The sequence below is a fragment of the Durio zibethinus genome, chromosome 6 (assembly GCF_047325235.1).
Source record: "Durio zibethinus cultivar Kanyao isolate XHJ-2024 chromosome 6, ASM4732523v1, whole genome shotgun sequence".
Taxonomy (NCBI): Eukaryota; Viridiplantae; Streptophyta; class Magnoliopsida; order Malvales; family Malvaceae; genus Durio; species Durio zibethinus.
This window is the reverse complement of record NC_143167.1, coordinates 24,120,736-24,264,914: the sequence shown is the minus strand read 5'-3', so window position 1 is coordinate 24,264,914 and position 144,179 is coordinate 24,120,736. Positions and strand designations below refer to the sequence as shown.

Sequence of the window (144,179 nt, the reverse complement as noted above, 5' to 3'; positions counted from 1 at the left end):
CCAAAAAACATCAAACTTATTTTGGTATACTTAGGAGTGATAAATTTTGAATGGCTCATATTTTGTTAGGATCGACTTTAATCCCTTTTTCACTGACCACAAAGCCTATCAACTTTCTTGACCTTGCCCTAAATGTACATTTTGCTAGATTCAACTTAAGTTAGAATTTTTTCAACCTTTCAAATAGCTTTATGAGATTGGTGACATGATTTTTGTTTTTTCAAGATTTTGCTATCATATTATCCACATACACTTCAATCTTTTTATGCATCATGTTATGAAAGAGTGTCACCATGGCTCTTTGATACGTTGCCCTAGCATTTTTTAAAATAAAAGGCATGACTTTGTAGCAAAAGATTTCCCACATAGTCATGAAAGTGGTTTTTTCCATGTCTTCTTTAGCTATCTTTGTTTGGTTATATCCTGAGAACCCATCCATAAAAGAAAACATCGAATGCTTGATCGTATTGTCTACCAGTGTGTCAATATGAGGTAAAAAAAGTTATCATTTAGGCTAGCCTTATTCAAATCATGATAATCTATGCACATTCGCACTTTTTCATCTTTTTTGGGGACCAATACTATGTTGGTGATACGTGGCCACCTGTAAAAAACCTATATCAAACTATTTCTTCACCTTTTTTTTTATCTTTAATAGCATTTTAGATTTTATTCGCCTCAATTTTTGTTAGACTGGTTTACATTTTGGCTTCAAAGGTAGTCTATGTTCTATTATTTCTATACTAAGCTCTAGCATATCCTGATAAGACCAAGCAAACACATCTACAAATTTTTGAAGTAGATTTTCTAATCATTGCCTATCTCTTGATGAAAGTGAAATGCCAATTCTAATCTCTTTCTTATTCTCCTCATCTCTTAAATTCACCAATTTAGTTATCTCTTGATGAGGCTTAATGGGTTTACTTTCTTGCTCGATCAATCTCATTAAGTCTGGAGGGATAACATACTCTTTAGAATCATCTTCGTTATCAAGTTCATTAGTGTTAATTGAATTCTCAAAATTAACTCTTTGATCATTATCACGATTATCTTTCTATTTATTTAAGGACTTGAAATTGAATGAAATGGGATATATTGGCAAGATGTGTTTAAAAAATGGAAAAATGAAAAAATAAAGGCATTAAAAGAAATGAATGAAAATGCATCCTTCCTAATCTTTATTAAAATAATAACAGATAAATGGCCCAAACAAGAAAGACCACCCAATGCCTTAGGCATAAGCTATTGGAATATATAATTACATTGAATTGGTTTCAATGGTAAAAAACATTTCGATGATGCTCCAATTGTTTAGCTCATAATCTGACGGACAAGGGAAAACCTATGTTTCTTACTCATTCCCTTTTTCATCTTTAATTACATAGATGGATAATTCAAAGAATGCCTCTTCCACGCTTTATTCTAAATTTTTTTTTATAGTTAGGTACATGAACCCTCAAAGGCTTGAAGGTCTCATACAAATGTGGGATGATCATTAGTCTTGCTGTCTTACTTGCTTATCTTTTATTGATCTCTCAATCTTTTACTTTATAGCCTAGGCCTAGCCTTTCACTATTATCTATTATTGTTAGAGGCTTTCTTATCCCTTACAAATTTCTGCCCAGCTCTATTCCAAGATACCAACCCTTATTGATAACCTAACTTACCACTATATTTGAATATTGTTGGCTTTTAACTTCTTTGCCCATATTATTGACTAGTTCAAAGGACTAATAAAAGCATTCCACTACTTCCTCAATAGCTTCTACATATGAAGTATTTAATGGTTGCGTTACTAGCTTGTCTTCCTCCCCAAACACCATTACCAACCTATTTTCTACATTGAATTTGATCTTTTAGTACAGGGTAGAGGGGATAGCACCTACCATGTGAATCGATGGCCTTCCCAACAAGCAGATATAAGAAAATGAGATATCAATTACTTGAAATTTTACATTGGAAGTACACAACCCAATTTGTAAGGGCATCTCTGTATCTTCTAAAACTTTTCTCCTGGTCTTATCGAAAGCTCGGACAACCATTTGGCTATCATTTATATGTGACTAATCGATAGGTAGCCTTGCTAAAATTGACATAAGCATGACGTTAATAGTAAAATTATTGTCGATGAGGACCTTGGCTATAATGTGGCTTTTGCACTTGACAATAATATGCAAAGCCTTGGTGTTTCCCCTTCCTTCTGAATGAATTTCATCATCACTAAATGCAATGTAATTAGGCATGACCAGGTTTTTAGCTAAGTGATTCACATATTCAATAGAGATATTATATGCCACATATGCCTAGTTTAACACCTTTAACAAGGTATTTCAATGTGGTTTTGAATTTAATAACAAAGATAACAATGAGATTCATACTGACATCTTGTTCAACTTTTCAACCACTGAGTATTCACTATGTTTCACCAACTTTAAGAATTCACAAGCTCTTTTTTTTACACTGACTTTTGACATTATTCTTCAAGTACCACTTTTGGATCACTCTGTTCTTTTCCTATTTGGCTTTCTCTTTTTTAGCCCCTTTCAGTATTTTTAGAGTGTAACATCTTCCATTTCAAGTGATGCCCCATACACTAGTTATACTGACGGTATCAAACTTAAAGACATTCTCCTTTTACCCCTGGACCACTGTATTGCAGCCATATTTCTAAGATATCGCTTTATCATCCTTATATGAGAATGAAATCGATATTTTAAAAGTTACTGGCCTAGGAATGAGCTTGTTTATGATCGACTTTGGCTTGTCCCTATAGTGACTTATTACCAGTTTTGAAAATAATTTTGATGGCCTATCGATCATAGATACTTTAGCACTCTTTGAAACCTCTCCCTCTTTATAGAATTTAATATAGTATGAATCCATAAGCTTTTGTACCTCATCGTGAAATTGCTCACAGGTTTCAATAGAGTGGCCAATTGCCCCATTATGATATTTACAACTTTCACCTGCTAAATATGCTACATGATAACTGCATAGACTCACCGACTGTATTACGTCAACTTTTCATAAGGTATCAAATAGCTGACTAAGAGGGGTCTTGATTTTTGTCATTTTTTTCAGAGGACACTCTCATTCCTCACTCAAAGTATTCACATTATGATTAGACAAAAGATTGCCACTAACGTTTGGTGTAGTTATCCTCCCTATATCTAAGTTGATCATTCTATCTTTGATTAATTGTTACACTTTATGCTTCAAGACAGTGCAATTTTCAATGGAATGACTAGCAATCTTGTAATGATAGTCATAATGGGTTGTGAGATCATACCACTTGGGGTAAGGTGGCTTGAGTGGTTTTAATCGACTAGGAGCAATCAGATGAATGTTGTAGAGCTTTCGATACAATTTCATATATGTCATAGAGATTGGATCAAATATAGGTTTTTCACGAGCAGTTCATGGCTCTGTTGAACCATCTATTGGATTAGCAAGATAAGTCTGAGGTCTTGGAGAAGGTTGAGCATTAGAACTGTATATGGTATTTTAAGGTCTGAAAGAAGGTTGATATGTTTGGGGGTAGGATGGCTATGGGATTGGTTGATATAGGTAAGGGGAAGCATTATTCATAATGGGATAACACAGAGTAACCCTGTGATGGATAGGGTTGCATTCCCTATCATTTTTTCATAATAGAGAGATTTTAGAATACTGACAAATAATATTGTAGTTTTCTTTTTAGTTAGAGGAGGTTGCACTTGAGAAGCTACATCTCTCCACCTCTTGACATATTTCTTAAATGACTTATTTATCTTTTTCTTCATGTTTTGCAAAGACAAATGATCAAGAGCCAAATCCATGATATGTCGGTATTGACTGATGAAGTCACGGGCCATATCATTTTAAGAATAAATACAAGTTCTGTCCAGCTGGACATACCACATAGTAGTAGAGCCAATAAAACTATCTTAAAAGGTGTGTATTAGTAGCTTTCCATTATGGGCATAGGCTCCAACTTTTGACAGTACATAGTAATATGGGTCTTTGGGCACTTCATACCATTATATTTTTCAAACTTTAAAACCTTGAACTTTGGAAGAATAATCACATCTAGGACTAAATAGAGCTCAACAGCATTTACTGAACCATAAAAATCAATTCCTTCCACAACTCGTAACCTCTCTTCTAGCATACTAATTTTTTATTCTTTCAGAGATTTAACCACTTTTGCTTTCTCTCTCTCTTTTTCCTTTAGATTATCCAAATCAAGAACTTAGGTTGGTTCCATTATTTTTTCATTAAAAACAAGATTCATATAGCTATGGTAATGCCCTTGGTTTGAAGCTAATGGCATTTCAGGATATGTAGGATAAGTGAACTATTATGGTGGTACCTTTTGTGGAGGTTGGGCTTGAGGTGGACCAAAACCATGTGGATATAAGGGGTTAGCCACTTCTTGTGATGGATGGTCATGTTGGTTGGTATTTTCCTCTATTTTTTCCCCTTATTTAACTTATTGAGAGCATCTAAAATTTTATTTAGCTCACTTTTAGGTTTTTTTTTAGCTTTTTTTATCTTCTCAAGACAATAAGAGTTTTCTTACTCCATTTGTCTAGCTCGGGTCCTTATGTTGTATCAATGAGTGGGGTTTCTATTGGGTGGAGCTATAATTGAACTTTGAGTACCATAATTATATTATTATTAGAAATTATATGCTTTATGTTTGATATGTTAATGCATGAATGAAATGTACTAATATTTGCCACTTCACCATTATTGATAAAAAATCTCAATTTGAAACTTTATTTAATAAAATTTCAAAATTACATCCTAATAAAGCCAAAGCAATATTCTAAGATCTTAAGCATCATCATTTATTTCTAATGCCTTCTTATAAATTTTCTAGCTTACTGGTAATGATTTTGTGCCTTGTCTAAGAAATCAAGCAATCGTTACCTATAAGCTCCCATTGTTTACACCATAGCCTTAAAATCTTTCACTCCTTATTCCATTTCTAATGCTTTGTCAGTAACAATGCATAACTGATCAAAAAAATGCCTTAGATGTTTTTATTTTTCTATGCACATATCTTTCTATAGTTCACATTGTTTGGCTTGTCTCCTACATTCATTAGACAAGGCTTTTACCTATGTTGTGCGTCAATCCATTATCTCTTATAGCATCTAGCTATGTTTGTGTGCCTTAGCAGTGGCCTTTTGTCATTCTTCCACCTTGCTTTCAGTAATTCATTTTCTTTCAAGAGTTGGGCAAGCTCAGGCGCGATTGATGAATGTCTCATATCTAAATCATTGAAAAAAGCTTTCTATTAATCTTTTTGCTTCATGACGCTTTGGATTTTCTATTTTTTAAGCCTTAAACTCTCTTCCATTTCTAATTTCAATCACTTATTTTCTTGTTCCAATTTATCTTTCTTGGTTTGGATTTTTTTTTTAGCCATTTTCACTTTAAGCAAGGAATCTTGAGGAACCAATTTTGGGGAGTGGCCAACTAATTGTTTTCAAGGAAACACAATGTCCTTACCCCTCATTGCATGCCACATAATATATTATGGGGTAATGTCATAAGTAAGCCTCCCTTAATTAACTCTGATAGTTTGCTTCCATGCTTTTTTGATCTTTTCAATCATTCCATATACCCCTTTCTCAGTGAAAGAGAATTTCCATTAGTTAAGTCCATAGGTTTCTGGAATGAATTCCTTGCATCCGAATTATCTTCTTACCAAAGTTGGAGCATAAGTAATAGCACCCCATAGGCCTAATAGGAATACCTAAAGTTGACTCTCACAACTATACAACACTGTGTCATGACGCATCCAAGGAGCTCTCTAAATTATCCTTTGGTTATCAACCTATTCTTTTTTTAACCTTGCTTTAGGCCATGTGCTACGATAAAACTCCTTGATTGAGACATTGGAATGCAGGTATGGTTTACAGAATTAGCTTTTTTCATACTCAATATGAGTCTTCATCCATACATAAAGCAATTGTAAGTACCCATTAAATCGACCTTTACCATTTTTACTATGAAAATTCAAAGAATGAATGGTTTCTGCTAAAATGGTTGGTGTTGCATTGACTTGGTATGCTACCTAATTGATGAAGTCTATTATTGCGACATCAACATACCTAATGATCTTTGGAAAGATCACTAGTCCATATAGAGCTATAGCCATTGCCACTAACCCTTGATCATCATCTAAAGACATCTAGATGAAGTCTTGCAGAAAACTCCATAGAATAGCCTTACTTTCACCTTTCATCTTGACACATGCATCAACTTGAGATAAGCTAAGTCCAAGCATTTGCACCAACTTTTTCCAATAGCCCACCTTATTTGACCAATAGATTTTGTTTGAGTTTGGCAAATCAAAGTGAAGTACGACCATATACTCTTCAATTGTGGGTACTAAGTTTGCTTCATTAAAGACAAAATACCTATAAAAAGGATTCCAAAATTGAATGGTGGCTCTAATTAGATTATTGTCCACATTCACTTGGAGCAGCGAAAGTTACTTCTTCATATTTGTTTTCAAATGCCTCATGCCTTATTTTATTCATGTATCCTTAGACATTGCTTAAGTTAGCCAGATTATTTTGGTGGAGATCGAGATGAACTCTCTCAGGTAATGATGAGATAAAACCTTCAGGCAAGCAATTTTCTTGTTTTCTTTGACCTTCTTCTGACTTGATTTTCAATTGATAAGTAGATTCATAATGAACTAATGTAGACTTTGATTGCATTTGGCTTTCCATGGATATAAGTATGAGATCTGATTTATCAATAATGGATATGTGGCAAATATTCTCTATGTGAGACTGATGCAAATGACAATGTTAAAATATGAGAATGAAAATGATGCATAGAATTAAATGATATGGAAATGATGCAGGTGCACAAAATCAAACAAACAAAATTGTTAGATAAGCAATATACTTATTGTTCCTTCTTGTGTCATAATTTTAGAATACATCTATTGACGGGTGGGAATGGCTTTATCCTAAGGTTGGCCTCTTAAGTGTAAACTATATGTAGGATTAAGTGACTTTGACCACTAAAGGTTCTCAAATTGTTCCTTACATCATTATCCATCACAGGCTACCAATGAAAATGATTCAATTTGAGTAAAAGTATTTCGCTAGCTATTATGGAGATTATCATCTCATGAGAGCATAGGTACTTTACTCCCTCCTAAGAGGGATGAAGCTCGGGCATAGAGCTCATGTAATGCAAATGCATGTGATAGTGTGTGTGAAGAAACATATAATTGCCAATCCCATAAATCAAATAAAAGTAAAAAAAAAAAGAAAAACGTTAGTAAACAAATAATTACAATTTAAAATCATTAGATCAAAAGATATGATATATTTAAAATGTTATGGCCTAACTCTCCATAACATCCCAAGTGGAGTCACCAAACTATAATAGCATATAAATTTATAAATCTATAGCTAGCAAATGAAGTCACCACAAACCTTTTTTATCTATATGTGATTGGTCACCTAAGGAATCTATCTTCTTAAGAAGCTCCATAACTTGACTAAAGGTCCTTAAAAGAATAGGTTTAGATCTACTAATCAGAATAAGATTCAAGAGTTCGGTTACAAGTAGGGAAGGTTATAGCACCCCCACATGTCCATCCATAGGATGGTACCATTTTATTTTAAATTTATCCTAGCTCTTGACTCTAATAGTTTTAATTTTTATGTTAAAATATTAGAAATAATTTTTAAGACTCTCCATCAATCTGGTGGACTTTTAAAAATATTTCTCACCTCAAGAGTATTCAAGGATCCTATTTGTTACCTTGAAGAGACTCCATCGTCGAAAAAAATGTTTAATCATTTTTTTTTGAAAAGATATCTAATTATTCCATCATTTGGGTCAACTTAGAAATATTCTCTTTTGAATTTCTAAATTCTCCACCATTTGGGCCTATTTAGAAATTCCTTTTATTTCTTTTTTTTTTAAAAGAAAATAATATGACAATTATTTTTCTTAAAATTTCATTTAAAATATTTCACCATTTGGGATAAATTTAAAGAAATTTCTTATCGAGAGATTTCTTAAGAATTTACCATTTGAAATTTCTATGAGTCCTATCATTGGATAAGTGTCAAATATTTTCAATCAAAATTTTTTTATTTGGAAAAGAATACAATTAATTTTATTAAAATTTCATCTAAATTATTTCACCATTTGGGACAAATTTAGAGAAATTTCTTACTTAAAGATTTCTTAAGAAATTTACCATTTGAAAATTTTAAGAATCTCATCCTTGGACAATTTGTATTTAATTCCAAACTTTTTATTAATAAATTTTTTATTTTATTTTTTCAATTTTTTTTGTTTGTTTGAAAATAAATATTAATTATTGTTATTGAAAATTCATCTAAATTATGCTATCATTTGGGACAAATTTAAAGAAAATTTCTCACTTAGGAATTTTATAAAAATTTACCATTTAAAATTTCTATAAATTTCATCTTTCGATAACTAATACTTATTCTCAAAAAATATTTTTTTTATTTTTTTTCCAAATTTAATCATGCAAAATACTAAGAAAAAAACACACATAAATAAAAATACTAAATAAAATAAATTAATAATACAAAAAAATAGAAACGGCTCGATTGGAGCGACTCAGCCTCAGACATAAAAAGCAGCTCAAAAACACGGCTCGAGAAAATCAACTTCTCTTGGCTCGACTATAGGTTGACACGACTCAGTTGGGATGCAAGTCAACGAAACGGATTACGCTCGGGTCAGGTTGGCCTGAATAAAAACACGTGAATCCTAAGGGTTTCTTAACGCAAAAATGATGTCTTTTTATGGGATATAAATAACAAGAATCTAATCTTTCTCCCTAAGATTTCTCATTCCCTTTTTTTCTCTTCTTCCCCTTTCTCTCCTTCTCTTTCTAAACCCCTAAGGACACCAATTGAATCCTTCATCGGATTTTGGGATTGTCATTGGAATCTAGCTAGGTTCACTGAAATCTGGTTGAAAGTTTACTAGTTTCTGAAAAATAGATACTTGAAATTGGGAACTTTGTTGAAAACTAGGAATTTCATCGAAAAATTCAAATTTCGTCAAAAAATTTTACCGAAATATGAAAATTTCCAAAAAGAACTTTTTAATCCCCAAAAATTTCTCTAAAAATTCCTAACTATTTTCGTGACTGCTTTTCTTCACCCTGATCTTGTATTTTGGTTTCTGTGTTTCTATGTGTGTTCTCAGGCTTCTGATAAGTGGGTATTTATAGGCTTAATCAAAAAAGATTTTGATCAACTCTAAGTCCACCTTTGGCTGGATTTTCGCATTATCTCCGAACATAAGATGTATCCTAAGGAAATTAAAACCAATTGCAATTCTGCCAGTACCCCATACATGATATAATTTGCATTTTTTTTATTTTTTTCCTTTTTTTAGCTATTATCCCATCATTATCTAAAAAAAAGAACTAAAGATAAATCAACTAAAAAATGAAAAGAAAAATAAAATAAAACAAATCACAAATAGTCATCAAAATAAAATAAAATCCAAAAAAATTAAAAATACATAAATAAATAAAATAATAAATAGTTTGGGCCTAACTATTTGGACCCTATTAGGCCAGGCCCAATAGGCTTGGACCCGGACCAATTAGGATGTCTACATTGTTTATCTTCAACACTTCAAATTAGTTTGTAAATGCTTAATGTGTTCCTTTAAATTAGTGCTATAAACAAGTATGTCATGAAAAAAATATTAGCACAAATTTCTTGAAATGCATAGAAAATACATCATTCATCAATGATTGAAATGTAGCAAGGGCATTAATAAGTCCAAAGGACATTACCTTAAACTCATAAGGGCCATGATGAGCTCTAAAGGCTATTTTTGGAATGTCATCCTCCTTAGCTCTGATGCTTTGGAATGTCATCCTCCTTAGCTCTGATGCAGATAGCATATACAATATTTGTTTTTCTATCTCAGTTTTCTGTATAGTGGGGGATTATATTACATATATGGTCTAAGTTCCTCGAACCTCGATATTCTTTTATTAGATTTTTGTGCTAACTTATTAAACTCTTCAATCTCATCAAAACAAGTTTTGATATAGAATCTGATATAGATCTCTAGCAAAGTTTTGCCAATTAAACCCTTGTTTTTGGCATTATATTGCAACCTACCCATATTTCTACCTTTCCAATTAAGTACATAGCAACTATTTCAATTTTCTGATGAACAACAATTACATATGGCAAAGTATTTTTGAAATTTTTTTAACCAGTCTAGTATTTGTGCCATCAAATACAGGCAACTCAATTTTAGGTCTAAGTTTTGCATGCAAATTTGCAGAGGAACTAGAACCAATAAAATATTAACTAGTTCTGAGAGGTAGCAGATTCTATTGAAGGTTATAGTAACCAATATCATCTTGTTTCTTTGATAAAACCCCTGGTTCATCATGCTTATAACTAAACTTTCCTTGCTCATCGATCGCAGTAACCTCAATAGAATTTTTACCTTATATTTTGATTTTGAGATTGGAGTAGGTTGAGTGTTTGTTATGTTTAATTTTTATAATGCCTCCACATTGTGATTAAGCTTGAGTTTCTCCTTTTGGAGCTATTAAGTCAAGCATCCATGTATGTGATATACCTTGATTCTCAACCAACTTAGCATCAATCCTCCTCTTTTTCTCCTCCTACCAAGAATAGTATTGTCTGCTGTTTTCAGAGTTTCTAGTTGAGATTGTAAAGCCTGTACCTTGTACCTGGTCGTGTAATGTATTTAAGTGAGTTCCTTCTGCAATAGCCTTATTGTTTCATTTATGCTTTCCCAGATTTGTGATTAGATCTTGACTGCTCCGATATCAAAGATGTCACAGAAAAAAGACTAATAATTCAATAACAAAATTTAAAAAAAAAAAAAAAAAGCAGAGATAGACTAGAGAATGAGAGAATTGAAAGAGAAAAAAAACCCTAAACTCTAAATCCTAAACCCTTATTTCACTGTCCTATAAGTAAACACAAGTGCTGAATTTTTTAATTGTCTGCTAATTGCAAGGAACCGATAACAATTGACCATGTAAATTCAGTATCGTATTTGGAAACCCACTGAATACACACTGCCAGTAGTCAAGCCTTTCTTTCCCAGCTTTTTTTAGTGATTGTATCCAATTTTTCCATGTGCTACAATTATTGTTCTACCATTAATTGCTGCTGTTAATTTCACCACAATTTAAACGTGTTCATTTAAGCTAATGGTATCGCATTCAAAACCTTTTATGGATATTTTCTAGTGAGAACAGAGGTCAAGGAGTATCAAATATGCCTCATTTAGATTTCCCCTTTTTGTGCTTTGTTTGTCTTAAAAGGACTCGGAAAAAATTGATAAACAAATCTAGGCAGAGGAAAATTTATAATTTTGTGTATATTTGTCATTATATTTACAAAAAATATATAGTTATCAGTCATGGGGACTTGCCAACCATGCCTGCAAAGGAAGCTGAACCTGCCATAAATGAAGCAATTTGGCTAGACGTGAAAAACTTGGTTGAAGACACTAACCAAATTATTTAACAATAATATTTGGATTCAAACCACAGATATCTAGCTTGGTAAGGATCCAAATTCCAAAGACAGACGGAAATATTGGCGGCGCCGTTCAAAACTATGACCCAAACCACGAGTTTTTTCTTCAGCTAAGATAGTTTAAAATCTTAATTCTCAAAATGGGATATATTTAAAACTTTATTCTTAAATAAGGAATTTTCATCTAATTAGATTTCAGGTCAGCATTGTATTCCATGTAAGCGTCTCCTTCCTTTAAGTCTTTCTTTTCCTTGCAATCTCAACTAAAATGTAACAAAAACATTTTATCTCATTAGCTTCATCACTTGAGATTTTCAAAATAAAAAGAAAAATCATACGACTTCAAATTGAGGGGAAAGAAGAAGTAGTCCAAATCTAAAACCAAAAAAAAAAAAAAAGGAAAAAAAAGTTTACAAAATAAAAATTGAAGAGGTTTTTTTTTTTTTTTTAAAGGTAAATGAAAATTAAATTTTGTGATTTCAAAATTATTTGTGGAAATTCTGATTTTTTATTTTTTGAAACTGATGATGAGATTTCACTATGCATTGGGAAGTATATTTGATAAGCCAATGCCAATGGATCGGAGACATCAAAGATCGTGGAAGGGACAACTTCTTCAATGAGAGGAAAGGTATGAGAGGCGACCACCATCTTCATCTCCACTTTTCACAGCTTCTTCCCACGTGATTGTGTGAAAGAAGGGAATAGATCACCAATCAGGGTGCTTCTTCGCAAAAAGAATATCGTCAGAACGAGAAGGAAAGGATCAACGTAAAGTATGATAATACAAAAGAGGAGATGCACGTTAGAATGGGTAGAATTTCTAATCTTAGTTTACATGGAACTTGTGTTTTTTGTAAATCTAGGGAAGTGTTGAAAGGATAAGTAGAACTTAATTCTCAGTATTTTTTTTATGATTCTCATTTCTCTCAAAACATTTGGTAAATTTATGAATGTTGACAGTTAAATTTATTCTATTTTGGGTTTGTTCTTAAAAAAGAATCATGATGCACACCAAAGAGAACTGCGTTTTCAACTCCTTTCACCAGTTCATTTATCTGCAATGAGATTTGCGACGAGTTTTATTGTTTCTCGGTTGATGTTGCAGGAAAGAAATGACAGATACTTTGTCTCACTGACATGGAGTATAATGCTGACATGGAATTCAATTAGATTAAAATACCTGATAATTCAAAAAACAAAAAACAAAAAAAAAAAAACCGAAAGGATCGGTAATTAATAAAAGTAATTAAATTTAAAGGAACCCATGCATTATTCATCAATTAATGGTAAATGAATATGTCTATATATAGGGTTCACCAACAAATGTCATTTTGTATTTGGGGGGTCCGAAAAGGAAAAGTTGGTTCTAACATGTTTTGAATTATTTATTTATTTTCTTTGTATAAATAGCATAGTTTCATCGGGACCTAGTGCTGAACAGATCACTCGGCTTCTTTGCTTTATTTTGTATGAGGGAATTAAGTCCTCTTTGCACTTTTTCTGCCACAAAATCTTCAAAATGAAAACTAATAATGGTATGTCTCTAATTCTTGCAAACAATGGTTCCTATTCCACCAAATTAGGCAGACAATCATATATGGTCATTTATAATCTTTTCGGAAACCAGATTTGACTACCTTCCACATCCATGTCCAATGCATGCCTTAGGTGATCGATATTTTATGTGATTAATTACTTTAGATAAAACATTAAAATTTTAATAATGGAAATCCATTACACATAGGAAAAGGTTAAAAAAAACTATGCTGGTTGATTTTGCTTCATGATTTGCCTTTCATAATAACCTTCTAAAAAATCTTATTTTTTACTTATTTTTTAAATTCGTTTATAGATTAAGTCGCTTATTAAGATTTTGGGTCAAATTTGATTCTAACAAAATTTTAAAGCATGATTTTTTTTTGTCCAAAGTCAAGCTGGACTTGCATTATAATTATATTAATAAAAAATTAATTTTTAAAATATATTTAAATTAAAATATTAAAATAAAAATACTTTTAAATATTCAAATATTATTTTTAAAATGTAAAAAACACAGAAGTTTAAAAGAGTGTAAAAAGTGTAATTTAATTAAAAAAATTGACATATCTTGATTAAATTGCAATTTTTGATCTATTAAAATATTACAAAATTAAAATCATTGATTCATGTGTCACAAAAATAATTAAATAAAAATAATATGAAAAGATAAAATCATCTAAGTAAATGAATAAAAGAATTAAAAAAGTAATACATTTTGAAAGGAAAGTTAAATACCCAAAAAAATGATATAGCACTCAATATTATGTATAAGCTTAAGATATGTTTTATTAAAAGTAAAACCTAATAATAAGGTATTTTGACAATTAATGAGCATAAATGTGATACGTATTATTTTTAATTTAAGTATATTTTTTAATTTTAATAATTTTTTTTGCACATTCATTGTCAAAAAATAATAATTTATTTTTATTTTTTAACTTTAACATGTTATTTACTTGAAATTTTTCTTCAATTATTTGGTTCATGAGTGTTTTGTCTTTTAATGAGCATAAATGTGATACATATTTGTGGGCATCAAATTTGTCCAGAAAAAATAATAATATTATTATTAAATATGAAATACAAAAAAAATAAAATATAAAAATAAAAATAAAATAAAATATAAAATATCAAAATAATACAAAATACCAAAAAATATAATAAAAATAAATAAAAAGTAGAAAAAAAAAAAATCGAGGATGATAGTGGTGTCTTCCCTGGCACCACTGCCACTATGCCTTACACTCCACCCTTCTAATCATCATACCTTACCCTCCACCCCTCTGATCACCCATCCCGCTGATAGCCACTACCCTCACTGTCAAATAAGACAGAAACAAATAAAGGCAGCATGAGGCTTGTGTTTGTACCCCATGTCGAGCCTTATACCATTCATTACAGGAGCTCTATAATAGAGTTCCTGACCGATCACCCAAAAGGAAGAAAAAAACAATGAAGGAGAGATTCTGCCAAAAAAAAACTAAAAAAAAATCAACAGTCCTTCCCGTAGGGAAGAACCCAGGGCCGAGCTTCCTGCAAAAAAAAAGTTAATTTGAAAAAAAATAGTCAATTTAAAAAAAAAATAGTTTCACCGAAACTTTGAAAGTAGATCTAGAGAAGTTGGGATACTTTTTGATAAAAAGGAGGCCGGATCTACGTTTAGGGTGTTAAGGGGATCATTTTGAGAAATTTTAAAATTTTTCGACACCGACGACGGCGGTCGAAGCTTGTCGTCAACGAGGATCATGGCGACCGTCAAGATGGATGGCCACTGGCCCAGGTCGACCTGAAAAGAAAAAGGGAAACAGGCGTTTTTTTTTTTTTAGATGAAAGGAAAAATGACCGAAAAATTTTTTTGAACATTTTATATAAACGGTGAAAACCAAAACGACGTTGTTTCAATAAAGACCAAAACAATGTCGTTTTAACCCTTGAGAATCCACGCGTCAACCCATAACCCGACCTAGGATCCGCTCACCCGACTCGCGACCCGCTTCTCCATCAGCCTCTGATCGATCTGACTGAACCAAAACCGAACCGTTAAACTCGAACTGAATCAGTATGAAATCGTGAGCTAACCAGATCGAGTCCAGACCGAGTCAAACCACACTCGAACCACCGAATTAAACCTCAAGTTGGCTGGACCATTGATCGATCCGATTCAGGTAAAAAAAATTATTTTTTTGAATTTTTCTTATTTTTTATATATTATTTTATTAATATTTATGCATATTAAAATATTTATATTTGTTAGATTAAATGATGAAATATGTGGTTAAATTTTTTTTTATAATTTTGTTAATTTTTAAAATAAACTTTAAAAACAAAATAATATAAAAATAAATTTAATAATAACACTAAACTAATAAAAATGTAGGAAAAGTAAATTTTTATCCGACGATGAGATTCAAAGGTACTCCGAGTAGTGATACCCACGAAATCTCTAGGTGAGAAGATTTTTTTAAAATATTACCAGTGTATTGGAGTATTTTTTAAAAAAATTTCAATAAAATAAATTTTTTTCTTTTTTTTTTTTTTGGTTATAAAATAGTAATAAATAAAAATTGATTAATAAAATAAAAATATAAGTAATAAAAATGAGAAGAAAAAAAATTTTATCCAATGATGGGATTCTAAAAGTATTCCGAGTAGAGATGCTTTAAGAAATCTCTAGGTAAAAAGATTTTTTATAAAATATTACCAGTGTATTGAAATATTTATAGAAAATCTTCAATATAATTAAAGTCCTTTTTCTTCAAAATTTCAATTAAAAATAAATATTATTAAAATAATTAATAAAATTTCTAACAAAGGAGAATAAAATGTGTGTATAAACATGGTAACATTTTGCATTGCATGTATGACATTTTTTATGAAAAGTAAATTTGAGCCTGCGAGGATGAGATTCTAAAGTATTCCGAGATGCAATGCCTAAAAAATCTCTAGGTGAGAAAAAGTTCTTCTAATGTTACCAACATATTTGAACATTTTAAGAATTATTTTAATAAAAAGGTTTTAATTTATTTTTCTCAAGAATAAATTTTTTTTCTAATAAATAAAAAATCAAGGAAATTATTTTTCGAACACCGAAAATTAGACTATTTTTTATCAAAATCAAAGGATAACACGTTGTTAATTGGTACCACTTTTAACGCACACTGTGGGGGTGCTAATCCTTCCCCACGCGTAACTGACTCTCGAACCCAGACTGTTTCGCAGACCATAAAATTATCTTTTTAATAAATTTTAATCAATTTTAAAACTTTATTAAAAGGATATGTTTTAATAGGTGGCCAATCGCACCTAGCCAAAAAAGATTGGTGGCGACTCCGTTATTTTTTATTTCATTTCCAAATTCGTCGGGCGAACACAAAATTGTTACGATGGCTTGTCGATTTCACTAGAGATGCCTATTATTTTCGAAAGTCAGGCCAAAATTAACTACTTGTTATCGTCAAATTTTGATTTAAATAGTCTTAATCAATTTCTTAAATTTTTATTTTTCATTTTCAATAAAAAAGGTAAAAAAATCAAAACCAATCAAAAATAAAAAGTAAAAAAATTCACACGCATTTTTTTTACTATGCCTCTTATGTTTTATTTTTTTGTATATATTACTCTTAATAAATTAGGATATATTTGCACACAATGGTATGATGCATCTCATGTATGAGGTCTATATTCGGGCTCCATCCTTTATAGGAAGAAGTAAAGTACCTATGCTCTCATGAGGTGATAACCTCCGCAATGGCAAGTGAAATACTTTCACTCGAATTGAACTTTTTCCATTCGTAGCCTGTAATGGGTAAGGATCAGGGTGCCTTACTAGTCCAACATTGACGACAGTGAGGAACAATTTGGAGACTTTTAGACATTGTCAATCCAAACCCAGCATATAATAAGCCTAGAAAACCAGCCTTATGTAGAGCCTTGTCCATCTTCTTGTAGGAAATACCTAAGAATAAAAGTTGTGTATAATATGAAACAAAACAAAACAAATAAAAAAAATCTCAAAACACTAAAAAAAAACACTAAAAAATAAAAAAAAAAGTTTTTTTCTTAAACCACATCTGACACTAACTCGATTTTGTTTCATTTTCTTTTTCTTTTTTGCATTAATCATATCATATAGTTTTCATTGAGATATTTGCTCTAGGACATATTCCTCCTAAGAAGTTTTTATGGATCCCGTAGAACTACAAATTTGCTCATCCTCAGTCAGTGTACCATGTGAGTCGTATAATGAAGTACATGCTTTGTTGAAAGAAGCTCAACAAAAGAATAGAAATTGTTTACCTACTGGTTATGCGTCTAAATTACCTGAAAAAGTGCATTTAGATCTCACACGAAATGATTTAAAAGAGTTAGCTGCTGTCTGTGGTCAATTAAGTGAAAAAAGAAAAGAAAGTTTTTGTAAAAAGTATAGGCAGATTGCATCCCTCATTTTAATAGTGAATGATGAATAGCTGGTCAAAGTAGCTATACAATTTTGAGATCCATCCTATAGATGCTTCACTTTTAGTCAAGAAGATTTGGTGTCAACTATCGAAGAGTATTCGATTTACCTCGGGATAGAACTACAATGCCCAGATAAAGCATTGATTTGAAAGCCAAAATAAGGTTATTGTAAAAAGTTAGCCAAGCTTATGGGGGTTAAAGTAGAAACCATTGATTCCTTTACGAAGTCTAAAAGTGAACATCTCAGCATTCATTGGGATTTTCTCTGAAACTTCATTCAGGAGCATTTAAATGATGATTAAGGTATGGTTGTGTTTACTCTAGCATTGTATGGCATGGTAATCTTTCTAAAAACTTTGGGTTACATTGAGATAACTCTGGTAGACCTTTTCGAGCAAATTAAAACCCAAGCAATTAATCCCACTCTAGCAGTCCTAGCCAAAACCATCAGGTCATTGAATTTCTGTCGATGAAATGAAAAAAGATGATTCATAGGATGTGTATCTCTATTATACGTATGGGTTAAAAGTCATTTCAAGTGTAGGAAGAGTGCATTTTTGAAACCATATCTTCGAAATAAGGCACTAATCGAAAAGTTTTATAAAAGCTAATTGCCGACATTGAAGACTAAGGAAGAATGGGTCCTTTTTTTGTGAAGGCTTACTGGGGATGAAATCGAATGGATGGTGCCTTGGATGCCTCGTGTGCCCTTATTGTATCATGGAGGAAATGAGCCATGGATATCGTTATTAAGGCTATGGGGCGTTATAAGTTATGCTCCACGAATGGTGTTTAGGCAATTTGGTGCAAAGTAGTTTGTTCCTACTACTCGTGGCCTGGTCCAAGTAGAATTCATTTATGGGGACCGAATCCATCAAAAACCTCAGAGCAGTTGATCCAAACATGAAAGAGAACACGAAGAATGAGGTTATGGCCTCTCATCGACAAAGTCACTTCTGATTACCATATTTAGAAAGCTAGACGACCTAGAAACTAGTATTCCCCTTGATGATAGCTCATATCAATTGGTTAATCTTTCGAAAGAGGTGCAATTATCAAAAGTTGAGCTTGTCAAGAAAGAATTAGAAGCTGAAAAAGAAGAAATAAGAAGAGAAAATTTGAGACTTCGCGTGAAAGTAGGGTAATTGAAATATGAAGCAGAGATACAAATGAACAGATTAGAAAAAGTCATAAAAGAATGAGATCTGATCAATAATGATTTGAAGGATCTACACTAGAAAAATAAGAGGTTACGAGTTCAATTCAAAACTAAAAAAGTCATCACGTTTTACCTTAGTCAACAACGTGAAATTGATGAGCTCCGAGAGAGAATGAACCAATAGAAGGGCAAAGCTCAAGAAAAGCAAGAGGAGACCACCAAAATTTCTCAAGAATGTCAGAATTAGAATGATTATACTCTACAACCTCAGCAAGATTGGTGGAATGCCAAAACGAAAAGGAAATGTTAAAAGTCATGCTCATAAAAGAGAGAAGAAAGCACTTCAAAGTACTGAATGAAAAAAAATCACTTAACCAGGTGATCCAAAGGTTAGAGATACAACTACAAGATCACAAAAACCACATTTCAGCAATAATAAATGAATGGCATAGAAGGGAAAAAGATAGGATCTTCACATGTGATTCAGAAAGGGATGCTCACATGAAATGGAAAGCAGAAAGCTTAGGGAGGTAATAGTATATAGAGCACTTGACTAATCAAGTTTGCAAGGCAGTAAAAAAACCATGAGAAATGGTTGAAAAGGTAGAAACATTAAGAAGAGAAGTCAATCCCATAGGAAAATAAGGACAGCGGCTAGTGAACTTTCTAGACGAGGCAAAGGACCATTATGAACAGGTCAAAAGCTTCTATGGATATAACTCTAGGATGATAAATCTCATGTAATAAAAGTTGTATGGAATCAATAAAAATTTTTAATGTTGAAATTCATCCAATAGCAAATATCTCTCACTTGCATTCATACATCATGTGCATCATTTTTCATAAAATAAGTAAAAAATAAAATTTTCAATACATAGCATTCTAATTTTTTTTTCTTTCTTCTTTTTCAAAATAAAAAAAAATTGTGGTAATAAAGGTTCAAGAATAGCTCATCCATCAAAAATTTTGACCCAACCTACTCATCATTCATATAATACCAGGACTCAAATAAGAATTATGGAGCAAGAATAGGCTAGCCGATTTGAGATAATAGAAAAAGTTTAAGAAGAACTAAAAAGGGATCTCAGTACAATAATGGATATGCTCAAAAAACTTGACAAGGAAAAAGTAGTGGAAGAAAATCCTAGCTTTAAAGAACAATCACCAGATATCGTAGATCCTGTTTACCCTTCAGGGTTTGAGCCACGATCAACCCAACTTTCTCAAGAAACTAGAGTACCAATTCTTACTCTCAGTGGATATCACAATCTTTATCCATGAATGACATCCACACCTGCTTCAGGATAATTTTAAAATTTTGTTAATCCCGTTATGATGAAAAAACCACCTGAGCTAGTCTTAGTTCTTGATTTGGATGATCCCAAAGAAAGAGAAAAGCTAGGGATGTAGAAACTTAAAAAAGTGAAAGATACCAGTGCTTGGGAAAAGATGAAGTTATTGGAAGAAATGCTTAAGGCTGTAGAAAGAATGAATTTTTATGGCTCCACAGATGCAACTGACTTTTGTTTAGTTTCAGATGTGGTCATTTCACCTAAATTCAAGGTCCCTGAATTTGAAAAATATGATGGCATAAAATGTTCGATGACTCATATCACCATGTATTGTCAAAAAATGGCCGCACATGCTCGTGATGAGAAGTTGTTAATACACATATTTTAAGATAGTCTTACGGGTTCTGTAACTAGATGGTATGTTCAATTAGATAGGACTCGTATTTGTTCTTGACAAAAGCTTACAAAGACATTCCTTACACAATATCGATATGTCACGGATTTGGTTCCAGTCCATCTATCTCCACAAAGTATGGACAAGAAAGCAACTAAAAACTTCAAGGAGTATGCATAAAGATGGAAAAACATGATTGCACAAGTTTAACCTCTTCTCATTAAGAAAGAAACAATTGTTTTATTTGTGAACATCCTGAAAGCCTCGTACTATGAGAGTTGATAGGTAATGCAACTAAGAACTTTACAGATATGGTGATATCAAGTGAGATCATTGAAAATACCATAAAGAATGGTAAGCTCGATGTAAGAGAAACAAGTGGAGCAATAAAAGGTGAAGCTCCTAAAAAGAAAGAGAATGAAGCTTAAACAGTTAATTATATAGGGTAACAATTCAAAGGTTTCACACCTTATCCTACACCAGTCTACCAAACCCATTACCCTTCTGTAAACTATGTTACATCCATCCCTCATTCATATCAACCATACCAGTCATTACCACAATCAGCTTATCCATCTCGTTTTCAGCCATTCTTTCAGACACCCACCTACAATCATCCTACTGCACCTATCAGACCAGAATGGAGATTCAATCCTAATAGTGATTTGAGAACCTCAAGAAATACCTAAGAAAAAATTACTTTCGATCTTATTCTCATGACATACATAGATTTATATCCTCGACTTATTGAGAAATATCTACTTGCTCCTGTTATCGTTGAATCTTTGAAACCTCCGTTTTCCAAATGGTATGACCCCAATGCACACTGTGATTATCACTATAGGAATCTAGGTCATTCCACTAAAAACTGTACTGCTTTGAAGCGTAAAGTGCAAGGGTCAATCAATGAAAGGGTATTAAACTTTGATATCAACCAACAAAGAACTCCAAATATTAATGGGAATCCTCTACCAAATCATACCATACCATCAATAAATGTCTTAATTGATAGGTAAATAAGCCACATGAAGAAAAAAATAAATGAAGTTAAGACTCCGATAGCTAAGGTGTTCGAAGTCTTGGTCAAAGCTAACATGTTGAAGCCAATAGAACCTCAAAATTGCTCTGAAATGATTAACTCAACTGAAAGCTACAATTATCATAGAGGTGTTCTGGGGCATTCTATCGATAATTGTCACCAATTCTATTAAGAGGTGCAAAAATTGATGGATATGGGTCGAATAGAGTTTTACCAAGAGACAAAAGAGTTGGTGAAAGCTGAAGTGTCTACCATTGATTCAAAGAATAAGTTTGTGCGTAGATCGATAACTATCTATTATGATAAGAAGCCAACATCAAAGTTAAAAAACTCATCTTCCGACCAGTGATGACAATTAAAGTTCTTGGCCTTTTTTTATATCAGAATGATAAAGCAGTACCTTGAAAGTATGATTATAATGTCGTAGTCAACTCAGATACTGCCAACATAACAAGAGTTGGAGGTATAACTCGAAGTGGAAGGTGTTATACCCCAGAGGCTCTAGAAAAAGTTAGAAAGGAGAAAGTCAAGGTAGAAGAAGAAAATGAAAGTCAGAGTGATCTTGACGTAGCATCAAAAAAAAATGTCAGAAGCCAGTATCTGAGAGTAAAGTATGTGAATTTTTAAAGTTAATAAAATATAGCGAGTATAACGTGGTAGAATAGCTTAACAAAATGCTAGCTAGAATTTCGTTATTGTCATTATTGCTCAGTTCAGAGTCGCACCGTAATGCTTTGTTGAAAGTGCTAAATCAAGCATATGTACCGCATAATGCTTCTATTGAATATGTAGAACAGCTTGTTAGCAATCTGACGATTTTAAATTATATCTCTTTTAATGATGAAGAGATTTCTCCAGAAGGTAGAGAAAGTATCAAGGTTCTTCACATTACTGTGAAATGTAAAGGTCATATAATGGCTAAGGTTTTGATTGATAATGGCTCATCTATCAATGTTATACCTATGACTACTCTGGCAAAACTCTTTGTTGATGGATCTTTTATGAAACTTAGTTATATCATAGTGAAAGCCTTTGATGAAACCAGAAGAGAGGTGTTGAGAGATATAAAAATGTCATTACAGATTGGTCCATGCACTTTCAACGTAAAATTTTAAGTTATGGACATCTCTTCTTCATACAAATATTTATTGGGTAGGTCGTGGATCCATATGACAGGTGCTGTTCCATCCTCATTACGTCAGAAAGTCAAATTCATTGTTGAAGAGAAGCTAACATGTGTGGCAGGAGAAAAAGATTTATTGGTAACTCAACCGATAAATACTCCTTATGTGAAATCAATAGATGAAGCTCTAAAATGCTCTTATAGATCTTTCGAGATTGTCAATGCAACATATATAGCTAGAAGATCTAAATTATATTCATCACACTTATCTACGACAACTAAAATGGTAGTCCAACAGCTTACCAAGATGGATGATGACCTAAAGCAGGACTTAAAAAGAACTTACAAAGAATCACGAAGCCATCGATCATATATAAAAAGAGAGACAGATTTGGCTTAGGATATAAGCCAACAAGAGGGGATAAAATAAGAATAGTGAATAAAAAAAGAGATAAGAGGATAGCTAATCTTAGGGGATATGAGCTAGAGTCAGAGCCTATGTCATTCCATAACTCTATAATTCTTTTCACTCAGGAGGATATATTTATCCAGATTTATCGGAAGCTCTAAATGCAAGATTCGTGAAAGAATTTTCAGAGTTGACCATTCAAATGGTGGATGATAGAGAAAAGAAGAGTCAAAGTGAAGAGCTGGTCGTTACCCTTGTCTTTTAGATTTTGAGCTGGATAATTAGAAAGTTATAGAGCTGCCTGTTGTCTTTAAAACTTTAGAAAAGTAATGTACTATGAAACTTTAAATCCCTAATTATTTTCTACGAGTATTAAGAGATCTTTTGTGGTGTGTTTATATTTGTCATTTTAATAAAAGACTTAGAAGATGCATCCGTATTTCTTCTATTGTTTTCATCTTCATTTTACTTTCCATTCCTTTTTTTCCATCTTTTTCTTATCATTCTATTTTTATGTGCCAATATTCTCTTTATCTTACCCTTTGCAAGGTAATAAACATGAAGATAATCATGGCAATAATCTCATATTTGATTTCAAAAACTTAATTCATGTTGATGAACTTGATAATGAGAAAGATTCAGATAACTACACACTGTCTCTTGATTTGTTAAAATTAATAGAATATAAAGATAAGCTAATTGAACCCCACCAAAAAATTATCGAATTAATGAATTTGAGAGATGGTGAAAACAGAAAAGAGGTTAAAATTGGTATATCTTTTTTACCAGTTCAAAGACAGAAGCTAAAAGAGCTGCTCCGAGAATATATAGATGTGTTCGTATGAACTTATCAGGATATGCCAAGACTCAGCACTGATATTGTAGAGCACAAGTTGCCTTTAAAACTAGGATGTAAGCCGATATAGCAAAAGCTAAGGCGCATGAAACCAGAGATGCTGCTGAAAATTAAAGAGAAAATGAAAAAGTAATTTGATGTTGGATTTTTGGAGGTAGTAAAATATCCTAAATGGATAGCCAACATAGTGTTAGTTCCTAAGAAGGATAGAAAAGTGAGAATGTATGTTGATTATTGAGATCTGAATAAGGTAAGCCCTAAGGATAACTTTCCTTTACCTCACATTGATATTGTAGTGGATAATACTGCTAGGCATTTCACATTTTTTTTATGGATGGCTTCTCAGGCTATAATCAGATCAAGATGGCTCGAGATGATATGAAAAAAAAATACATTTATGACCATGTGAGGGACATTCTGTTAAAAAGCCATGCCTTTTGGGTTAAAAAATACTGGTGCCACTTATCAAAGAGCAATGGTGACTTTATTTCATGACATAATGCATAAAAAAATAGAAGTATATATGAATGATATGATTCTGAAATCTCGTGAAGGAGAAGATCATGTAGTCAATCTCAAAAAACTATTTGACAGGTTAAGAAGATTTCAGCTGAAGTTAAATCCTGCTAAATGTATATTTGGTGCCAAATCAAAAAAATTATTGGGCTTTGTGATCAGTGAAAGAGGAATCGAAATGGACCAGGATAAGATACAAGTCATTCAAAACTTATCTCCTCCTCGTACCCCAAAAGAAGTACGAGGTTTCCTAGGGAGATTAAACTATATTGCTCATTTCATATCTCAACTCACCTACAAGTGCGATCTTATTTTCAAGCTTCTCAAAAAATATGATCCAAGAGAATGGAATGATGAATGCCAAGAAGCTTTTGATAAGATTAAAGAATACTTGTCAAATTCACTTGTGTTGGCATCGCCAATCCTGAAAAAACCTTTGATCTTGTACTTAACAGTGCATGAAAATTTCATGGGATGTGTACTGGGGTAAAAAAATGAAACTGACAGGAAAGAACGAGCAATATACTATTTGAGCAAAAAATTCACTGATTATGAGTCCAAGTATTCACCATTAGAGAAGATATGTTGTGCATTAACCTGGACAACTCGAAGGCTTAGACAATATATGCTTTATCACACTACTTGGCTCATAGTAAAGCTGGATCCTATTAAGTATATCTTCAAAAACCCTCATAGACAGGAAGGATAGCATTGTGGCAAGTTATGTTTTTAGAATATGATATCATTTATGTGACTCAAAAAGCTATAAAAAGAAGTGTCGTAGCCGAGTTCCTTGTTGATTGTGCTACTGAAAATTATGAACCAATGAACCTGGAGTTCCCTGATGAAAATGTGATGGCCATTAAAGAAAATAAACCTGTTGAAGCGTTTTTGAGGATGTATTTTGATGGAGCTGCTAATGTTTTAGGTATGGTATTGGGGTAATTTTAATATCTCCTGATAGGCACTATTATCCCATTATAGTCAAGTTAAATTTTAATTGCACAAATAATATAGCTGAGTATGAGGCCTGTGTTATGGGTCTGCAAGCAGTAATTGAAAAGAAAATCAAAGTATTAGATGTGTTTGAAGATTCAGTTCTAGTCATCTATCAATTACGAGGAGAATAGAAAACCAGAGATTTCAAGTTGATACGGTACCATAAGTACCATAAGTACATTTTTTAGTTGGTCAAACAATTCGAAGAAGTTCAATTTGAGCATTTACCTAGAGAGGAAAACTAAATTACTGATGCACTGGTTACTCTAGCTACAATGATTAAAATAGATATAAATACTGAAATCCAACCCATCAAGCTGGATGTGAAAGATGAACCAGCACATTGTTCAGGTATTGAAAAAGAAGTTGATGGGAAGCCATGATATCATGACATCATATAATACATTAAAATCCAGCAATATACAGAACATGTAATAGAAAATGATAAGAGAACTATTAGAAGGTTGGCTATGAGTTTCTTTCTTAATGGAAATGTCTTCTATAAAAGGGGTTGAGATCAAGTACTTTTAAGGTGTGTGAATGCAACTGAAGCGATGAGGATTATTGAAGAAGTGCATGATAGAGTTTGTGAGGCACATGCAAATGGTCATATGATGGCTAGACAAATTATAAGGGCTGGATACTATTGGTTGACAATAGAGAGTAACTGTATTGATTATGCCAAAAAATACCATAAGTGTCAGATCTATGATGACAAGATCCACACTTTTCTAACAGTATTGCATGTTTTGACTCCTCCATGGCCATTCTCTATGTGGGATATGGATGTCATCGGTCCCATCACTCTAAAAGCTTCAAATAGACATAGATTCATTTTTGTGATGATTAATTACTTCATAAAATGGGTAAAAACCGTATCATATGTTAGTGTGACCTGATCTGTGGTATGTAAATTCATAAAAAGAGAGATAATATGCAGATATGGACTTTCAGAGATAATTATTTCTGATAATGCCAAAAACTTAAACAGTAAAATGATGAATGAAGTTTGCACTCAGTTCAAGATTCGTCATCGTAATTCGGTACCATATTGTCCAAAGATGAATGAGGCAGTAGAGGCTGTAAACAAGAATATCAAAAGAATTCTGAAAAAAATGACTGATACTTATAAAGATTGGCATGAGAAGTTGCCTTTTACTTTGCATGCTTATAAAACATTAGTTCGAACATCTATTGGGGCCACTCCGTTCTCTTTGGTATATGGAATGAAAGCTGTGCTACCGGTCGAAGTAGAGATTCCCTCACTGAGAGTCTTGATGGAGGTAAAATTAGAAGAAGCAAAATGGGTTTGAAATCGCTACGAGTAGTTGAACCTCATTGAAGAGAAAAGACTTATAGCACTTTGTCATAGTCAATTATATTAAAAGAGGATGATGATAGCACATGACAAGAAAATTCATCCTCGTTGCTTTAGGGAAGAAGATTTAGTGCTAAAAAAGATCCTTCCAAATCAATATGATAATCGAAGAAAATGGATACCAAATTGGAAAAACCTATATGTGGTGAAAAAGGTTTTTTCTGATAGGGCATTGATTTTGGCAGAAATAGAAAAAAGTGATTTACCTACTCCGATAAACTCAGATGTTGTGAAAAAATATTTTGCTTGAAAAAAAAAGAAAAAAATGAAAAAAAAGTAAAAAATGAAAAATAATGACTCATCTAAGCTAAAAACCTGAAAAAGACGGCTTGGATGCAAAGAAAAAGCATCATTCCATAATACAGGGACAGATATAGTTTGATGATCATTTAGTTTTAGAAAAAGAATTTGAAAATATTTTGTTCATGATTATCTTATGATCATTATTTGGGCATATTTGTTTCAACTCAAATACTTTACCATGCACTTGTTACTAGTCTATTAAAATATGCTATCTTTTCTTTAGAAATAACACCTATTCATTCCTTTATTCTCATTTTTGTCTGCCATAAGAATAGGAGAAATGTGTGATTGCATTTTATTGATCTTGGACTTAAAAGAAAAACAAACATGAAAGATCTTAGCATTACTTTTTAAAAGTTGACAAAGGCAAATGAGAAAAGATGAGAAAAGCATGATAAGACATTGATGTTGCAGACTTTTGAAGAAGAAAAATATTGTGGTCAGATGTTAAGAACAGATTGGACATATAAGAATTCTGATAAAAGAAGTCAAAAGCAAGAGATTTCGAGAACCTTTTTACTACAATGAATAAGTTTGATTGCATTATATGTATTGTATTTAGAGCACTCAATACATGCATCCATAAGTAGTTTTAATAAGGACAGAGACTTTTCATTTCCTGATCAAACAAAAGATTTCAAAATAGAGAAATTTACTTGTTAAAAGAAAAGAACTCAGTTTTGAGAACATATGAGATTTTAAAGTTGTTGAGCCTTTGCTGAGAAGAGCTTTTTCAAGATGAGATTTTTAAAATTGTTGAGCCTCTGCTGAAAGAGCTTTTTCATATGAGATTTTTAAAGTTGTGGAGCCTCTGCTGAGAGGAGCCCTTTTTCAAGAGAATTTTTTCAGATGAGATTTTTAAAGTTGTTGAGCCTCTGCTGAGATGAGCCCTTTTTTAAAAGAATTTTTAAAGATAAAAATTTTAAAGTTGTTGAGCCTTTGTTGAAAGGAGCTTTTTCAAGATGAGATTTTAAAGTTGTTGAGCCTCTATTAAGAGGAGCTTTTTCAAGATGAAATGTTGAAAGTTATTGAGCCTCTGCTAAGAGGAGCCCTTTTCAAAATAATTTTTAAAGTCGTTGAGCCTATGCTGAGAAGAGCCTTTTTCAAGATGAGAATTTTTAAAATTGTTGAGCCTCTGCTAAGAAGAGATTTTTCAAGATGAAATTTTGAAAGTTATTGAGCCTCTGCTAAGAGGAGCCCTTTTCAAAATGATTTTTAAAGTCGTTGAGCCTATGCTGAGAAGAGCCTTTTTCAAGATGAGAATTTTTAAAATTGTTGAGCCTTTGCTAAGAAGAGCTTTTTCAAGATGAGATTTTAAAGTTGTTGAGCATCTGCTGAGAGGAGCCATTTTCAAGATAAAATTTTTAAAGTTGTTGAGCCTCTGCTGAAATGAGTCTTTTTTAGATTTTAAATTTTTAAAAGTTGTCGAGCCTCAAGTGAGAGGAGCATTTTTTATTTTTTTTTTAGTAGTCTATGTTTAAAAAAAAAGAGAAAAAAAATCCATTTGGATTCCAGACAAAATTGTTATCTTTGTCTTTACCCTATTACTGATTATCAGTAATGTGCAAAGAGGGGTAGCTGTGGACATCAAATTTATCTAGAAAAAAATAATATTATTAAATATGAAATATAAAAAATACAAAATACAAAATACCAAAACAATACAAAAAAATAGAACAGAAAAAAGAAAAAATCAAGGATGGCAGTGGTGCCTTCCCCGGCACCACTGCCACAATGCCCTACACCTCACCCTTCTGATCACCATACCTTACCTTTCACCCCTCTAATCACCCATCTCGCTGACAACCACTACCCTCACTATCAAATAAGACAAAAACAAATAAAGGCAGCATGGGGCTCGTATTTGCACCCCATGCCAAGCCTTATACCATTCATTGTCGAAGCTCTATAAATAGAGCTCCTGGCCGATCACCCAAAAAAAAGGAAAAAGAAAAACGAAAGAGAGATTCTGCCAAAAAGAAAACCCAAAAAAAATGAACAGTCCTCCCCGTAGGGAGGAATCCAGTGCCGAGCTTCTTACACAAAGAAGAAAAAAACGTCAGTTTAAAAAAAAAAAGTCAGTTAAAAAAAAAATTTCATCAAAACTTTGAAAGCAGATCTAGGGAAGTTGGGACAATTTTTGGTGAAAAGGAGGCTAGATTTGCATTTAGGGTGTTGAAGGGATCATTTTGAAAAATTTTAAAATTTTTTGACATCGGCAACGGCGGTCGGAGCTCACCTTCGACGAGGATTATAACGGCTATCACTAGGGGTGTAATCGAGCCGAGACAAGTCGAGCTAATACAATGAGAAGTTCGAGCTCGACTCATAACTCACGGCTCGATACTCGGCTCGAATTCAATCGAGTTTTATTTTTCAAGCTCGAGATCGATTTATGATCGAATTCGAGCTACTCAAGCTCGCTCAATTAAGCTCGATTAATATGTAAAAATAAGCTCGATTCGTATACTCGACAAGAGTTTGATTATTTATGCTCGAGCTCGAACTTGAATTCAAAATATTTGATTAATTAAAATAATAAAAATATATTTAAATATAAAAGTCGATTAGGCTCGCGAGCTACTCGAGTCAGATATAAGAATACTCGAATTTGACTCGATCGATAAGTCGAGCTACTCGAGCTCGAGCTCAACTCGATAATAATCGAATCGAATTCGAGTTTTTTTCGAATCGAACCCGAGTTGCTTGCAAGTACTAATGTATCATTTACACCCCTAGCCGTCACGACAGACGGCCATCAGCCCTAGGTCGGCCTGAAAAAAAAAAAAAACAAAAAGAAGAAACAGGTTTTTTTTTTTTTGAAAGGAAAGGAAAAATGACCAAAAAATTTTTTTTGAACCTTTTATATAAACGGTGAAAACCAAAATGACGTCGTTTCAATAAAGATCAAAACGACATTATTTTAACCCCTGAGGATCAACGCGTCAACCCGTGACCTTACCCGGGGTTTGCGCACCGGACCCACGACCCACTTCTCCATCAGCCTCTGATCGGTCTGACTAAACTGAAATCGAACTGCTGAACCCGAATCGAACCGGTACGAAATTGCTGAGCCAACCAGATCGCGCCTAGACCAAGCCAAATCGCACCTGAACCATCAGACCGAATCACACGTTGATCGGACTGTTGACCAATCCAGTTTCAAGTAAAAAAAAAATTTTTTTGAATTTTTTATATATTATTTTATTAATATTTATGCATATTAAAATATTTATATTTGTTAGTTTAAATGATGAAATATGTGGTTAAAATTTTTTTTATAATTTTGTTAATTTTTAAAATAAACTTTAAAAACAAAATAATATAAAAATAAATTTAATAATAATACTAAACAAATAAAAATGTAGGAAAAAAAAATTTTTATCTGACGATGAGATTCAAAGGTACTCCGAGTAGTGATACCCACGAAATCTCTAGGTGAGAAGATTTTTTAAAAATATTACCATTGTATTGGAGTATTTATAAAAAAAATTTCAATAAAATAAAATTTTTCCTTTCTTTTTTGTTATAAAATAGTAATAAAGAAAAATTGATTAATAAAATAAAAATATAAGTAATAAAAATGAGAAGAAAAGAAATTTTATTGATGATGAGATTCTAAAAGTATTCCGAGTATAGATGTTTTAAGAAATCTTTAAGTGAGAAGATTTTTGTAAAATATTATCATTATATTAGAATATTTATAAAAAAATCTTCAATATAATTAAATTCATTTTTCTTCAAAATTTCAATTAAAAATAAATATTAATAAAATAATTAATAAAAATGTAAGTCTATTAGAGTCACGAGCCAGTTCATCAATTGTTAATAATTAAGGCTCCATTTGATTGGAGCTTTTGTTATTTGCGATTAATTATCGATGTCAAAACATCTCTTTACAAATATAACCATCTTCATAGTTTGGTTAGTAACCCAGTTGCCGCTGCATTGGCATTTCTCCTTAATTACCAGCTCAATCCTCTTTTCTGGTATAAGTTTCAACTGGTCTTATTCTCCGATCTATCTATTTCTCCTTTGTTTGTAAAGACATAATGAACCTCCGTTCCTGTGAATTTGTTTCCAGTATGAGCTTCTGAAAATTCTTATCCATAGCCAAATTAACTCCTTTTTTGAAGGCCATAGCCTCGGCCATCAGTACATTAGAAACCCCAACAACCCTACGTCTGCATTAATTTCGGGCAATAACACCAGTGTCGGTAGTTTTGCCATTGTGGTCAAAAGCTCCAATACAATTTTATTTTAATCCATTAATTCCTCCTTCAGCAGAGACCATCTTTTAGGGACTTTTTCCGATTGCCCAATAATGGACTCTTTACTGACCTTTAAACCATGACATGCTTCAAACTAGAACCCTCTTTTCCAGTCACACCCCAAGACCATGTGCACAACAGATAAAATACAGCTAGGATTTTCCACAACTTTTCTCCTCCGTAGGTTCAGCCCAACTGGAATAACATTACTACACAACCTCCACTGGAAATTCCTAATTTTGCTAGGAATTTTCAAATTCCATATTACCTTCCAAATTAATCTCATTATCAAACATATGGGAAGAAGCAGAGTTGTTTCCAGCCACTTGCTAACTTTTTAACCTATGGTACCATCCAGATTTATAGATTAAAAAATATGCTTAATTAATTTATTTCATTATTATTACTTATTACAGTATTATTTTTATTTTTACAATTATTACAAACGTTTGGATTATGGTTTGGTTTATATATTACTCCAAACCTTTGGATTATCATTTGATTAGATTTAACAACTGGAGTCATGTACATAAAATATTAAGTAAATATGATATCTTTATCACTTCGATTGAAAATAATATATTTTGAATATATTAACTATCAAAATTTAATTATGATTAAATAAATAGTTAAACATTTTCAATTAACATAAAATATAACATGTTTTATTTGTGTGAATAAAGTATAAAATTCAATTATTGAATTGTCAAAATATAGATCACATAAAAATATAAAAAGGTGAAAAACTAAATTAGTTGCTCTCTCTCCTTTTATTTAATATAATAGTCTTAAAATTATCATTTAAAATATCTCAATATTTATATTCAATTTTTTAGTTTCTATTTGATAAGCTAGAAACTAAATAGATCAAGGACCATCAATTTGGAAAGGGGAAATGAACTCCTCTTGTTGCATATCTTATAATAACGTATCAGTTATCACATAAAAATAGAGGGAATTCCCAAAGAACAAAAGAATCGTCATTTGCCTGAAGAAGAAAAAAGAAATGAAAGAATATTGATCTCTAATTAATTAATTAACTGTTGTTGCCTCTTAAGACATTTTGCATTCTGGAGGTAGACCTTGAGGAAATCTCTTGGCGTCAGTGCAGTAGTTGTAGATCATGTAGTTCTTCTGAACCCATTGCAGCCTTTGTTGACTTGTTGAATCCATCTCTTGAGAGAACCATGCATTGTTGGCTGAGGCAGAAGATGGGGTATTTGATTTGCAGGAAGATGCTCCATTAGACCAAACACAGGCATCAGCATTGAAGTTTCTGTAAGAGGCAGTGAAAGGAGCTTGAGTCCAGTCTGTCTTCACCAGACCACCCCTTGTAGCCCAGTCATCCGCATTCCACAAGCTAGAGTAAATTCTCATCGGCTGATTCTTTGGAAATGGAACACCGATTGATTCCATGTTTTTGAACTCTCTAATGGGTCTACCGTCGACAGAGAAGCTGAAACAGAGCACAAAACCATTTTGTCAATCAAACTGTTCCTTTCAAAAGTCAAAAAAAGAAAACAGATTGGGGAAAGATAATGCAAGTGGGGGATTTGGTTTTTCCATTTATTAATACTCACATGATACGTTGGGGATTCCAGAGGATGGAATAGGTGTGGAAATCTGCAGTTGGGTCAAACCAGAGATAGAACTGTTGTTCTCTGTTACCCTTTCCTTGACTGAACACATTTGTATGAAGAATGTAAGGATCCCCACTAAGGTTTCCCAGAAACTCAAAATCAATCTCATCCCATGTTGATCCTTTCGAAGATAACTGCACATAGAAATATAGATATTTATCAGCACTTAACCTATCAGCATCTGTATGTGTCGTTATAAAAGCTGTGGGGAAAAAAAGCATTAAATGGAGAATAACTTACATAGTATGCGGTGACAGTGCCAGCAGAGTTGCCAGGGACAAGCTTGAGCTGCATATCAATCTTGCCAAAAAGATACTCATTCTTGGACTGGAAACCGGAACCAGAGGCTTTATCAAGGGAGAGAGTGAGAACCTCCCCATTGTTGACTATCTTGCCACGGCCATCTCCCCATGTGATGTCAAAATCCTGGTTGAAGTGGCTAGCAGAAGCCACCATAAGACAGCCAACTAGAAGAGGCATAAGCAATGTAAAATTGAAACTTGAGGAACTCATTTTTCTTTTCTGGTTTTTGCCCAGCAGAGAGAATATGTTTGGAATATGAGAGGTTAGTAGCTTGATAATTTGGTTTGTATGAGAAGAAGGCTAGAGCTTGATATTTATAGTAAAGGAAAGCTGGAAAGGGTAGAGGAAAAGGCCAAGAAGCTCCATTCAGCTCGGTTGGATACAGTTGTTGAGTACAAAACATATACATAAAAAGAAAAAAAGCTGTCAAAATCGCACCCACAACCACGAACCAGCAAAAACACAGTTTATGATATCACGCGGCTTTACCTTATTTATTTCTGTGAGAAAACTGGAAAGTGCAGTGCTTTCGGCTTTATTGCTGCTCAGTTCCTGTCGCCAGGTCAGCCTTTTGGACTATTAGAGTTCCAGTTCACAACCCGTACCACCCACACCTAGACGCGGCACCGTCGTTGGTAAAAAAAACATTAAAATGTTAGGCTTTGTTTGTTGGTGATTTTATTTGATATTTGTTCCTCATTTTTAGTAAAAGTAAAAGGAAACCCAACGGAGCCTTACTAAAAAGATAAAAACAGGTACCGTTTTTTATCTTTATCTATTTAATTGGCTAAATGCTGAATTTAGCTAATAATATTTAGATTGTTGCGTAAATAAGGATCAAACTTATCATTTGTTCTAAATCAGGATTTTTACCTTTTCAGAATGTGTCAAATAAGAACTTTTTTTGGACTATGGAGGGATAAATTTTAACTGGTGACAAATGGCAATTCGGATGCCAAAATGTAGGTTGAATCCTTCCATTTATTTTTTTGAATGAGAAAGAAAAGTTTAATGGTGAAAAAAAATTTTACAAAAAAAAAAAAACCCAAAAAAAGAAGACTTTCTTTTTTTCAAAACATCTACGTTGAGATAATTTTTTTTGCATTGTTTGAGAAAATATTTTTGTTTTTATTTTTATTTTCACCTTTTGTTTTTTATTCATTGCTTTTTTCAAAAATATATGTGATAAAAAAAATTAAATTATTTTTAAAATATAAACTAAGGAAATACGTTTTATGTACGATATAATTTTTTTAAAATTAAAAAAATAAGTAAAATATTCAATGATATTATCTCAGATTTTAAACTTCTGATTTTTATTTAATAATTTGATAAACTGTTGTAAAAGAAATTTGAACGGAAAGAGATGAAAAAAAGGTTATAAATAATTCAATATGTCAGATATATTTAAAGACAAAAAAAAAAACAAATAAGAAAATAATTACTGTTATTGATTTTTAATTATAAATATAATACATATTTATTAATTAATAACTTCAAAAGTGTGCTAACTTTTTAACTTGTAAAACGCTAAAAAAGTAATGAACATCTCATATTTTCATAATTGAGAATAATTTCTTTTAATTTTTATATTTAAACTCATTTTTATTTTTAATTACAAAACACATTATTATTATTATTATTATTATTATTATTTTAATTAAGAAAATAAAAATAAAGAAACTTTTATTTTCTAAAACTAATGACCAATGAAGTTACAAACTTTTTATTTCAATCAAGAAAGTTATTATAAATTCTCTCATTTGGGATAAAATTTACATGAAATTTTTTAAATGAAATTTTTAAAAATTTTTTTAAAAAAATTTTTAATAAAAAATTAAAATCAATTAATTAATAAAATTCGATGTAAAAATTAATAATATATAAAAAATTTATTAAAAATATTATTTATAATTCAAATTTGATCGATATGTTTAATAGTAAAAATTTAATCAATATTTTTACTAACTATTTATCTAAAAAAATATATAAATTTATTAAATTTTTTCAAAATTTGTATACTCAATGTATATAATGAAACCTTTCAATTTATCAGTTTTAATTTTTAATTTTTAATTTTATTTAATCCTTTCTAATAAAAAATTTTTAAAAAAATTTTATCTAAATCTTTCTCAAATTGGGGTTTGTAAAAAAATAAAATCTTGAGAATAACAAAAACATCAAACCTAGCACAAACTTCAAAAATCGAGAATTCTAAACTCTCTTTTTCTTCGGTTCCATTTAGATGAACAATGAAATTGACTCTAGTAAGATTAAAAATAATAATAAAAGTTATTATAATTACAATTTAAAAATTTTATGTATTATGATTGAAAAATAATAAAATATTTATGTTGAATGAAGCGTGTTCGGGTTAATATTTAAATTTAATTAATAGTGTCACGAGCTTAATCACTTTGCATCAAAAATACATGTGAAATACAAACCTAACATTCATCTTCCAAGTCCTCCTGCATCATAATGAACACCGAATAAAAACAACTTAAATTCTCGTCTGGATCGAGCTTTAATCTCTCCATTGTTCTTTCTTTTAATCTCTCTATCACTAATTTAGTTTTTTTTTTTCTTTTTTAAGCAAGGGAGAGATTTGAAAGGTGGTAATGGTAATAGTAGTGGTAGGAGGAGCGACGGTGGTAGTGGTGCTTGAAGGAGCAACATCAACCAACAACAATAACTAAAAATTAAAATCACAATTTGTAGCATACGCAAATTGGCTTTTCAAATTTGGGATTTTTTTTCTGTTGCTTTTTCTTTTTCAAATTTGGGTTTCCTTAGCAATTTTGAGATTGTGATAATAACAATAAGATTTGAATTTCGATAATTTTGAGATGATGAAGATTGTGATAAAGATGAAGGGTAAAATTGATGTTTAGGATGAATTTCTTTTTAGGTTCTGAATGTTGATATTTGTGCTTTTTTTTTTTTTTTTTAAATTGATAATGGCTTGAATAGAAATTGATCGTAGCTTGAGAAAGCAAAACAAAGAGAGAAAATTAAGATTTATTTTCTCTAGTGATCAAGGTGGAGAAGCCAAATTATGACGAATTCTCGATTAGAGATTCTGTTTTCCCAAATCAATGGAATTAATTTTTTATGAACAAATTGGAATTAATTAACTTAATTAAGTTTTAAAAAATTAAGTAATTTAAGATTTAGACTTTTCTTATAGTCTAAATTTACATTTTTAGTCCATCAGACAAAAATTATGGTTAAATTATGCCTAAGGTCTCTATATTCTACCAAAATTTAAAATTTAATTCTTATACTATATTCATACAAATTTAGTGTTCATATTATTTTAGTTCGATAATTTTAGTCCAATCATTAATTTCATCAATTCTTTATTATTAAAAATATTAACATAATTATTGATTTGATGACGTGATAGTTGACTTGATGATATTAACGTTAATTTTACTAATGTAATATTGATTTTGTTAACGTAATAATTTAAATAGATAAAATAAATTATTAAATTATGTAAATAATCATTATACTCATAAGAAATTTGAAACTTAGTTATTTTAATATAATTTCATAAAAAAAATTTTATTGTACAAATTGAATTTAATAGTATTAGTCCAATTAATAATAAAATCATATTTTTTCACTTTTTAAAAAAAATTAGATTTTAATTTTTTTAAAAAATAAATATTTCAAATTCTTTTTAAATTTTTTATATTTTTAAAATATTAATTTTAATATTTTTTATCAATTTAATTTTTTAAAAATCAAAATTTTTGATTTTTTAAAATCAGATTTTATTTTTATAAAAAAATTAATTTTTTTAATTTTTTTAAAAATTTTCTAGTTTTTAAAAATATTAAATTTACTTTCTTAATATTTTAATATTTTTAAATTTCATTTTTTTGAAATTTTTTGTATTTTTCAATTTTTTAAAAAAAATATAATCTGTTAAAAAATTTAATGTATTTAAAAAATATTAAACTTTAGCAACATAGGAAGTTAGGAACCTTTTTGTAGGTGTTAATTTAGCATTTATGAAACTACTAATATTAAATTCAGTAATCAATTTTCAAAAACAAAGTTTTAGAAAATCAAACAGTGCCTAAGTTGGGATCTTGTTCTATAATATTGTTGCCAATGCCAATGCCAGTCTTTCAATTTACAACAATTGAAACGAATATTTCATTTATTCAATCATCTGTCTTACTTTTTATCTTTTTCTTTATTTTAGTATTTAAAATTATCATAGATTGAATCCCACAAATATTGTTACCAATGGGATCCTGTTTTTAATTTTTTATTTATTCTTTTGGGCCTGGCCTTGCCTACTGGAACTGTGAAATTTTTGAATCAGTAGGTGTAACTTCCTTGAAGATCACCGACCAAGCTAGGCAAATTTTTTTCCTAAAATTTTAGGCGAACTCTGTTCTGGACCAAATATTATTATATTCCTGCCATGCACGCAGCTTGGCATGTTATTTTATTTATTTTAACTGGAATGGAATGGCCACCTGACATGCATAAGAAAGATATATTTGGTGAGTGTTGCTGCAGTGAACACAGCAAGCAAGCTGCAAAGGACTAGCATTATTGATTTATTAATGTTAACACTAGTATTATCATTAGTAGTAGGATAGCAAAGCAAGCATTCATGAGTTTGCAGAGGTTTGATATTCCCTTTTGTGTTTCTGCAGTCTCAATTACTTGCTTTGTTTAACAGTATACCACTTCGCAAGTCCTTTTCCTTTCTCATGTCCTAACTTTATACCACTACTTACTGTACTTTGTAGGGATTGGGGAAAGGTCATAAAAGTGATACGAAATTTGTATTTAACGTTGTTTGTTAAAGGATAACAATCAGTACGTCGAGTCTGAATTCTTTCACTTTGATAATAAGGAAAAGCAATCAAATTTTCGTATGATTTTCATCATCCCCTTAAAATCCAAAAAAATGAGGGGTTAAGAGTGTAAAATTGAGATTTTAATTAAAAAACTTATCTCATCTATCTCTAATGAAGTTTTTAAACTAAGTTAAACCTGCAGTGATCCGTTTGGCTAAAAAAAAAACGTTTATATATCCTTTTTTGTGACATTTTTATCAAGAATTTGTTATTTTTGATGTCATCAGAAAATATGGAAAATCAATAGATCTTTTCGTGCACATAATTCTTGACATTCACATTCTTCTCTTCTCATTGCTTATCATATATACTAGGCTATAACATGTTACATAGATAGTAATGAGCATCCTCGAACAACAAAAGAATATTGCAATAATGAAAAAAAAATTCAAAGAATATTTTGATTAATTAATAGGTATTGTTGGCTCTAAGACATGTTGCATTCCGGGGGTAGACCTTGGGGAAATCTCTTGGCGTCAGTGCAGTAATTGTATATCATGTAGTTCTTCTGTACCCATTGCAGCCTTTGTTGGTTTGTTGAATCCATCTCTTGAGAGAACCATGCATTGTTGGTTGAGGCAGAAGATGGGGTATTTGATTTGCAGGAAGAATCTCCATTAGACCAAACACAGGCATTCGCATTAAAGTTTCTGTAAGAGGCAGTGAAAGGAGCTTGAGTCCAGTCTGTCTTCACCAGACCACCCCTTGTAGCCCAGTCATCAGCATTCCACAAGCTAGAGTAAATTCTCATAGGCTGGTTCTTTGGAAATGGAACACCGATTGACTCCATGTTTTTGAACTCTCTAATTGGTGTGCCGTCCACAGAGAAACTGGAACAGAGCAATAATAAATTTCTTAATCAATCAATTCCAATTTCCAAACGAAAGATGAAAAGAAGATTTGGGGGAGGGGGGAAAATATATTTGATCCATATATGAATACTCACATAATACGTTGGGGATTCCAGAGGATGGAATATGTGTGGAAATCTGCAGTTGGGTCAAACCAGAGATAAAACTGCTGTTCTTTATTACCCTTTCCTTGTGAAAACACATTTGTATGAAGAATGTAAGGGTCACCACTAAGATTTCCCAGGAACTCGAAATCAATTTCATCCCATGTGGATCCTTTCGAAGATAACTGCACATAGAAACATATTTATCAGCAATCAACAATCTATATATTGTCATGTATAAATTGCAGCAAACAGAATCTAATTGGAAACAACTTACATAGTAGGCAGTGACTGTGCCAGCAGAGTTGCCAGGGACAAGCTTGAGCTGCATATCAATCTTGCCAAAAAGATACTCATTCTTGGACTGGAAACCGGAACCAGAGGCTTTATCAAGGGAGAGAGTGAGAACTTCTCCATTGTTGACTATCTTACCACGGCCATCTCCCCATGTGATGTCAAAATCTTGGTTGAAGTTGCTGGCAGATACTGCCATCAGACAGCCAATTACGAGAGACAAAAGTAACGTGAAACTGAAACTCGAAATAGAAACCATGGTTTTTGACTCAGCAAAGGTTGGGTTTGTATATGTTAGAAGTTGATCGCAGCTTGGAGATTGGAGTGTGTTGAGATTATGAAGCATAAGCAATAAGTGGGTATTTATAGTGCGATCACTAAGAAAAGTGAAAGTTGGGGAAAGGCAGAGGAAGGTCCAGTAAGCTTGGTTGTAAACAGTTGTTGGGTCGGAAGACTGGGAAAGTATATAAAAAAAGTAGCCGTCAACATCGCATCAAACAAACACGTCCCAACCAAGACGGAGTTATGAAGGGACGCGGTTTTACGTTGTGTTTTTTTATAAGAAACAGCCGAGTTTCAAGGGAGGTCGCTCTTCGCTTGTAGCTTCCAACTTCTGTCACCATCACCAGGGTAGCACACCGCGGCCAGTTAGATTTTTTCCTCCTTTTAAATTCACCTGTTCACCAACAACTGCCAGCATAAAGACAAATGCCTTTATAAAATTATGATTGCGAACGATTTTTTAGAAAATTACAAAATTTAAATTAATTGTTAATTATTCAAGTTTGCACTCTTAAATTTGGGGGAAAAAAAAACTTTTTGCACTCTTAAAAGTTAAACCAAAAGCACTAAATTCTTAATTAAAAAAAGGACTAAAATATTGTATTAATTTTGGCTGCTTTAAAAATTGATAATGTTGCCCGCCTCGCTTAATAGAATTTTATGAATTTTGCAAATTATAATACATAAATTTTTAATCAACTGCTAACTTGATCCTGTACACTATTACACCTAATTAATTTTTTAAACTTGTTGAATTAGTACGGACTTACTAATTATTACTACAGTAATGAAACCAAGCACATTTATTTAATTACTATGTTACTACTAAATATTGTTTCAAGCAATTTCCAAGCCAATAAAAGGGGAAAATCAAAATCAACAAATTCAAGTTTCCATATATATATATATATATTAATTCATGAGATTAGCATGCAATATTTCTTTTTGATTTTTTTTTTTAATTCTACCATCATTTTTCTTAATTAGTTGTGTCACTTCTATTCCATTAAAAAACAAATTATTACTTAGACTTTTATCGTTAATCAATACTTTATGGGCACAATAAGGTTATAATAGTCCTTGAAATTTATATATTGTTATTTAAAAAAATAATTTTTGTACTTTTTTATGCAATAATATGTTTTTTTTATTAGAAATAATGTTCTTGTTTATCGCTATTTGTTTTAATGTTATCCGTATTAGGACCCGACGTTTTTATTACATTTCCCACTATGGACTTTGTAAGTCTAAGTTTCAGCCCACCCAATGTAACTTCCTTGAATATTCCCAGCCTAAGCAAAATTTTTCTCACAATCTTAGGTGATATGCCCTTAATATGTTGTTTCTTATCATGCAAAATTTGCAAGTGGATTTTATTTATTCAAATTAGAATGTGCACTCTGACATTTACGCCAAACATTTCATAAAGAAGCGAGGCAGTTGCCTATGAACTACTCTTAATATAAGAGCCCTATAAAATATTGACATGACTTTTGAATGCTATAAATAAATTTTGTATAAAATCTAAAATCTTGCAGATATTTGATTGTTTATCTTAAAACATTCTAACGTTTAAAAAAAAATTTAAAATCAAATTACTTTTAAATTTGATTATTTAAATTTATTTTAAAATGCATTTGAATCTTTTTTTTTTTCATTTCAAAAATTATTTATCGACTTTCAAATATCATTTCTTTGATATAAATATAAACTATATGATTTTAAAATTTTATATTTTTGTAAAAGACATACAAAACATTTTAAAAAACATACGCTCCACACAACAGGCAAAATCTAAACCACTTAGGAGTTTGCTTTAGAAACAGGGGACAGCAGTTAGAAGTAAAGAGTTGAACAGTATCGTAAACTTGTTTGGAATTGAAGTGACGAGTAGATTGGTAAGGCTGGAACGGCCCTTTTATAGCAAAATAATTGTAAAAGAAATTAAAAGATAGGAAAGCAATCCGGAAGCGTGAAAAAAAAAAAAAAAAAGGAGCTGTGACCAGCTGGCTTAGAAATGAAAAAGATTTGTCTGTAATAAATAGAGAGAGAGAACGAAAAAACCGAGTAGATTTTCACACGCGGTTTTGGCAGATTGATTTTTGAGGAGATGGGCACGGCCCAGCTCCTCACTTTCCCTGCACCAAACGTCCGTTTCACACGTGGTGCTTTCTCTTATTTTCCTCAATGCCCTACTTTCTGTGGCTATGTCCTTTGGGTGACAACTGGTTGTGTCCTTTAAGTGGTTGGTGCTGGTTAACACGTTAAAGTTAAGAGTAGTGCCAAAATTTAAAAAAAAGAAAAAAGATAAGGGTAATTATCAGGACCGGTTTAATGCTCTTTTGCGCCATATGGCATCGGGTGTGTGGCTCAAACTCAGGCCTTCGAATTTCAGCAATAGCCCCAGAATTTTGATTGACTGATTTGAAAAGTTTTAAGAGTTTAATGCAAAGATGAAATACAATATACCTTTTTTTTTTTAAACAGTGAATTCTCTATTGAAGTTGATATACAAGTTACGCCTTCGTTTTGCTACTTTTTTTTGTTATTTACTTTTTACTAATTTTGTAAAGAACTAATACCTAGCTGTGAAAAGAAAATTCTATATATAATAATAGAGGTTAAAAACTTAATTTTATTATTAAAATAATATTATTCGTTTATGCTTTTAAATGCACTTTTTACTTCATTTTTCTTTTTAGAATTAACAAGTAATAAAAACAGATGACACTGTATTAACTTTTTAATGTTATGTGCTCATGTTATTTCGTGCATGAAAGATTAATTGCCCTCAGAGCTGATTCAACGATTTTCTTACCTCTCAGTAATTTTCCTACTTTGATCCACCAAAAAAAGAAAAGAAAAATTTTTCTTTCGCTTTCCGTCATATCGTAAGTTTATATATAGTACGTGAATTTTATTTTCTATTCGAAAACCATAAAAATTTTTATTGATTTATATTAAACAAGACTACACAGCCCAATTAAAATAAAAAGTTTTCCAATTCTTTGGAAGCTAACCTGAAGTAACGATTTGTTATGTCTTTTCATAGTTTGTTATTCTTCAAAAGTTTGTAGAGAGCGGCAAGTAGACATGTGACTGAATTTGGACCAGGCCTACTCTAGCAGCAGATCTAGATTCAACCCATTTCTGACTTGGATTCTCTTTGGTCTGAAACCCAATTGTTCGGTATGTTTTTCAGTTTGTTTATTTATTTTTTTTGGTTGAAATGTAAAATGATTTGATATTATATATATTTTGTCAGTTTGTTATAAAAAAATAAAATTTACATTTAAATACTTTAATTTTTATCCTTATTTTGATATTTCATATTATTATCATTAATTAAATAATTGACGTAACATAAATATATAATAAAATCATATCATAAGATATAAATATCAAATTATTATCACATTAGTTATTATCATGTGAATAAAAATATTAAAAATATAATATAAAAAAATATAATCTTTTAAATAAAAAGGAAAAAAAGAAAAAATTCGATAAAATAAGGAGGGAAAGCATTGGGAGAGATAGAAAGGGATTGAAGAATGGGGAAAGAAAAAGGAAAGGAAAAGGGCAGATGCCATCAACTGGTTCAAGGTTGGGTCAGGTTCAGTCTACCCCGAACGTAATGGATTGGCACTAATTTAGCTCAAATGAGCCGGTCGACGACGGTGAGGCATTTTCTTTTTTCCTTCTCTTTCGTTTTTCCCTCCCTCCCCTTGTCTCTCTCCCTCATTCTTTTCCTTTTTTTTTTTTTTATATTTTTAAATTTTTAACTAAAAATTATATTTTAATTATTTTTAAAATTTTATTTAAATACTAAAATAAAAATAGATTGCATGATAATGATTGGACAATTTTATGTCATATGCTAATATTTTATTAAATATTAATATCATGTAAATAAATTGATTGACGATATTAGTTTAGAGTATCAAAGTATTTGATAGAATAAAAATTTAAATATTTAAATGTGAATTTTATTTTTTTAAGTATCAAACTAATAAAAAATATATAGCACATGGATCATTTTTATATTTAACCATATTTTTTAAATATATGCATATTTGTATTTCCAATTTTATAGTAAGTGCATCTTTTTATTATTTGAATTGGTGTTAATAAAAAAATCCAAAAAATGATTTAACAAAATTTAAATAATTGTAAATTTAATTCTAGTTTATAATTATATTTTTATTTGCATCGTGTACGTGTTAAAATAAAAAATAAGTGGAGATCTATCTGACATGAAATTTTAAAGGGATCACAAATAGGCAATCCTCTAAAAATTTTTTAAGTGAAAATTTTCTTTAAATTTTATTAGAATGGTGAATAGTTTAGAAAAAAAATTTTCAATATCAATGATTGACATTTTTTTTCAAATAAAAATGAAATTGAAAATTATAAAAAAAATGAGAAATAAAATTTGGAAAGTGTGTTTAATAAGGATAAGAAATAAGATTTCAGATATTACAATTAGAATTAGCATTTCTTCAAAATTTACAAAAATTTACAAAATAAATTTGACGATAAAACTTTTTTTTAAAAAAAATAAATGTGTTTTTTTTAATACTATTTAAGTAAGAAATATTTTAAAAATTTTGCAAAAAATGTTGGAGGAAATTTAAGGAAGCCTTCAAGATTTAAATAATGGAATGAATTAATAATAAAGACACCATTTTAGCTCAGAACATTTAGGACAACAAAAGATTAGTGGATATTATCTATTGATGGGTGTCTGTGGAGTGATAATATTTTTTGACATATGTAACTAAATTTTAGAATCTGATTTTATATTATAAATTAGAATCTATAATATTTTTTTAAAAGTTTTATTCAAGTTTAATATTTCCTTAAGAAAGATTTAATTAAGTGATTAATTATATGTTTAAACAAAAACAAAATTGATAACGATTTCTTTTCGAATTTAGCGGTAGAGCTCTCATTTAGTGTAAGGTATTTAGTGTTTAAGGCTCCATTGGAAGAGTTTAATTGCATTGCTCTCATTGTATTGGAAGGTGCATGCTATGACTAGACCCAAGAAGAATGTAGGAGTAGTGGAATTACATGTTATGGGTGAACGATAAACATAATAGTTTTGTAATCATAATTAAAGTTGCAAGTTGTTTTTTTCATTTTTTAAATTGCTTTCAACCTTGGAACAAAGTAGCCTGTTTTTTCTAACCTCAGAAAGAGTCCAATCCAACTAGCTAGCTCTTTGAGCTTCATCTTTATATTTCCACGGGCTGTAACTTGTATTCTGGAACTAATATACAAGGTCCCCGGTTAGACGAATCTTTCTAGAATCCAGTTGAGGAATTCTCTGCAAGAAATTAGAAGTCCAGTCCATGCATCATCATTCTTTTTTCTCCGTCCACAACAGAAGGTACTAGAAACCAACTTTTGCGTGCTGATCTGTCAACAAATGACTTAGTGGAAATAAACATCCACGCTTATTTCTTGCCCGGGGTAGGTTGACAAGACAACCTAGGAAAGCAAACTTGTCTGTTCTATGATAAAATATTGGTCCTAGAAGCTGCATTTAATTGGACTGACTATAATTATGATAAGAAGGCCCATTTAAATGTGTTTGTTTTTGCGATCCAGCTGTTCAGTTGTAGATCACCCCACCATCCGACTTTCAGTATCAACAGACATTCCCAACATTGCCCGCAGCCCTATAAATTGCCACAAGCTCAAATTTTTCTGCGTGTGACAATTCAAACTTATCTCCATCGTCTAAAACCCAAAGTCTTGCTTTCTACACCATCAAACTATAGTCAATGGACACAGTTTCCTCTCATCCAAATTCTCTAGAAATGCTTCTGATCACTTGTCTTATGGTTGAAATTTTCATGGTCGCTTATGCTGGTAACTTCTATCAGGATGTTGATATCACATGGGGAGATGGTCGTGGAAAAATTCTCAACAACGGCCAGCTTCTTACTCTCTCCCTCGATAAATTCTCTGGCTCAGGCTTCCAATCCAGGAATGAATATCTGTATGGGAAGTTGGATATGCAACTCAAACTTGTGCCTGGCAACTCTGCTGGGACTGTCACTGCCTACTATGTAAGCAACTTTCCAGACAATTACCATATCAATTCATGATTTTTTGCACAAATAATGTTCGTTGCTAACAAATTTATTCTTGTTTTCTGCAGTTAAAATCACAAGGATCATCCTGGGATGAGATAGATTTTGAGTTCTTAGGGAACCTAAGCGGTGATCCTTATATTGTTCACACTAATGTTTATACAAAAGGCAAAGGTGACAGAGAGCAACAATTCTACCTCTGGTTTAACCCAACTGCTGATTTTCACACCTACACAATTCTCTGGAATCCTGGACACATTATGTAAGTAAAGAAAAAAGAACATGACATCTAAGCCCTGCACTTTACCATGCAAATATATATAAATATATCAGCATTAGAATAACTCCGATTTTCTTTGTTTCAGTTTCTATGTAGATGGTCGACCAATAAGAGAGTTCAAAAACCTGGAGTCAGCTGGTGTTCCATACCCAAAAAACCAACCAATGAGAATGTATTCTAGCATCTGGAATGCTGATGACTGGGCCACTAGAGGAGGCCTTGTGAAGACAGATTGGAGCCAAGCACCCTTCACAGCTTCTTTCAGGAACTTCAGTGCCAATGCTTGCATCTGGTCTAATGGAGTATCTTCTTGCAGTTCAAATTCATCATCTTCTAACAACCCATGGTTCTCACAAGAGCTGGATTCTTCTGGTCACAAAGTGCTAAAATGGGTGCAAAAGAATTATATGGTATACAATTATTGCAAAGACACAAAACGATTCCCTCAGGGCCTCCCTGTTGAATGCACTGTCACGAACAGAAAATAGAATAATAAGATCCGACTACTTTCCGCCAGACAATTCGATACGATAATTGTTTCGAGTTGTTTGTTATGATCATGTAAAAATTTAAAATTAATACACTTTTTCGTTTTTGTGCTATACTGGTGTAGCCAATAAATGAATGTGCACTCAATTTCTCGCATCAAATAATGCATCACCCATTATCTATCATCTATGGTTGCAACCAAACTTAGGTGGTGCGTAAAAAAAAAAGAGATATTTTGAAATAACTTTTTTTGTTTAAGATTTAATATAATAATCATTAAAATAAAATAATATTTTTTATAAAAGATAATTCTCGGCGACTCTCTAACATCTAAGTAGAGTATCAAGAATTATTTTCTTCGAAATGTAATTTTTTTGTTTTATTTTAAAACATTAAAAATTGTAAAAAAAAATGTATCGTCTCTTTTTTATTAATAAACGTTTTATCATCGAGTAGTAAATAAAAATTAAAGACAAAAGAATGCAGACAATTATCGATGATAATACGCTAATATATGTATACTAATTAATGTTATGTAGGATGAAATGCAATTTTAAAGTTGGGTTCTTAAGTATAATGAAACTACCCCGACTCTTCAATATCTAAGCAGAGCTTAGGTGCGATTGTTTATATTTAAGATCCCATCTTTATTAGTACTTTTTATTTAATAATCCCATTATTAATGTGAATTAAGAATTCGTGTGAAAAAACTTAATGAAATAAAGTTTCCTAAATACCCTATCATCTGGGCAGCATTTGAAAATAAATTACTTCAAGTGAGATTTTCACACGTGTCCTTAGGATTTTCAGATAGTTTTAGTTAGAGCTTGAGTCAAGGTTTTAAAGGTTAAGGTCTCAAGATTTTGAAGATTTGAAAATGTGTTTCAAATTTTAGGTCTTTACCTTTGGATTTTAGGGGTTTTTAGAAATTTGGATTTTTCGGTTTTGGATATTAAGGTTTGAGATTTTGGATTTTTATTTTAGGGTTTAGTGTTTAGAGACTGAAATTTAAGGTTTGAGATTTTGGATTTCTAGGGTTTAAGGTTTCGTTTTTAAGGTTCAGAGGGTTTAAGGTTTAGAAGGTTCGGGGTTTAATTTTAGGAGTTTAGAGGGTTTAGGGTTTCGTTTTGAGGGTTTGGAGGATTTAAGATTAATTTCAAATTTTTGATTTTTAAAATTTTTTTAAAAAAAAGAACATCTCTAAAAATCTCCAATATCTAAGCGGACTTTCTAAGTAAATTCAATTTTTGTAAATTTCAAGAAAACAAAATTTTTTTATTATAAAGAGTTAATAATTTTAATTAATTTTTTTATAATAATAATTTTTCAACATCTAGGCAAAATTACTATTATTTAAAGCACAATTGTATTCCCTCAAGTGTCTAAGCAGAGAAAAGTTTTTTTTTTTTTTATTATTATTTATTTGTATTCAACACTTGGGTAAAAAAATGTTAAAAGGAATTAAAAGTTTTAAAAACACATTTTTTTTAATTAATATCATTATCATTATTATTATCATAAACAACATATACTTATTCTAATAAAATCTAATAGTATTAAAATATGCATAATTAACAATAACAATAAAGTTAAAATGATTAAAAAAAATAGTTCAAAAAAATTTTGAGAAAAAAAATTACCTGAACTGGACCAGTCAACGGTCCAATCAATGTCGATTCGATCCGATTTAACGATTTGGAGCAGAGGCGGTTCAAATCGGTTCAAACCAGTTTGCTGGTGGCTCGTCTGGACTGGCTGAAGGTTGGATGAGACAGGTCAGCGGGTCAAGTCAACGGGCACGCGCGAATCCTCCTATGCTCAAAACGGCGTCGTTTTGCTCCTAAGCTTAAAACAGTGTCGTTTTACTCCTATGCTTTTCTATAAAAGTCAATTTTTTTCAGTTCATTTGATCCTTTTCCTAAAAAAAAATTTAGCTTTCCCAACTCTCTCTAAGTTTGCCAAAAATCGACGCCCTACCGTCACATTGGCCGTCATCTAAAGTCACCATCGGTGATCGTTACTGATGGTCGTCGGTGGTCGCCGATGATCGAAAAATGATCAAAAAATCACCAAAAAGTTTTCTCGATGCCCTCTTTTCGAATTCGACTTTCTTTTTGCATGAAAAAGCCTTGATAGTTATGAATCGATTTTTAAAGTTTTTTTTTCTTCTGAAATACTTAAACTAATGATTTCTCTTTCTTGTTGTAGGGTGGCTATGGCGTTGAGGTTTCTCCCTACGAGAAAGACTGTGTCATTGTTTTTCTTGTTTTTGTGGATCTGTTTTGGGATTTTTTTTTTTTTTGTTTTTTGATAGGTGAGGATGGGGGATTGTTCGGGTGTGGGGAGTTTTGCATTTTTTGGGTAAGGGAGAGCTTGATGTTTCTGTGTCATTTGGGTGTCCGAGAGCTAGCCTAAAAGGAAGAAAAGGATGGGTACTTTATAGGGCTGAAAATAGTGGTGGTAAGTAGAGTGCACGCTTAGCAAAATATGGGTACCATGGTAGAGTAAGGTCGATGGTGCTGGGCAGTTGAGGCAAGTAAGGTACAGGATTCTGATGGGGTTGGAATGGTAGTGACAAAAATAGGTGAACAGGCTGATGCCGTGCACGGCACCATGCCTATCCCTGTCTCAACCTCCTTCTTTTTTTTTTTTTTTAAAAAACTTATTATTATTATATATTTTAATTTATTAATTTTTATTTTAATTAAATCAATATTATTATTATTAACATTATAAAAAATTGAAAATGGTAGACCCGGACAAAATTCGGTGTCTACAAATAGAAATAATATGTAATATGTATGTATGTTCACGAATATACAAGAAAAGAATACAAACGAAGAAATCGGTTAATTATTTCAATATAAAATAAAGAATAGACACAATATTAATGAAACATAATACAATATACAACATGACTTAAATTTTGGATTAACTATAAAAGGTAAAAAGGAACATAACTCTACGTATAGGTTAAGCTCATAAGGTTAACTATATGTAGCTTTAGGTCACTCTTAAAAAAGTTTTCAAATTGTTTCTTGCATCATTATCCATCACAGACTAGTAAAGCATCATAATCCTCACCCATTATAGTCTAGAAGTGAAAAAGATTCAATTTGAGTGAGAGTTTTTTGCTAGCCCATGTAGAGACATGAAATCTCACGAAGGTGTAGGTATTTTACTCCATTTTAAGGGAAAAACTAGGGTGTAAAGTTCACATTATGCACATGCAAATGAATGACAGCTATGAAAAGGAATAAATGAATAAATAAAACACAAGCATGAGAAAAAAATCTTGAATTTATTAAGTTAGGTTTGGATAACTATAAATCATTTACTGGCCTGACTCTTCTTATCCCCAATGGAGTCACCAAACTATCATAACGTATAGATCCATGGTCTTATTGCTAGACATGAACTTTAAGACTTATTACAATCTTTTTTATTAAGGTGTGATTGGCTACCTGATAAAATTTGTCTCATTTAAAGATGAGTCCCAAACTTAATTCGAGTATCTTTAAAAGGTAGATTCTAGTTTGCAAAACCAAATTTTAGATTCAAGAATGCGAATACATGTGAGAAAGATTATATCTCCTTTATAGTGCCCATCCCAAAAAAAAAAATACCAGTATAATTTCAAATTATCAAAGTCTTCACCATATTTATGATTTATCAAAATATTTAATATTAAAAATTGATCTTAAAATTATTCTAATAGTTTGGTAGCAATTTAAGATAATTCTCTCACCTCAAACGTATTCATGAAAACTAGTATCCCACTTTGAAGAGGCTCTATCGTCAGATTCATTGACATATTTTTATTTAAAAATAATCAATAAAATCCTCTAATAATTTGGTAAGATTTACTTTGATGAGAATCTCCTAATAATTTGATGAGATTTTATTATAAAATTATTTTTAAAAAATGCATTAAATCTTCTAATAGTTTAACAAGATTTAATTTGATATGCAAATCCTCCAATAGTTTGGTAAGATAAAAAACAAAATATTTTATTTTTATAGAAATTAATTTATGAAATTTTCCAATAGTTTGATAGAATTCATAAATTTAAATTCATAAAAAATACTTTAACAGTTTGGTAAGATTCATAAATTTATTTTAAAAATATTTTTTTTGGTTTTTTTAATAAACAAATAAAATGAAATTCATAAAAGCACTTAAAATAAATAATGTATTACTCAATTTAAAATGATAAGTAAAATAATACCTAAGGATGAGAAAAAAAAAATAAAACAAAAAGTATCTAAAATAAAAATAAAATAAAAAATAAATTGAAAAAAAAAAAAGCCAAACCTTGCAATCTGTCAATTGTTCCATGGGCGACATACCCATCCTACGTAGGTTTACACAGGTCCTTAGTTACATAAAATGGTGTTGTATTAGGGCATTATACAAGAAAAAAAAAATGTTGGTTTTTCCTCAGACTGCCTTAACTCTTTCTTTCTTTACTTGGTTTTTGCTCTGCCTTCTTCTTACAATTCAACCCATACCAGTAGGAAAATCCTAAAAAATGGCAAAAAAACCCAATTTTCTACTGTTGAAATCACCAAATATCACCAGAATCTTCAACTTTTGATCGAAAAATTCAATTAGCAAATTCCAATATTCAAATTAAACCCAGATTTTTTTAGTTTCTTTTTTTATAAATCGAATCTTCTTCCAATAAAATCAACAATCACTTAGAATCAAATCTCTCAAAACAAAATCTCATAAATAAATTTCCACACAACCAAAACCCAAATTTGTAAAATATCCCAACAAAGAAAAAAATATTTCTCTAACCTAAAATTTTGCCTTCTCTCTTCGTATCCCTCTCTGTGTGATTTAGGGTTTCATTTATAGGATTCATTTAACAAAATTTTAGGGATTTAATAATATTAATTCATGTTTGAATTCTGGGATTTTATCATGGTTTGATTGTGGTCAATGATCCCATTTGATTTTGGTTTCTAAAAAAATTCAAACCCTCTTTGCCCAATTTCAATTCACATATGAGATTCCAACAAATTTGTGTGATTCGTTTTCCTTTTATTTTTTCAGTTTTCTTGTTAAAGATCAACACATGAATGAAAGAAAAAAAAATAAAAAAAAAGGATAATACCATATTGGTTAGACCAAAACCTGCATTCGATCAACAATTATTCGGTTCAAAGACCTAATAAAATAAAATAAAAAATTGTAAGAAGCCCAAACATAAACCCCTCCAAAGCCCTACGATCCTTACGAGATCTGAATTGAGAAATTGATCATACATTGGATAAAAATGGGTGTTTACAGCTTTAAAAAAAAAAACTTAGTAAAAAAAGAGAAAGAGAAAATCAATAAAAAGAGCTAAAAGGTGAAAGAAAAAACCTTTGGATTTGTAGAGAAGGAAAGAGAGTGATAGTGGTAGTTTTGAAATGTTTGATAGATGAAAACTCATTTCATTCTCTAATTATAAGTTAGAACTTTGTTTTTTTTAGGCTTCAATCGACCATGCCCAACTCTTCTAGTTTATGTTTATGGGTTTTTTTTTTTTTTTAACTTTTTAAACATAAATGTTATGAAGTTGTGATCTGTCTTCTGTTAATGAAACATAGTCGTTGACCTTTTTTTATCACATGCAACCTTCTATCAATATATACACAAAATATCCTTTCAAACAAAACACAAAATAAATCCTACCCAAATAAACTCATTTTATCCTCATTTATGATTTCATCTTTTACTGCAAAATTATATTTTATCATATTCCTATTTGAGAAATGCAAGGCTAATAGCAGTACAGTAGCATGACCAACCTATAGCTAATAACTATTAAATACATGTTAAATATTTGCCAATCTAAGCCCCATAACAAAAATATCATCTAAAAGTAGCAGTTCTATTAATATATACCAACTTTCATAAGGATACATGAAAGAAAACAGACCTTTTTCTTAACCATAGAAAACTTCAGTTGAAGTCATTTACAACCAAAGAAACTCCTAGATTTAAAGAACCAAAACTCATTTCTTTTCTCAACTACAATTCATAAAATACAATCATTTTTTTTTTTGCCAAAAATGCCATTTAGTAACTTTATAACAAATTTAACTTCAAAAATTATAATAGCCTTTAGACAAAAAAGATTTAGATGGTCTAAATCTAAAACATCATTATTCACATTGGAAATCCATTTATGCCATATCACCTAAAAATAAATTTTTAAATCCAAATAAAGCCTTTAAACAGAAAGTTCACATCCACCATCATCCAATAACAACCTAACAACAATTCAATAAAGGTTTTACTTTTTTAATGCAAAAAAAAAAAAAGAAGAATATCACCGAAATGCATGAAGGAATCAAGCTTAAGAGGAGGAAAATGAGTTAGACTCTTATAAGTATGCTTCCCAAAACCCTCAAAAAATGCGTTTGCTAATTGAGTACAACAATGCGTAACATTTAAAATTACAATGATAAATCTACATTATTATAAATTGGCACTATTAGACTTGCATCCAAGGTCACTGCATCTTGTTGGATCTCCAACTTGTTCTTTTAGAATCATTTCCTAATCCATCTTCCTCGCCTAAATAACCCCTATGCAACTTAGAAAAAAAGAAAACTCAAACAAATTACACCACATAACATGTAACAAAACAAAATCCCATTCAACTGAAACATATAAAAAGACAATAAAAAAACAAAACACTCACTAACCTTCAATGTATTCTCGAATAACATTTGATAATACCTATAAAAAAAACTAATTAAACAAAGAACATAAACCAATTTACAAAGAAAAACTAATCCGATTATCATATATACAACATGTAACAAATATTTTAGACAGATAAAAAAATACAAATCTCACAATAAAAATTTTAGACAATTTAAACACACAAAAAAAAAAACATAACATTGAAAAAATATTGTTCAATAACAAAAAATAAAACTAAAATTTAAAAAAACTTAAACCTCATTCAACAATTCAGCTTTATCAAATGAAATTAAAATATGTAACACGATAATAATCTAAAAAAAAAACCCATATTCAATTAAAAAACCAAAAAAATTTTACCTAAAATGCATAAAAAAAAAAAAACCAAAAAGCAAAAGCAAAAGACAAGAACCAAAACACATATCAGCTTTGTGTGTTTCGTGCTAGATTTCATTTCTTCAAAATCATCTTTAATGCTAGTAATAAAATAAGGTAGAAAAGAAATTTCAAAAATCGTCTGTAAAATACACATGTCAAGTGCAAAAGAAACTTCCAAAAGAAAAAAGAGCAAAATATCCTATATAATAAAAAAAAATGACAACCGCCAACTCTAAGATTTTTTTTTTTTTTTATCTATAATAGTATTGATATATATAGTAGATTACAAGAAATTTATTTTTTTTTAAAAATCTATTTTGGTACATATTTTTAAAATATTTTTATCATCATATTTTTTAATATTTTTAATGATTTCATGAGTAAATTTTATTTTTGATCATTAAATTTTGATTAAAATTTTATTTTGCTGACTAAATTTTAATTTATACTAATAAAAATTATTAAATTTTATTAATCATATAAAATTTAATAATTTTAATAGATTTCATAAAAAAATTTAATAAAAATATTGATATAACTATTAGGTAAGTAATCACATTAGTGCCATGTTATTTTCATATCAACTGACATATTAAGTTTTTTTTCTTGAAAAATTTGGTTTGATTTTTTATTTAATTATTATGATTTTTTTTTTGCTTTTTTATAATAATATTTTGATGAAAAATCATATTTTTGAATGGGATTTGGTTGGGTTTTTGGGTGTATTTGATTTTAATTGGTGTATGGGGGCAATTAATCCACGTGTTCTTGCTAATGATTTCCATGTGGTACTGTATTTAGTCACTTAGGTGAATGGATACATGTCGATCAAACAAGACCCCAACGGGGCCTGGGCATGGGCCATGTCTAGAAGCCAATTCGACTAAGGGATGTTAATATTATTTATATCTAAAATTTTTTTTTGAATTTTTATTTAAATAGAAATATGAAAGAATATTATATTATAAATATGAGAATGAATAAAATTTTAAATTTTTATTAGATATAAGAATAGAGATAAATAATATAATATTTATCTTGTATTCATATTTTTTATATATTTTTATATATTTTGTAAATAAATTTTTTATTAAATAATATAAATTATTATTTTAGATTAATTAATATTAAAATATTTTTATAAAAAATATATATTAATATATATTTATAAAAATTATTTAAATATATAAGATAAAAATAACTTTTTTATTTTTTAAAAAAATTATAAATATAAAAATTATTTATATTCATTAAATATTTATAAAAATAAATTTAAATTTAAATTTAAAATATCAATTGATATAAAAATAAATATAATATAAAAATTTAAATATAAAAATAAAAAATTCTCTACTTTCTTTATATCTTATATATTAACATTCTTAATTTGATGTTGACATCTCTAATTCGATATGGCCGAAAGAACCAGCTAAGAGGTTTTCTATTACTATTAGACGCCTTATTGGCATGAAAATTAATTATTGCATGCAATTTGTTTAACTAATCCCCTCTTAACAATCATTTCGCAGCCAGGTGTTAATGTCAGATCTCATCTCTTTTCCTCATCCCACCAACTCCGATTTGAATCCCGAACAAACCTTCTCCAATTCTGCCTCTTTCTTGGTAATCCATCAAATCTAATTGGTGGATACAAAAACTCCCTTGGACAGAAGTAAGTTTTAATCCTTCCAGTTTTCGGATGCTCATTGTCGCTTGTATTATTTTTGAGATTATTATTGGATTATTTACAAATGATATGGAGATAAACAATAATCTTGTGGATATTTATTTCTTGTCGATTGACTTAAATATTAATTTCTTGGAAAAAAATTACAGTTTATTGATATTTGAATTAATTAACATTAAAATTTTATTCGAATTTGAAAGATGTGGATTGAAACAAATTATCTAATATTTTTTTATCTGAATAAATATAAAAAATTAAAAGTTTAAAGTAGATTAAAAAAAAAAAACATGGACGACAAGTGACAACAATCTCTTGTTTTTTACAGCGATGGACATTTAATTTACCGGTGTCCCTATCCCATGGCTGACGTGGAGGATAAGATACTGGAAACAGCAGTAAACTTTGGACTCTTCTCAGTAGTTTTGATCAAAGCCTCCAAAAAGATATTAATATCCTTGTTGAAGATTGACATGCTACCAAACAATGCACGTTGGGGCATTGTAGCCATAGCTTACCTATTAATTGTACGAGTTCATTTAATAGATGCACCAATATCAAAAAGTGCAAATCGATGTCGGTCAGGAAGTAAAGTTTTTTGATGCAACAAGTAATTAGATGGAGGTAGAGTCTAGAGTTTTCGTAAGTGTGATTGTGTCCATATATTTGGAAAGTAATCACATGTTTAACTTGGAAGATTTTGACTTGAATGATCCCAACCAATGCCTTACATATGCAGGGTAGCGCTCACAGTCACAAGTAAGATCTCCAAAAACAAAACTTTCGTTATCTCGTCAAATCCACCTAAGAAACAATAATGCAATTTTTTCTTAATTAATATTGCCAAAAAAGAAATTGAGACTAAAATTCCATGGGAAAATAAAGTGCAATTTCTATAAAATATTGAATTATTGCTTTAACATTTTGTAATGTTTTCTTTTAATTAAAAAAATTAAATTAAATTCTTTGTTTAAACAAAAATTACATAAATTTATTATTGAAACAAATATTACAATATTGTAAAGTTAATGCTCATCATAAAATGCACATATATTACGAACAAGTGGATGTGAGCTCAAAGAATTCAGAAGCTGGCATCCAGTTGAGGACACCTAGCACTTTTATAAGAAAATAAAATAGTCGTTTCCATTAAAAAATTATTGATAATATCTTATGACATTTTGTAATTAATTAATTTGATGATAATCTTGGTTGACGTGATGATATCAGTGGTTGGGCTTTGTCTAGATGTTGGGCCCCACAAGTTTTTGACCCCGTCAACTAATATGACAACAATTGACTAACCCCATTGGCCCATTGGAATCTTGTGGTCCTGTGTGAACACCCTCACCTCCAAATTTGGCAAATCAAGCCTTGGGGCATGGAGAATGAAGATGTGCCTTTTGAGTTCCGTGGATTGTCCTTCTCCCCCACCGCGTTTGCTTTTGGGTGTGCATAGTGTCACTGCGTGCACATCTACTCTGCTTGGACAATCATCACATATTGAAAGGCGGCACCAAACCCATTGGCATTAGGCCATGTAAATTACTAATTGCGTGGAAGGAACATGAACATCCATCAGATTTTGACCATTTCTTTCACTAACTTATGCGCTTGCCCAGCTGTGTACAACTTTTATTTACATTGTACACTGTGCACCAAGTCTTGGACAGAAGGGAAAGTAGGGTAGGAAACTTCCAAACACAGGCTCTTTTAAGCCTTAACTCTCTTTCCTCCTTCATCCAATCCCCCTATATAACCCAACACTTGCAACTTTGAAGTTCAAATCACTCGGATCAAAATTCAATATCAAGTTAGAAAAAAAATTACTGGAAATATGAGGACAGTTGGTTTAATAGTATCTATATTGGTTAGCTTTGTATTAGTTGCTTCGGCTGCCAACTTTTACCATGAGTTTGATGTTACTTGGGGAGATGGTAGGGGTAAGATACTGAACAACGGCCAGCTTCTTACTCTCACCATGGACAAATTTTCTGGCTCAGGTTTCCAGTCCAAGAATGAGTATCTCTTTGGGAAGATTGATATGCAGCTTAAGCTTGTTCCAGGCAACTCTGCTGGCACTGTTACTGCGTACTATGTGAGTTAATTTTATAATCAAACTAATGTTGAACTTCTCTCTTACAGCAACTAGAATATCACTGTGCTGCTATACTTACGTTTTATTATATGGAGCAGCTACGTTCACAAGGGTCGAGTTGGGATGAAATCGACTTTGAATTCTTGGGGAACCTTACCGGTCAGCCTTACATAGTTCACACCAACGTATTTAGCCAGGGAAAAGGTGACAGAGAGCAACAGTTTTACCTTTGGTTCGACCCCACTAAAGATTTCCATACCTACTCTGTTCTTTGGAACCCCCAACGTATTATGTAAGTTTCTAGAGCTCTTAAATTATGATCTTTTTACCTAGTATTAGAAAGTTTAATTGACTTTTGTTTTAAAATTCTTCAGCTTATCTGTTGATGGCATTCCAATTAGAGAGTTTAAGAATTTGGAGTCAACTGGCGTTCCATTCCCAAAGAACCAGCCCATGAGAATATACTCCAGTCTCTGGAACGCCGATGACTGGGCTACTCGAGGTGGCCTTATCAAGACAGACTGGAGCAAAGCTCCTTTCACAGCTTCTTACAGAAACTTCAAGGCTGATGCTTGTGTCTGGTCTTCAGGCAAATCTTCTTGTTCTTCAAGCTCACGGTCTAGATACACTTGGCTGACACAAGAACTCGATATAACAAGCCAACAAAGGCTCAAATGGGTTCAGAAAAATTACATGATTTACAACTACTGCAGGGACACCAAGCGATATCCTCAGGGCCTCCCTAAAGAATGCACTGCACAGAAATAAAGCCTAAAGATAGAATTGTTTAAAGCCTTGTTTGTAATTATAAATTCACCAACGTTATTTTCTGTCCCGTGCCTATTAGTGTTTCTGGTATTTTTGTTTTATTCCATCTTTTTTAACCTGTAACGTAAGCTCAATAATGTTTATATTTGAATATTATATTGTCTGCTCTGTTTTCTAGTTCTACTATGAAAATTATTGGTTCTTCATCCTTATCCTGCAGTATGATTTTGGTTCAATCAAACAGCGTAAGGCACAAGCTGGAAGTACGAACAATATGTACGTGGCAAGTGGAAAGTGGGTGGAAGGATATTGAAGACAAGTAAGGCAATCTAAAGCGTGACCTCGTACTTACGCACATGTTTTTTGTTTCTGAAGCCAACAATCTGACGTTGCCCAAAATAAGGGAAAATACAAATTAAAAAAAAAAGTTGGATGGGTTGGTAGAAGAGATACTTGGGTTCTTTTGTGCCTAAAAACTAGAAAGCATCGATCAATAGTCCAATACCATTGCTTGAAAGCAAGAGAGAGGCTATTTAACACTACAAATTTACAAGGGTCAATGATCCTGACCACCAACAATTATAAAATGCCAGAAGATAATTTAAAAACTTTAGTTTCAACAGCGAGCAATAAATCAATTAATTGCTTCAGTGGTCAGGATGTGTTGAATTTGGCAAATAAAGTATTGTTCGAATTTACACACTATACTCATGAATGTTTGAAGGAAGAAAGAAAACTAAAATGAAGATTCGGTGAAGTGCTCAAAAATTGGTGGTAGATTCCGTTAATCAAGCCATGAAAACCAGCATCGGGATTTGGATTGGATGCCCATATAGCTTACCAATTGGCAACTGGCAAGGCGTCAAAGAGGTTAGATTTCTTTCTGAAACTCAGTAAGGTAGATATGAATAAGGATGGCAATGGAGTCGGCACCCTGCCTCCATCCTGAATGCAAAACTCCTTGCCTCACCCCTGCCTTCACAATTGTTTTCATTATCCATATTTTTCTTGCCTCTAAATTTGCAAAAGCTGTTCAGAGACTGGCAAAAAGTAAGCACTAGTATTAATTTTCAGGTAAAACTTAATGGTCAGTAATTTCTATCCCAGATGTCACTGAAACAGAGATTTTTTTTTTGGATTTTAAGGTTCAATGATGCATCTGAAGAAGATAATTGACATTATGAATAAACCAGGACTCACTCGGGAAAAAATTGTTAGTCATCTGCAGGTAATTAAGAACGGTCTTATACGCGTGATAATTTGCACTGCAGCTAAAGATCAAATAAACAGTTTTGTCGAGTAATAATTATCTACCAAAAAGATAGTTACCCATGCTTCTTCTGATGATCCTGATTTTTTTGTGCAATAGAAATAATGAATTTCGTTGAATAAGCTAAAAGCTGAAATGAACCAACAAGGTTTTGAATTAGAAAGAGCTATCCTATCTTCATCCACTGCTAGAACTAATCAGAGAAAATAGGAAGTTGGCAACTTTAATGGTGATCGCCCAGCGGTAACTTTAATGGTCATCTTTCTTGAGCCAAGAGCGGGGAATGCAGTAATGTCACCGTATGGCAGCTCGTTGGAACCAAAGAAACCGTACCAATTCTTTCTTTATAGTTGCTTGGATGATCCAAAATTTCAACGTCAGATTCCAAATCTTTTAATTACTATAATTACTGCCTAGAAACGAATATCCAGCCTCAATCTTGGATCCGAGCCTGTTTCAGGGACTACTTCTCAGTCACCTTACTTTCATGACGTGGGCTCCGAGCCTTGTACTCCTAGCTGTGCGTCATCTTATTTATCCCCAAATTCATTTGTGGCACCTGAAGAAGATGTAGTTTTCCACTCCCCTTTTGCAGTTAGTTCTGTCCGGAATCTTCTTTCTGGTATATAGTTGTCTTCCCTTTCCTTAAATTTGGTCATTTGTAATTTGGTACGTGGCCTATTTCCATTCACTTAACTCACTTGTTCCGTAACTGGTTAACATTCGCGTAGGTGGAACATTCTTCACAAATAATGTGCAATATGCTAGTTCCGAAGTCTTAACAAGAAACGGCAACACCAATTTTTTGCAATTTGTTGATAAAATATTAAAATTTAAATTTAAATTATCATAATTTAAATCTTAATAATTTCAAATAAAAAACTGAGACGCAATGGCACAATGATATCGCTAACATTAATTCGCAATATAACCTTCTTGAGCGTGACGATGGCGTCTCAGAGTGGCTAACAACCAGGTCTAGTACAATTCGTGCGAGGGGAACTTTAATTTTTGTTTTGTTTTCAATGATGGGGACCGTTCCGGTTTAACATATCTATTTATATATTTAATTTTACCAACTTTAACCAATTCCCTTGCTTCTCCTGCATTTTACTAACTTTGACCATTCCTTTGTTTCTTCAAGTGTCATCAGCCGATCACATTATTTTCCTTTTTTCAATTTTTGTATTTTTTAAACATTAAGATGAATTCTTTTCTTCTCAAAAAAATAAAAATAAAAATAAAAATAAAGATGAGAATTTTTTTCAACAAAAAATTACAAAATAAGTATTAAAGTATTATAACAAAAAATTAATTAAAAGTGTCAATTTTTTATTAATGAAAAATATAATTACTTTTTATCTAAAAATATAATATTATAATGTGTATCCAAAAACCTATTAAATATATGTTTAATAAAAAATATAAAATTACCAATAACCTTAAGAAATTAAGGTAAATGTATATATTTAAAAATTATGTTTGATAGTTCATTTATTTAATATTTATTCTTTTATGTTTATTAACAAATATAAAATTTTGAACTTTTATCAATTTGTAATTATTAATTAATTGCACATTTTTTAACTAATTATATTTTATTATTATAATACAAAAGATAATGAATATTTTTATATTAAAATTCATATTATTAATTTTGTAAAATTTGACCAAACTTTGACCTCCTTTTTCGGGCTCAATATATGTTAATGCTTGTCACCTTTTCAACTCTTTTGTTTTTTTGTTTTGTTTTAAACACAAATGATTAACGTAGGAAGATTTTTTAGAAAAATTAAAAAGTGGGATGTTATAATAAGATTATTTATCAATTGATATTATAACAAAGAATAATTAATGAAAAACATTATTTTTTAAATTGATAAAACAATATAATTACTTTTTTACCTTAATTTAAAACTTAATCTAAAATTATAATATTTGCAAACAAAATATGTTATATGTATATTTAATTAAAAATTTGTATAACTATCTTATAATTAATATATATATGTCAATAACCCTTAAAAATTAAGGTAAATATATATATTTAAAAGTTAAGATTGATAGTTCATTAATTTTAATTTTTTTTGTCTTGTGTTTATTAATAACATAAAGTTTTGAGCTTTTATCAATTTGAAGTTGTCAACTAATTGTACATTTTTTTATTAATTTTTTATATTAAAATTTTCTTTTAACTAATTCTTTTTTACTATAATTTGTATATCAAAAAATCCTTTTAATTAAATATTTTTATTATGATATAAAATAATAAATATTTACATTACATAATCTCATTTTGCAATTTTTCTTTTTAAATGATTTGCTCTTTCCCTCATGAATCAATTTATCTCTTATTTTTTTTATTTGTTTATCGAATAAATTTAACATTAATATTATACTTATATGTCACACTATCACTTTGATTAAGTTTTTTTAATCCATACATTAAATTTGACTCATTTGAATGTCACATGCACCTAATTATTTTTTTCTCATTTTTTCGTTCATTCCTTCTTGTCCTTTTTCTTTTTCTTTTTTTTTATTTTTTTCATATTTACTAAAGTATTTTTTAAAAATTTGTGGGATTTATTTGATATTATTTATTTATTTTTTGTAGATTTTTTAAAATTATTTAATTTAAAAAAATGATACAAAGAAATATTAATGTGATATCCAAATTTATTTTTTTTATTCTTTGCATTTTTTAATTTTATTTACTACCAAAAAATCATTTAATACTAATAAATTTTTATCGATGAAAATTTTTTGTTAATAATTATCGATGATTTATTGACGATTTACCAATGAATTATAAAATTAAAATTATTACTGATTTACCGACGGAATACCATAAAAAAAAAAATCCATTGGTATCGGAATGTTGGTGCGGGAAGTTAGCAAATTGGCGTGAATTTACTGACGGAAAAAAATCTGTCGGTAAGGCTTTTACCGACGGATTACTGGATAATTTTTTTTTGAAAAAAAAATCCATATAACAATAAAATAAATAAATAAATAAATAAAAGAAAAACCCAATCCTTTCTGAATCCTCCGTAAATTCCCTAAACTCTTTTCCTCTCTCCCTCTCTACACAAACCCTCTCCCTGACCGTTCAGCTCCTCAGTCTCGCTCTCCACCGTCGACGCTGGGTCTCTGCCATGGTCGCTTCCCTCGTCGCCTGCCCTCGACGCTGCCCTTCTTTCTGTCGGTCTCCACACTCGCCACCCTCGAGCTCACCATGCGTCTTGCCCGCCATTTTTTCTGTCGGTCTCCACGCGTCTCGGTAGGCCTCGTCTCGCTCCGCCCTCATATCGTCTCTGTCGCTCCACCTTCGTCTCACTTTTCTTCTCCGCTTCTGTTCAAAGAAGGTATAGTGTGCAAGCTTATGGATTTCTCTTCAATGTATATCGTTTATGTTATCCTTGTTTACATCATATATATTATTTGGAATTCTAGTGGCACGGACAAAATGGATTGAAATTCAAGTTATAACAGTGGTTTGAGCATACCCATTTTGAATGGAATTGAGAAAGTGGAGATTGATTGTTTAAAATAAGGGAATCTGGAAGCTGAAGAAAAAGGAGTATAATATTAAATTAAATTGTTTGTGAAAATGGATGCCCTCGTCAAGGGAGCTGGTAGAAGTATTTTATTTGATTAATCTCATTGCTTTTTATTGCGTTAATCATTCTTTTCTTGGTTTATAATTTTTTATAGGTAAACAACACAGTGTAGTTCTTCCAGAGAAATTGCAAAGTGGAAAATGGAATGTTTATAGGTGTCTGTTTCTTGCTACACTCTGCCTTTTTATTCCTTTTTATTTTTGAATTTTTTTTAACATTGAATTTTCTTATGCAGATCCGTTCGTTCTCCAATGAAGCTTTTGAGTCGGTTTGATGATCATCCTGAAATCGGGACATTGCATGATAATTTTGTGTGAGAATCTCTCTCTCTGTTCATTCAAAATGTTTAAGTAGTTTTATGCTTATTATATGGTTCAAAAATAAATTTTTGTTCATACATTCATTTAATTCCTATATCCTGACGTGATATTGAAATGCTCTTAAGGGCCACGCAGTGGCTTTGGACATACTTTAATTTAATGAAAAGTGAGGAAGAAAGAAAGAAGGAACTGGTCTTCCCTTACTAGTCATTTCTTCGTCATCACTTCATCAGCATATTTGGAGATAGAACAATGATTCTGTCCAAATAACAAAACAACTCTAACAACAATATATTCTAATTCTGTGAAGCTAAGAACTGGTTCAAACATTTTGTTGTTTATTTGCTTTCATATTAGTAGTTTTCTTGCATGCAGTATTCTGTCAACATTTTTGGCTGAATAAATTAAGGGAGAAGGCTGAGTCATAATTCATGGATTTGTAGTAATCAAACCACATCCAATGTTCTAATAAAACATACCATGAACAAAATTCTATGACTGATCGATCAAACAATGGGGTAAGAAGCACTTACCTTCGCTTCCCTTGTCATCTGGTGTGAAGCTCATATCATATTTAAAACTACTGAACTTATATAAGAGCTGATAATAGGATTTAGTTGTTTTGATAATAGGATGGTTAAATTCCATGGATGTCAGTATCAAAGGCATATTTTTCATGTTAGATAGGAACATCTAGAGAAAAAAAATGGAAGGGACTTTTGCAATTCACGTTCTGTCTCTTGGTCATGGTAATGATTGTTGCATTATGTCTAAATTGTTGATCTTGGTAGCATCTTAAAACTCTTCTTCTTTTATTAGTATTAGTGTTGTTTTAGGGATATAATTAAGGAGTGTTATGGCTTGAAGGGATAATCTAATGTCTCACCAAACCTCTCAAATCCCTCAACCTCTGGAGCTAAAGGCCCAAATGTTAATTTAACGTTAATTTTTTGTTTGTAATTGAGTCACTCTTATTTGTTTTTCATCACGTATTAGGAAAATGTGACTAGTCCCATATCAGTAACTGAATCAATCTCACCGATTGCATGTATAAGAACTGTTAAATAAATGAAGTACATGCCTATCTATTGAACCTTGGGAACATGTGATACAGAGATTGTATATTTGATAATTGCCGATTGATTTGGTTCTTGATTGATATTGTTATTGTTGCATATTCATAATATGGTGCCTAGATGTATTTGAAAGCTTGTCGAAATCTTCAATACACAAAAAATGCTCCTGCTGAGGGCTTAGGGTGTTGTTTGTATAATCTACTGATTTTACTTGGAAATAACTCAGTAGAACTATAAAATACAATATACATTTGTTTGTTGTGGGTTGTAAAATATGCTCAAACTTTCTCAAGGAATATATGAAGAATAATACTATGCTGATCATAACTACTGTCTCTTCTTTTCTTGTTATGTTAGTGAAAGTTGTGGCAGTTTTCTTTAAATCACTTTGTCATCTTCAAATTTAAGGCTGATCATCTGGCTTTTTGAGCTGTCAATTTTAATTCTGTTGTTCTGCTTTATATATATATATACACACGTTGCACAGTTAGATAACTTCTGCTTTGTTTGTGAAAAGTTGTTAAATACATGTTCTTTTGCATGAAGAAAGTCAGTGGCTCAGGTGGTATTTCATGCAATGGTGGTGAGCTTGTGGATTCTTGCAGTGAATTTAAATTTCTGTCAATTAGTCACCGGCTAAACTCTTCTAGTAAGGTTTTCTCATATCCATGTTTTTGGATGCTTATTTGTGCAATCTAATTTGCAGGCTTCTTGACCCTGATCTGGAAAGCTCTTGGTCTCTTTTTGTTGGCAACTATATCTGGAACTTATATTGCATCTTCCCTCGCAAATAGGGCAGCACATTCCACACTTGTTTGTTGCTCTTGTTAGACTTGTGCAATCAGCTTCGATAGCAGGATTGGAAAGCTTATAGCTTCAAAGCTTTAACTCCTTGTGCACGCTTAAATGTATTTTTTTTGTATTTTCATTTAATTAGAATTCGTAAATAACTTTTTAAAATATTATTGTTCTTTTATAAACTAAATGTAATGTTTTTTTTTTCTATTTATGTATATTTTAATATTTATATAGTTGTTTTAAAAATAAATTTAATAAAAATACAATAAAATGAACAAAATTATAAAAAAAATGTAATTAAAAATAATTGAAAAATACGTATTAAAGAAGAAAATATTAACTATTATTGATGGAATTTTTTTTCGTTGGATTATTGACTTGTTACCGACATAATTTGGCGATGAAATATAAATGGAATTTTTATTGACAAAAAATTTTGTTGGTAATTATTGATGGAAATTAAATTTTACCAATGAAAAGGCATTATCAACTTGTTTAATAACAACAAAATTTTACCATTAGTAATTTCAAGGTTAAAATATTACTGACGACAAATTAATCTTTATCATCTACAAAATTCATTTGTAAAAGTTATATTTTTGGTATTGATTTTTTTTTAATTTATACATTGAATTTTATAAGAAAATGAGGTCAATAGAAGTGTCCACATGGTACATCCATTTGGCTTTCTTCTCTTTCTATTTTCTTTTTTTGTCACTTTTTGTTTTTGTTTTGTTTTTAATTTTTTTTAATTAGATAAATTTTGTAAGAAATAAGTAAATAAAGGTGTAGATTATAAAACGATTCCTGTTTGTTTTCAATTGTCTTGATTCAATATGTGCCTTTTTTTTTTTTTTTAAATTCAAGATTAGATCATGTTTTCTCTTTTTAAAAATAAAAGTTGGGTTTACAATAGATTTAGCCGTTTAAGGTGTTTTGCCCACTGATATATGTCAAAATATATTTTTTATTGTCTCTTTTAATTTAAATATATATTATATTAATAAAATTAATAATAATATCTTAATTTAATAAAAAAACCATATTTATACATATTTAAGATGTAATTTATACTAAAACATTTTTATAAGCATTAACTAATTTTAGATCATTTGATTAAATTTTAATTAATATTGATTAATATGGATAAAATGTGGCTTGTAGATTTATGTGTCAGGTTGCGATTGGTTATAAAATATAATAGCTCGATATTGAAGCAAATTTTGAAAATTGAACTAAATTATTTAAAAAAGGGTCAAAGTTAGGATATGTATAAATCTACTCACCCATTACCATTTTTAAATGAAGGTGTCTTTGTGGCATCCCTATTTGGGTTTCTTTTTCTTAGGCCATTTTTTTTTGTTTTTTTTTTTTTTTTTTTTTTTGTGCTTTGTTTTTTAATTGTCTATTATACTATTTTTATTTGATGCTTGAAAAAGTAAATGGGCAATTATAATGTCAACGTGGCACATCTATTTGGCTTCCTTTTCCTTTTTCTTTCTTTTAGCTATCATTTTATTTTATTTTGTTTTTGCCTTTTTTCAATTTTAATAAGATAAATGTTGTAAGGCATGGCAATAAAGGTTATGATGCCAAACTAACCCGTACCCAATGGGTTTTGATATGTTGATCCAATAAGAATGATTATTTTAAAATCAGAGTTGATCGGTGGAGGGTGATTTTTCTTTTTTGAAAATTGGGTAGGATTGGTGATGAGTTTACTCTATCTTGTCCAGTCCTAAGGCATATATAAGAATATATATATATATATTTAATTAATTTATATTTATATATTTGTATTTGTCAAAATGATTTTGGAGACCGTTAAACAAAATGTTTTTAAAAAGTTTCAAAACAAGGCGAGTTGCTACTAATATTTTTTGTTAGGTATTATTAGTTACCTAAAAAGTTTATTTTGTTAATAAAATAATAAAATGAGTTTATAGTTTATTAAAAAGATAATTTTGGTCTATGAAAATAAAACTGAGTATAAGAGTCGATTATGTTAGAGGAAAGATTAGCACCCCTATAGCTCCCAAAAAAAAAATTGATACAAATTGATCATATGTTATCTTTACTATTGATAAAATGGTCTTAATTCTAATATTAAAAAATGATTCCATAAATTTTTTTTTCTGTAAAAATCCTTTTTTAGAACCTTTTTATTTAGGAATAAGATGAAAATTTTTAATACCAAAACATTTTCTAATTCTCCAATATCTTGACAAAACTTTGAAGAATATTTCTTTATTTAGGACTTTCATACTAATTCTTTCAAAAACTTCACATAATGTTCCTTTATAAAGAATAATTATTGAAAAACATTTAAATATCTAAGTAGGATCCCAAGAATTATTTTTACTTAGAAATATTAATGTGTGTTTGGTTCATGAAAATATCTTTGTTTTCTATTTTTATTTTCATAAAAAATAGAGAATGAATGAAAAATTTTGCTTGGTTAAAAAAAACAAAAACTATTTTGTGGAAAATGAAAATGAAAATAAAATAAATTTAGAGAATAAAAAAAAAAGTTATTTTCAACATTTTCAATGAAGACATTTGAAAGAAATGTAGAATATGAAAACACGATACTTTTAAAATTATTTTTAATTTTCCAATTTTGAATAAATTGCTCTACAAAAATTCATTTCACTTTTCTTTTTTCTACAAAAGTTTTACCTAAATTTGTTTCATTTCGACTGTTATTTTTGCTTAGCTTTTCCAAAAGTATGATTTCCCATGGCTACTTTTCTAAGAAGGCTAACTTCTTTGGTGCTCTTGTTTCTAGTTGTAAGCTTTACAAATGCTAGAAAAATCTTAGTTGGTGGGAAGACAAACGCTTGGAAGATCCCATCTTCTGAATTAGACTTTCTCAATAAATGGGTTAAAAATTCTCATTTTTGCATTGGTGACTTTCTAAGTAATAATCTACTTTTTCTGAGCTTTAATATGATGATGCACTTCACTTTGTGGGATTATTTTTTACTTGAGTTTTTCTAATTCCTTTTTGGTGTTTTTGTTAGTATGGGAATATAATGGTGGCAAAGACTTGGTGCTGCAAGTGACTAATGAGACTTATGCAAGTTACAATACCTTAAACACAATTGCAGAGCATAAGGATAGAAAAATCAAGGTGAAGTCTGAAAAGTTAGAGCCATTCTATTTCATTAGTGGAGCTAAGGGTCATTGTGAGCAAGGCTAGAAGTTGCTTGTGGTTGTGTTGTCTCCAAGGCACAAACACACTAGAATCTCTCTAACACCTTATTCGGAGAAAATTGAAGATCCTGCCATTGCCCCTATAAGCAGTGCTGTAGTGTTGAAGGCTTTTTCCTTGGTGACACTAGGGTTTTGGTTTTAAGATGTGAGTGGATTTATGGATTTTTAGTGATAATTTGGGATTTTTCTATCCATTATTATTATGAAGATTATTTCATTTTTTTATATGTTGTTGACATTACAGTAATATAATTCATTTAATGATTCTTTCACATTACTTCAATATGATGGAAAGTGCTCATCTATCTTTGTGCCTGACATTTCTTATTGAAACAAGGGTAGTTTGCAATCATTTATTGATTCATCTAGAGCCTAAACAAGCATTATTCTAAAAAGGGTTGATGTCACTAATGTTACACTTGATCTGGATGAATCAATATATTTTAATTAGTACATTTGATTTTTCCCCCAATTTCTTTTTATAATGTTTTGCCCACCATATTATGTAATGTTTAAGTTTTGAGTGTTTTACATAGATAAGTTCTCTTAAAGCAATTTATTTTAATTATAAAATTTGTAGATACCAAACACATTTTTATAATTTTTATTTTTAAAAATAAATTTTCATTTTATGTACCAAACAATGTTTTCTAAAATTTAGAAAATAAAAAATAAAAATTGTTCTTAAAAAATAAAAATAGAAAATGAAAACGAAAATGAAAATGAAAAAGAAAAATATTTTCATTAACCAATCATAACCATAGTTTCTTATTTTTAATTTTTAATTTTCCAATATCTAGGTGGAATTAAAAAATAAATTTTTTGTACAAATTCACATGCATATTTTCTAAGAAACTAAAATAATATTTTTTGGCAAAAATAATCATTTGAATTCTTTTCAATATTTAAGTAAGGATTCCAAAATCATATTTTTACTTAAAAATATTACCTTCCTATTTTTAAAATAATAATAGTAAATTTTTATTTACAAATAAATACTACAATTACAACTATAAAATAAAATAATTTCATATCCCAAAACATGTATTTATATATATATATATATATACACATAATAAAACAAGCAAATAAAATAAATTACATGTGACGATACCTATGGAATCAAACTATTGGGCTAAATAGACTTGGACAGGATTCTTTCAAGGCCAGTCGAATTGGGTCTTGGTCACGAGTCAAGTCGGTTTAATAGCTTTCTTTTTTTTTTTACTCAATTAAGCAAGCCTCCCAAAATCTCCATTTTTTGTTTGAAAAGTCAAACTCTTATCGTTTTTTTTTATCGTTCAAAGCCTTTTTTTTTAAATCCACAAACCTTTGACTTTTCAAACATTTTCCTCTTTTTTTTTTCTTTTTTTTTCCCTTTCTTCTCTCATTTCCCCTTCTCCTTTTTCTTTTTTCATTTCTTTCTTATCTTTTTTTCCCTTTTTCTTTCTCCACATTCCAAACCTCACTTTCTTTTTTTTTCTTTCTTTTTATTATTGTTATTATTATTCCTTTTCTTTTTCTCTCTTGTTCTTTTTCTTTCTATCGAACGTCGAGACCTTTTTTTTTTCTTTCTTTTTCATTGACTGGTGTCTTCCCTAAACAAATCATGAGACTTTTTTTATGTTTTGGTTTTTTATTGTTAGGGTGAAGATAATGATTTTGTTTTTACACTATTATTGTTGTGATTTTTTTTTGTTGAATTTGGAAAGAAAAATAAAATGATTTTTTTGGTTTTTTTATTTGAGTATTGGTTATAAGGGTTTAGAGGTTGTGATGGTGGCTTTTTTTTGAATGGCTTGCAAGGAGGCTGGTGATTTTTGGTTGATTATGGTTGTTTGAAGGATGATCGAATGGAGTTAATGGTCATGGGTTGGTTTTTTGTTGATGGAGATGGGTTTCAATTCATAAATTAGTGGTTTTGGGTGTGAAAGGGATTCGATTGTGAAAGGGCTGGGATTTTTGTTCTCTATTTTGTGAATTTTTTTCTATCTTCTCCCTTTTATGTTGTGAATTTGGGTTTTTTTTTTTTTTTTTATCAAGAAAACCCAGGATTAGTTTGTTTAATTCACACTTCTAATGAGAATTTAATTTTGGTTTGAAAAGATTGGATTTTGGACTAGTATTGCAACAATGATCACTACATTTCTCAGTTCATGGGTAGAAATGAATTCTTGCAATGGTGGCAAAGGTGAAAATTATGGGGTAAAATAGATTAGCTAAAAATGGAGTTGGCAATTTAGGAAAAGAAAAAGCACAATTTGGGGAGAAAGGAAAGTGAGGGGAGGTTGCTGCCATGGCAACTAACCCTTCCAACCTTTTTTTTTTTTTTTGTTGGCTTTAAAAAATGCAATTTGGGTTTTGGGCTTGCAAAAACAAATATGGGCTTTTATTAACTTTTATGCTTTTGGACCCATAACATGAATTTATCCTATGTTTGAGTTAGGCCTCCAAATTGAAATTGGGCTTAAAATTGGACTTTGGACTTAAAAAACCAACTTAGATTTTATTAGGCTCTTAGGCCTATGTGACACAAAATTGAATTGATCGACCTATGCAAAATGATTTTGAGTATTTAATATGCAATCAATATGAGCTTAGTCAAATTAAAACACTCGAATCATTTGAAAATGATAAGTTTGAACTGGAATCAAAATTGCATACGATCAAATTATCTCAGATAAAATTAGAAATCTAGAGTTGCCTTTCTTTACACATTACTAAAATTAGGAAAATGCAAAAACATAGACAGTAATTTTGTCTGGAGTTGACAATTTGAAGATTTTTTTTTCAAAATTTTTTTACTGTTTTAATTTTTTTGTTTTGGAAATTTCCATTTTTTTAAAAAAATTTTGAATTTTTTTTTAAAATTTTTGATTTTTGAATTTTTAAAAAACTCCTCTCATAAAAGGTTTTACAATTTTTGAAAATAAATCTAAAAGCTCTTTTAACAAAAGCTCGATAACTTTAAAAATCAAATTTTAAAAAAAGCTCATTTAAATAAAGGTTCAACAACTTTAAAAATCTCATCTTGAAAAAAGTTTTTTAAACAAAGGCTCAGTAACTTTAAGAATAAATCTAAAAACTTCTCTCATTAGAGGTTTCATAATTTTTAAAAATAAATCTAATAGTTTGGAATTTATGTCTAAGGTTTTTAAAATTTTTATTTCTTGGAAATCTTTTAAAAAAAATCTCAACATTTTCTTTCCAAAAATGTGCTTCTAACTAATACTATATTTGTTTTCCATTTTCTTTAACAACTTTCTTAGGATTAAGTTGAATATTTTACAAATCTCGACGCTTAAATAGATTCAGCTTGAAAGACTTACAAATCTTGCTTGAAGGACTTAAAGATTATATATAGAAGTCTTACAAATCTCAACACTAAAACAGATTTAGATTATAAGACTTACGAATCCTACTTAGAAGACTTAGAGATGATGCTAAGAGGTTTTACAAATCTTGATATCTACAAATGTTCCTTTAGATATGGGCTCCACAACTTTAAATTTTAAAATATTTTGCTTGAAAAACTTACGAATTTTGCTTAAAAGACTTAAAGATTAGGTTTGGAGGTCTTACAAATCTTGACACTTATGAATGCTTATCTAATTAAAGGCCCTACAAATTTAAAAATAAATCTAAAAAACTCCTCTCATAAAAAGCTCAGTAATTTTAAAATTTAAAATATTTTATCTAAAAAACTTACAAATCATTCTCATCTTTGCTCGAAGGTCTTGGGGATTATACTCGGAGGACTTACAAATTGCTTTAATATTTGCTCGGAGGTCTTAACAACAAATTTGTCATCTTGATGCTTAGAGGTCTTGAGGATAAATTTGTCATTCTCATCTTGATGGCGAGAGGTCTTGGGGATAAATTTCTCATTCTCATCTTGATGCCGGGAGGTCTTTAAAATTTTCTGATCTTGAACATCTTAAAAGTTCTCAACATTTCCTTGTCTTAAAACTATCACGAATCTTGCCTAAAGAGTTTTGGAGATTGCATCCAAAGGTCTTATAAATCTCAACATCTATGAATGTTCCTTTAAAAAGAGGCTCAATAACTTTAAAAATCTCATCATTTTCATTTGTCAAATCATCTCATCATCAAGGTCAAAGCCATTTTTTTCAAAAAGGTTCCCTTTCTAATTTGAAACTCTTTCTATTTCAAAATTCTTATCTTGTCATTTTTATCTCAAGAAATTTTCTTTCAAACCTTTCAATCATCTCAATATATCATCCTTTAAATTCTTTTTCAATTTTTATTTTCAATCCATTTTTTCAAAAAAATTCTTTTTCATGAATATTTTAAATTCCAAAGCAACATTTTCTCTCTCATTTTTTCACAAAGTTTGCACATCGATAAATGCAATGATTAACTATAATGATGAAAATGCAAATGACATTATCAAGATACAGATGCAAATACAAAGATGGAAATGCAACCATTAAATTTTATGCAAATGCTTATTGGATGATGCAAATATGCCTTTTTAATGATGCAAACACAAATATTCTTACCAATGATGAAAATGTTATGTCCCTTGCGAATACAAATGCAAAAATTTTTACCATGAATGCAGACCCTTAAAAAACAAAAAATCTTCCTTCCGTTTGCAAAATTATTTTCTTTTCAATCCCAATACATTCGATTATTAAACCATTCTTCAATTTTTTTCCTAAAAGATTTTTTTTTCCATTCCATTCCATTTCATCTTTCTTTGTTCTCCTTTCATTTTCACTTTTTATTCACATTTTCAAACCCAATCATGCAACACAAATGTGATTAGTACCAACTCTACACCCAGTGGCAAATTCAAGAAAACAAACTACCATGTTCTTACTATTTTTTGAGTGAACCTCGATGGAACATATCTTCTCATTTCACAAAGAAATGCTTTCTTTTTCACATTTTTTATGCCCTAATATTACACACATTTACACATAAACACATATATTCTCTTTTTTCATTGGAAAATGATCTCATTTGTTCTCACCAAAGTTGATTTTTCCTTTTCTTTCTTAAGAAAAATTCTTTTTTTTTTTTCCAAAAAGATTGGTTTTAAGTGAAAAACATTTTATTTCATAAATCAAAATTCATATTGCATTCGCAAAACTCTTGCCAAATGTAATTTCTCATTTGCACCAAAATTGATCTCTTTACTATTTACAAAAATGCCTAATAATGACATAGAATTGACTAACAAAATTACCCTACATAACTTAACTTCATGATCAATAAAAATGAAATATTTCAAAAAAAAAGTGATTTTCAAGTCACTCGAGAATTGGCATGAACATGTAGTGGATATGGAGCATAACTGTTGAATTGTTACCTTTCAAAACTCACAGCTTAGGCTTAAGCTTCAGCTTTGACTTTTTTCTTCTTAAGCATCTTACTTTTTTTAGTACTACTAGCTTTTCTTTTCTTAAACTTGCCATTCTTGATGGCATTTTCAATAATCACCATGTCAACAAGTTCTTTGTTGCGTTTTCTATCATCTTTTCATAATAGGGTGCTAATGAACAATACTATTGTTTCTTTCTCAGCTAGAGGAGATTGAACTTGAGCAACCATATCTCTCCACTATTAGGCATATTCTTTAAAATATTCTATTACTACTTTCTTCATGCTTTATAAAGAAAGGTGATCAAGGGCCAAGTTAATGATGTGGCAATATTGATTGATGACAGAGCGAGTCAAATCCTTCTATGATAGATTGTGAGTTTTATCCGACTAGATATACCATCTTACATTAGAACCAGTCAAACTATCTTGAATATATACATGAGCAATTTTTCATTACTGGTGTAAGCTGCCATCTTACGACAATATATTGTAACATGCGTAATACGACATTTAGTGCTGTCATATTTCTCGAACTATGATACCCTAAAATTTAAAGGTATAACTACATTTAAAACTAGACAAAGCCTAGCACCATCCATGAAACCATAAAAATTAATACCTTTTACAGCTCACAACCTCTTCATGAACATGTTTATCTTATAATAAGCTTTAAAGTCTTTCAAAGACTTAGTCACCTTTAATTGCAGTTTCTTTTTTAGGTCATCCAAATTGGAAACTTAGACTGGTTAACTATCTTTGCTGTAAAGGTAGGGTTGATGTAACTTTGGACATTCCTCTGGTTGGGTGTATATGACATTCTTGAGTAAGTATAGCTTGTAAGAAATACAGATTATTATAGTAGGTAGCTTTGAATAGATTAAGCCTGATACGAGCCATAACCTAGAGGATACAAAGGATCAGTAACATCATGTGAAACATCTTCTTCTATCACCTTTCTTTTATTTAGCTTATCCAATGCTTCAAGGATTTTGCTTAATTCTCATTTGATTTCATTTTGAGCCCTCTCTAATTTCTCAACGTGACTCGCATTATCTTGCTCCATTCTCTTAGCTTGGGCTTGAGTGTTATACTTATGGTGAATTGGTTTAGCTATCCTTAAATCTTAATTTACCACAATTAGGGTGCTTGTTTAGAATGATGTTCATGAAACCATCCAATTATGCATGAGAATAAATACAAGAATACATGAATGCAATAAGGAGAATTTACCACATAACAATTGTTAACAAAGAAAATCTTTATTGAATTAAAAGTTATTTTTAACCAAATTCAATATTACATCCATGAAAAGTCTAGAATTTATTGAGGAAAGAAATCCCTAATTTATCGATACTAACTTTGTACTTCATTAAGGAAATCTAGCAATTCTTGGCCATGTATTCTCATTGGTGGCACCATTATCTTCCATTCTTCCACCTATTCTACTATGCCCTTAGCTTTGTAAGCAGCCATAGTGATTTGGTCAAGTAGGGACTCCAATTGGCTATGCTTTCTCACATATGCCTTATTTATTTGCTCACTTTCTTCATTCACAGCCCCATTTTGTGTTCCAAACTCAACCACCATTCCATTAAGCATTTGAATATGCCTTTGTGCCTTAGAGAGTACCTTGTCGCTTTATTGCAACTTTTGTTGCAACTATCCATTTTCTTTTAAAAGTTGGGCTAGCTTTTGATTGGTAGATGATTGTGTTGTGTTCAGGTCAGCAAACAAACTTTTCCATTCATTCTTTTCTTGTTTGAGTGCTTGAACTTTCCCTTTTAGCCTTTTGTTTGCAAATTTTAACTTTCTAGATTCCTTTTTTAGGCTAATTGAGAACTTTGCTAGGCTTTTCATAGATGTAACTAAGATTCCTTTTGTTAAAATTATTTTGTGGCAATTACTTCTTATGATATACCTAATGATATGGATGCATGCATAGTAAAAGAAAAGGGTTAGTATACACATAATATACACAAAAAATAACATAAAGGGATAGTATGCAAATAATATACAAAAAAAATATATAAATTTACAAGCAAAATAAATATCTCATCATATGTCTTATTTAGGTTTTACTAACACAAGGGAAGGTAGAGCTCTAATCTAAGTTCAAACCTTTGGGGATTTACATGCTAAGTTGAAAGGTTTGACAGTCTATGGGTTCTTAAATTATTCCTTGCATCATTATTCATTATAGACTAGTAAAGTACCCTAATTCTTATCCATTATAGTCTATAACTGGAAAGAGTTCCATTTGAGTGGGAGTTTTTTGGTAGCCTATGTAGAGACATGGAATCTCACAAAAGCGTAAGTACTTTACTCTTATTATGGGATAAAACTCGGGTGTAGAGCTCATATTATGCATGTGCAAATGAATAACATATATGAAAATAAATAAATAAATAAAATACAAACAAGGGAAAATTTTTTCTTAAATTAATCTAGGCTTGGACAACAAGAAATTATTTATTGGCCTAACTCTCGATTCCTTCAATGGAGTCACCAAACTATCATAACGAATAGATTCGTGGACCTATCGTTAGACATAGATACTAAGAGTTACCACCAATATTTTTTATTTAGGTACGATTAGTTACCTAATTGAATCTATCCCAGTTAAAGAGAAGTCTCAAGTTTAAGTTAGGTATCATTGAATAATAGATTCTAGTCCATGAAATCAGATTTTAGATTTGGGAGTGTAATTACTCGTAAGAAAAGTTATAGTACCCTTACAGCGCCCATCAAAAGATAATATCATTTTGATTTTAAGTTATCCAAGCCTTTAAAAATCTTTATAATTTTACCAAATGATTTAATTATTGGAAATTGATCATAAAATTACTACAATAGTTTAGTAGTAATTTAAGATAATTTTTTCACCTCAAGAGTATTCATAAAGGGTAGTGTCTCACTCTATAAAAGCTAAGTCGTCAAATTCATTTAATCTTTTTTGTTGTAAAAAAAACTTTTACTTGTGAAAACAATTTATTCTCAAAAAGATATCTTCCAATATGTTGTAAGATTTTTCGTCAAGAATTATCCTCCAAAATGTTTGTAGGATTTTTAAAAAATATTTTTTAAAAAAAAATTCATTAAGTCCTTCAATAGTTTGGTAAGATTTAGTTTAAAATTTAAAATTTTCAAATTGAAAAATATTTTTTTTAAATCCTCTTTTAAATTTGAAAGAAAAGAAAATAAATTAAAATAAAAAAAATAATGCAAATAATACCATACAATAATAATATAATATATCATACAATAATAATAATCATGCAAAAATAATATAATCATGCAATAATATAATATATAAATTTTAATGCAATTAATATATTAAACTCATGCCAAAATAAGAACTAAAAGTAAATTAACAAAGACATCATGCAAAAATAAAACTTTTTTTCTCATCACATTAACTCAATCAACCATTTAATATATATATATAATATAAAAAAAGAAAAATTAAAAAAAAGTCAAAAAAAAAAAACGAAAAAAGAAAAAGGAAAACTTGTGTTGTGGGTCGTGTTCTTACCTCGTTCACACATGGATCCACGTGGGTTAGGCTGTGCAAAATGGCACCGTGTTGGGTTTGTATAAAAGCCTAGATTTTAGCTTTAGTCCTTAGATCAATTTTTTCCTCTCTCTTTCTCTAAAATTTTTCCTCTACCTTCTCTCTAACCTTCAATCGGAGAACCAAGCATAATCTAAATTCTGACGCTAGAAACTTCATACAGCTGCCAAAATATTCAACCTAATCTAGAACAACCTAGAAACCACCGCTCAAATTTCTCCAGCCAACATGAAGCTTGCTGAAAACTTTAAAGTTTCATCAGAAAAATCATTCTAAATCCCACAAAAACCCTGAACTCTATTCTAAACCTAGAAAAAAACCAAAATTTTTTAGAAATTCGCCAAAATCCACCTAGAACCCAAGAATCAAAACCAAAACTCCAAATCAAACAAAAAATCTATTTGGACTTCCAAAATCAGAATCAAACTTTCAAAACTAAAGATTATAGGTAAAAATCAAAAATCAAAATTTATTCCTAAATCCCAGAATTGAAAAGCAATCCTTTAAAAGTTTCAAAGGTCAAAACCTAGAAAACAAAAATATCAAAACCCTAAAAACTTCCTATAATCAAAGAAAAGCCTAATTAAAAAACACAAACCTAGAAAGACCAGAACGAATCCAAAGCCTTTAATATTTTTGTATAATTTTTTCCTATCGTTTTTGTCTAATCTTCATGTTTGTCTTTGTGTTTGAGCGTGATTTATAAGGTTTTATACAAAAATTTTAGGGATTCATTATTGAATGTCGTGGATTAAGATGGGTTGATTTTCTTGCCTTTAAAGTGTTGCTTTGATTTAAGGTTTTAACTTACTTTTGGTCAATGCTTTTTGTTTTATTTTGTTTCCATTTCCATGTAAACATGATTTCATGATTGATCTTCAAAAAAAAATTCTCAATTTCATTTTCATTTTTTTATTTTTAATTAATCTTTAATTAAAACAAAAGTATAAGTATAAAGTGGGCTTAAAGCCCAAATACCCAAAGGCACCCTATACTGGGCTTAAAACCTAGAATCAATTTAAAGCCCCATACCCATTTAAAGGCCCGATAAACACCTCGAAAGCCTGAACCTAAATTGAATTTCAATTACGGGCATAAGACAAAATGAGATGTTTACAACTTTCATACTAATTCCTTTAAAAACTTCACATAATATTTTCTAAGAAACTAAGATAATATGTCTTTGTAAAAATAATCATTTAAATTCCCTCTAATATTAAACAAGGTAGCCCTTTAACAACCAAATCCTAACCTCTTAACAACCGAATCCCTTTCACAGCCAAAACCACTAATTCAAGAATCGAAACCTACCACCATCAACAAAGAATAGACCCATGACCATCAATCCCATTTGACCATCCTTCAAACAGCCATAATCAACCAAAATTCACTAGCCCCCTTATAAGTCATTAAGAAAAAGTCACCATCATAGCCTTCAAACCTCTACAACCAGTACACAAATCTAAGAGTAAAAAAAAAAAAAAATACTTTTCTTTCAAAATTCACTAAAAAAAACCACAAAACAACAATCAAAACACAAAACCACAGTCCAAACTCAATAGTAGAAAACCAAAAAAAAAAGTCTCGTGATTTGTTTAGAAAGGGCACCATTCGACAAAAAGAGAAAAAAGTAAAAAAAAGAAAAAAAAAAGAGAGAAAGGAGAGAAAAGGGTCTTGACATTCAACAAGTAGAAAAACAAAGGATACTTTTTTCGACTGGAGTTTAGAACGGTTAATTTTTATGTTTTGTATATATTATATATTTTTTAAATTATTACTATTCTTACTTCGTAGTGTAGCATGAGTTTACAACTAATTCTATATAATTATCAAAATGTTGGATAGCATGTTTATTGATTCTTAATTTTGATTGAAGCTTCAGCTAACGTAAAGGCTCTATAGCTTATTTCGTGTATAGGAAAAAAAACAAAAAACCTCTTTTACTCTTTTCCTTGTAACATATACATTAATGTTGGCTAAAATAATAAAAAAATCTTTGAATTTTATAATTGTTATATAAATAAATTTTTTTTAATTTAAACCCAAATAAGCCTTTAATTTTTTTAATTTGTACCTAAATAAAGCCTTAACACTTTGATTAAAATACTAAAAAAGCTCTTGAACTATTTAACTTTGTTTGAATAAATCTCTATACTTTTATTGTATTCAAATAAACTGTTATCCTTTCATTTGTATACATATAAATCCTCACTTCAACTAAAAACTTGATTGTTAAAATAATAAAAATTTCTTAAACTTTATCATTTTATTTAGGTAAACTACTATATTTTTATAATACCCAAATAAGTCTTTAACCATTGCATCCCAAATAAACTCTTAAACTTTAATTTGTATCCAAAAAAACCTTTAGCATTTAATTTGTACTTAAATAAACCTTTAATATAAATCAATCTTTTATTTGCAATAAAAACTTACTTGGATATAAATCAAAGAATAAGGGTTTATTTGGGTATAATAAAAGTACATGGGCTTATTTAAGTAAAGTAATAAAGTCTAGGGGCTCTTTTAGTGTTTTAGCCAAAATTGATTTATATTAATGGTTTATTTGAATATAAATTAAAGATTAAGAGCTTATTTGAATGTAAATTAAAGATTAAAAATTTATTTGAGTATAGTAAAAGTATAAAAGTTTATTGAAATAAAGTAATAAAGTTTTAGGATTTATTATTATTATTATTATTATTTTAGCCTTATTATTTCATTTGAAAACTTATTTGGACATAAATTAAAGTATAAAAATATGAAGTTTATTTAAGAAAAGTGAAATAATATATGAACTTTTTTAATATTTTAACCTACATTTATATCATACTAGTACTTGTTCTGATCTTTACAGTTCTTTACGATTCTTTTCAACATAGATATTTATGAAAAAAAAATTAATTAAGTAAATTCTCATGCTTCATTTTAGAAAATGATGCTTTTCTTTGAAATGAAAGTATTGCAACATATAACTCAAATCTTGTTTGGTGAAATGTTTTTGTTTCCATATTGTTAAAATTGTTAATAGAATTTTTTTTTTTTAAGTTGTAGGAAACAAAATTTCTTGTTTCCTATAATTTTCAAACCACTTTCAAAATTGTAAGCAACAAAATATATATGATATAATATAATATAACAAGGTGCAAAATTATTTGATAGAATATGCCGATGTAAATGACTACGTGGATAGCTTATTTTCATGAAACGTAGAATAGTTAAAATTTTGTAATTTATGAAATCTAAGTAAAATATCAAATATTTAAAATTGAAATTTTAAAATTTTTAAAATTATGAAACTTACTATAGTCATAAAGTAAATGATCAAATAATTTCTAAAATTATAACTATAAAAAGTTTCTCGTTAAATTTATTTTTTTCAATATTTTTATATTCAAAATCATATGTGTATTTTTTTTTTATCTCCATTAATTCAAATACAATATTTTATTTTTAAGCTTTTTCAAAATTAAATAATAATTTATTTTATTTCATTTTCATATTATTTACCTTAAAAAATTTTAGTGCTTAATATCTAACTAGAACCCTAATTATTTTCATTACAAGCATCCACGATGTGATTTTTATTTAAAATGTTGAACTATAGTTTTATTTTGATTTTGATTTTGGTAAGTTATGTAATTTTAAACATTTACAAATTTCAAATTTAAATATTTTTATCCTTTATTTAAATTTGTTAAAATGCATAATTTCATGTATTATAAAAATTATAAATTATCCATATAACCATCCATATGAGTTGCATATTTTATCTAGTATTTATGTGCCTTGTAATATTATGTATTTATACTAGCTTGTTACCTATATGATGCATGGATTGTCTCTAGTTATTTAAATGTGAGTAAAAATGTAAACTACTATTATTTAACCATTTGCATATTTAAAATATATGAAAAAAACATATAATATAATAAGAATGAATCAACTTATATTAATGTAAATTTTTTTAACTTTACACCTTAATTTCAATAAATTTAAGGAATAAAAGAAATAAATAAATAAAAATTAACCTCATCATCTAAATCTATTAAATCAATAATTAAAAATAAATCAAATGAAAAAATTTTCAATTAGAGTAAATTGAACTTAGGGACAGCAACAGGTTGAATTAAGATGGGTTTTTATTTGACACAACCCTTTTAATATTCATGCTCAACTTTGACTAGGCATCCAAATATTAGTTTTTTTACTTGACTCGAATATTCATAAATTATAATCTATCTAAAATTAATTTAATATAATATTTATAAAATATTATTTTTAATATAAATTATATCTTAATTATACATAAATATAATATTTTTATTAAGTTAATATCTTAAATTAAAATATTAAATGATAATTTTATTAATACAATATATATAATTAAATAAACAAAAACTATAGTTTTTTATTATATATACCAAGATCGAATTGAGACGGAACAACCTAAAATCGTACTCCAACCAAAACCTGACTTAAGAAAAAAAATTTAACTCACCGACCTGACCTTTGATTTCAAAAAAGAATTCGTCACTATTGAATAAGAATAGATCGAAACTTGTTTGCAGGGATGGATGCACAGTGGGGGCATTGGGGCAATTGCCCCCGTTGAGATCTTTATCCTTTTAAAAATATATTATAAAAATATTTAAAAAGTTTAATTCATTTATAATGCTTCCACTAAATATATATATATATATATATATATAATTTATGTAAAAGTCAAACTTCATTGGAAGTGATAGATGTGTAAATAAAAAACTATTTTAAGGTCAATATAAAAAAAAAAAGTAGAATTGTCTGTAAATAAAAAGTAACTAGTTTTCATTTTCGTCCATCTTCCCCCATTTTTTCAACTTTCAGGTTTTTAAACGAAAACAAAATGAACTAGAAGAAGAAAATTAAAGAAGTAAAAAAGAGAAAAATAAAGCCTTTAAATTAAAGAAACAAATTACAAGTTGGTTATCTTCTTCTTTCAACAAGATATTCAAGTAAGTTATTTTTTTATATATTTTTATAATTAGTCTATCCGATTTTTTATATATTTATATATATAATGTTTATTTTCTATTTGAAATTGGTTATATTGATGAAATAATTTGAGCATATATTCATGTTATTGATAGCATTTATATTTTTTTTATCATGTTTGAACTTTTTATGTTTTATATTTTTCTTTATTTTTTAGTTATTACTCATTTAGCTAATAACTTTAAATTTGATAAAAATTAATTTTTATATGTAGATTATAAAATTAGTTAGAAGTTCTATCCAATTTCTTACATAGTAATATGGTTACAGTATATGAATTGCATTTCTATTCATATTTTTCAAATATAAGGTCAGTTGAGCTTTATTAACATGCATAATTATATTTTTAATGTGTTCTTATTTTTTATAAATTACATAAACTAAACTATTTAATTTAATTAGTTATGGAGAAATGTCTTATTAAGAGGAAGTCAATTTTTGAAGAATCATCTGAAATTAATACTAGTGACATACAACATTGTACAAAGCAAGTACGTGTTGAATTAAATTTAAACAATCTTCTTTCAGATCATAGGTTACGAAAAAAAATTTTGGACTATAATGTTAATCATAAAGAGAAGGTTTGAAGAGCTTATTTGCAAAATTGTATATGTCAACCTTATGAATATAATTTTCCCTAAAGAAAAATTAGAAAGGCATTACGTCATTTTATTCCTATGTGGTTTAAAGATTATGCTAATTGGTTGGAATATAGTATAGAGAAAGATGTCACTTTTTGTTTGTGCTGTTATCTTTATAGAATAGATATTGAAGAGCAAGCAGGTGGTGATTGTTTTGTTTTCAAATGGATTCACAAATTGAAAAAAGAAAGAAAGATTTGATATTCATGTTAGAGGTCCTAATAGTGTTCATAATAAAGCTTGGAAGTGTTGTCAAGATTTGCTAAATCAAAAGCAACATATTCAATTTACTTTTGCAAAACAATTCGATCAAGCATGAAAAAATTATCGAGTTCGCTTAACTGCAACACTTGATTGTATTCACTTTCTTTTATGTCAAGGTTTGACGTTTCGTGATAGAGATGAAACTAAAAATTCTCATAATTAAGGAAATTTTCTTAAGCTTCTTAGATTTCTTATCAATCATAATAAAAACATCAATAGTGTTGTCTTGGAGAATGCACCTGAAAATTTAAAAATAATAGCACGTGATATTCAAAAAGATCTTATTCGTGCTATAGCAATTGAGACTACTAATACTATCATAACGTATAGATCCGTGGACCTATCACTAGACATGGATAAGATGAAGTCGCCATCAATCTTTTTTGTTTAGGTGTGATTAGTCACCTGATATAAATTTTAATTCACAAAATCAGATGTTAGGTTCGGGAGTACGATTATGCATGATGAAGGTTATAGCACCCTTACGACGGCCATCCAAAGGATGGTACCAATTTTACTTCCAATTATCCAAGCCTTGAACATGTTTGTAATTCACCAAAATATTTAATATTGAAAATTAATCTTAAAATTGTCTCAATAGTTTGGTAGCAATTTAAGATAATTCTCTCACATTAAGAGTATTCATAGAGACTAGTGTTCCATTCTGAAGAGGCTCCGTCATCGGATTTATTATAATATTTTATTCAAAAAAATTTATAAAGTCTTTCAATAATTTGGTAAGACTTACTTTGAAGCAGATTTCCTAATAGTTTGGTGAGATTTTATTACCAAAAGATTTGTAAAAATTTTTAAGAATTTCATTAAGTCTTCCAATAGTTTGATAGGACTTAATTTATGAAGTAATCCTCAAATAGTTTAAAGGATAAAAATTATTATTATTATTATTATTATTTGCAAACTAATTTATGAAATTTTCAAATAATTTGGTGGATTTCATTTTAAAAATTAAATCTATGAAAATTCTCCAATAGTTTGGTAGAATTCATGAATTTATTTTGTAAGGATTTTTATTTTAAAAAAGACTTTTTTATTTTTATTTTTTTGTAAATAAGTAAAATGAAACTCACAAAGAAAAGAAAAAAATCACAATAATAGGTAATGTATTTTTTTCAATTTAAAATAAGAAATAATAAGAATAAATAAAAATAAAAAAATAACATAAATAAGATAAGAAAAATAAAGTCAAAACAAAAAATAAAAGTGAAAAATAGGAAGAGAATACCTGTGATTGGGTCATGGTAAAACACATAGATTTAGATGCCTCAAATTTCAAGCTTTTTTTCAGAAGTATTTGAGTATGCCTTTCTTTCTAAAATGGTAATTCTTTTGTCTTCTCTCTAATTGATTTCGAGAAAATGACGAATAAATCCTAAAAGCTAACAGAAAATTTTTAGAAACCTAACAAATTGTCTAGAAAGCTAAACCTAGGAATCCCTAGAATGCAAAATCCTATAGAAATTCAAACCCAAAAATACCAAATCCCAATTCTAAAAAATCTAAACAAATCAAACCCAAAACTTAAAACCTTTTGGCTACTAAACAGATTTCTTTCTTTTTCTCTCAAGAGTTTCTGCATAAATTTTTCCTCCCATTTGCTTTGATCACAGATTTATATAGGAATTCATGCTCAATCAATTCCTCTTAAATCTTTGATTTTATTTGATTTTCGTTTTAATTAGAATTGATTCTGAAATTAAATCCTAAAATCTCGCCCTATCAATTTAATGTGAATTGATTATGGAATTAAATCTCGATAACCTCTCCACATCATTTTTAATGTCAATTGATTCTGGAATTAAATCCTATAAATCTCTCAATAACGATTGAAGCCTAATTCCAAAAAAAAATTCTCGGACAAAATGGGATATCTATAGCTACCTCTCTTTATGCATTTTCTGTAGAACAAAAATTGCACAAAGACAAAAAACATCCATTTTGTTCGGGTCTAAAAGTCGAGATTTGAAAAGTGATCACCGTATGCCATAATGATCGAGATTGAACTTCAAAACAAGAAATAAAATGACATGGACTAAACCGAGATCAAAACAAGTGATCGAGATTGAACCGTAAGTTAAAAAAATAAAGTTCACAATTTCAACTTTAAATCCAAATATTCACAATTTGAACATTCAAAAATTTGTGAGGTTCCGTAACAGAAATTGAACAATCCCAATATTCCAAGTTTAACAAAATCACAAAGATTCAAGATTCGCAAAGGTTTTCAAATTCGTAAGAACGAAAAATTCACAAGACTCTAAGATTCGTAGAGGTTGTAGATTCGTAAAGATTTCAGGTTCACAAGAATTTTCAAATTCGCAAGAAAGATAGATTTACAAGATTTCAAGTTTCGTAAAGGTTCTAGATTCGCAAAGATTTCAGGTTCACAAGGACTTTTAGATTTGTAAAATTCTAAGTTCGTAAGGATTTTCAGATTCACAAGAAAGAAAGATTCGCAAGATTCATAAAGATTTTAAGTTCGCAAAGACTTTTAGATTCACAAGAAAGAAAAATTTGCAAGATAGAAATATTCACAAAGGTTAGAAAAATGATCTGGACCTAGCCAAGATTAGATGATCGGGATGAAACCACAAGTCAAAAAATGAAGCAATCAGGATCGAGTCAAGATCGAAAATAAATGATCAGGATGAAACCACGAGTCATAAGAAATTATCTAGATTGAACCAAGATCGAGTGATCAAGATGAAATCATGAGTTAAAAAATAAGGTAACTAGGATCGAGTCGAGGTTAAAAATAAATGACCAGGATGAAACCATGAGTCATAATAAATGATCTGGACTGAGCTAAGATCGAATGACTAGGACAAAATCATAAGTCAAAAAATGAGATGACCAAGACCGAGTAGAGGTCGAAAATAAATGACTAAGACGAAACCACGAATCATAAAAAATGACATGGACTAAGCCAAGATCGGATGAGTGATAACAGAGTAATACAAGTGCATGCCCTATGCAAATGTAATGTATGTAGAGTTGATGTCATAAAATTTCAATTATGGTGGCAAGATTCTCAAGACTTCGCCAGACCTTCTTAACTTCTCAATAATCTCAAGACAAGTTCTGTCAACTGATCCATGTTTTTCTTCTCATTTGGTTATAACCCATAAGTCATGTCAACCAATCTATCACTGAATTCATCACCAAGTCATCTTGTTTGCCGTTTTGCAAATCATTTTCTCATGCTTTTTTTCATTTATCTCATCTTGAGTTTCTTTCGAAATAGTGAAAAACTCTTTATGAAAAATGTCATTTATTTATTTGCCATCATTCAAATCAATGATAGATATGATACATTTTTTTGGTTCATTCAAGGAATGTTCATTTAGTGAAGGGTAAAAAAAATGAATCTTTATTATTGGAAGAACAAAAGGTAGAGCAAAAATAACTCAAAGGTCAACAAAGGTAAAATGCTTTGATTTATTCAAATAGGACTTAACATCTAAAATAATGATTGCTTAAAGAATTTTGAACTCAAACTCAGGATCATCCTTTAAAAACACATTCCATTAATATCTTTAATCTTTGAGCTAACCATCATCCTCTTTCTGGGGACTTTCGCATGAAGTTATTTTTTTTAGTTTTCATCTTCACTTAAACCACCCTTTTGGGTTTTCAGTTTAAGTTTCTCTTTTTCCTCTTTTTTCTTCTTTTATTTTTATTTTTTTTCTTCTTTTTATTTTTTACAAATATTTTTGTTTCGTTTTTGCCTTTTTTTATTTTTTTTTTGCTTTTTTCTCTTTTTTTTTGCATATTTTTTTCTTATTTTTTATTTCTCTTTCCCCTTTTATTCATCAATGACACTTTGATCAAAGCCTTACATAATTCAATGGCAAGCTTGCCCCAATTCAATTCATGATTCTCCAGATCAAGTATTCACATTTGATCAAAATAGACTTTTAAGAGACATAACGTAGGCTAGGGTAAAAGGTGCTAAAGAAAAGGATAAAACAAACCTAAATTGTATTTAAAGGGTAATTAAACCAATGATTATTTTTTCATATAGGTTATTTTGACATTTTGCCCCCATCAATTTTTTTTTCTTACTTCTTTTTTTTTTTTTTGGGGTAAAGCACATTAGCATTTTCTCCCATCAAATTTTTTTTTTTTTTTTTGTAGATGTTGGCATTTTGCCCCAATTAATTTTTTCTTTATTTTTCATTTGTCATTTGTTAAAAAACTTGAGCATAAAAGGGCATTCTCTTTTAAGAATGAACAAATCTTTCAAACTTTACCCCGCAGTGTAGGGGTGATCCTTAGTTAGGATTTCTCAAAAGAAATTTTCAATAGGTTCAAATGGGGTAGCAAGAGATAATTTTGTTTTTTGAAGGATAGAAGAAAGATGATCATTTTTCATTTCGAACATGATTTTTCTCAATGAAGAACATTCATTGACTAAGAATAGATTTATGAGTGAATAACCATAGAGATCATGTGTTGTATCATTTCCACCTTTCAACAAGCCACACTTTCACTAAAGTTATTTTTCAATAGTCCCAATGAATCGATAATCTCAAATTTATCAATCAAACCATCATTAATGATGTTTCCAAAGTCGAATCCTGAATTGTAATCATGATTGTCTAAACCTTTATTATCCGGAGTCAAAAAAATTGGTAGAGAAAAAAGGTATGAAATGGTAAAAGTAAATGATGGGTAATCACACAAAAGAGGAATGTCATGAAAATGCATCATAGCTATCACTTTTATTAAAATGATGAAAAATAAGATGAAATTCAAGTATGTAAAAGAGATCCATATTCTCAAAAAATTCTCAGTTTCAATCAACTTGTCCAAAGTCATGCCCATGAATGATTAGGCAAAAGTTCTTTGTGGATATTCAGTTCACCTGATTCATTGGAGCTCATCAAGCCTGCTCGAATCAAACTTTACACTTTATGATTGAAAACAAGGTAGGTTTTTATAGAGTGACTCATATTTTCATTATGATAGTCACATATAGCATTAACATTGTACCATTTGGGATAAGATGGCTTCAATGGTTTCAAAAGACTGGGGATACTAGGTCATTCTTGACCAATTTTGAAAATAACTCAGTATAGGTTATGAGAATAGGATAAGTGTGAGCTCTCTCTTGATTGCCCCTGAATCTTTTTAAAATACTCGCTTGATTGTTAGGCCTTAGAATTGGTGTAGTAACAGGATTGGGCCCATCTGAAGGTGTTTAAAGAGCTGGTTGATGAGGATTTAAAGCGATGTTGTTCATGGTTGGGAAATAAAACTGGTAGGGAACTTGTGCAATATTATTGGCTATTAGGTAATAAACAGGATGAACATATAGTGGATATGGGACATAACTTCTAGATTGTTGTCCCTCAAAACTCATCGCTTAGGCTTCATTTTCTTCTTCCTTAGGTATCCTACCTTTTTTGGCACTGTCAATCTTCTCCTCTTCAAGCTTGTCACTTTTGATGGCATTTTCAATAATCTCTCATAAGATCACCATATCAGTAAAGTTTTTTGTTGCATTCCCTATCATCTTTTCATAATAGGGCAACTTTAAAATACTTACAAACAAAATCATTATTTTTTTTTTAGTTAAGGGTGATTGCACTTGAGCAACAATATCCCACCACCTTTAGACATACTTCTTGAAAGACTCAGATGCTTTTTTCTTCATTCATTGTAATGAAAAGCGATCAAAAGTCATATCAATGATGTGGCAATATTGGTTAATGAAGGACTAAGTCAAATCTTTCCATGACTTAATACGGGTTCTATCCAACTGAACATACCATCTTGTAACAGACCCGGTTAAACTACTTAAAACACATTTATTGGTAATTTCTTATTGTTAGCATGTGCTACTATTTTATGACAGCACATTATGATTTGAGTAATGGGGCATTTGGTATCATCATACTTTTTAAAATTTGGTACCCTGAATTTTAGAGGAATCATGATATCTGGAACTAGACAAAGGTTGGCAGCATCTATAGATCCATAGAAATCAATGCCTTTTATAGCCTGTAATCTTTCTTCAACGTACTCATAACTTGATTGGTCTTAGAGTCTTCTAAAGACACAGTCGTATACAGTTTCACTTCTTCTTTAATCTCATCCATTTTGGGAAATTGGATTAGCTTATCTTCTTTTCAATGAATATAAGATTGGTATAGCTCTAAACATTCCTTTGATTGAAATTTGGGAACATGGTTTGTTATTGATGAAAGCTTAGATGGCTCGAGTCTGATGTAGAGCAAAACCTAGAGGATACAATGGCTCATTATCTTCATGTGAAATGTCTTTTTCCATTTTCTTTCCTCTATTTCCCTTTTCTAGAGCTTTTAGGATTCTACTCAATTTTTCTTCAAGTATCTCCTGAGCTTTTTTTATTCTTTTAAGTCGGTCTATATTGTCTTGCTTCATTTTTGTGGCTTTAGCTCAAGTATAATACTAGTGTTGAACTATCCTTGAACCTTGATTTCTCACAATTATGGTGCAAATTTAGAGTGATGTTTATGGATCTATTAGTTTATGCATGAGAATGAATGCAATGATGCATGAATGCATGCATATACAATAAAAAAAGATTAGTAAGCATAATCTGTAATCTGCATGTATGTTTATGAATATGCATAAAAAGAAAAAAAAAATAAAAGAAGACAAGAAAATCGATTAGTCACCTTAAAATAAAGAATAAACACAATAAAACAAGTAAAATAACAACAAACCCTATATTTGGGTTGACTATAAAAGGTGGAAGGATATGGCTCTATCTATGGTTAGGCTCTTAAAGTTAATTATATGTGATTTGGATAGTCTCTAAAAAGTTCTCAAACTGTTCCATACATTGTGGTCCATCATAGACTAGTAAAGTACCCTAATCCTCGCCCATCATAGGATACAAGGAAAAAAAGTCCAATCGAGTGAAAGTGTTTTGCAAGTCCATACGGAAACATAAAAACTTACAAAGGCATAGGTACTTCACTCCCTCCTAAAAGTAGAGCTCGAGTAGAGGGCTTATGTTATACATATGCAAATAAATGACAGGAATATATACAATAAAATAGATAATCAAGCAAATATAAGCAATGAATAAAAAGAAAGACAAATAATTAATTAAGTAAGTCTACATAATGAAAAGGAAAATAAAATAACTAATAAAGCAAGTATAAGTAATGAAAAGGAATAAAATAATTTCAGATTTATTAAGTAAGGCTTTGATAATAAGAAGTCATTTACTAGCTTAACTTTTAATTTTTCCAACGGAGTCGCCAAACTATCATAACGTATAAATCTATAGACCTACCGCTAGACATGGATAAGATGAAGTCGTCACAAATTTTTTTTGTTTAGGTGTGATTAGTTACCTGATATAAATTATGATCCACGAAACCAGATGTTAGGTTCGAGAGTATGGTTACGCATGGGGAAGGTTATAGCACCCTCATGATGCCCATCCAAATGATGATACCAGTTTTACTTCCAATTATGCAAGCCTTGAACATGTTTGTAAGTTATCAAAATATTTAATATTAAAAATTAATCTTAAAATTATCTCAGTAGTTTGGTAGCAATTTAAGATAACTCTCTCATATCAAGAGTATTCATAGAGACTAGTATCACATTTTGAAGAGGCTCCATCTTCAGATTAATTATAATATTTTATTCAAAAAAATTTGTAAAGTCTCCCAATAGTTTGGTAAGACTTACTTTGAAGTAGATTTCCTAATAGTTTGATGAGATTTTATTACCAAAAGATTTTTAAAAATTTTTAAGAATTTCATTAAGTCTCTTAATAATTTAGTAAGACTTAATTTATAAAACAATCATTCAATAGTTTAGAGGATAAAAATTATTATTATTATTATTATTATTATTATTATTATTATTATTATTATTATTATTATTATTTTGAAAACTGATTTATGAAATTTCTCAATAGTTTGGTGGATTCCATTTTAAAAATTAAATTTATGAAAATTCTTCAATAGTTTGGTAGAATTCATGAATTTATTTTGTAAAAATTTTTATTTTTATTTTTATTTTTATTTTTATTGTAAATAAGTAAAATGAAACTCATAAAGAAAAGAAAAAAAATCACAATAATAAGTAATGTATTTTTTTTAATTTAAAATAAAAAATAATAAGAGTAAATAAAAATAAACATAATAACATTAATAAAATAAGAAAAATAAAGTCAAAACAAAAAATGGAGTGAAAAATAGGAAAGAATACTTGCAATCGGGTCATGGTAAAACTCACAAATTTAGAAGCCTCAAATTTCAAGCTTTTCTTCAGAAGTGTTTGAATATGCCTCTCTTTCTACAATGGTTATTCTTTTGTCTTCTTTTTAACTAATTTTCAGAAACTGATGAATAAATCCCAAAAGCTAATAGAAAATTTCTAGAAACCCAACAAATTATCTAGAAAGCTAAACCCATAAATCCCTAGAATGCAAAACCTTACAAAAAATTAAACCCAAAAATATCAATCCCAATTCTAGAAAATCTAAACAAACCAAACCTAAAACTTAAAACCTTTTGGCTTTTAAACAAATTTCTCTCTTTTTCTTTCAAGAGTTTCTGCATAATTTTTCCCCACTATTTGTTTTGATCACAGATTTATATAGGAATTCATGCTCAATCAATTCCTCTTAAATCTATGATTTTATTTTATTTCCTTTTTAATGAGAATTGATTCTAAAATCAAATCCCAAAATCTCTCCCTATCAATTTAATGTGAATTGATTATAGAATTAAATCCCAACAATCTCTCAACATCATTTTTAATGCCAATTGATTCTAGAATTAAATCTTAAAAATCTCTTAATAACGGTTAAAACCTAATTCCAAAAAAATATTCTTGAAAAAAATGGGGTATTTAGAAATACTATCGTGAAAAGATCTTGGAGATAGATTATTTTTCATTTTACTTGATGAATATTATGTTATTTCAATCAAAGAGCAAGCTGTTATTGCCTTGCATTATGTGAATTCTAAAGGCCATGTTATTGAACATTTTTTGGGTATAATACATGTCAGTGATACAACTACTTTGTCACTTAAAGTAGCTATTGAAACATTATTCGCTAAGCATAATTTGAGTATGTCAAGGATTTGTGGGCAAGGTTATGATGGAGCAAGCAACATGCAAGGTGAATTCAATGGATTAAAAACTCTGATCATGAAAGATAATGATCTACTTATTATATTAATTGTTTTGCTTATCAACTTCAATTGACACTTATAGCTGTGGCAAAGAATCATGTTCAAATTGCATTACTTTTCAACATTATGACAAATGTAGTGAATATTGTTGGGACTTCCTGTAAACGAAAAGATGTTCTTCAAGAAAAATAAATTGATAAAGTTGTTGAGGCATTACAAGTTGGTGAACTTTCTACAGAAAGAGGTTTAAACCAATAAATAAGTCTTCAACAAGCTAGGGATACATGATGAGGTTCATTTTATAGGACTTTGATAAATTTGATTCTTATGTTTACTTTCATTATTAATGTGCTTGAAATTGTTGTAGAGGATGAGAATAGCTTGAAGCAAAGAGGTGAAGCTTCTGGCTTATTAGATTTGACTCAATCTTTTAACTTTGCTTTCAACTTGCATTTGATGAAAAATGTCTTAAGGATTACAAAAGAATTGTCTTTGGCATTACAAATGCGAGATTAAAATATTGTAAATGCGATGGCATTAGTAAAAGTAGCGAAGCAACAACTATAAATGATGAGAAATGATGGATGTGAATCTTTGCATAAAGATGTTTCTTTATTTTGTAAGAAAAACAATATTAGCATCCTAAATATGGATGATATATTTGTAACTTGTGGAAGACCTCGATGCAATGCTCTAACAATGATAAATTTATATTATTACGGATTGAGTTATTTTATACAATAATTGATATAAAACTTTAAGAGCTCAATAATCATTTTAATAAGGTGAATATAGAGTTATTTCTTTATGTAGCTTCTTTAAATCCTTGTGATTCTTTTATAGCTTTTGATAAAGGAAAGTTGATTCGTCTTACTCAATTTTATTCGACTGAATTTTTTAATGTTGAGCTACTAGTTCTTGATAATCAACTTGAAATTTATATTGTTAATTTAAGATCTCATGATGAGTTCACAAATTTAAAAAATATTAGTGACATTTTCATAAAACTTCTTGGGACAAAAAAACATTTTATGTATACATTAGTATACTTATAAAATTAACTTTGATATTACCAATTTCTATTCTACAGTTGAAAGAGTTTTTTTTATTATAAAAATTGTGAAAAACTATTTACGCAACCAAATAAAAGATTGTTAAATGAATGATTGTTTGATTTTATATATATATATATATATATATATATAGAAAAAGATATATTTTGTAATATTAATAATAAAAAAATTTTGTAATACTTTCAAAATATGAAGTCATAAAAAACAATTATAATATGTTATTTTTATATATACTAAAATAGTATTTTTATGCATCTTAGTTATTATATGTATTTGCTCCCACTCAATATAAATCATGAATCCGTCCGTGCTTCCCTAACATAAATTATTTTATTATTTTAAATTGATCATTCTTCACGTATTTGTAAATGATTAACTGGAATATATATCCTTTATGTCGTATGTATGACAAGTGTAACGTTATCATTTGCCCACTAACAATAAGGCAAAGTTATGTACTCTTCAGAGTCATGTCTCCGGTCCTCCTCGATCAAGATTCAACTGTAGGATTATTGCGAGCCTCTACCTCACTTTATCATTAAAATTCTGGAGCAAGCCACACACAACTTCATCTTAATTACTCCTTGTTACATATTAACAACATATCAAGAAACTTCTTCCTCTTCATAAGCAAGAAGAACATCTTTTCGTAAAAGTAGGCAGAACCCAATGATCTACTTGGAATTTTCATGATACACTTTCATCCATAATTAAATACCATGTAATCATTTTGACCAAGGAAGAACCGTATATAATCTCATTGAAAATAAGTAATATCCTTCCTCGCTACGTGCTTACCAACACATATTCAACTCAATTCCTCAAAGCTCTAGCCACTCAGTCCAGCTCCTCGTGCAATCATTGCTGCCTCAATTCAGCCAAGCTGATCTTTCAGAATTTTCCTTAGGTACTCTAGCTGCTCAAATTCCCCTTCAAGTTCCTCCCACTAAAACAGAGGGAAAAATATATATATAAGATTACTATGTTATCACCTTTTGCATCAAAGAAATACTGACATTAATTACAATTTACAGGTAACTAAAAACCGCTTCAAGTTAAAAGCTTGTATTAAAATTAAAGACAACAATCCACCTCTTGATACGACAATGATACAACTTTCCAACCAGAAGCAGCAATAAGACGGCATTTCAAGATGGTATGCCCTAAAGGTGTTCCTGTTCAGAGGCAGAAGAAGATCAATTGGATGTATGAAGTTATTAAATTTATTCAAGCTTCAGCAAAATCAAGGTACTACTAATGTTATATAAGCAGAAAATACCCACCACTATTCCTTGAGAAATGTGTTGGTCCATCAATCTCCAAAGCAACCTTTTTATCAATCACAACAGCATCCACAGTATACCCACCCACAGAGTATTCTCTAACCCAATCAAGGCCAGTACTAACAAGAAGGCGACCAACCTCCTTCTGAAAAGATGAAGTAGTCTTTTGATTAAACCTCTTAGTTTTTCCAGCATGAATAATTTTCTCCTCAAGGTCGGCCCTGAGAGATACATGAAGATGTGGGTACTCAAGCTTTAAGCACTGATTCACCAGAAGAACCTGAGAAGCAAACATAACATCCCCTCTATACTGTTCTGAAATTCTTTGCTCCTCAAAACTGCTCAAAGTTTTCCATGCATGAGAAAAGAAAATTCGATCCACCTGTCCAAAAACAGCATAGGACCAAGCTATATTACCAAGCTGATATCTGCTTAAGGTGAGCACAGGAGGATCTGAAACTCCTCCAAATGTAATATCTCTACTGTTTTCTACACCGCTCTCTTCATCACAGTTAGAGGTTTCATGACTTAAGCAACATTTAAATTGGTTGGCATGCTTGAAAACCGTATCCATAGCTTGAAGCAAGGTGTCTGCAGGCTCATATAGAGAAGCAAAAGCCCACAACAGCTGAGTGAGCTCCTGTTCTTGAAAAGTGTGAATTATGACTGACGCCCTCTTTGCCAACTCTACAAAAAGAGCAGGGGCAGTATGCCGCATTGTAGCAAAGGCACCAGCAATATTAGCAACATTCTGAGAATTGAACTCCTTAACCTTGGTCAAGGCCACCTCTGCAACCCTATCCATTTCTGACAAAAAAAGTAGGTCCCCTCCAATCTTTGACAGTGCCCACGAAATATTTGAAATACCTTGAGCGGAGCATTCCGGAAGGACTGTCATTGCAATACCTATAAGCATCGACATTTCTCTTTGTCGAGCAAATGCCAACCTGCGAGTACCGGTCATTGATACTTTCTCCATATTCTTAGCAATTCTATGAAGTGCTGTGGCAATATTTAAAGGGGAAAGAGGTGAAGGGCTCAGACCTTTCCCAACAGCCATAATCATCTCGGCAGTAATCTCCAAGACTTCTTCTGCAGTATGAGCTTGTATTATAGCTTTGTTCAAATTAACTTCTTTCTTATGATCAGATGGCCCAGAGAATTGGGCTAGCTTCTGAACAAACTCTTCCATTGCCTTTTCCTTCTTCTCTAAAAACATCCCACCAGCCATCATACTTACCTTCTCTCGAAGTTGATGAATACTATCATCAATTTTGTTATCAAAATTCTCTGAGCTAACATCTTCCCCAAAATCAAAATCATAATCTTCTTCAATCTTGTTGCTTTCTTTATTAAGCTTATCTTTGTTTGTGAATCTTTTCTTGTTCTCTTTTTTCTTCTTTTTGGCAGTTATTAAATCCTCAACTTCTAGAGTTAGTCCCCTAGCTTTAATAGATTTGAGTGCCATTTTCCTAGCCTTTAAACACCAATCCATCCCCTCAGTATCCTCGAGCAATCTAGATTTCTCTTGCTTTTTCCTCTTCTTGGGTGCTTCACAACCAAATGGGTCAAGCTCTCCAACAAACTCCAATTCCCATTCTTCCAGTTGATCATCATTAACAGCATTCCTAGCACTAATACTAGTATGTTTACCCAAACTTGCACAGTTTCTTCTTGGAAACTCTAGCTTTTGTTTTGGAATTCGAAACCCAGCTCTTAATTTTACTAATGGAAGATCATGAATTTGTTTGGGAATGAAAATGAAGGGCTTTAAGTAGGTTTGGATAGGGAATGGCTTTACCAAAAATTCCATGGCTTCCTTTCTCTATTTATCACAAAGCAACAAGTGAAAAAACAAAACAAGAATGAGAAAGACTACGATACCAAATACTAACGTTCATGAAGAGAAATGAGGAATCAACAACCCATAATCCAGGAGAAAAAAAGAGAAGAATGCAACATACCCACTTAAGAAAGCTCACTGCTGGGGGTGTTCATTATTAAAACTAAAATCAAATCACCCGAAATTTGATTTTCCATTTTCGTTAACCAAACGAATTATTAAAGAATTAACCTTTAACTGACAGAAATATTTGGGTTAGTTTCATTTTCTTCTGTAAGCATTATTTATATAAAAGAAGTTAACACTGTAGAATGAATTTGGTCACTTTTTGTACACTTACATTACAAGAGTGTTGAACTTGAACCCACTCAAATGCCAAGACTTATGCTAAAAAGATCTACAAAGAAAAAGCAAACAAATTAGAAATACACAACAGGATCAATTATTTAATTTGTAGAAATTAGAAAGACCCACTTAAGATTGAACTTTCTAAAGTCTAAAATCATCAAAAAAAGAGAACGAAAAAAATGGAAGCTTACAACGTGCAGGCTGACGAGGTTGTCCTCGCGAAGTGCTGGCTGTGGTTATGTTGGACCAGGGATGTGGCGCAGCTCATGTAGTGTGGAAGAGAGATGATGAGCGAATAAGTCGCTTGGGGAGTGAAGATTGACGGAATTTGATGAAGAAAAAAGCTTTCACCCAAGCGCCAACACAGCCCATGGCCACATTAGAGAATAGATAAGGGTAAGGGATGATTAATGAAAGCGGTGGGACACGTGGGTGGGGCAGAGAAGGGAAAAAAAAAACAAAAACTTAAACAAAAGTATGCAAAAGAAAAAATCATCATCTGAAAAAACGAATAAAGAATGACCCCCGGCAATTGCTAGGGTTTTAATCAAGCCAAATTGAATTAATATATTAACATGATCGAATTAGACTTCAATTCAAAAATTAAAAATTAAATTTTTTTAATTTGATTGAATTTTAATTTTTAAATTTGAATTTAATTAATTAAATTCAAATTATAATACAAATTTTAAATTTTATTAAAATGCTAGATAACAAAGTTCAATCCGATAAAAAATTAAAAAATAATAATTTAACGGATGATTCATAAGAACAACATAAGATTGGAATTTGGACCAATTAATCTTTTAGATCAGCCAACATCACAACTGTTGCAGATTATATTGTATCTTGGTATTTTGTTCTAGAGGCTTGGGCAGCCTTTAGAACTACGATGTCTGCATCCACTCCTTTGGCAATTTGAACCAAGCGTTAGCAGTACAAGTTGACAACTTTTAAATGGCATTAATTATTCAGGTCAAATTATGTTAGATATTTTTGTATTATGTTAAATTTTAAATTTAAATTCATATATTATAATTTATATAAATTTATTTTTTATTTTCTTTTAATTTGATATATCAATTCGATTATTAACTCTAATAAAAATTTTTTTTTAAATACTAATATGATTGTTGACTTGATTATATGAATGTTGATCTTGTTAATTTGTCATTGACAATGTCCAAATTTGGATGAAAAAATTAGTTATCAAATTATACAAATGATCTTTAAACTTTAATCTTTCTAATATAATTAGTAAAAATATCATCTTTGTACAAGTTGAATTTAGTAATATTAGTTCAATTATTAATAAAAATCATATTTTTTAAATTTTAAAAAAATTAGATTTTAAGTTTTTAAAATATTAATATTTTGAGTATTTTATAATTTTTCATATTTTTAAATATTTAAATTTATATTTAAATTTTTTTAATTTTTAAAGAATTCTATTATTTAATTATTTTAAAATCAGATATTATTTTTTAAAAAATCAAAATTTCAATTTTTAGAAATATTCTAGATTTTATAAAAATATTAAATATTTTTTCAATATTTTTAAAATTTTTAAAAAGTTTATTTTAAAAATTTTTTGTATTTGAAAATTTTTAACATTTTATTTAATCAAAATATTTAATTTTATTGTTTTAATTTTTTTGAATTTTTATAAAATTTTCTTTATTTTTAAATTTGTATGTTTTAGACAATTTTATATTTTTATATATTTTTAAAAACAGTTTGTAAATTAAAAAAAATTTCACATGTTTTTTATATTATTCAAGTGAAAAATAAATTAAAATTAGAAATTCTTCTTGTTTCACCATTACTTTATTTTATTCCAGATTTTTATGCGCTTCCACACCAAATGTACAAAACAAAATAAATTCTAAATATTTGTGTCTTTTTTATAATTTAATTATTTTTTATTTAAACATTAAAAAATCTAAAAAATACAAAATACAAAATATAGAAAATTTTATAAAAATTCTAACAAATTAAAAACAAAAAATAAATATTCTAAGTGAATAAAAATGTTAAAATTTGAAAAAATATAAAAATTTACAAAACGATGAATTTTATTTAAAAATTTAAAGTATTGAAAAATAAATTTACTATTTTTAAAATAAAAAAGTCTAAAAGTGTCAAAATATTAAAATTTTTAAGTAACAACAATTTTGAATTTAAAATTTTTTTAAAAATATGATTTTAAAAAATTAAAATTTTTAAAAATATTAAATATAATTTTTTATAAATATGAAAATTCTTTAAAATTTTGAAATATTAATTTTTTTAAAAAAGTAAAATCTATTTTTAAAAAAGTAAAAAAAATGACATTTTAGTAATTAGACCAATATTGTGAAATTTAACTTATAGGAGAATGATATTTTTGTAAATTATATTAGAGAGATCAAACTTTAAATTTTGTACGAGTACAAAACCATTTGCATAATTTAGCCAATGATTTCATCTATGCAAGTTACCATGTTAACAAAGTCATGCCCATTTCTTCAAATCAACGATTATGTGAATATTTTTAACGATAAAAATTTAATAAAATTTAATGATTACACTAAAATTATTAAACTAAAATAATATGATTAACTTTATATGCATTATAACATGTGTACTAAATTTCTAATTTGACATAGTACAAAGACCTTTAGGATAATTTGATCATTATTTCATGATCAAGTTGTAAGTTTACGTTTAATGTAGCCTTTTGTAATACATGGACTAAATTTCTAATTTTGACATTATAAAAAGACCTTTAGCATAATTTAATCATTAGTTCATGATCGAGTTGTAAATTTATAGTTAATATAGCCTTTTGTAGCCATCTTTGCTAAACAAAAATCTTCTCACTCATAAATCCATCGAATTTTATCTAGGGTTAATAATCAATTCTAAGAAACGAAAGGTGGAAAATTGAAATGTAAGATCTCAATTAATTTCATCTTAGCTGATTCCTCATGCACATAAACACTAATGTCAAGAGCTAATAGAAAATATAGCAAAGAGAAGAAAATCCCAACACTATCCATGCTTCGTTCTAAACAAAGAATGACCCAAATCGCAAGGTAAGGTAAAAGGTATAAACAAAAAATAAACAAAATAAAATGCAGCACGAAACAGGACATGACAGAGACAAAGGATTTAAATTACGATTATGATTGTATTTTTTGTTGTGTTATATTTATTACGATTACTAATATAATAAAATTTATCACAATTATTACAATCATCCCCATCATAATTTTTTTTTAATTTTACACAACTTATTATAAATATATTATTATAATTATAAACATAAAAATTCTTATTTTAAAATTTTTAAAATAATTTATGATACATCATTTCTTTTATTTACTTGATAAAAATTGCTCATAATTTTTTTAAGATTATAATAAAATTACATAAAATGAACAATAAATTTTGCTTCATCAAAAATATGTTTGTCGTTAGTGAACATTTAGTATGAAATTAATAAAAATTCCTTTTAAATTAAAAAATTCACTCCAAATTAAAAAAAATTTTGACCCTAAAACAATAAAATTTTCAATTCGTTCTAGTTAAATCAAAATTCCCTTGAATAAAAATTTCATAATAAAACAATAAATCCCCCCGGCCCCACTAGATCTTTTAGTCCCCACCCGATCACATGTTTCAGCCATCCCTTTTGTACTCTACATCACCTAGCCCTTCAGTCTTTCAAAACGTCAACTTTTTTCTCTCTTCTCACTTTTCTACTCCCTTTTCACTTCTATTCTCTCATTTATATTGTCCTGTCTTGCATATCTTTTCAGGCCCTAACCCCTTAATAAACAAATTCAAGTTGACACAAAGTTGAAGCGTCTCCCCTCCCCTGAACAGCAGTTCGACCCTAAGCCAAGCACCCAGCGGCTAGCAAGCCAAATAGCCTACCAGCCACCACCTTTTTAACTTTAGAGCTTTGAAATAGATGGTCAGTCGATTCAAGAGTGAAATGTTCAAGAGAAACAAAAGCAACAAAAAAAATGATAATTTTAAGTTGTTTTACCTTCAAAATTAAATCAAATTTCAAATAAATTTTTTTGTTCTGTTGCTTGATGTTGATAATTGAGGCTGAAATTCTAAATTTGGGTATTTGAATTGAATTAAAGTTTTTCCTTTTTAGCTTTTGGGTTTTGAGTTAATTTTGAATAATAAAAATAAATAAATTTTTTAACATATTTGGATTGAAAACGGAATAATGAGAATAATGGATCATTATTCTCGTTATTCTCTGTTATGTGGTTTTAGAAAGGTCACAATGTATCGCTATGATTGAGATTGAAATTTTCTCGTGCTTTTTTCATAATAATAATTGCACATGGTGGCGTTACCACAAATAGTGACTATTTTATTGCTACACCATTGCTCTTTGAAACATTGGGCAAGGGTAAAGGCTTTGAGGTTGAACCTCAGCAGTAACAAACCCTGATCACCTTACACCATCTCTGGTCAAATTGTTGGGGTTTGTAGTGATGAAGGCTAAGAGTATGGGTTGCTCAAGAAGATTGAAGGATGGGATTATAGTGATTAAGGCTGGGAGTAAGGGTTGCTAAAATAGACTTGATAAAGGCTAATTGAAACTAGGAAGAAAGGAAAGAGAGATGAAAGAGGTGTCAGCCGTGTATACCACATAATTTCCACATAACATATAGATGCAAAAATTAACATCCATATTTCCACAATTTTCACATGTGGCAGTTTGCAATATACGTAATCTATTATTCTACAAACCAAGAGCAAACCATATGGTTACAAAATCTATTGAGATTAGGATGTAATCAAGTCGAATTGAATTGATACAGCGAAAAGTTCAAATTTAATTCAAAACTCGATTCAAACTCAATTGAGTTTTAATTTTTTAATTCGAGTTTAACTCAAGATAAAAATTAAACTATTTGAATTTGCTCGGTTGGCTTGTTTACTGAATAAAAAAAAAAAGAGTTTGATTCCCATACTCGACTTTAAGCTTAATTATTTGTATTCGAATTCAACTGAAATCAATATATATATAAGTAAAATAATACTTTTGAATTAAAATAATAAATATATATATCAAAGTATAACAGTTCGATTAAAATTGTGAGCTTTTAAGTCGAGCATTAGGATGCTCAAATTCTACTGGCTTGATAAGTTAAGCTGCTTGAGCTCGAGTTCAACTTAACAATAATTGAGCCAAATTTAAATTTTATCCAAGCTAAACAAGAATAACTTGTGAATACTGGTGTATCATTTATTTATGGCCATACTTGGACTATTAATTTGTTTCAACTAATATTAATTCCCTTCCTTTCTTACCTTAACTGATATACTCTTAGACAAAACCCCTTCCCTTTTTAAAGAAATCTCCTACCCGAACCTCCCATTGCACTCTCCCTTTTCGAGTTAAAAAATCTTTTTGGTTTTGGTTGAAACTTAGTTGCTGTGAGATTTTGAAAAATGGAATGACAATGATGATGGTGGCTTAGGTTTAGTGATGGTAGGATGATTCACAATAGTGGTTTATTTTGATGGAGGTTGAGTAGAGGCTATGGTGGTTTAAGGTTCTAATTGACCATTATGCAGTGGTTTTTGGATAATGATGATGATAGACGTTGAAAATTGTTGAAGTTTAGACAGCCTCATTAATCAATTCTCTTATGATTTAGACCATTTTTCTACTAGCTATGTCAAAAAGGCCAGATTCTTTTATTGTCCAATCAGCATCTAGAAATTATTCTTTGACTAAATCTTCTCGGGTGCATTCTTTTGATGATATGTTAAACAAATTTGATTGCACCGCCCAATCTATCTCTCAAAACACTATTCAAGACCTTCTCTCTTAAGCCTTGACAGCTCTTGAATTTGGTGGTTTTGTATGCAAGAAAGCTATTATGCAAGCTATTGTTAAAAATGCTTTGATACATGTTGATATATCAAATTACTAAGGGGAATAATGATATTTTTAAAAGAATTAATAGTATGATAATCATCTTCGTTTGTATTTAAAGAAAGAGGGAAGATTGTAAAAAAGATTAAGCATCTTTTTAATATAAAATGATTTAATTATCCCAAGTTGAAAATGGTTATTTTTAATCAATGAGATTAAACTTACATGTTTTATTATATTTTTAAAAATTATATCAATAATTTAAATTATATAAACTATAAAGAAGGGTAATTTTGATCAATAAATAAATTATTTTATCGTAATCCTTGTATATATCAAATATAAGATAAAATAACATTCTTTAATCTAATCCTATTCATAATATTATCTTATTATATTTTATCATAATCTAGCAACAAACATTCAATTGCTACCTTGGATTTATTACCTCCTCTTGTTAAAGGAATTAAAAAATATATGTTAAGACTCCACAAAATGTCATCGATGAAGGCATAAATTCTTAGAGTAAAAGTTTTCTCATCTAGTTTTGGGCGAAACCTCTTAACTTTAGTCAATGATAAAAGCTAGAATTTTAATTTGGCGAAAAGGTTGGAAAATTTGAGGTTAAGCCTATTAGGAATGATATTTTCCTACTTAGTTTTCTATCAAATGAGACTTGTGAATGGATTCTAGGTTTTGGACCTTGGCCATGTTTCAAATAGCAGTGGGGTAATAATATAGCGGCCGCTATTTCGCTATAAAGTCATCGTCTGCAACCACTATCGAGGAAAAGGCGGGAGAGAATTTCAATCTCAATCGTAACAGGGCATCACGGTTGAATAACGTTTTCAATCCAAACATGTCAGGAATTTTTTTTTTCTATTATTCAAAATTAACCCAAGAGAAACTCAAAAGCTAGTAAAAAAAAAAAAAAACACTAACTCAATTTACACACCCAAATTCAAAATTTTAGCCTCAAATCATTAATATCAAGCTAACACAAAAAATAATTGATTTGAATTTTGAAGGTAAGCAAATTAAAATTATCAATTCTTTTATTGGCTCTGTTTCATCCTTGAATCGATTGTCTAACCATCCTTTTCATTACTTTGTAGCTGGAAGGCAGGAGCTGGTGGGCTGCTAGCAAGTCATTGGGTGCCTGAGCGTAAGGGTCGAACTGTTTTTTAGGGCGAAAAGTTTCAATCATGTCTTGATTTGAATTTGTGGATTAGGGTTTTTATTTGTTTGGGTCTGATAAGAGATGAAAGAAACAACAGAGAAAAGAGAAGAAAAGTGAGGAGGAAAAAATTGATGTTGCGAAAGGCTGAGGGGAAAAAGAAGGAAGGGTGAAACGTGTGGTTGGGTGGGGACTAAAGTGTCTAGTGGGGCCATGGTGGATTTTATTATAGGTTGAGGGGAATTTCGATTTAATTAGAATGGATTGGAAAATGTTTTTATTTTAGAGTAATTTTTTTTTAATTTTGAGAGAATTTTTTAATTTAAAGGGAATTTTTATTAATTTCATACTAGGTGTTCACTTACGACAAACATATTTTTTATGAAGAAAATTTTATTGTTTATTTAATGTCATTTTATTATAATCTTAAAAAAATTTCAAGCAAACTTTAATCAAATAAATAAAAGATATGATGTATTATAAATTATTTTAAAAATTTTTAAATAAAAATATTGTATATTTATAATTATAATTTATATATTTATGATAAGTTATACAAAATAAAAAAAAATCATGATCACATTAATTATAATAATCATGATAACTTTTATTATATTCACAATCACGATAAATACAATCATATTGCAATTTAAATCTTTGACCTTGGCACATTGATCAGAAACCGATTATCATGGGAAGATGGGAACTTGGTATGAATTTCTCTCGATTATAACTTATGGAATATTCCTTTGGAGCTTTATTCACAACGCAGGATTAGCTATGTGGCTAGTGCTGTTTGGATAGAGCTACTGCCCAGCAAAGACATCTCGAGTTTGCTAAAGTATGTATTGTACTGAATTTTGACAAAGAGACTCCTAGTACGATCGATGTGGATTTAGGAAAGGAACATCCTATACCTTGGCGCCCTCAGAAATGCCAAATCTGCAGGATGTTTGGTCATTCTACAAAAAGTTGCACTAAGTACGTTGCTCCTAAGTAAGGCTGTCTGGGTCCCCAAGCGAAATGACAAGGAACCTGATGACGGTTGGCCGACAAGTCGCTGGTAAGAAAATGATAAACGTTGAAGTTGAGTCCAGTCCAGTTGTGGTTCAAGCTGATAATGACTCGGGTGTAAATGAGAAATAATCCGCTGTTGTTGGAAAAATCCCAGAGGCTATTCAAACAGCAAATATGTATGACACCATAATTGATATTCAATATTCTCCTCATATAAATACGAGAAATACCGGGAAGCAAGCTTTTGTTCTAGTTTCTACAGAGATCTCAACTGGAAATTTTAAGAAGGATATAGACAATGACATTACTTCTCCTAAGAACTCTAGAGCTGATGCTGTAGGGGTTATTCACGGAGTGCAAAAGCTTGCTCCCAATAAGAGGAAGTGTAAGGGTAAACTTAGGGTGAATATTTCTCCAAACAGGGAAGGTACTTGTGGTTCTATCTCCTCTTCTCTTAAATGAAAATTTTACTTTGAAACACTAGGGGTTTTAATGATCCTCTAAAACAGAAAGATGTTCATTCTTTAGCCCGGCAGAATAAAGTGGAGTTGGTTTGTCTTGTTGAAACTAGAGTCAAACAGCATAAAAATTGGTATCATCAAAGAAATTTGATAGTTGGAAGTTTCTTAGCAATATTCTGTTAATGGTAGAATTTGGGTGCTTTGTTTGGACAATTTATCAGTCAATCATATCTCTTCAAATGATCAAGTGATTACCTTAATATTTTGACTTTAAGTCCTTTTATTTTAGTCTCTTTTATGGAAGGAATACTGAACAAGAGAGACGGTGTTTACGGTGACACATTGACTTTTTGTCTAGGATAATTTCTGATTCTCCTTAGATTCATGCAGGAGATTTCAATGTTATTAGATCCCCATCAAAAATTTCGGATTATGATGGATATCAAGTGGTTACTTTTGATATGGTTGATTTTAATGATTGCATAAGAAATGCTGCTTTAATTGATCATTCTCATTCAACAGACCTGTTGGATATTTAGCAAGGAAATTGGATAGAGCTCTTGTAAATGCTGCTTGGCTCACTTCTTTCCCTTATTCAGATGTTCAGTTCTTGTTGCTAGGTATTTTATGATCATTGTGCAATTTTGATTACTTCGCAAGTACCAGCCCATTCACCTCCTAAGCCTTTTAAAATTTTTAATTTTTGGGTACATCATACTGATTTTCAAAGACTGGTTGAGAAAGTTTAGGCTGAACAAATCTCGGGTAATCCTTTACTTAGGTTGCTCAGAAAGCTAATGCTCTTTAAGCTTCAATTAAAGAAGCTTAATAGAGCTTCCTTAGTTCCTTTAGTCATATCTTAAAAGGGGTTCTTGAGAAAAAAATGGAGTTGCAGGATGTTCAATCTTCTGTTTTGGAAGGAGTTCAAGGTTCTGTTTTGCTAGACAAGGAAAGAACCCTAGCTTTAGAATACATTGCATTATCAGCAGCTAAATAATCTTTTTACAAGTAAAAATCCAGGATATAATGGCTCAATTTCGGAGACTGCAGCACTGATTATTTCCACAAAGTCACTACTGCTAGGAGAGCTTATAACACTACTAAATTCTTACATGGCTTTCAAGGGCAGAAGCTTTATTCTTTTGAGGATATTCAATGAGAGGCACTGCATTTCTACATTAGACTTTTGGGAGCACTGATCCTGCTGTGTGTGGTAGCACAGTTGAAGATCTCAAACAGTTGTTACATAAAAGCATAAGAGATGACCATAAGGGAATTTTAGAGGGTAATGTTACCCCCGACGAAATAAAGCCCACTCTTTTTGCTATGAAGAATGACAGAGCACCAGGACCTGGTGGTTATACTATCCATTTTTTTATAAGTAAATGGAGCATTCTGGGTGAAGATTTCATTCGGCCAGTCATGTGTTTTTTCAGAACTGGGAATGTGATTCAATCTACATATTCTACTACTATTACTCTTATTCCTAAAATTTCCAATCCTTCTCATTTGAGTGATTTTAGGCCTATCTCATATTGTAATATTGTTTACAAGTGCATCGCTAAAATCCTTGCCAACAGATTGAAGCAGTGTCTCTTCTCCTTTATTAGTGCTAACCAGAGTGCTTTTTCTGAGGGTACAAGTACAGCTGACAATATTCTTCTTGCTTCAGAGCTGGTGAAGGGTACCATAGAAAGCGTGTCTCTTCGAGGATGACACTGAAAATTTACTTGAAAAGGGCCTTTAACTCTGTGAATTAAACTTTTCTTTTTAATACTTTGATTGCGAAAGATTTCCCTTCTAAATTCTTGATTGGCTTAAAGTTTGTCACTACAAAATTTTATGTTGTTTGTAATGGCAGATTGTTTGGTTACTTATCCGGCCAGAAAGGTGTCAGACAAGGAGACCCTCTCTCGTCACCTTTTTGTTATTGTCATGGATATTTTATCTTTTCTTTTGAATGGAGTAGTGAAGAAGAAATTGGGTTATCATCCTAACTGCAAACGGGTGGCTTTGACTCATTTATGTTTTGCTGATGACCTTATGGTTTTTACTAACGGAACCAAGGAGACTATCCTGGGTGTTTCTGCTATTTCGCAACCACTGTATACCATGTCTGGCCTTGAGCTAAATAGTGTTAAGTCTAATATTTTCTCAGCCAATGTGGATCTTCTTGTTCTTTCTGATAATCACCAGCATATATATTGGCTTTAAACTTGGTATCTTGCCTGTTAGGTACCTTTGTGCCACTGGTGCCTGGAAGCCTTAATGCAACGCTTTGTGATAATCTGATCCAGAAATTGGCCAAAAGGATTAATAGCTGGTCTTCCAAAAGTTTCTCTGATGATGGACTTCTACAATTAATCCAATTTGTACTTTTCAGCTTTCAAAATTTTTGGTGCTCTTTGTTCATTCTTTCTAGCAAAGTATCCAGAAAATTGATGATTTATATGCTCTGGTTTTTTTATATACGTAAGGGTCATGAAACCCTGGGAATTTAAATGTCCAATCCACAAATTCTCTTGTGCCAAGCTGTAGATGAGTTCAAAGATAATTTGTTTTTGTTTTTATTGTGTTTTTTCTAAGCAGCTTCGTTTATTACTAGATTTTGCACCAACTGGGATTCTGATCTTAGTTGCGCGATATCAACCTTCTATGGGAAAAATCTCGAAGCTGAGGTTATACGGACGGTAGTTGCTATCTTTTATGCTAGGCAAGAAAGGAATTCACGAAAATATTCAGCTCAAAAGAGGACTCCAAATGATATTTTTCAACTGATGTTGCTGCTGTGGGAGCTCGTTTTTCTTTTGTTATTTCGATTAATGCTGACACTGTGCAAAGCTTTTTATTTTTTTTTAAAGAAATTGAACTATAAGCCAACAAAATTAATTTGTTTTAACTTAATCTCTCTTATTTCTGTACATAGCACATTGATATATGCTTTTTTTTTTTTGGATTTTAAATAAAAAATAGCTACTATATTTAATACATATGACAATATGTATTTTCATGTGGTATTTCGTGTCGTGTTTAATACGTAATGATATAAATTATTAAAATATAAATATGACACGAATTATAAAATATATTTAAATATTAAATACGTATATGATATGTTTATTATATATATTACACGTTATAAAATATGATTAATATATTATAATTAATCCGTTTTAACATCACATGGATATGAATAACATATATATACACGAATAAATTTGATCAATTCGAATAGACACAAATAGACATGATTAACATAAATATATATAAATAAGATTAAAATAATAAATAATTATAAATTATTCATCATTTACAACTTAATAAGTTTCATATATTAATAATATAAAAATACTTGCATATTAAAAGGAATAAAAAAATTTGATACTTATTTAATATGTAAATATATACAAATAAAATTAAAATAATAAATAATTATAAATTATTCATCATTTACAACTTAATAAGTTTCATATATTAATAATATAAAAATACTTGCATATTAAAAGGAATAAAAAAATTTGATACTTATTTAATATGTATTTAATATATAGATTTAAAATTTAATATGTATTACATAATTATATTAGTTTTTAGTATCAAATGATAAATTACTAAAGATTAAAGAATAAAATAATAATGTATAGGATTAGTATTAATATTTATATTGTATTTATATTATTAATATAAAAAATAATTTTATAATAATTATTAAATAAGTATCATAATTAAATATTTAAAATAATCTTTATATGGCATTGAATAATAATTAAGTATTATAATTAAAGATAAAAAAATTTAAAAAATTTTTATATTAAATTAAAATAAATATAAAAATATGTTAAACATGTTAAACATATTAAATATATAATTATAAAATAAGATTAAATTAAACATTATGTTCTGTTACATGTTAAATATATATTTATATGATAAATTTTATCTAAATATATTTTTCATATCTTACATATATTTAAATGTATCAATATTAAAAAATATCAATTATATCATATTAAAATTTATATTAATAAAAATAAATAAAATAAATATTTTTTATATTATTTTTATATCACATCATCATTTCATATCACGTCTACGTCTTAGTTTGGAGTCATGGATCGAGTTTGACTTGTACTGCAGCTGTGTCCCCACTGGAAAGCTAGTAAATTGAAAGGGCACCATCGCTGGACTAGGCTACTTTGAATTTCGGAAGCATAATGGCAACGGCTATGTTTATTGATGCAGTTGGATGTTCCAACGAACCTCAAGGGCCATTTAATAAAAGACTTCAAATGGTATCATTTATATATGTTTAGGCTTTTAGGGCTTAGGTAACTTTTTTCCAAAAATTAGAAAAAAAAATTATACTCTATACACTATCCACAGAGATTTAAACTCATCCACAAACAAGACGAAATTGATGCGTGAAGATTATGTTAATTTACCAATTTCTTATTTATTATTAAATGTATACCGTATTTTTTATTATAATAAGAAAAAAAAGGCCAAAATGTGGTGTATAAGATTTTTTTTAAGAACTTAATAATTATATAGTTGAACCATAATTATTCCGAACCACCCAATGGCCATGTCAACTGACCTAATTCACCTGTTCCAGTGGATTCATATTTGTAACTTTTTTGGCCCCAAAGATAAAGACGTTCAGTTTCCAAATTCATTAAAATATTGGTGACCCTGATTTTTTTAGCTCGATTAGGCTGCATATGGGTTTTTCCAAAAAGATTTTTAAATCCTAACCAACTAAAATTTCATGCTAATAAGGATTGGTTTATTAATTTTTGGTTTTTTTTTTTTTTTTTGAAAAGAGTTAAAAGTAAAAATATATTAAAAGAATTTAAACGTCACAACTTTTTAAAAATTTTAAATATAATATATATTTCTAATTATCATATAATAGATTGTTATTTATAAATTATTCAAAATAGTTATTTAGTATATATAATTTATAATTTTATTATAATATTTATAGTCATTAATTTTTTATACTTAAAAATAAAAAATAAATATAAATATAAAAATTTAAATTTCAAATTTATTAAATATCTTTTATTAAAATTAATTATATGAACTTCAAATTTACTTATAATCATTATTCTGATAACTGATAACTATGAAGTCAACTGTTGATCTTAATAACAATTCAGATTGAGTAGGGTTTTCTTCATTTAGTTTCATCCCATTTAAGTGACATCGCATCCAGGGAACAAATACATCAGCTATGAATGGGACCATGGGTTGCCCAAATCGTTAAGCAGGACGTTCGCGGGGGAATTAAGCTTTCCATTGCATAAGATAAATAATACAAATTAATTGTCAAGAGTCATATTCATTATTCAGTGGCTGGTACGTCAATTATATGATTTAATGAATGGATATGAAAGCTCACGATAAGGAAGTTGAGAATTTTATTTCCAAAGCATGAATCCTTGAATAGGATTCTGATCTCTCTTTCTAGCTAGCACTCAATTTATATATATCACCGTAGACTGTTCCTACACCAGAACTTTTCCTTTCTCCCATTACTCACATTGCAATTTGCATGATAGTTTACATATAGAGGGGCATAAATTTAGAGAATTTGATTCAACTTGATAAGGATGGAATTGGGCATCCAGAAAATCGAAGCCATCCTTAGGCTTTGTGCAGTATTGATATTGGTTTTGACGGTTTGTTTAGTTGCCTTCGACTCTCAAACGAAGGTCATCTTCTATATAGAAAAGAAAGCTTCCTTCAAGAATTTGCGTGCTCTTGTGTAAGATTTATCATTTATCCATCCATTTATCTATGTGTTACTAGTAGACTTTCGCAAATACGAGCATGTAAAAAAAATATATATTCATTCGGATCAATTATGCGATTGATCAACTTTTAATTGATTCTTAATTTTGACAGAGGGTTGGTGTATATCACTTCTTTGGCTGCTGCTTATAACCTACTCCAACTAAGCTGTTATTCATTCTCAGCCTGCTGCAAAGGAATCTCAGTGCAATCTTACACATATCTAGCTTGGCTTCGTTATGTTTTGGATCAGGTATTTACCCATACACTTATATATTATGATTCTAAGCTTCCGGTGCTCACCTTATATTAGTTATGCAAAATGAAAACTATACAATAGGATTTGAACCTCAACTCCTAAACCTCTGATGAAGGGGCAACAACCATGCATTAAACTTTAGTTCTTTATGAATTACAATATCAACTTAATTTAAATAAATTGATGCTTTCCAGCTTCCCCAAGGGCAAAAAAACACGATCATATGAAAATAAGAATTAGAGTGTTATTAGGACTACAATCGGTTCTTTTTTCTTTTTTCTTGTTATTTTAAATTTAGAGGCAAGATTTGAAGCGGATGCTTTGAGCAAGATAGATATAACCAACCTAGCAAATGCTTGGATGCATTTATCTTTTCTTTGTTGAAATTAACCGTATTCTAAAGCTTTTGATCAATCACATGTATGGCGTGTTATTGCATTGAATTCCATTAATGGTACTTTAAATCACAACCACATATGTTGGTTCATTCGACATAGAAAGAATAGAGACAAAATTTATATGAAGCTCCATAGGTGAAGTTTTTGAATTTTTTTATTAAAAATGAGTAAATAAAATTTTTAATAAAAAAATTTAAACTAATAGATTGATAAAATTTAATATAAAAATTAATAATATATAAAAATTATTAAAAATATTATTTATAATTTAAATTTGATCGATACTTATTTAACGGTAAAAATTTTGTTAATATTTTTGTTAAAAATATTTATTTAATAAATATATGAAAAATTTTTAAATATATTACCCATAAACTAGGGCATGTTTTAGAAAGACATGTTCTTTAATGCTATCATCCTAGCTAGTAATGGCAAGTAATGAGGTTTATTTCCTGAACCTGGTGTCCTGGCCCCATTTTTAACATCGATTAACTCGAATCTGACCCCACTTGCATCTCACTTATAATTTATTTTTATTATAATTTAATAATTATTTTAATTATAATAAAAAATTATTTATGAATTTAGCATTTGTAATTTTCATATCAAAATTTGATAGATTCATATAATTTTAAATTATGATTTAAAATATATATTATAATGACTGTAAATAATATACTCCCATTTAGTAGAAAAGATTAAAAAGTTGATTAAATATTATTTTTTTCATCCATTTTTTTGATAGAGTGGAAAAATAAAATGAAAGAAATAAAAATTATATTATTTTACCATTATACTTTTTGTATATGATGAAAAAGATTATATCTAAATATAATGAATAAATATATAACACTTACTCACACTTCTCCTATTTTTTCTCCCCTTATCTTTCTAAATTGAATTTTTTTTTTTTTTTTTTTGTAAATAAGGGAAAAAGTATCATTTTTTTCTTTCATTTTTATCTTCTACCAAATACACCTAAAAATATTTTTCCCCACTTTTTCACTATCTCTTATTTGTTTTTTCGCATTTCAAATCTACTAAACACACGTGAATGAATATTCACATCTAATTTTCATCGCCTTATCCATACATTATTAAATGCGTAAAATCTTCCTTCCTTTTGAAAGAGTTAGCATATTCCATGGAACTCGTTCCATCTGTTAATGTGTAGATATAATAAAGTAATCACGTGGATAATAACTTCATGTGAATGGATAATGGGCTTATGGTATGTCATGTACATGTATAAAGGCATAACAAGATTATCTTGAAGGGCCAATAGACGGGATAGTGACATAATTATCGATATTTAATTTAAAATTAATTGTTAATAAACGAAGAAATCCTATACATGTCCAAATAGCCTAAATTTAATAGAAGTAGAATATATTATATTGTGAAGATTTACATTCAACTCGAGCATCACGTGGTTTAGGCCCAAAAAGTTGTTGGGTCGGTTGTGCTTGGGCACGACATTTCATTGGTATAAGTGTGCAGCACGTTTGTGTGGGCTCTTATTTACACCGATGAGCTCTCGGTCTTATGAAATGGGCTTCGATTGCAATGGTGATTGCAATTATGATGCGCGGCTTTGGTTGATTTTAGTAGTTGGGATTGTGACTTTGTGAGGGATGGGAATGGGTTGAGTCGGTTTTGTTCGTCCCTACTTAAAAATTATATTTGATTTTGATTTGAGTCGATATTTGATTATTACTTTTTATATTTAATTTTAATTTGATATATATATATATATGCATAATTTCTGTCATTCAGTTCAAAATTAATTAATAATTTTAATTTAATATTATATTAATAAAAATATTATTTTTTAAAATAAATTTCATAAAATTATATATAAATATAATATTTTTATTAAATTAATACTTTAAATTAAAATATTAAAATTTAATTTTAATAATATATAAAATTAAATAAATAATAAATAATATTATATATATGTATATTTCTAGAACGAGTCTACCTTCAAATGCACCTTCAACCTAACTCTAATTTTTTAAAAATATTTTATCTCCTTTCAGACTTGATCTTTGATTTAAAAAAATGTCTTTATCAAATCAAGATAAATCAAAATATATGAAATACTTATTGTTTTGTCATCTCGAAACCTGATCTCACATGTGAACTTAAAATTTTGAAGAAGTGGTGCGATTTAAGCCAAAATTTGTTGGACTTGTATTGCCAGCATGAACTCCAATCATTAGACTACTAGCAAGCACAATAGGTTAGATGCTTATCCATTTATTATAAATATATATACATGATTTTAATAAAAAAAATATAATAATTTAAAATATGATATTGTAATACGATATGAAAATGATATAAATAAAAAATACAAAAATAACATAACTTAAAATTTTAAAAAATCATAAATAAGTTTAATAAAATAAAAAAATTATACTTTATATTTTTATATCGATACGAACTATGATATGTAATTTTCGTATTAAAATATAATATAAATATAATATTTTATATGATACGATGATATAAATTATTAGATTTAAAAAGAATATAAGCTTAAAGATTTAAAAAGAATATAAAATTAATTTAATTAAAAATTATTAAATAATATTAGCTTAATACCCTAAGTTGTTAAAAATCGTTTAAAATTTTTAACACTTCTTTATAGAAAATAACAAAATATTCCTTTGAATTGTGTCAAAAAAATATTAAATGCATTAAAAAATTAAACCATTAAAAATTTTTAGTAGTTTATCGAGCACACCCTTGTTGGAACTCAAATAATTTAATATAAAAAAAATGTCCTCTGTAACTTTTGACTAAAAATATTTAATATGAAATTTAAATTAAAAACATCTAATTATCAAGTATCTCAACTTCCAATTCATTTATTAATCTACCATATGATCTAACATCATTAATAGAAAATTGATGACGTGACAGTCAATTAATAAAAATTTAACATGTTTGTAAATATTATAAATGTGAATAATATGTGATTATCATGTGATAATAATGTAATTGTTACGATTAATATATTTAAAAAAAATGAAAATGAAAATTTTAAAAATTTTTATAATTTATTAAAAATTTATTTTTAATTAAAATTTGATTTTTTAAAATCAAAATATAAAAAGAAAAACCTAAAAGAGAGAGAGAGAAGGGAACTGGAGGGAGGAAGGACTAGAAAAGGGAAAAGGGGGGGGACTGGTATCAATCAGTATACTTGGGGCGGGTTGGCATTGGTCTAGCTTGTTTCTAGCTAGACAAGTGCCAATCTTCTCGGTCCAAGGTAGATCGGGCCTGTTCTGTTTCGGGATGACTGACGGATGTCCATCAGTACTGCCCCTTCGTTTTCCTTCTCTCTCCGTGATTCCCTTCTTTATTTCTTTTTATTTTATTTTATTTTATTTGTAAAAGGTTTAAAATTGATTTTTTTTAAATTAGCTTTTTATTTTTATGTTGGAATTCTTCAAACAATGTTTAAATTTTTTATTTTAATTCTTGAAAGTTTTAATTTTATATTTTTTAAAATTTTTATTATATATGATAATCATGGGAGTGTCATGTGATAGTTATGTGTAAAATTTTTATTAATTAACTATCACATAAGCATTTTTTATTAATCATATTAAGGGCTAAGGTTACCTAAGAGGTTGATTCAATGTTTAGATATTTGATTAGATATATTTTTTAATTAAGATATCATATTAAACATTTTTTAACAGTTTAAGAGTTGCAGAGAATATTATTATTCCTTAATATATTCTTTTTTTGGGGATGATAATAGATATCTGGTACCATCCAACTTGTTAAATAGAATTACGATATAAATAAATGAATTCGGGTATGATACAAGTGGTAGTGATAGCATACTTGTTACCAAACCAACAAAGAACTAAACTCAACTAACTTCAGATAACACCATTTAATAACAATCATGTGTACTACATGATTAGTTTGATATGATTTTATGTTTTAATTAATGATTAAAGAAGTATTTTTCCCAGCAACGCTGCTCATATCATTTCTCTTTCGAATTGCTTTACTAGGCAGCAGTTTACGTAGTGTTTGCTGGAAACTTGGCGGCTTTTGAGCATGCACTTTTGGTTGTAACTGGAGAAGAGAACTTCCAATGGCTGAAGTGGTGCAATAAATATACTAGATTCTGCTTCCAAATCGGAGGTTCGCTGCTCTGCGGTTGTGTAGCAAGTCTCATAATGTTTTTCATCGCTTCCATTTCCGCATTCAACTTGTTCAGGCTTTATTCCCCCAAGAAGTTCCTGCTCTTGAAGGCCAAATGTTAAGCTAAATATTTTGGCCCTGATATTTAATGATATTCAATGCCACTTTGAATTGAATATTATTATTTATGAAAGAAAAAAGTACCGACATAAAAGGACGAAGAAAGAAGAAGAAGAAGAAGAAGAAGAAGAAGAAACACTTTTTATTAATTAATTTTCTATGTTTATCTTGTTGTTTAATAATTATTATCAATGATTTGCAAAACTAAGTTGAAGTTTAAACTTTGAAAAATTATATGATATATTGTCAATGGAGTTTTTTTTTTTTTTTTTTTTAATTTTACAAGTAGCTTAAGAAATTGACACAATTACTTCTATTTTTTATTAGTTTTTAAATAATATTTTTAATATATTTTAAGGTAATATTTGGTATGAGATGATTACTCAAAAAATTATAGTGATCTACACATAATTATTACATTATTGTATTTGGTAACTATTTAGTGATCATATATGATAGTGATCTTGAATCAGAAGTGATTAGAGCACTGTCTTTAACGATGATTTAATTTCCATCCAAAGGGGTAGAAACATTTATCATTAGGCTGTAAAATTTATAATAGTCAATATTATTCATTTAACATGTGAATTAATTTTTTTTAAAATTAATTTTAATTACTTTAAATTATAATTTTTATATTTTCAAACTAATATTCATTGTAATAAGTTCAAAAATATTTTGTGTGACTTTTTCAGTTTTTAAAAAATTTACTTATAATATATTCTTTTGATTTTAATATATTAGTTTTATTTTCTAATTCAAATATTTTTTTTTACATAATTTATACTATAAAAACTAGTTTCCTATCAATAAATATATGTTTAATTTAATAATTTAATTATATTTATTATGAAGTAAATAAAATATTACTAATATTTTATATATAAATTATTATATTTAAATAACATTGAAATTATTAACTTGTATAACTATTATAATGTGCATAGTTATTTTGATACTTTCAAACGAAATAATATTTGATTTTTAATGCCAAACACAATGATATTTAATTACTAAGAATTAATAATTCTTAGCCAAACAAAGTGATTCTAGATCATAAGTGATAAAATCACCTTAGCGTCATAATATATGTCTGGAGACTCAATTGCTAGATATAAATATTTTCAAAATCGAAAAAAATAAGGAGTTGTCACTAATTTTTTTAAAATGTAATTAATTACCTAAAAAGTTTACCTTTTTAATAAAATGAAAAAACAAAAGAATTTAAGGTTTATGAAAAAGATATTTTTGAGTCTTTGAAAACAAAATTGGAATCGAGAGTTTGGTTATGCGTGTAGAAAGATTAGCATACCAACAACGCTTGTTCAAAAGCGGTATTAATTAATTATGTATTATCTTTGATTTTGGATAAAAATAATTTTAATTTAAAATTTAAAAATAATTTTATTTACTTATAAAAAGAAAAAAATAATTTTATTAAAAATCTTTATTTAAGAATATCAAGAAAATCTTTGGATTAAAGAATTACCTTAAAATTTTCTAACGTCCAAGCATAATTTACAAATAACACTTTTCGCCTAAGATTTATCACAACATTTTTTAAAAATGAAAATAACATTTTTTTGTAGATGATAATTGTTTGTGACTCTCCAACATTTAGGTAGAGTACCAAAAATTATTTTTCTCATAGTGTTATTTTTGCTTTTTTTTTAAATTCTATATTTTAAATAATGTATTAAAAAAAACTTTTTTATGCAAAAAAACCATTGATGCTACAATTAGTTAGCAAATAATAATTAAAATGCATAAACATGCGAAATGAGTGCAAATAATAATAAATAGATGCCAATGGATGCTATGTATGATGATGAGATAGAATTTTGAAATCGAGTCATTAAATATAATGAGACCACCTAAAATCCCCAACCTCTACGTAAAGTTTAGGTGCGACTTTTTGTATTTAAGATTTTTTTTTAATTTCTATTCTTTATTTAATCTCATTATTTAGGGTTAAGAAATCGTACGAAAAGCTAACGAAATAAAATTTTCTAAATATCCCATCCTATAGTTGGCATTCGAGAATAGACTATTTCATATGATTTTTCTATGAATCCTTAGAATTTAGTGATGGTTTTGGGAGTAGCATAGTCCATGGTTTTTAAGGTGTCGTTTTATGGTTTTATGGTTTTAAAAGAAAGGGTTTTAGGGTTTCAAGGTTTCAAGATTTTGGGGCTTGGTTTTAGGGTTTCAAAATTTTAAGGTTTTAAAGTTTTAGGGTTTTAGGGTTTTTTCTAGTTTCAAGGGATTTTTTTTTATCCTTGAGAAAAATGAAAATTGTCAATAACTTAGACTTCTTCAATCATTCCCAATATCTAGGCTAACTTTCAAAACAAGTTCAGTTTTTATAATTCTCTTTTTTCCCTAACAGTTTTATATTAATGCAACATGAAACAAATAAACTATGCGAATGAAAACTAAAAATTAGAACAACCAATTTAATCAATTTTATGTATATTTTATTCCTATTTACTTATTACCATTCCCTTTCTAGAAATTAAAAGTAAATAAATTTCATTTGTTATTTAATTTAATTGTGAAAATTTTTACTTTATATTTTAAATTTTAACTTAATTTAACTAAACTTACTTTTTTTTTTAATTTTTGATTCTTTAATTCTCTAATATCTAGACGGAATTAATTTTTTAAAACACAATTTTGAATTCCTTTTAACATCTAGACAGGGTCTCCAAAATCATTTTTTTAAAATATTGTTTTATATTTTTATTTTCAAAACAATAATGATAACTATTCCATTACCAAAAATTATAAAAATATAACATTAACACAAACATTCACAACTTTTAAATCCTAAACATGCATTTCTTTATGATTCAGCAATATGCATGTAAAAATGTACAAACATAATTAAAAATTTTAAAAAAAGAAATTTTTACCCAACAAACCTTTCATATTATAGCCCAAAATATAAGTTATTAAGCCCAAATAAGTGGTGGGTTTGGGTAGCCTTTGGTTGATTGGGTATGTGGGTCGAATGGGTCATAAGTCGAGCTTAATGCTAGGTGCAAATTAGGTAGATTCGTCTAGTAACTTGCTTTTTTTTTTTTTAGCTTTACTACAAGATGCCATTTTTTTTACTCATTTCATCATTTCTTCTCTACAAAAAAAAAAAAAATCTTTTCCAAAGTAACCCAAAAAACATAACAGTCAATGCTTTATCATAAATCTAGATTTCAATGAAAATCAAGCATCATCGCCGTGCTTTTCTCTGCCATCATCATCATTTGACCCTTTTTCACTACTAAAATTTCACCTAAACTTCTTTTTAGCCTCTTTTTCATAGATCCAACCTTAGATTTGTCCTAAAATCCCTATAAACTGATAGATCTAAGGTTAAAGCCCAAACTTTCAAATTGTTATAATTCTTCCCTCCATCATCTGATCTGTTTCAAACTAAAATATGACGTTTTCTTTTTTTTTTCTTTCGTTTCTTCACTATTGTCAATCAATCGAAGGCTCGCACCATCATTCACTACCACCATAAGTCATACACCACTTACAGCCCAAAAACCATCTCTTTCTCGCTCTACAAATGTTGATGCACCTCTATTTGGGGTTAGGTTTGAGTACTTTTTGGTTAGGGTGCTTGTTGCTGCTAGTGGTTCAGGTGGTGGCTACATGAAAGTGGAAAGGCTATGGTGGTGGAAAAATGATGAGGTATGGATGGTTAAAGAGGTTATCTGTTATTGTGTTATAGAAGCTTGGAGTTTGGGTGCTTTTAATTTTGTTATATTTTTTGGTTGAAAACGTGAATACCTAATTATTTTTTTTTTGTCAATTTTCTCTATTTTATGCTTGGTGATTGAGAGGCAACTTAGGAAATGGTAATGATAGGAAGTTGGGGGATGTGTTCATTAGGGGCTAGGATTTTTTACTTATTTTATGGTTCATCGATAGAGGCTTCTTCTGATTTTTTGTGCCCTTTGTGAATTTTCTCTTCTATCCCAATACCTTTCAAAATTGCTATGGTTTTCTCTTATGAAACCCAATTTTTCCACCAAAATTGAACGGCCTTATAATGATTTCTTGGATGGGTATGGCAAAAGTGCAACAATGGTTGTTGATGTTTTTGGGACCATGAATCTTCTACCTTTTAGGATGTTGACTTTTTGATAAATGTATGCTAAAGGTAAGTAGGTAAACTGGGGTTAAAAATTAGAAAACTAAAAATGGTGAATGATAAAGTTGGAAGAAGAGGAAGTCAATGAATTTGTGCTAAAGTCAGTAGGTAAAGCATAAGGTGAAAATTGAAAAGTTGAAAATAATGCAACAATTTGGAGTTAATACGTCTGGAAGGAGAAAAAAAATGGTTGATGACCTTGGTGAGCCAAAGTACTAGTTTTTTTTTTTTAAATTTTAAGGTAGCTTAATCAGTCTTTAATAAAAATAACTTAGGCTTAATACTTGAATCTGGGCATTTATTTGGCTTTGAAACCTTAAGCCCAATTCTGTTAATTATAATTCAAAATTGCTTTCAAGCCTATAAAAAATAAATCCCTAAAGAAAATTGGCCCTAAGTCAAAGCCCATCAAAACCCAATATGAAAGAAGTATGATTAAAATGTCAAAATGGGCTCAAATTAGAACGTGTAATTGAGCTTAAAAATCAATCAAAATTCACTTATCTCAAACAAATTAGATGTCTAGAGCTATCTCTCTTTGCATATTTTTTAGAATGAGTAGGGCAAAGACATGACAACAATTTTGTCTGGTGTCAACAATTCGAGGATTTTTCAAAATTTTATTTTTGAATTTTTGAATTTTTTGGAATTTTCTAAACTTTGTTTTTCTTTTTTGTTTTTTTTAGAAAGGTTTTCAAAGCTAGAAGTGATCTTGACTAAATCACAAATTGAGAAATAAAATGACTGAGACTAAACCACAAGTTAAAAAATAATAATGTCAGGACTGAATCATAAGTCAGAGAATAAAGATAATCGAAATTAAATTATAGTCGAGAAATAAAGATGATCAGGACTAAATCACAATCAAGAAATAAAGATGACTGGGATTGAGTCATCAATCGACAAATAAGAATAACTAGGACTAAGTCACAAGTCAAGAAATAAGAATAATTAGGACTGAGTCGCAAGTTTAAAAATAAAGATGATCAAGACTAAACCACCGGTTGAGAAATAAAGTTGATTGAGCTAAGCCACAAGTCTAAAAATAAGCATGATTAGGACCAAGTTGCAAGTCTAAAAATAAGGATGATATGGACTGAATCACAAGTTAGGAAATAAAGATGACAAGGATTGAGCCGTAAATTGAGAAATAAGAATGATCGAGACTGAGCCATAAGTTAAAAAATTAGAATGACTAGGACTAATTCACAAGTCAAGAAATAAGAATGATAGGGACTGAGCTGCAAGTCTAAAAATAAAGTTAATCGGAGCTAAATCATAAGTTAAAAAATAAAAATGATTAGGACTGATCACAAGTCACGAAATAAGAATGACCGGGACTGAGTTATAAATTGAGAAATAAGAATGACCGAGATCGATTCGTAAGTCGAGAAATAAGAATGGCTTGGACTGAATCATAAGTCGAAAAATAAGAATGACTGGAACTGAGTCACAAGTCAAAAAATAAGAATGATAGAGAGTGAATTGCAAGTCTAAAAATAAGAATAACCGAGATTGAATCATAAGTCAAAAAATAAAAATAACTAAGATTGAGCTATAAGTCAAAAAATAAAAATGATCATGATTGAGCCGTAAGTTGAGAAAAGAATGACTAAGATTGAGCCACAAGTCAAGAAATAAAAATGATTAGGTGCTTTATAAATTGATAGTCAAGGTTCTGGGTGCTCTATAAAACTCAACCAACACAGACCAGATCTTTTCCCAAATTTATTACATTTATGATCTTGCTACATTTGGTCTCATATAACTAATTCTTACCCCACACTTGCAATTAATGGAAACTTGCCCCAAAAGTCATTTCCCTTAACTCTAACATGGATTTATCCACTTATGTGTTGTTTTTTCATTTTTCTTGAATTGCTTCCTCTTAGGTCCACATTTATTTAAACTACCTTTTCAAGTTTTTAGCTTGAACGATCTTTTTTTTTTTGTTTAAATCGCTCTTGTTAGGATTTCAGTTTGAATCATTTTTTTTTTCATATTTTATGCTTTTTTGTTTTTGTTTTTTTTTTTCTAGGCCGTCAGAGGTTTTGAAAATTTTGAAATCTTAACTTTGCCATTTAAAACATTTTGTTTGGAGAACTTACGAATCATGATATTAAAAATAGATTCAGCTTGAAAGATTTATTTACTCATATGAAAATTTAAAGACTATGTCCAGAGGTCTTATAAGTCTCAATACTCAAATAGATTTAACTCGAAAAACAAATGAATCTTGCCTAAAGAACTTAAAGACTATGCCTAAAGGTCTTATAAGCCTCAACATTTAAATAAATTCAGCTTAGAAGACTTACAAACCTTGTCCAAAGCGCTTAGAGACTATGCTCGAAAGTCTTATAAATTTCTACATCTACAAATACTCCCATAAAAAAAGGCCTTGAAACTTTAAAATCTTTTTTAAAAATAGCTCTTCATAAACAAAAACTTTGAAACTTTAAGATTTCATCTGATAAAGGCTCCTCTAATTAGAGGGATTGAAATTTTAAAAATCTTATTTGAAAAAGGTTATCTAATTAGAGGTATTGAATTTTAAAGATTTAAAATATCCTACTTAGAGGACTTACAAATCTTTCTTAAAATTTTATTTTCCAAAAAAAATAATGTTCAATTTTTAGGATATTTTTGAAATTTGGATATCATCTTTAAAAAATAAGATGACTTCAGATATAACCACTAAAGAAATCTCAGATATCATCACTAAGAAAATATGTAAATTCAGACTTGGATACTCGGATATCATCATCGAGTGAATGCAAATATTTTTGGATATCACCAAAGAGATCTCAGATATCACTACATGAGAAATCTTTGAAGAAAACTTGGTCATAACATTTACATTAATTAGTGCCAATTTTATTGCGTTTGAAATTTGAGTGCCAGCTAATCTGGGCTTAAAAATCAACTAATATAAACTTAAAGTACTAGCTAATTTGGACTTGAAATCTGTTTGGTGCTAGCTAAATTTGGACTTAAATCTTATCGATGCTAGTTAAACTAGGCTTGGTGCCAGCTAGAGTGGGCTTAAACCTCATCTTTTTCAAAATTTCTTGACATTTAATCCTTCTAAAACTCAACTTGTTATCATATCTCATCTTTTTTCCATTAATTTCTTCAACTAAGCCTCCGTTTTTTATAGATATTTTTTCTTTCGACTCTTTAAACTTTTTTAACATTTTGGCTTCTTGTCAAACTATTTTTTTTCTTATTTCTCTTTCATCGTTTTTCATGATAGACATCATTCTCTTTTTTTGCTCTTTTTTTTTGCTATTTTTTATTATTTTTCTCTTGACAGACTTTCTTTTTTGTTTGTTTTTTTTTTCTCTTGATATAATTTTTCCCTGATAATTTCATTTTCTTTATTATTTTTTTTATTTTTTCTAAAACTTAAAAGAATGTCCACATTTCTTATTTGTTCAATATTTCCAAAATTGACAAATACAATATGATATAAGTGTATAATCTCAAAAGAAATGGTAAAAATGTGAATGTCTTTACACCAATGCAAATGATCACAAATGACAAATTCTTTTCTAATGATGGCAATGCAAATGACTTTTCATGATGTAAATGTATCTAACAAATATACGAATGCAAAACTTATCCCCATGATGCAATTGTTAATATTATTTCCATGTAGATGCCCCTACAATGATGCAAATGTATCCAACAAAGTTGTACTTACAAAATTTTTACCATCAAATTTCCTTTACATGATGCAATGCCCCTTATAAATGCAAACACCAATTTTCACACATGGCATAGATGCTTTAGAGGTGTAAATGTAAATTTGCAAATTCAATTGTTTTTTCAATAATCCAAATGCTTCTTGCAATTACAAAATTTAGTTTAAAAAATGCCAATGCCTATGCAAAAATTTCACGATAAATGTGCCTCAATATGGATGGAAACACCAATATTTAAAGTGGTGACGTATTTATGTGTCAAAAGATGTAGATACTAAAACTACCTTTTTTACAATTTTTTTCTCAATTTTGCTTATTTCCCATTACCTATCAAATTAAGTCTTCAACTTCTTTTCTAAAAGGATCTCAATTGGCCCTTCCCTTATTCTTCCACCTATTTTCATCTTGTTTGCTCACCAATTTTTGCTTTCTTTGCTTTTCAAATAGGCTCTCTCAATTTTTCTTTCATTTTTTAACACATTTTCCTTTTCATTTTCATTTTCATACAACATGCAACATGCATTTTGGACTTGATTGCAAAATCAAGAAGACAAACCACTACATTCTTCCAAAAAAAATATTTTTTTCTTTTTTCTTAATTCCTTAATGAAAAAATTTTCAAAAAGATCAACAAAATTACTCCACATAATTAATTTTCTATGGTTACAGATAATGAAATATTCAAACAAATGTGACTTTAGAATCTCTTGAAAATTGGTGTTTCTTATTAAAAATTAAAGATGTGACAATGGATTGAATGGTTTAGCATGTCAAAGTTTAAATGCATTCAAAAAAGTTCACGACTTGAAGGGAATAAAAGAGATTATACTTTTTCATCTAGGCTTAAATGGAAAATAAATTTTTCAAAAAGAAAGAATTTTTTAAAAACCAAACATGTTTGACACTTTTTTTTCTAGTCTCCAAATATGGCATCTTGATAGATGTCAAAGTTACTTGTGAAGGGCTCAAAATTTTGGAAGGTTATTTAGAAATAAGAAAAAAAGTCTCAAATTTTCAAAATTAATCTTTTTGATGGATTTCGGGGCATTAACTTTCTTGAATCTTTCAAAAGTATGGGTTGCTTCATTCTAGCTTCTTTTACTTTGCTTGAAATCCAGACTTGCTTGAAATCCAAACTGGCTTCAAAGTTTTCAAATTTGCTCTAGATTGCCCTTTTTCGAGTTTTCACCTTAGAGCCCCTTTTTTTTTTCTTTTTTTTTCTTCTTGTTGATCATTCCACCATGCATTTTAGAATTTCAATTTCATCCAAAATGAGTTGACAGATCAAATGGGTATTTTGACAATGAAAGAAAGCAATAGATTCACAAGTTTTATGATGGTTCCTTAAAGAAATGCTTCTTAATTGAGCATTTATACTTGATTCAATATAAACTTTATTAAGGATGTAATGTGGGCTAGGTTTGAGGTTCAGAAGAAAATGATAAATAGATCCAAAATGTATTTAAAAGTGATTAAACTAAAGATCATTTAATATCATATATAGAAATCCTTTTGGGACTTTTTTTTTTTTCATTTCTAGACTTGTCATTTAATCATTTTTTTTACTTTGTTTTTTAATTTTGCTTTGTTTTTTTTTTTTCTCTTGCCTTTTCTTTCTATTTTTTTACTTTACTTTTCTTTGTACACATCCACATTTGGTTTTGTGAGTTTAAAAATTTTTTAAAACTTATTTTATTGGACATTTAAATACCTTTCGGCATGCAAGGTTGTTTTCTTATACCTAGAATAAGACTTTATCATATGTGATTCTTAAATATGTTTCTTTTTTATCCCTCAATCTGGAAAGTGATCCTTAATTAGAGTTGATTGAAAAAGAATTCATTAGCCTCAAAGGGGTAGCAAGGAATAATTTTTTTTGTTTGTGCAATGATAATGAAATATGGTCATTTGTTATCTTAAACATGATCACTTAAGTTAAAGCAATTCTTTTTAGGAAAATGAATTTAAAAGAAAGGTTTTTCAAAGAATTTTTTTTTGTTTTATTGTCTTTTCTTTTCATTTTTAGTTCTCTGTTTTTCTTTCTAGTTTTTTAAAAAGAAATTTGTTTCTTTTTCAAGTTTTTTCTAGGATTTATTTGAATTTTTCAAGTGCATGATGTCATAATCATTTTTATTATTTTTATTTTTTCACACACTTCTATAACTTACACATCAATTTACTTCGTCAAACACACAAATCATGGAAAACATCTCATTTCAATATGCCTTTTCAAATGACAATCATGTTAATGAGCTCATAATGGATCTCAAATGGTTCATGTCATTCAACAAATGAGAGGGTTATGGCATAAATTAAGTTATCTTAAGAGCAATGGGTGATTTTGCTCTCCTAGTCGATTTGTGCTAAAACATGGGATAAGGTAGGGTAAGAATTAGGGTTTTATGTGTTCAAGGTCATTTAATGAAATTTGGGTGATTTTGGTTTTGACAAATTTGACACTATAATTTTGACATATCAAATTAGCCATTCTAAAAAAAATGTTAAATTTGGTTAATCTTTTTAAAATCTGTAAACGTTTGTTTTTGCTTTTTTTTTTTTTTTACTAATTGTCTCATTGTTCATCATCTAAGAAAAAAATTATCGCCCTTTTACATCATAATATGATTCGATGAACACAAGGTTCACGAATTTAAGTACATGCCCCTTGAAAGGTAATTATTGATGAGCAAATTTATGCGAGTGGTTTTGAACATGAGAATGGTTGAAAACAGGTGTAAAAATGTTGGATGAGTTTATTTCCAATAATAATCACCCATTCCTTTGAGACTCTAATCACTTTTTTAAATAAAAATATGAATTTTTCCTTCTTTAAAAAAAAAGACCTACTTTTTCTCTTTTTTTTTTGGCTTCTTTTTTTTATTTTAGTTTTCCTTTATGATCTTTAAAATTGCTTACATAAAGCTTTATTCACAAACAATTACAAATCAATTTTTTTAATTTTTCATAAAGAATAGTTAAAAAATGTATATAAAAAAATATTTACAAATACGATCTGACCAATCAATATGTTATTATTTACAAAGTTTAAAAATTAAAAACCATTATTTTTTAAGAAACAACATTCCACTTTCAAGAATTTTAAAAACAAAATTTTGTACAACAATAGAAAGTCCAAAGATAATTTGTGATCAATAATTATGCTTTCATTTCCACAATGTTGTTTTTATCTTGGATTTGTTTACTTAAAGGTGGTTAATCCTCTTTAATATTCGACTTTTTGAAGTTTTTGCCAAACTCAAAAGAAAAGAAAGTAAACTGAAAGACAACTGGCTCTATTAAACTTTGAATAATCATGATCTCTTTTAAGAACTTTAGGAATTTTTTTCCTTATAAGGGCACTTTTATTCATCTTATGGTAGGATGTCATGAGAGGACAATTAAATGAATGTATAAATGGCATGATATTTCCATGATGAATTTGTAAATGTGTGTGCAACAAAGATGATGCATAATTTCTTAAAATGCAATGCATACACCTTTCAAGTTTGATGAGAAGGCATATGCACATGAATTTATCCACATATGTACAGCAAGTAACAAGAAATATTTATATAAAATGAAGTGTATGTACAATTCCATTCCTAAATATATGCACATGAAATATAATGTCTTGGTACATCAGTGATGAGATATATTTATATGAAATGTAGTATATTTACAATACAAACTATATGAATATGCATACATGAAATGCAATGTCCTATTTCATAAGAGATGATGTGTTTGCATGAAATGCTATGTGTGTATAATACAAGTTTAGAATCATATCATTTGTGGATGTACATACATGAAACACAATGACACACTACATGAATAATAAGATGTTTATATATGACTGATAAAACATACTTACATGAAATGCACTAGCATAACATATGTATGACATTTATTATGCAACTTTAATGAAATTGATTCTACTATTAAGATATACATGAAATGAAGTGTATGCACTGCCTTATTATTTTCAGTTTAAAAAACATGATAAAAATGTATGTAAAAAGAATCAAATGAAATGTAAAAATGAAACAAATTCAAACTCAAAACTCCTTTTTTTTTCTTTTTATAGAAAGAGAAAAAAAAGTCAAGATCGCATTTTTCTTACATAGAGTGACTAAGATTCAAAGATTTTTTCCATTTCTATTTTTTATTTAGCCAACAAAAATTTAAGAAAAACCTTTTCTTTATTTTTTTGAAAAATTTTATGTTAATTTTTTTTGTATTTTGGATTTTTTACTAGATCATTTTTGCAAGACCCACTAGATTACTTGATTAATTCTCAAACTTCCCTTTTATTTAAAATGTGGGTATACTAAAAATACAAGATAACTTGATTCTAAATTCATTAAAAAAATTGGGTTGCAACAAAAAGGGTAAAAATTTTTTTTACTACTTTTTCTTTTCATGCTTTTACCTCTTATTTGACTTACAAAAAAATTAAGAAAAATTCATTATATTTTTTTCTTATTTTTTATTTTTTATTTTTCCTTTTCGTTGAAAAATATAAACAAAAACATTTTTTATGAAGATGTAATTTTAAGATGAACACTAGACAAACCAAATAGTATGTTAAAAGAAAATTTTATTGGAATCATTTTTCTTCTTTTTTTCTTTAATTTTAGTTTTGTTGCATTATTATTACCCCAAATTACAAGTTGTATCAAAGTGTTGTTTACATGTCCTAATACGAGTAATTTTACGAAAATTGTAGGTATGAGTCTAGCTAAGGTTGGCTCCCAATGGCTTACCATATATTCAGTTAGGATTTATATGTCTAAAAGTTCCTAGATTGTTTCTCACATCACCATCTATTACAGACTAGTAAGACACTTTGATCTTTAACCATGACAGGCTATAAACAAAAATGGTTAAATCTGAGTGAAAGTATTTTACTAGCAAATACGGAGGTTATTATATCACAAGAGCATAGCTACTTAACTTCTAATATGGATAGAGCTCGAGTTTAGAGTTTATGCATGCAAGTGCCTACGTAAAATGGGTAGGAAAATATAACAATTGAAATAATATAATTAAAGAAAAAAATAAATGACAAAATAAAAGTATAGATGTAACTAACATGCATTATTTTTCAAAAGAATTAAAATGAAAGGAATTAGAATTAAATATCAATTAAATCATTAAATCCAAAACATGGGATAACGCATGATTAATTTTTTGCCTAACTTTAAAAAAAATTCATAGCGAAGTGGCCAAGCTATCATAACATATCTGTCTAATGACTTGATCGCTAGACATAAACATATTGGAAATAAAAAAAAAAAAGAAGTCACCACCAATATTTTTTGTTAGGTGTGATTGGCCACCTAAAAAGTTTATCTTTTTAATAAAATAAAAAAAAATTAAGGTTTATGAAAAAGATATTTTTAGGTCTTTGAAAACAGGGTTGGATTCGAGAGTTCGATTTTGCGTAAAGAAGGATTAGCACCCCTACGATATCCTTTCAAAAACAACACCAATTAATCATGTTTTATCTTTGGTTTTGGATAAAAATCATTTTAATTTGAAATTTAATAATAATTCTCTTTACTTATTAAAAAGAAAAAAATAATTTTATTAAAAATCTTTACTTAGGAATAGCAAAAAAATTTTTAGGTTAAAGAATTACCTTAAAATTCTTTAACCCCCAAGCATAATTTATAGATAACTTTTTTCGCCTAAAATTTGTCACAACATTCCTTAAAATTGAAAATAACATTTTTTGTATATGATAATTATTGGTCACTTTTCAACATCTAAGTAGAATATTAAGAATTATTTATATCAAAGTGTTATTTTTGTTTTATTTTAAAATTTCGTATTTTAAATAATGCATTTTTTTTAAATTATGTAAAAAAATAAATGATGCCATAATTAGTTAACAAATAATAATTAAAAGACATAAACATGTTGAATGAGTGCAAATAATCATAAATAGATGTATATATACTAATGGATGCTATGCATGATAATGAAATGCATTTTTGAAATCAGATCCTTAAATATAATGAGACTATCCGGACTTCATAACCGTAGAGTTTAGGTGTGACTATTATATTTAAAATCCCCTTTTTATTTCTTTTCTTTATTTAATCACATTATTATTTCAGGTTAAGTAATCATATGAAAAACTTAATAAAATAAAATTTCCTAAATATCTCATCCTTTAGTCGGTATTTGGGAACAGACTACTTCATGTGAATTTTCATACGAATCTTTAGAATTTAGTGATGGTTTGGGCATGGGCATAGGTAATGGTTTTTAGGGTCTCATTTTAGGGGGTTTTAAGGTTTCGAGGTTTCATGATTGTAAAAAAGAGGGTTTTAAGGTTTTAGGTTTTTAGGGTTTTATTGTTTTAGGTTTTAGGGTTTCATGATTTTGGTGCTTCAGGGTTTTAGGCTTTTAGGGTTTTAAGGTTTTAGTGTTTTAATGTTTTAGGGTTTTGAAAAGGGTTTTTATCCATAAAAAAATGGAAATTAGCAATAACCCAAACTTTCTCAATCATTTTCAACATCTAGGTGAATTTTTGAAACAAGCTCGACTTTCATAATTTTTCTTTTTTATTAAACATTTTATCTTAATACAACATGAAGCAAATAAACTATACGAAAGAAAACTAAAAATTACAACAACCAATTTAATCAATTTTACGTGTTTTTTATTCCTATTTACTTATTACCATTCCTTTTCTAGAAATTAAAAGTGAAATAAATTTCATTTGTTATTTAATTTATTTGTGAAAATTTTTACTTTATATTTTAAATTTTAACTTAATTTTTTTAATTTTTAATTTTTAATTTCTCAACATCTAGGTGAAATTAATGTTTTAAAATATAATTTTGAATTCCCTCCAAAATAATTTTTTAGAAATATTATTTCATATTTTTATTTCAAAACAATAATGATAACTATTCCATTAGCAAAAATTGTAAAAATATAACATTAACACAAACATCTATAACTTTTAAATACTAAACATGCATTTCTCTATGATTAAGAAATGTGCATGAAAAAATGTACAAACATGATTAAAAATTTAAAAGAAAAAAAATTTTACCCAACAAATCCGTCATATTGTAGCTTAAAATAAAAGTCTACTAAACCCAAGTGAGTGGTGGCTCTAGGTAGCCTCTAATCCATTGGGTATGTGGGTTAGACGGGTAGTGGGTTTGGTTTGATACTGGTGTAAGTCAGGTAAACCCGCTTGGTAATTCTTTTTTTTTTTTAAGCTTTACTATAAAATGTCAAAGTTATAGAAAAAACACAATAATTGCCCCTTTCTCAGTAGCTCTGATTTTGACAAAAACTAGTTGCCACTATGTCTCATCATTGTCATTGCCATCGGCCAACCTTTTCTTACCATAAAATTTCACCCAAGTTTTTTCTTAGCCTTTTCATAAATCCAATCTTAGATTTTTTTGAAAATCTCTTTAAACTGATAGATCTAAGATTGAAGCCTAAACTTTCAAACCACCATAATTCCTTCATCCACTATTGATTTGTCCCAAACTGAATATGACATTCTCCTCTTTCTTTTTCCTTTTTTCACCCTCGTTAATCAACCAAAGGCTTGTTTCATCACTCATTGCCATAATGAGTCGCATCCTCACTTATAGCCTAAAAATCATCTTTTCTCTCTCTGTAAATTTTGGTGCACCTTTATTTCAAACCAAAAAAATAGAATTTAAAAAAAAAATAAAAAGATCATTTCTGAAAAACCCTTAGCTTTCTTTTTGTTTTTGTTATATTATTATTTTTTATTATGGCTTTAACTGAGGTTTCTCCTAAAAAGAGGATTGTGGCTTTTTTAGTGTTATAATTTTTGGTTTTTTTTTATTTAAGTTGGTAGTGGGTAACTCTCGAGGAGGCCAAATAAGAGGTTGATACTTTTGGGGTATGCTTTTTGGTTGGGGTGTTGGTTGCTAGTGGTGGCTTAGGTGGTGGTTGAATTAGAGCGAAGAGGTTGTGATGGTGGAAAAATGATAGGGTCTGGTAGGTTAGAGAGGTTATCTATGATGGTGTTATGGAAGTTAGGAGTTGGCATGCTTTTGGTTTTACTGGTGCTTTTTGGTTCAAAACGTGAATGCCTAATTGTTTTTTTTATGTCAATTTCTTTGTATTGTGCTTGGCGATTGAGGGATGATTTAGAAAAATGATAGTGACGGGGAACTAAAGGGTGTATCTATCAGGGGTTGGGATTTTTTGCTTGTTTTCTGGTTCATCGAGAGAGGCTTCTTCTTTTTTTTTTTTGTGCTTTCTATGAATTTTCCATTTTGTCCTAATGTTTTCCAAAATTTTTATGGTTTTCCTTTATAAAACCCAGTTCTTCGAGCAAAATTTAATGGTTTTATAATGTTTTCTTAGATGAGTATGGTAAAAGTGCAACAAAGGCTATTGATCTTTTTGGGAAAAGGACTCCTCTACCTTTTAGGACATTGAGTCTTTGATAAATGAATACTAGAGGTTAGTAGGTAAAAATGTGGCTAAAAAAAAAACTAAAAATAGTGAGTGATAAAGTTGAAAAAAGATAAAGTCAAGGAATTTGTGTTGGACTTAGTGTGTAAAGCACGAAGTGAAAATTGAAAAGCTAAAAATGATGCAACAATTTGGAGTTAAAGGGTTTGAAAGGAGAAAAAAAAAAGGTTAATGACCTTGTTGAGCCAAACTATTGGCCTTTCTTTAAATTTTATGGCAATTTAATTAGTTTTAGTAAAAATGACTTAGGCTTAAAAATTGAATCTAGGCATCTATTAGGCATAATTAAAAATTGTTTTCAAGCCCACATAAAATAAATCCCTAAAGAAAATTGACCCTAAGATAAAGCCCATCAAAACCCTAATATGAAATAAGTTTGATTAAAGTGTCAAAATGGGCTCAAATTAGAATGTGTAATCAAGCTCGAAAATCAATTGAAATTTATTTATTTCGAATAAAATTAGGTGTCTACATTTAGTAATAAGTTCACCTTAGTGATTAAATTACAAAGTAATCTTAAAAATGATACCAAATGTTACATGAAAATTATGCGTCACCCTATTAACATTGCTTATAGAATCTAAAACCTCTACTACCAATAGATTTGATAAATTTTCTTATCATTTACAACCCAAATTTTTAATGGGAACAAAAATTTGGATCGAAAGAAATGGGGAAGGCAAAAATTAGTATTTTTTTTATATCGGATGAACATCACTCATGGGAAAGCGATGGAAGGCTTTGATTTGAATTTAATACCTCTATTTCTTATTAAGAGCTCCTTAACCACTAAGTCAAGGAATTAACAAAAATTGTGTATAAGATACATACACCCAACCTAATTATTTGGGTGTGAAAAGAAAATTATTTAAGAAAAGATAACAAACAACTAGATTTTGATTTTTTTTTAATTAAATAATTTGAATTCAACTCTTATTGAGTATGAATTTTGAAAAACATACTCCTAACCTATTTGCATTTCTTTTTTTCATTTGCATATTGATATTAGAATACATACTAGCAGTTGTGGGCCATTTTCTTTTTCATACAATTGATATTGGGCTAAAGGTGAGTGGACTTACTAATTTTAAAATGATACATTGACACAACATAGTAATGATATGAAAAAAATACAAAAATTATTTCGTTTAAAATTTTAATAAAAATTTATAAGTTAGGCAAAATTAAAAAAATTACTTTGTATTTGACATGTCCACATAAATTTGACAATATAATTTTTCATATTTTACATATGTTTGATGACATAAACACAATAAAAATATACAAAATATCAAATCTATAAACTTCTCTCATTCTCATAGATCCTAATTCATTCATCACAAAATTCAAAATTGTACCTTCAATGTGGGATTTTAAATTCTATCCATTATAAAGTATTCTTTAAATACTTTTGGCCAAAGGGTTAAAAATACCTTGAATTATAATTCAATAATGATTTATGTTTGTAACATTTTATTATAATAAATCAAATCCTTAATCTTTTATTTTGACTCAACTAAATCCTTAAAGAGATGACATTTAGTCAAATGACAAAATTTAATTAATCAACTCCTAAACTATAATCAATTAAATCCTTAAAGGGATTCTAAAGAGAGAAAAGAGAAAGAAAATAGAGAAAAAAAAAGAAAAATTTTATTTTATTTTCACATATATTAATTGTGTCATATAGTAAATTTTAATTTATTTTATTGTCACATGAAATTTTATTTTGGTTGGTAAAAAAATTAATGATATTAATTTTTTCATCCAAATGAGTACTTAATTGGATACAAATAAAGGTTGGAGGAATTGATTGATTGCAATAAAAAATAAAACTTTAGATAATTTTTTAATTATAATTTAAGACTTTTTTAACCTTCTAGCCAATACTTTTTAATCTATACAATGCTTGAATCATGGCCGTTTATGATGTCCTTACTATGTAAACTGCGTACCATAATCCTTACACCAGTTGACAATCCATTAATAATAATGTGTTTATAATAATTAACAATTATTTGTAAATGGTATGAACTGCTTTATTTCATTGTCATTTTTTGTAACCAACTATACATATTTTATTGGATTTTTATTCTATACATTAGGGAGTTAATTTCAACAAATGGATTGAAACTATTGTCACATGTTCATTTAATAATTAAATAATTGGTTTTTTATAAATGTATATTAAGTAAACATGTAGCATCCTTGTTAGACTCTCTTATATAATTTTAAAAAATACCGTCAATTATGAAATAATTTTCTTAAAATATAAGCCATTATCTTGATTTTGATAAAAAATAATAATTGGGAAGGTCAATTCTCGCATTTTCTCTACATATAGATGTAGACACTATTTGGTTCGGGACTTAAACCAATAGGATACAAATTAATTGAGTCCAAATCAATTGGGCCCAGACTTGATCCAAGCCCAATTATTCAATTTTCTAAATTTTTTTTCTTTTTTATGTTTTATTATTTTATGATTTTATCTTTATTTTATCCGCATGTGTCTATCTTATTTATTTATTTATTATTCTTTTCTTTATCTAATTTTGCAAAATTTTATTATGGTTTATCTTTAGTTTTAATTTCATTTATTTTTAATATAATATAATATTTTATTTTATTTTATTTTATTGATTAGTGTTTTAAAAAATAAAAAAAGGAAAAAATGGATAATTGTAAATGGCCAAAACTCGATTAGAGGAGGATTGGCTAGTGATGAAGTTGAAAATTTAATTTTTTATCTTCAGATGATAATCCTTATTTTTAATTTTGAATTCAAATAAAGGGTTTTTTTTAGAGATAAAATCCCATTTTCCTTTTAGTGATAAGATGGAACTTTTAATCTTTGAAGAATTTAATCCCTATCATCACTGATCAAGTTTGGGTAGTGTTCTATAAATAGGCTAGGATCCAATACAGCAAAACACAACATAGAGGGAGCAATCAAGAGTAGTATACAGCAATCATAGAAGCAACAGAGAGAAAAAAAAATTTCTTTTTGGTAATGAGGTTTGAGAGGAATTTGTTTTTTGGAGTTAGTTATTCATGAAATATTGGGGTTATTAAAGGATTTAGGAAGCTCAAAAATTTCAAATCAATGCTTTTGGCATTTTTCTAGAAATTTATGGAAAAAAAATTTTGACTTTTTGAAGGGACTTTGAATTTTTCAATGAGGTTTTTGGCAAGATTTACAGTTTTCGACAACTTTTTTAGCAATGTTTGAAGTTTCCAACGAATCCTTAAATCTTCCAGTAACATTTTCCAAATCACAGCGGGATTTGTCGTTGTTGGTGTTTGGTTCTCTTTGCCTAGAGAGAGAAACAAAAAGTGAAGAAGAGAGAGGAAAATGGGTCTAAGGAAAAACAAAGGAAATTGTGCCTTTTATCATTGTAAAACAACGTTAATTTTGCCCTTTAAGAATTTTCAAGATTCACGCATCAACCCAAGTAGGATCTGCTCTTCGACCTATTACAACCTGACTCATTCTGTAGGTTTTCACTTTTTTGTTTTATTTATTTCTTTTCTGAATTTTATTTACTTTTTTAATTTATTATTTATTTATTTGTTATATATTTTGTATGATTATTTTTTTAGGAAAAATTATTAGACGAAGTTATGTTAAGTTAACAAATAAAAGGCTAAAAATAAAATTTTGAAAATAAATTATAATTATCAGAAGATGAAATTCTTAGAAGTTACAAAAGGATAATTTCTAAGAAATTTTTAAGTAAGATTTTTTCTAAATTTAATCTAAATGGAGGAAAAATTTAGATGAAATTTCAATAGAAATAATTAGTATTTATTTTCAAAGTAAAAAATCTAAATAATTTAATAAAATTTTGGAAATGAATTAACAATTGTTCAATGATGAGATTATTAGAAATTTCAAATGGTAAATTTTTTAAGAAATCCCTAGATGAGAAATTTCTCTAAATTTAACTCGAATGGTGGAATGATTTAGATGAAATTTCAATAAAGATAATTGCATTCGTTTCTAAACCAAGAATAAAAAAATATAACTTATGAATTTGATGAAAAATATATGACAATTATTTAATGATGAAATATCAAGAAAATCATAAATAGTTGAATTTCTAAAAGATTTCTCGATAAAAGTCTTTTCTAACTTCAACCAAATGGCGGAAGAATTTGGATGAGGTTTCAAATAACAATTGTTATTTTATTTTATTTCTAAAAATTAGGAAATAAATAACAAATAAAATTCAATAATAAGAGCATGAATTTTAAGAAAAATATTTCTAAATTTGACCTAAATGATAGAAAACTTAGATATATTAGAAATAAAATTTACAAAATAAAGAATAAATTTTAAGGATAAAATTCTTAGTAATCACGAATGGATGATTATCTAAGACATTTCTAGGTGAGAAAATATTTCTAAGTTTGGCTCAAATGATGGAAGAATTAGATATATTTTCAATAAAAAAATTAAAAAATAAATGGATTAAGTCTTTTTTTTTAATGATAGAGCCCTTTCAAAGAAAAAAACAAATAAGATTCTTAAATGCTTTTAAGGTAAAGAAGTATTTTTCAAGAATTTTCTCAGATTGATAGAAAAATCTAAGAAGTTATTTTCAATATTTAAACATTAAAATTTAATAAAAGACCATCAAAACCAAGATGATTATTAAGATAATTTAAAATTAAATGGTACCATTTTATGATAGGCATTATGGGGGTACTCTAACCTTCTTCACATAAATCAAACTCCCGAATTTAATTCTAAAATGCAAACCAAAACTTATTCTTTTAGAGACTCTTAGTCAAGTTTAAAATATCCTTAAGATGATAAATTCACTAAGGTGGCCAATCACATCTAGATAAAAAACATTGGTAGCAACTCTTTTAGTTTTTGTCTAGCAATAGGTTTACAAACTTATACATTAAGACAACGGATAATTAAAATTAGAATAATAATTAGGGTCCACACAACATAATAAAATATGCATATAAATATATTTTAAATATTTATTAAAAAGTATTATTTTATATAGATAAATAATTTTAATTATTTATTAATTTCATAAATATTAAATATATATTATAAATTTTATTACATACAAATTTTAATCAAATGTTTTAATGATAATGTTCTCTTCTTATAACACTTCACCTCATCGCCACTACTACATTTGCATCTAAACACATATTACACCATTAATTTTAATTTCATTACTATAGTACTCGATTTCACCGCTATAATAACTAATCTAATCACTATCAAAATTTTCATTCTTAACGAAACTTATCTCACCGTCTATCAAAACATATCCTTGTAATTGGAACCCAAATTAATTTTAGCCAAATAAAAGAATAATTGGGTTAATTGTATGATTTATTAGTTACATGGACTTTGGAAATAAAGAATAATTTGAGACTCCATTTATTTCGTAGAAATTGATTTTCAAAAGATATTTTCTAAATATTATTTACATTTTTTGAAAAAGTAAAATTTTTTTGTTATTTAGATAAGTTAATAAAATATGTTTTCTGTTATTTAGTTATTTTTTTGAAAATCAGTTTTTTTTCCAATAATATTAATATAACTATTAAAATATTAAAAATTATTTATAATTAAAGTATATTAAAATTATTTATTATTAAAATTATTAATATTAAAAAATAATTATATTTTCATAATAATATTTAATATTAAAATATTATATTAATGTAAAAAATACTTAAAATAAAACTATTTATTATTCTTTATATTAAAATTTTAAAATATTTAAAATAGTATTACTATTCTTAAAATATTATTTTTATTAATATTAAAATAGTACTATTTCTTATTAAAATATTTATACTATTAAAATATTTATATTTTATATTGAAAGTATCTATTATTAAATCATAACAAAAATCTTTTTTATTTGTATTTATTATTAAAATAATAATATAAATACCTTAATAAATCAAAATATAAAATTATATATTTTAAACTAAAACTTAATAAGAAATTATTAAAAACATTCATATTAAGAAAATAATATTATTATATTATTTAACATTAATTATTAAAATAATAAAAATATTATTATATGTGCTAATATTTATTATTAAAATAATATATACTATTCATTATTGAAATATTAAAAATATTTTTGTTTAATAATACAAAATAAAAAGATTTAAAATTGAAATATCAAAGACTTTTAATATTAAAATTTTAATTTTTTAATTAAAATTAAATAAAATATTTTTATTAATATAATAATATTTTCAGTTGAATCAAATCAAGTTTGAGCTAAAAATATTATATTCAAAATTTTACTTATGTAGAATTATAAAAAGTATTTAAAATTAAAATATTAAAAGACCTTTAATACTAATATTTTAATTTTTAAGTAAAATTAAATAAAATATTTTTTATTAATATAATAATATTTTAATTCAAGTCAAATTAAGTTTGAGTTTAAAAAAATATGATTTTACTAAAATGATACTCAAATACATTGAAAAGTAGTTTTTCTTATAAATAACTCTTTTCCAAAAATTATCTTTCCATTTTGAAAAAGAGAAGATAATTTTCAGAAAAATTACCCTTTTTTTTAACCAATAAATTATTTTTTATTGATCAATTAATTTTTTATCAAATAAATATTTAAAAATATAAAAATGATTTTCCAAATCATTTTTTACAAAACAAATGATATAGGCCTGAGAAATTTGGGCTTGAGCCCACAGAATGCTTAAAATAAGGTCTACCATGAAAGTTGAGAGACATACCGCAACTCAATGTAACAGAGAAATTCCAAGGCAGTTACACGTCTAATGTTAGTGCTAACTGAAATTCAGCATCGTTGAAGAGAAAAATCTGAAGCAGTTGCCATTAAGACAATGCATCTGTTACATGAAGAGGGAAGGTAGTTGCCAAAAAAGGTCTCTATCCATGATCCATGATTATGAAAACAGGAAGAATGGTGCAACACTTGGAGGTTTGCACTTAGAAATCATCTAGGATTTTTCTTCATTCTTAATGCTATAAATTTTTGAAGATGCAAAAGACGTTTCAAGAGACACAATCAATCAAAATTTTCAATTATGTGTATCTATCTTTATGCATTTTTACCTTTACCTTTTTTCCAACACTTTACTTTTTTAGTACAATTAGCCTTAGACTTACTTTTCCAGCACCTTACTCCAAGTCTTCAACCACAATCATGCTTTTACAAAGTTTTGTTGGATATATCAGGGGTGAGAATATTTTGATCTTGTTTGAAAAGTCAATTTGCCTCAAAAGTCATCTCCACTTGAAGAATACTTTTTTTTTTTCGAAGGTCGTTCTAGGCCCCGCTTACTGGGGAATAAAATATGCAACTGCAGAATCGCATTAATATTTTTTTAAAAGTTTTAATTTATATGTGAGAACTTGACATCTTTATGCTTATCTGGTTGAAAAACAAATATATTACATACATAAATTCTTTTAAATCTATAACTTTCAAATGTTAATTTTAATATTATGTTGAGTGTGACCACATTATAGATGAAATTTGAGTTTTCTTTTTTCATTATATGCCTTTGAACACTAAGAATGGCCCATGAAAAATAAAATAAAACCTTAAAAAAGACGGGTATTCTTTATGATAAGCTAAACACTCAAAGATAATTTCAATATAGAAATTCTGAGCTAATCAATCCAAGCACGTTATACCCACTAAGGCCTTGCTGAAGACAGAGTGGTCCAACTTCTGAGAGCTAGTGCTGTGATAAAAAATTTACAATTATTGCAGCCCAAAGTAACAAGTCCATCTCCGTAGTGAATTACTTCAATTTCTGCATCCATGTGAGTACTCTTCGGCAAAAATCACTATAGGACACTGTACTTTATCCTTCCCCCGTTTCTCCCTTTAAATTACAGCCCCAGCCCATAACTTCTTCACCTGAACACTATCTTCTTTCTCTATAAATATTCTAAAACTCAAGCTCTGGGAGATACCAGAAAATTTCAGCCTCGTGGGCTTTACATCAACTTTATGGTACCCTTTAGGACCAATAATCTTAGCCTTGTGCTCTGTGGACGCTTTATTTACATTTTTCAACTTCCAAGCTCTTATTACTGGCTCATGCCAAACCCTTTCTGCCTCCACAGCTATAGCTGGATAATTCAATTGCCACGTACCATCATTCGAGCAATGGGATTTCATTCCCGTAATAATCTGTAATTGTTTCTTTGTGTAGTTTAATTTACATAAGAAATTAACGTAATCTTGGTGTTCCAAATCAAAGACCAATCCGGGGTCCATTGCTTTAATAGGTAGAATATGCCCTGATCCAATGTCAAATGGGATAGCGGCATTGCCTGTTAACTCATCCGAAATTGAAGATGAACCTGAAAATGGTTTATTTCTGTTGTAATAACGTTTATGGACAATTGATGTAGTCATTAAGGCTGATTTTATCTCATTTGGACCCCAATCCGTGTGTTTTGATTTGATCAAGGCTGCAGCACCTGACACGTGTGTACAGGTCTTGGACGTTCGGGACATGTCGTTAAATCTTGACCTTCTATAATCCAATGATATGCCCGATGGCCCAATCGCCTCCGTCCATGCTCCTAAAATATTCAACCCAGGAGCTATATTATCAGGTTTTAGAATTCCAGGTAAAAGAGAATTAGGTCCTCTTGAAGAAAAAGAGGAAACAATTGGAGCTGGCTTTGCATGCATAGGTATTGTTCCTTTTGACGATATTTTAGCCCTTGCGTTTTCATTAGATATGATATAGTCCTCAATTCTCTTGGCTTCTAAAACGCTAATACTAATAGTTGGGATAACATAGGGTTCTGAAACTATCCCATTCGGGTCAACAATGCCATGGGAAATTATCATGGCTATTGCCCCAGATCTCTTAAGCATAGCCCCAAGTGAAAATCTTGTTACACGTCTTTTTGTCTGGCAAAACACAACTGTACCCTCAATTAATTGGCGTGAAAATTTGAATTTGGAGGAAGAATTGAATTTACCAATAAAGTGGAGCGGGTAATACTTCCGGACCAATTTATCATTTCACATCAAGGTGATGGATGCACCGAGAAACGATCCCTTGTTCTCCAGATGTATGATTGCAGGGAAATCACGGTCAATCATCCCAGCGCCCACAGTAGTGATCCAAGAGGGGTCGTTAGCCACACTTGCCGATGTCGGGCCCCCGTTTCTGGCTGTAGCAGCTACGAAAATACCGTGAGAAAATGCCCGAAAGGACACAATGGACAATAAATTAAGATAGAACGGCAAAAGGGATGAGCCAAGTGAAATTGATATAATGTCAACACCATCCCGTAATGCATTTTTAAAAGCCTTACAACATTGGATGAAAAAAAATATGAAGCCCAACAAACCTTGTAAACTGCAATTCTTGTTGTCGGGGTCATTCCACGGGCCAACCCAACCGCAGAACCAAAAAAACCGGATCCTGGTACAGAAGATCCCGCAACAATGGATGCAACATGCGTGTCATGCCCATCAGTCTCTAGGGGACCGAAATTCATTAACGGGTTTATCTGGTTGGCCAAACCAAGCATCACATCCACCCGAGAAGAAAAGGGCACCTATGATTTTACGGTTACAGTTGGTATGATTGAATTTGAAGCCATTTTCACATTGGCCTTTCCGGTGAATTGGTATTGGTCCAAGGTTATTGTTAGAGAAACTCGGATGTTCGAGCCAAATACCAGTGTCAATAAATCCGATAATCGAGTTGGATTCTGAAGTGTTAAGAATGCAAGGATTTGCGGCTTGGGGGCCAAGAAACGATGGTGAACGTGTGGTGTGGAAATGTATGACTCTGTGAGGGAACAGGGAGAGAATCCCAGGGAGTTTCCGGATGCTTTTAACTTGGTCAGGCGTGAGAGTTGCTGAGAAGCAATGAATTGGAGCATTGTAAACATGAATGATAGCGGAAGAAGAAGAAGAAGAAATTATAGAGGTGAACCAAAGTTTATGATGGAGAAAAGGTGATGGTTTTAAGAGAGGATCTACGAGAGCTATGAAAGTGTTTGAAGAATTAGAGTTTTTTATAAAAAGAAAAAGGATGAACACGGGAAAGCAGATGAAACATGGTTTTTTCTTCACTGTTTCGGTTAAGATGACAAGAGTTGTGATGATATTTTATGATGAAGGTTTTGCTTATTGACGCACTACTTTAGTACTTTGTTTGGAATGTGCCATCTTCTTGTTGGGAATTGGCAGGAACAGGAAACAAGTAGCATGTATTGCAGCCGCAATGAGTAATGAAGCGGTGGAAAAGGTGAAGACCTTTTTTGGAGTTGGCTTGGCAGAGATTTAGCCGAGTGGTGCCATGGATTGCAGCCCCTGCAGGCCTACAAGTGCAATAAGGGCAGATAAGACTACCGAAGAAAACTGTAGGCTTGAAGGAGGCTATGTTTCGTGGGACCATCACTTTAACTTCTACTTGTTATTACGCAACTCCAAAGACTCAAGTTCAGTTTACTTATACTCCTCTTGTCCTCCAAGTGTTGCCTAACCTACACCCTCCAAATTAACTATCTAAAAAATGTTATATATGGTTACAGCCATTAAAACAGCTGGAAGAAAAATTATTGTAGAAAAATTTTCAAGAATTGACTCTGTAGTTTCTACTGATTAATTAATTTAAAATCAATTCGTTAAGTTTTAGTATAAGAGCATTCATGAAGCATATAGAAGAATAATACTAGCTGATTATTAAGATTGGGTGAAATATGATAGCCAAAGATCATTTTCCTATGGATTTATGAAAATTTAGTGATTCACAACCTTCAATCTCTAGATCTTCTTTTAGTTTACCTTCTCTTCCTTCTATTGTAATTTGAAAATCTTTTTCTTCTAAATTAAGTTTCCTTTATGAGATTAACTATATTCTAAAAAACAAAAAAGCCCCAAATTAGAACTTTTCCTTGTAAATCCTTATAATGTTTTCTCTAAAACTTCTCCTTTTCTAGTCAAACCTATAAAACCCCTTTTGAAACCAAAATATCAAGCCCCAAAAGAGTATGTACAAGCTTCAAAGTTTGATCAATATATTCTACCAGTTGAATCCTAAGAATATTTTGTTACTCTCCAAATTTCTCTAGAATTCCCACAACAATGGCTGGATCAAAGATATACTCACAATCAATTTGGTGCTATTAAAATAGCATTAAGCTTTCATGGCAGAAATGGTATTCCTACATGTATTAGGATAGCTTTACTGGACATAAGATTCAGAGATTACCAATATGCAGTACTCGGCATAGTTGAAACAATTTTCAATACGAGAATTGTCTCTTTCATAGTATTTCCCAATTACAACATGTCTCCACATGATCCAACTCTGTTAGATGCGTTAAAAGTTTAATGTAGTTTGTAGGAACTGAAATGAAAGGATTCTAAGCAACCTTTTAGTACCAGATAGCTTACAAAATCAAGATCATGCAATAAACCTACCCATGCCTAACCCTGGTGATG

General features: G+C 29.3%; 7 protein-coding genes and 3 pseudogenes across 9 annotated transcripts; 6 read left to right on the top strand and 4 right to left on the bottom strand.

Moving 5' to 3' along the window:
- Nucleotides 1-32,178: 32,178 nt before the first annotated feature.
- LOC111285714 (xyloglucan endotransglucosylase/hydrolase protein 22-like) lies at nucleotides 32,179-33,451 on the bottom strand. Its single transcript, XM_022875286.2, has 3 exons — nucleotides 33,178-33,451; nucleotides 32,878-33,071; nucleotides 32,179-32,753 (listed from the first exon to the last, which is right to left on the bottom strand). The coding sequence occupies exons 1-3, from the start codon at nucleotides 33,448-33,450 to the stop codon at nucleotides 32,351-32,353; spliced, it is 870 nt and encodes a 289-aa protein (XP_022731021.2). The 5' UTR covers nucleotide 33,451; the 3' UTR covers nucleotides 32,179-32,350.
- A 4,943-nt stretch (nucleotides 33,452-38,394) lies between these two features.
- On the bottom strand, nucleotides 38,395-39,822 carry LOC111284692 (xyloglucan endotransglucosylase/hydrolase protein 22-like). Its single transcript, XM_022873546.2, has 3 exons — nucleotides 39,362-39,822; nucleotides 39,076-39,269; nucleotides 38,395-38,959 (listed from the first exon to the last, which is right to left on the bottom strand). Exons 1-3 carry the CDS (start codon nucleotides 39,722-39,724, stop codon nucleotides 38,557-38,559), a joined length of 960 nt encoding a protein of 319 aa, XP_022729281.2. The 5' UTR covers nucleotides 39,725-39,822; the 3' UTR covers nucleotides 38,395-38,556.
- A 5,549-nt stretch (nucleotides 39,823-45,371) lies between these two features.
- Nucleotides 45,372-46,665, top strand: LOC111284902 (putative xyloglucan endotransglucosylase/hydrolase protein 23). Its single transcript, XM_022873990.2, has 3 exons — nucleotides 45,372-45,740; nucleotides 45,833-46,026; nucleotides 46,130-46,665. The coding sequence occupies exons 1-3, from the start codon at nucleotides 45,453-45,455 to the stop codon at nucleotides 46,530-46,532; spliced, it is 885 nt and encodes a 294-aa protein (XP_022729725.2). The 5' UTR covers nucleotides 45,372-45,452; the 3' UTR covers nucleotides 46,533-46,665.
- A 10,420-nt stretch (nucleotides 46,666-57,085) lies between these two features.
- LOC111284952 (putative xyloglucan endotransglucosylase/hydrolase protein 23) lies at nucleotides 57,086-58,359 on the top strand. Its single transcript, XM_022874102.2, has 3 exons — nucleotides 57,086-57,399; nucleotides 57,498-57,691; nucleotides 57,774-58,359. The coding sequence occupies exons 1-3, from the start codon at nucleotides 57,139-57,141 to the stop codon at nucleotides 58,165-58,167; spliced, it is 849 nt and encodes a 282-aa protein (XP_022729837.2). The 5' UTR covers nucleotides 57,086-57,138; the 3' UTR covers nucleotides 58,168-58,359.
- A 4,107-nt stretch (nucleotides 58,360-62,466) lies between these two features.
- On the top strand, nucleotides 62,467-65,483 carry LOC111285244 (long chain acyl-CoA synthetase 6, peroxisomal-like). The gene is made up of 4 exons (XM_089762332.1): nucleotides 62,467-62,805; nucleotides 63,155-63,215; nucleotides 63,296-63,373; nucleotides 65,163-65,483. The coding sequence occupies exons 1-4, from the start codon at nucleotides 62,676-62,678 to the stop codon at nucleotides 65,248-65,250; spliced, it is 357 nt and encodes a 118-aa protein (XP_089618458.1). The 5' UTR covers nucleotides 62,467-62,675; the 3' UTR covers nucleotides 65,251-65,483.
- Nucleotides 65,484-67,993: 2,510 nt separating this feature from the next.
- On the top strand, nucleotides 67,994-68,734 carry LOC111286748 (early nodulin-like protein 14; annotated as a pseudogene).
- A 22,014-nt stretch (nucleotides 68,735-90,748) lies between these two features.
- Nucleotides 90,749-93,708, top strand: LOC149518504 (uncharacterized; annotated as a pseudogene).
- A 434-nt stretch (nucleotides 93,709-94,142) lies between these two features.
- On the bottom strand, nucleotides 94,143-97,412 carry RAP (RAP domain-containing protein). Of its 3 annotated transcripts, XM_022874933.2 has the most exons (6): nucleotides 97,241-97,412; nucleotides 97,042-97,098; nucleotides 96,823-96,938; nucleotides 94,859-96,683; nucleotides 94,668-94,750; nucleotides 94,143-94,521 (listed from the first exon to the last, which is right to left on the bottom strand). In XM_022874933.2, the coding sequence occupies exons 4-6, from the start codon at nucleotides 96,669-96,671 to the stop codon at nucleotides 94,450-94,452; spliced, it is 1,968 nt and encodes a 655-aa protein (XP_022730668.1). In that variant the 5' UTR covers nucleotides 96,672-96,683; nucleotides 96,823-96,938; nucleotides 97,042-97,098; nucleotides 97,241-97,412; the 3' UTR covers nucleotides 94,143-94,449. The 3 variants fall into 3 exon arrangements, with proteins under 3 accessions (XP_022730668.1, XP_089618457.1, XP_022730669.1); XM_089762331.1 differs by having other exon boundaries at nucleotides 94,859-96,938; XM_022874934.2 differs by lacking the exon at nucleotides 96,823-96,938.
- A 13,668-nt stretch (nucleotides 97,413-111,080) lies between these two features.
- On the top strand, nucleotides 111,081-116,615 carry LOC111286147 (CASP-like protein XL3). The gene is made up of 3 exons (XM_022875969.2): nucleotides 111,081-111,370; nucleotides 111,511-111,649; nucleotides 116,094-116,615. Exons 1-3 carry the CDS (start codon nucleotides 111,216-111,218, stop codon nucleotides 116,346-116,348), a joined length of 549 nt encoding a protein of 182 aa, XP_022731704.1. The 5' UTR covers nucleotides 111,081-111,215; the 3' UTR covers nucleotides 116,349-116,615.
- A 23,967-nt stretch (nucleotides 116,616-140,582) lies between these two features.
- Nucleotides 140,583-141,590, bottom strand: LOC111284375 (subtilisin-like protease SBT1.6 pseudogene; annotated as a pseudogene).
- Nucleotides 141,591-144,179: the final 2,589 nt, after the last annotated feature.

What these genes read in the sequence shown, in the direction of transcription:
- LOC111285714 (XM_022875286.2), bottom strand. Translation starts at nt 33,450, where the DNA reads ATGAGTTCCTCAAGTTTCAATTTTACATTGCTTATGCCTCTTCTAGTT. An exon ending in GCACTGTCACCGCATACTAT is followed by an intron (nt 33,072 to 33,177) that starts GTAAGTTATTCT and finishes TTCTATGTGCAG; the next exon opens with TTATCTTCGAAAGGATCAAC. An exon ending in TGGAATCCCCAACGTATCAT is followed by an intron (nt 32,754 to 32,877) that starts GTGAGTATTAAT and finishes GCTCTGTTTCAG; the next exon opens with CTTCTCTGTCGACGGTAGAC.
- LOC111284692 (XM_022873546.2), bottom strand. Translation starts at nt 39,724, where the DNA reads ATGCTTCATAATCTCAACACACTCCAATCTCCAAGCTGCGATCAACTT. An exon ending in GCACAGTCACTGCCTACTAT is followed by an intron (nt 39,270 to 39,361) that starts GTAAGTTGTTTC and finishes TTCTATGTGCAG; the next exon opens with TTATCTTCGAAAGGATCCAC. An exon ending in TGGAATCCCCAACGTATTAT is followed by an intron (nt 38,960 to 39,075) that starts GTGAGTATTCAT and finishes GCTCTGTTCCAG; the next exon opens with TTTCTCTGTGGACGGCACAC.
- LOC111284902 (XM_022873990.2), top strand. Translation starts at nt 45,453, where the DNA reads ATGGACACAGTTTCCTCTCATCCAAATTCTCTAGAAATGCTTCTGATC. An exon ending in GGACTGTCACTGCCTACTAT is followed by an intron (nt 45,741 to 45,832) that starts GTAAGCAACTTT and finishes TGTTTTCTGCAG; the next exon opens with TTAAAATCACAAGGATCATC. An exon ending in TGGAATCCTGGACACATTAT is followed by an intron (nt 46,027 to 46,129) that starts GTAAGTAAAGAA and finishes TCTTTGTTTCAG; the next exon opens with TTTCTATGTAGATGGTCGAC.
- LOC111284952 (XM_022874102.2), top strand. Translation starts at nt 57,139, where the DNA reads ATGAGGACAGTTGGTTTAATAGTATCTATATTGGTTAGCTTTGTATTA. An exon ending in GCACTGTTACTGCGTACTAT is followed by an intron (nt 57,400 to 57,497) that starts GTGAGTTAATTT and finishes TATATGGAGCAG; the next exon opens with CTACGTTCACAAGGGTCGAG. An exon ending in TGGAACCCCCAACGTATTAT is followed by an intron (nt 57,692 to 57,773) that starts GTAAGTTTCTAG and finishes AAAATTCTTCAG; the next exon opens with CTTATCTGTTGATGGCATTC.
- LOC111285244 (XM_089762332.1), top strand. Translation starts at nt 62,676, where the DNA reads ATGCGTCTTGCCCGCCATTTTTTCTGTCGGTCTCCACGCGTCTCGGTA. An exon ending in TCCGCTTCTGTTCAAAGAAG is followed by an intron (nt 62,806 to 63,154) that starts GTATAGTGTGCA and finishes AATTTTTTATAG; the next exon opens with GTAAACAACACAGTGTAGTT. An exon ending in GGAAAATGGAATGTTTATAG is followed by an intron (nt 63,216 to 63,295) that starts GTGTCTGTTTCT and finishes TTTCTTATGCAG; the next exon opens with ATCCGTTCGTTCTCCAATGA.
- RAP (XM_089762331.1), bottom strand. Translation starts at nt 96,671, where the DNA reads ATGGAATTTTTGGTAAAGCCATTCCCTATCCAAACCTACTTAAAGCCC. An exon ending in ACATTTCTCAAGGAATAGTG is followed by an intron (nt 94,751 to 94,858) that starts GTGGGTATTTTC and finishes GCCTCTGAACAG; the next exon opens with GAACACCTTTAGGGCATACC. An exon ending in TATCATTGTCGTATCAAGAG is followed by an intron (nt 94,522 to 94,667) that starts GTGGATTGTTGT and finishes CCTCTGTTTTAG; the next exon opens with TGGGAGGAACTTGAAGGGGA.
- LOC111286147 (XM_022875969.2), top strand. Translation starts at nt 111,216, where the DNA reads ATGGAATTGGGCATCCAGAAAATCGAAGCCATCCTTAGGCTTTGTGCA. An exon ending in AAGAATTTGCGTGCTCTTGT is followed by an intron (nt 111,371 to 111,510) that starts GTAAGATTTATC and finishes TAATTTTGACAG; the next exon opens with AGGGTTGGTGTATATCACTT. An exon ending in TTCGTTATGTTTTGGATCAG is followed by an intron (nt 111,650 to 116,093) that starts GTATTTACCCAT and finishes TTGCTTTACTAG; the next exon opens with GCAGCAGTTTACGTAGTGTT.